This window comes from Hyla sarda, chromosome 8 (assembly GCF_029499605.1).
Source record: "Hyla sarda isolate aHylSar1 chromosome 8, aHylSar1.hap1, whole genome shotgun sequence".
In the NCBI taxonomy this organism is placed as follows: domain Eukaryota; kingdom Metazoa; phylum Chordata; class Amphibia; order Anura; family Hylidae; genus Hyla; species Hyla sarda.
This window is the reverse complement of record NC_079196.1, coordinates 177,736,303-177,880,481: the sequence shown is the minus strand read 5'-3', so window position 1 is coordinate 177,880,481 and position 144,179 is coordinate 177,736,303. Positions and strand designations below refer to the sequence as shown.

General features: G+C 45.8%; 1 protein-coding gene across 1 annotated transcript; it reads left to right on the top strand.

Moving 5' to 3' along the window:
• Nucleotides 1–49,821: 49,821 nt before the first annotated feature.
• LOC130285311 (uromodulin-like) lies at nt 49,822–109,994 on the top strand. Its single transcript, XM_056536667.1, has 13 exons — nt 49,822–49,923; nt 51,441–51,621; nt 53,302–53,439; nt 55,200–55,214; nt 60,182–60,979; nt 61,574–61,678; nt 72,415–72,623; nt 74,263–74,420; nt 94,788–95,024; nt 98,113–98,266; nt 99,110–99,194; nt 100,460–100,495; nt 109,752–109,994. The coding sequence occupies exons 1-13, from the start codon at nt 49,822–49,824 to the stop codon at nt 109,823–109,825; spliced, it is 2,292 nt and encodes a 763-aa protein (XP_056392642.1). The 3' UTR covers nt 109,826–109,994.
• Nucleotides 109,995–144,179: the final 34,185 nt, after the last annotated feature.

Genomic DNA, 144,179 nt, shown 5'->3' with positions numbered 1-144,179 from the left:
ACGCAGGGTACTCAGCTAGTTATTTATATAAATGCCCACATAATGATGCCAGACTGCCCAGGGCACTTATAGGAAGAACATGAAAAGGGCAGGAACTAAAGCCCCCTTTCTAGTCAACCTGTGCACGGCCCTGCTTAACAGGCAGGTAATATGCTACATTATACATTAAAGGGGTATTCAAGGAAAAAACTTTTTTATATATATCAACTGGCTCCAGAAAGTTAAACAGATTTGTAAATTACTTCTATTAAAGAATCTTAATCCTTTCAGTACTTATGAGCTTCTGAACTTAAGGTTGTTCTTTTCTGTCTAAATCCTCTCTGATGACACCTGTCTCGGGAAACGCCCAGTTTAGAATAGGTTTGCTATGGGGATTTGCTTCTAAACTGGGCGTTTCCCGAGACAGGTGTCATCAGAGAGGATTTAGACAGAAAAGAACAACCTTAACTTCAGAAGCTCATAAGTACTGAAAGGATTAAGATTTTTTAATAGAAGTAATTTACAAATCTGTTTAACTTTCTGGAGCCAGTTGATATATAAAAAAAAAGTTTTTTCCTGGAATACCCCTTTAATATGTCATTTTAACAGGTTGCCAATGTTTACCGATGACATATGGGCAAAAAATTATTTCTATGGGGCCTTACAAAAAATAAATATCATGATACACTGTTGAGAGATGTATTTCCTATCTGAGAGTATAGGTGACCATCAGGTTTTAGTTCTGTGTGGCCATTTGTTGTAGATTTTAAATATGTGATATTTTATTGAATTTGTATCATAAAAAAATGGAATTCTGAATTAGAGGGAAGCAAAGGTAAGGGTGAAAGTATCTGTACTCCCACAACTTAACCAAACATACACAGTTTATATCCTGCTACAACAGCCGGAATAAAAGATAAATCCAGTCTTGGGGACTTAATCCTTTAGATATTACACACAATAGAGACTGCGGCATCTCAACAATCAGACAGATAGAGGGGTTTCCCTATCTGAACATAGTAGTCAGAGATACCCCTTCCTCTGTCTAATTTCTGAGATGCCGCAGTCACTTTTGAGCGTGAATTCTAAAGAGTTTTCTGTGGACACAAGTGTGGTGGTCTGAGGGGATAAAGCCTTGTGGGGTGTAGGACAGTTAGGGTGTTGCTGTTCAGTATTATAAAGGGTGGTGTTAACCCTTGTCACTCGTGACGCCAGGGTGAGGGTTAAAACTCTGTAGTGATGCTGGGCCTATCGCCACCCTTCCCAAGAGCGATAGGTGAGTGTAGAAATAAATGGATTGTCTACAGCAGTGCTGAACTTAAAACTTGCGGAAACTTTACTGAAGATTTTCTGTATTTGCAATAACGGTAACAGTCCAGATAACAGAGTCTATTGCAACAGCACAGCAATGATTGACAGATGCTTAGGACCGGAAAGTTCTCTTTAGCTTTAGAGGATTGTATTTGCATAGATCCGCCGGATTTAGGGGTTGTATTAGGTCCGGAGATCTTGCTGAGGTAACAGGGAATTGTATGAACTATCCGTCTCTAGCGCAGGCTTAGGCCGCAAGACTTAGGCCTAGTAATTTTGTCTTGTAAGCTGCGGAGGCCCTACCTAATCCAGAGTCTGCAACCCAAGAGAGCGATCAAGGTGGCGCAGCTCCCTTATATGGGCAGGGACTGGCCGTTTTGGATTGGTCCGATCAGCTGTCACTCACCTTACAATGAATTGTGGGAGATCACATGTCAAGAGAATCACCAAAGGTCCTTGAGCAAAACCATAGAGTTCTGCACTAAAGTCACATGACCTGCAGGTCCTACGACGCGAACAAGGTAAGAATCTTTAATAGTTATATTTACATGTTTATTTACATAAATATTAACTAACCAAGGGATGACGAGGGGCTAGCTAATGTAAAGGACCCCCACTGTTCCTAGGGACTCTGACTTTGGGGACCTCACCCCAAGGTAATGTATGAGATGCGGTACCGGGACACCACAAACCCCCTTACTTAAAACAAGTCGACCCCGACGCCTGTCCACTAAGGCAAAGGAACTAGGACTAGGACAGGATTATTAATTCATTCTATCCATCCTAAATAATGTCTGAATAAACATTAAACATCTTTTGGTACTTTCTTGTTACTCTGACTAGTATCTTGACTAGACAATTGTGAAGCTATCTAGACATTCTGAAGCTTTCTAGACAATGAAGCTTTCTAGACATTGAAGAAGCTATCTAACCTTTAGTTTCCAGTTCCTTGGAATTTTTTTATAGCTCTCTATACATTTATGAGGCTAACTAGACATTAGTACAGTTCTTTAGATATTTATAAAGCTCACTAGACATTTATATACAGCTTTCTATACATTTAGTCTCAAGTTGACTGAATTTTTATACACAGCTCTCTATAACATTTAGTCTCAAGCTGTCTAGATACATATATCTCACTAAAACATTTTACTTTATTGCCATTTGAGTTTACCTGTTAGTACACAGAAGGGTATATTGGCTTGCCTGAGGCTCTCTACCAATAAGGATAGCTACTAGGGTCTATCGGCTACACGCTACTTACCCCTAGAACACAACAGCATAACCTACCTAGGTTACCTTTACAACTACGTGATTAATTTTAGCTCTTGAGCAATTTGAGTACTATGTGTTCAAGTACTGAGGTTAGTCTTGATATCTTAAGGGTAGTTTACCCTGTGTAGTCCTTTGAGACCGTTGCAACATCACCTCTGGGCTGGTAGGAGTCTCTTCAAACAATAGTTCGGTGGAAATTTCAGTCCCCGAGGGACCAGCTTGTGGGCTGGACACAGAAGCAACTTCTTCAGGAGAACTAGGAGATTTCCTTGTCAAGTGGAGAAGGTCTTGCTGGACCTGAAGCAGCAAAGGGAGAGGTACTGGTGCTAGCTGGAGCGACCGGTTGCGGTTGACTGGGTGGAGCAAGCAGTGGTGGCTGGCTAGGTGGAGCAACAAGAGGTGGCTGGCTTGCAGCTGGACATGGCATACCCCAATACATGACAGGTTGGTGAGAGGAGAACAACAGGACATACATACTGGGATGAATTCCTTCTCCTGGTACATATTCCCTCGCTGGTTTGGCTCGAGGAGGATTAGGGAGAGGTGCAGGAGAAGGCGATGCAGGCAAGTCTTCACCTTTATCCTATTTCGGCGGACCACTTGTGGCTCAAACCCTTCTTTCTGTATCTCATACACATCCGTTTCGGGATAGGGTATCGCCGTAATAGTGTAGGGTTGTTTCCCATAGAGAATCTAGCTTATGAGTTCTTGGAATTTTCTGAGCCAAACCTTGTCTCCAAGCTGAATGGCTGAGCTGAGGCATGCCGATTATACTCTTTTTGCTGTTGGCCCTGGGCTTCACCCATTTTCTTCTCTACAATGTCCCGGGCTTCTTCGATCCTTCGGCGATGTTCAGAGACCCAATCCTGCGAGACTGGAGGGGAATTATTGAAAGGGGCCTGTAGCCCAAAAGTTCTGTCCTTAGGCAATTGACCATGTCGGCCCATCATGAGAAAGAAGGGGGTATACCCTGTAGAACAATGAGTAGTGTTGTTGTAGATTTCCAATAACTCAGGCAGTAGTCGGGGCCATTCTTCATGTTTCGAGACAGAAGCTGCTCAGAGCATATGGATAAACACCTGGTTGATCCTTTCGCAGAGCCCATTTCCTTGAGGATGGTAAGCATCGTTTGGAGCTTCTTACAATCATGCAACTGACAGAGTTCCTGGAACAACTGAGCTTTGAAGGCCGTCCCTTGATCATTGAGGACTGCCTCGGGACACCCCAAGGGCTGGATCCAGTGGCTGTAGAAGAGTTGTGCTGCCGTCTTGGCGGTCAGATCCTTGATGGGAACAACAACCACCCACTTAGAGTAATGATCCACCATGGTCAAGGCATAGCAATAGCCTGATCGAGTGGGGGTCAGCTTCACATGGTCCAGGGCAACCATTTGATTTGGCCTCTCAGTATGGATTGGGTGCAAGGGGGCTCTAGTATCTTTTCGGGGGTTCCTGATGACATTGCACGCGGTGCATTCAGCACACCATTTTTCGATGTTTCCTCACATTCCTATCCAATAAAATCTTCAGCGAATAGTGGCCTCGGTCTTATGAACTCCGAAATGCCCTGATTGATCATGATAGGCATTCAGTACCGTCTTGGGTGTAGGCCAGTCCCTCACAGCACTTATTTTCTCGGGATCAGGTTGGACACCTTCTGCACTTACAACATGTCCTAAATAGTGCACCTGTGGCTTTAACAGGTGGCACTTGGAAGGCTTGACTTTCAGTCCATGCCGTATAAGGACCTGGAATACTTCTTTCAGGTGGTCCAGATATTCCTGAATGTCCGGGAATAAAAGATGACGTGGTCCAAGTATAGGAGGACACTTTGGAAGTTGACATGTCCCAAACATCGTTCCATCAGGCGTTAAAAGGTGGCCGGTGCATTACAAAGTCCAAAGGGCATGCTTTTGAACTCGAAGAGTCCCATGGGGGTCACAAACGCCGTCTTTTCCTTGTCCTTCTCGGCCATTGGTACTTGCCAGTACCCACTGGTCAGATCTAGCGTAGAGAAGTAAGCTGCAGATCCCAACGCAGTCAAAGACTCTTCAATTCTGGGAAGAGGATAGGCATCCTTGTGGGTCACACTGTTTAACTTCCGGTAGTCTACACAAAAACGGATAGTTAAATCCTTCTTTTTTACAAGGACCAAGGGAGCCGCCCAAGGACTTTGGCTTTCTTGAATTACATCGGCCTCCTTCATTTCCTCCAACATTTTCTTGATGGTCTGGTACATGGCAGGTGCCACCGGCCGATGTCTCTCCTTAATGGGGGGACTGCCGCCTGCAAGGATCCGATACTGGATCATTGTGGTCCGGCCAAAGTCAGTGGGGAATTTGCTGAAGGCTTCATAATGTTGTTTAGCTACATGGAGGACCCCTTTCACTTGTTCCTTGGAGGTCTCTCCATCTCCAATTTGTAATTGCATCCACCGGGGCTTGGTAGGGTCCTTATTGGCTCCTTGCCGGACAGCCTGTGTCTTGGAGATTACGTTCTTGGAGTCCAGGCAGTTCAACTGGGCCACTGGAGTATATTTGGGTAGTCTCGCAGCTACTTCAGAGAGATTCACCAGTCTCACCGGAACTCTCCCGCTTCTCTTCTTACGGTCACCAGACTCCTGGCTGCTCGCACCAGTGGGTAGTCCTCTAGCAGAGTAGGCTCCAAGAGTGCTTGATAGTCCTGATTCTTCACCCCAGGTCGGGCGTAACACTAGATGACAGTCTCTGTCTGCGGCTATAGGGTAACAGCTCGCATGTCTTGGATTCTCACCCGACAGATCTTCCCCTGATGATTCACAAACTTCTGTTCAGCTCAAAGTATCTGGAGGTGATGTTGCGTGGCTCGCTGGCCTGGTGGTGACATGTGAGGGAGAGATGCATGCAGTGAAGCAACAATATCATCAAAACAATGCCTCATAATATTCATGCCTAGTATAAACTCCGCTGCACCCTCCTCACTAACACTAGTAATAATCACACCCTGCTCCTTTAAAATATGCTCCCCCACCTGTACTGTGGGCTCCCAGTAACCATGCCTGGGTACTGGTTTCCCATTCCCTGCAATAACTCTAAACTCTGCCTCCCCAGGCTCACATGATCTCTCAGGGCCCCAATACCTATGGAACACCCCTTGTGGGATCGTGGACACCTGCGAACCAGTATCTATTAAACCCTGCAATTTAATCCCCTCTACTACTACTTGTACACAGGGGCAAGGAGCAACATACATTGACAGGTCCTTCTTGGTGCTGGCTGGCGCTGGACCTTCTTCCGTTACTCCTGGGGTGCGGTCCTCGACCCCAGGGGACGCCCGTTTAAAGCCCAGCATTGGCTCTTCCAATGTCCTAACTTTACACAATGGCTGCAGACAGACCTCTGATTACCAGGTGGCCTTACAGGAGGGGTATCAGGTGGATTGGCAGGGCGGGGATCAGGTTTCTTAGGTGGGAGAGGCACTGGCCTAGGGGCATTGGACCGTCCTGCCATCTCCTTAAACGCCTTGGCTAACTGTTCAATGTCCTGTTTTAAATCCTGCAGATCAGCAGTCCATGGACTGGGGGAAGGAGCAGCAGGGACTGGTGGTGAAGGGACAGGAGATTGGGGCAAAGCCACCTGGGGTTCTGCAGGAGGGGCACTAACTTCTTCTACTGGGGAGCCAGACTCGATAATCTTGACGGCTAGTCTCTTAAAAGGTGGGATGTCCATGTCAGGATTTTGCACAGCTAGCATCCTAAGCTGGGCCTTGTCCCACTTATTCTGTGCCCCCCTCTATAAATCGATCCATCAAAACTCTATTGCCCTGGTCGGGCGTGATGCCATCCAGCTTCTGCACCGCTTCTAATGCATTTTGCAAGGCTGCCGCATACACTCTGAGAGTCTCACCTGGTTTCTGACGTCGCTCATATAGTCTGAGACGTACCTCAGAGGGGGAATTGTATTCAAACACTTGAGAGAGTCCCTCGAAGATCTGTCCCACTGTGGCTTTGTCAGTCACTGGCCAGGTGCGGATCTCCTCCAAGACAGGTCCCTGGAGCTGTCCCAGAAGCAACTGTACTTGCTGATGAGGAGGAAGGGCATAGAACCCGAAGAGGCTGTAGATCTTTTCTTTAAAGTCCCTTAATGTGAAAGGATCACCGTTATAGGTGGGTAGCACAGAATTTCCTAATAAGACAGGTGTAGCAACAGGAGCTCCCAGCATGTAGGGAGAAACTGGGAGTGGACTAGATGGGTCCTGTTCTGCCCGTGGCGAAGGCCCCGCTGGAGTCACAGGAAGATCCCGTTTTTTGTGGGGTCACTGGAGCATCACTCTCCTGTTGCTCAGGTGCTGACAATGGTGCTGTAGGCTCCGACATCTTTGTATTGGCGTGCTGGCCCTTTAAATCAATCTTGGATTCCTAGGTCCCAAGATGATACGCAGTTGTTCTCTAATCTGGAACTGGAGAGCGTAGATTTCAAATTTGGGAGCGTTGACTTGAAACTTGACCGCGTAGAGTTGAAATTTGAGTGCGTTGATCGGCAGCTGAAGTGAATTTATACAGGACCTCATTTTGGCAATCTGGCGTTTTAGAGTCCCGTATTGCTCCGGATCTTTACAACTTTCAACCCACTGTCGCACTCTGCACTTTTTTGTGCGCTGAACTATTTCCTTTTTCGGATTTCCAGTTTTAGACTCTGGCAAAAAGGCCGCCACGGCACTGAGGGCTTCGGTGGGCGGGGCTTCTGAATCCTGCGCGCGAGAAGACCCTACGCTAACTTTAACTCTTTCACCTGCAGACTGTAGCTCCGCTATACTATTAGCCTCCCCCTTACTTTACATGCGCACTTTCTCCACACAGCACCGTGCGCACAGACCCGTACAATAGAATGTAATTCACAGTCCATGAAGATCGTTATATTGGGTGGAGTACACTTTCACTAGTGGCAACAGCAGTAGGCACACACCCGAATCCTGTTCGTGACGCCAAAAAGGCTTTGTGGTGGTCTGAGGGGATAAAGCCTTGTGGGGTGTAGGGTAGTTAGGGTGTTTGCTGTTCAGTATTATAAAGGGCGCTGTTAACCCTTGTCACTCGTGGCAAAACTCGAGGGTTAAAACTCTGTAGTGATGCTGGGCCTATCGCCACCCTTCCCAAGAGCGATAGGTGAGTGTAGAAATAAATGGATTGTCCACAGCAGTGCTGAACTTAAAACTTGCGGAATCTTTACTGAAGATTTTCTGTATTTGCAATAACAGTAACAGTCCAGATAACAGAGTCTATTGCAATAGCACAGCAGTGATTGACAGATGCTTAGGACTGGAAATTTCTCTTTAGCTTTAGAGGATTGTATTTGCATAGATCCGCCGGATTTAGGGGTTGTATTAGGGACAGAGGTCTTGCTGAGGTAACAGGGAATTGTATGAACTATCCGTCTCTAGGGCAGGCTTAGGCCGCAAGGCTTAGGCCTAGTAATTTTGTCTTGTAAGCTGCGGAGGTCCTACCTCATCCAAAGTCTGCAACCCAAGAGAGCGATCAAGATGGTGCAGCTCCCTTATATGGGCAGGGACTGGCCGTTTTGGATTGGTCCGATCAGCTGTCACTCACCATTACAATGAATTGCGGGAGATCACATGTCAAGAGAACCACCAAAGGTCCTTGAGCAAAACCATAGAGTTCTGCACTAAAGTCACAAGACCCGCAGATCCTGCGACGTGAACAAGGTAAGAATCTTTAACCCCTTCACGACGAGCGACATACATGTACGGCGTCGCGAAGTGTCACTTGGCGCGCGGCGACATACATGTACGACGCGGGGTTCCGGGAGTGCCGCGTCACCAGTAGCGGTGATCGGGCCGGGATGACTGCTGTTATCTAACAGCAGGCATCCCGGAACATCGCGCGAGACCCCCCCATGACCACGATGGGCGCAAATTGCAGGTCAATTCAGACCTGCGATCTGCGCGATTCCGGGTGACCCGGTGACCCAGAAAATAAGAGGGATCCCCCTGAAGGGTTAGGAGTTTGGTGGCAGGGGTGCCACCCCTCCTATCCCTGCTATTGGTCGGCCGAGCGACCGACCGATAGCAGACCGGGGGAGGGGGGGTTAAAGTTTGGTTCCCCCGCTTTGCCCACCTATCGGTGTCCGGGCAAAACAGGGAAACTGTCCAGGGAAGGTCAGCGCCGAAGGTCCCTTACCTGGATCCCGGATCCCCGAGCTCGATCCTCCTCCACGTGCGGCGGCGGCAGCAATACTTCCGTGTCCTGCTAGATGAGTTATTGCCTAGCAACATCCGGAAGGCCCCAGTTTACAGTGGTATCTAAACCGTGGCCCTCCAGATGTTGCAAAACTTCAACTCCCAGCATGCCCAGACCGCTGTTTGCTGTGTGGGCATGCTGGGACTTGTAGTTTTGCAATATTTAGAGGGGTTCAGGTTGTAGATCACTAAGTGGTCTCAAACTGTAGCCCTCCAGATGTTGCAAAACTACAACTCTCAGCATGCCCAGACAGCAGTTTGCTGTGTGGGTTTGCTGCGAGTTGTAGTTTTGCAACATCTGGAGGGCCACAGTTTTGAGACCACTGGACAGTGATTTACAACCCAAACCCCTCTAAATCTTGCAAAACTACAACTCCCAGCATTCAGGAACAGCATAAGGCTGTCTTGGCATGCTGGGAGTTGTACTTGCGTGCCTCCAGCCATTGAATAACTACATCTCCCAGAATGCCCTTCCGCAATCAGTACATGCTGGGAGTTGTAGTTTTGCAACAGCTGGAGGCACACTGGTTGGAAAATACTGAGTTAGGTCATAGAACCTAACTCAAGGTTTTCCAACCAGTGTGCCTCCAGCTGTTGCAAAACTACAACTCCCAGCATGCATGGTCTGTCAGTGCATGCTGGGAGTTGTAATTTTGACCCCCCTCCCATGTGAATGTACAGGCTACATTCACACTGGCGGCAGATTACAGTGAGTTCCACGCTTCAAATTTGAGCTGCGGCAAATTTTCCGCCGCAGCTCAAACTCCTAGCGGGAGACTCAGTGTAATCTGCCTCCAGTGTGAATGTAACCTAAAAACACTATACTACACTAACATAAAATAAAGAGTAAAACACTACATGTACGCACGTACACGTACGTCTACATCAGCATGTTAGTGTAAAAAAATAAACATTTTTACACTAATGTTCTGGTGTTGCCCTATACTTTTCATATTCACAAGAGGTAAAAGGGAAAAATGCCCCCCAAAATTTGTAACGCAATTTCTCCCAAGTACGGTGATACCCCATATGTGGGCGCAAAGTGCTCTGGGGGTGCACACCAATGCCCAGAAGGGAGAGTGCGCCATGTACATTTGAGGTGATTTGCACAGGGGTGGCTGATTGTTACAGCGGTTCTGACAAATGCAAAAAAAACACACCCACATATGACCCCATTTTGGAAACTACACCCCTCACGAAATGTAATAAGGGGTGCAGTGAGAATTTACACCCCACAGGTGTCTAACGGATCTTTGGAACAGTGGTCCGTGAAAATGAAAAATTTTGCACAGCCCACTGTTCCAAAGATCTGTCAGACACCAGTGGGGGGTAAATGCTCACTGTGCCCCTCATTACATTCTGTGAGGGGTCTAGTTTCCAAAATGGTAAGCCATGTGTTTTTTTTTTTGCTGTCCTGGCACCATAGGGGCTTCCTAAATGCAACATGCCCCCCGAGCAAAATTTGCTCTCAAAAAGCCAAATATGACTCCTTCTCTTCTGAGCATTGTAGTTCGCCCGCAGTGCACTTCAGGTCCACTTATGGGGTACCTCCATACTAAGAAGAGATGGGGTTACACATTTTGGGGGGTCTTTTCTGCTATTAACCCTTTAAAAAATTTGAAATTTGAGGGAAAGCCAACATTTTAGTGAAATTTTTTTTTTTTTTTTACATATGCAAAAGTCGTGAAACACCTGTGGGGTATTAAGGCTCACTTTATTCCTTGTTATGTTCCTCAAGGGGTCTAGTTTCCAAAATGGTATGCCATGTGGTTTGTTTGTTTTTTGCTGTTCTGGCACCATCGGGGCTTCCTAAATGCGACATATCCCCCCAAAAACCATTTCAGAAAAACTTACTCTCTAAAATCCCCTTGTCGCTCCTTCGCTTCTGAGCCCTCTACTGCGCCCGCCGAACACTTTACATAGACATATGAGGTATGTCCTTACTCGAGAGAAATTGTCTTACACATACAAGTATACATTTTCTCCTTTTACCCCTTGTAAAAATTCAAAAATTGGGTCTACAAGAACATGCGAGTGTAAAAAATTAAGATTTTGAATTTTCTCCTTCACTTGCTGCTTTTCCTGTGAAACACCTAAAGGGTTAAAACATTTACTGAATGTCATTTCAGTGGGTGCAGTTTTTATAATGGGGTCTTTTATGGGGTATCTCTAATATGAAGACCCTTCAAATCCACTTCAAACCTGAACTGGTCCATGAAAAACTGTGAGTTTGAAAATTTGGTGAAAAATTGGAAAATTGCTGCTGAACTTTGAAGCCCTCTGGTGTCTTCCAAAAGTAAAAACTCGTCAATTTTATGATGCAATCATAAAGTAGACATATTGTATATGGGAATCCAAAAATTTTTGGGGGGAATATCCATTTTCCTTACAAGCAGAGAGCTTCAAATTTTTTCATCAAATTTAGGGATTTTTCACCAAGAAAGGATGCAAGTTACCACAAAAATTTACCACTATGTTAAAGTAGATTATGTCACGAAAAAACAATCTCAGAATCAGAATGATAAGTAAAAGCATTCCAGAGTTATTAATGTTTAAAGTGACAGTGGTCAGATTTGCAAAAAAGGGCTTCCTCCGAGAGGTGAAAATGGGCTCCATCCTTAAGGGGTTAATAGACATATTTACATGTTTATTTACATAAATATTAACTAACTAAGGGGTGACGAGAGGCTATTTAAGGTAAAGGACCCCACTGTTCCTAGGGACTCTGACTTTGGGGACCTCACCACAAGGTAACGTATGAAATGCGGTACCGAGACACCACACAAGGATGTAGCTTCAAGACTTACTGAGGAAACAGTCACATACAATCACTATTTCCTGCAGGGCCTCAAATACTATCTTTCACATAGGGAGACACCAGCATTATAAATGGTGCCTGACTAATAAGGGTCCTGGTTAACATTTCAAATTGAGGTTCAGGAGCTTCAAGCTACATCAGTGTTTAGGTGTCTTTGAAAGTTGAGATTTCTTGTGGCAGACATTTTGGTTGGCACTGATTTTTACTGAAGACAAATAAAACTGAGTAACAGCTAAAACATTTTAGTCAACCTAATAAAAAGGTTCAAGAATCATAGAATAGAATCAAGAATTCTCTATACAATAAATATTTTTTTCTTATAATTTAATCATTCGTTCATTTGCTTAGAATTTTTTTTAGCGTTAATGTCATTCATTCACATGCCATAAGAACAAGGAGTGCCGTTTGGATTGTGGTGTTAAGATTTTCCAATCTCTCTCATCTCTGCTGAGGTTGATGAAGGTCCCATAGATGTCATAAGCAGTAAAGAGAATATTCTGAAACTACTTGTCTGGTTTGTAATTAAAAATGCCACTCTTAGATGTCCTTCTTTGCATTACGGTTAACATTTTTTTAACTGTATTTCCAGGTTTTCCATCATTTACTTTGGTCATGGACACAACTGGTTCAATGTCTTCCTACATGTATCAATTTCAAGACATTGTCAGGACTCTTTCCAATCGACTGGCTGCATCATCTGCCAATGTGACACGGCAATACACACTGATGGAATTTAATGATCCAAGTAAGATATTCATTATATAGATAAGTCACAGATAATAGGCTATTTGCTTCATGGAGGGTAATGTAAACAGGGACAGTCTTGGGTTATGTTGTGCCCTGTGCAAGAACAATTTTAATTGCCCCCTCCAAATCCTTTATTAAGTACCCAAATGAAATTGTCATACATTTTATAATAGGGTTTATCTGCAAAGAATATTTGATGATGAATGTTAGATGACTCTGTTCACCATTAGGGTATGTTCACACAAGCAGATTACCTGCGGATTTCCAGTGGATTTTGCTACCATTGACTTCAATGGGTCAGCAGAAAATTCGCAATAGAGGCAAATTTTCCTTCGGACCCATAAAGTCAATGGCAGCAAAATCCGCTGCGGATTTTCTTCAGCAAATACCTTGTGGAAATTCCGCAGGTAATCCATCCATGTGAACTAACCCTTAGGGTATGTTCACACGTGTGTATTTTTTGCTGCAGATCTGCTGCAGATTATGCTGCCCATTGACTTCAATGAGTAACAAAATCTGCTAAAGCAAATCTGCAGCAGAAAATATGCACATGTGAACGTTCCCTTACAGGGGTCCTAAGTGTTCAATAAACAATGCTATGCCCAAAAATCAGGCCATACTCTACCCATACAATATACATAGTTTTACCTAATTATAAGTACACACACATACATTTATATGTACATACACACATATGTTCATTCGTAGTTAGGGCCCAATCACAACAAATTTTTGCCAGTGTACAGCAGGTAGACAAAAAGCTATTTATAACATGATGATGATGATGATGATGATGATTATTTATAATAATAATAATAATAATAACATTTATGCCACTAGTATAGGTTAAGATACTGACAAAAATGTATTTCTAACATTGTTCTTATTATTTTTTGTATTATTATTATTATTATTATTACTGTACATGATAATAATAAGTTTCATGTCACCAGCATAGGTTGAGATACTAACAAAAAGCTATTTTAAAGTACACCATCAGTTACTTTAATGGACCAAACATAGTCTACTAGTGACTATGTTCAGTCTATCATTACTATAAGTGTATACTTTTTTTTTTAATGGCACTCAAAAGTCCAATATACTATGCTTTTAGGGCCCTCCAAAAGTAGGCATACTTTTAGGAAATAGCCAAACAAAGTAACTAGCAGACTACATTTGGTCTATTTAAGTCATTGGGTATGTCACAGGTACGCCAGGGTATACAGTGGTCCCTCAAGTTACAATATTAATTGGTTCCTGGACGACCATTGTATGGTGAAACCATAGAATGTTGAGACCATAACTCTATGGAAATCTGGTAAATGGTTCTAAAGTTTCCAAAATGTCATCCAAAAATAGGAAAAAGTGAGGATTAAGCAAAAATAAGTAAAAACTAATATAGATAAAGCAACTAATATATATATATATATATATATATATATATATATATATATAAAACTCAACGTGTGTGCGTATGTCACGATTCGGCTTCCAGATAGTGGATCCTCTGTGTCAGCGAGGGATTGGCGTGGACCGTGCTAGTGGACCGGTTCTAAGAGGCTACTGGTTTTCACCAGAGCCCGCCGCAAAGCGGGATGGTCTTGCTGCGGCAGTAGCAACCAGGTCGTATCCACTAGCAACGCTGACTGCTGAGAAGGCGTGGGACAGAAGGACTAGGCAGAGGCAAGGTCAGACGTAGCAGAAGGTCGGGGGCAGGCGGCAAGGTTCGTAGTCAGGATGGGTAGCAGAAGTTCAGGTACACAGGCTTTGGACACACTAAACGCTTTCACTGGCACAAGGCAACAAGATCCGGCAAGGGAGTGCAAGGGAGGAGACTAGATATAGCCAGGGAACAGGTGGGAACCAATTAAGCTAATTGGGCCAGGCACCAATCATTGGTGCACTGGCCCTTTAAGTCTCAGAGAGCTGGCGCGCGCGCGCCCTAGAGAGCGGAGCCGCGCGCGCCAGCACATGACAGCAGGGGACCGGGACGGGTAAGTGACCTGGGATGCGATTCGCGAGCGGGCGCGTCCCGCTGTGCGAATCGCATCCCCAACGGCCAAGACAGTGCAGCGCTCCCGGTCAGCGGGACTGACCGGGGCGCTGCAGGGAGAAAGACGCCGTGAGCGCTCCGGGGAGGAGCGGGGACCCGGAGCGCTAGGCGTAACAGTACCCCCCCCCTTAGGTCTCCCCTTCTCTTTGTCCGGTAACTGCCTCCCCTGGGATGAGGACACCTGGAAAGAATGGAGGGTTTCCTCAACGGCTGGCAGTACAGCAGGAGTGGGAATGGGGAGGGAGGGCAGAGGGCGAGGCCTGGCACGGAGCAGTGTGACACCAGGACGGGGACCATGGGGAGGCACAGAGGCTTGCCTGACGGGACTGGGAGGGGGGGAGAGGCACTTCCTGTGGCAGGCAGAGTCCCAGTTCCTGATCTCCCCGGTGGTCCAATCAATGGTGGGGGAATGAAGCCGGAGCCAAGGCAGACCGAGGAGGACCTCAGAGGTACAGTTGGGGAGAATAAAGAACTCAATCCTCTCAAGGTGGGGTCCAATAGACATGAGGAGGGGCTCTGTGCGGTAACGCACGGTGCAGTCCAATCTGGCTCCGTTGACCGCGGAAATGTAGAGCGGCTTGACGAGACGGGTCACCGGGATGCTGAATTTATTAACCAACGACTCCAAAATAAAATTTCCTGAGGCACCGGAGTCCAAGCAGGCCACGGCTGAGAGGGAGGAGCTGGCTGAAGAAGAAATCCGCACGGGTACCGTGAGACGTGGAGGAGCAGACTTGGAACCAAGAGACGCCAAACCCACGTGAGCTGGGTGCGTGCGTTTCCCAGGCGTGGAGGACGGATAGGGCAATCCACCAAGAAATGCTCGGTACTGGCACAGTAAAGACAGAGATTTTCTTCCCTGCGGCGATTCCTCTCTTCCTGGGTCAGGCGAGACTTATCCACTTGCATGGCCTCCTCGGCGGGAGGCCCAGGCGTAGATTGCAACGGATGCTGTGGGAGAGGTGCCCAGAGATCTAAGTCTTTTTCCTGGCAGAGCTCTTGGTGTCGCTCAGAAAAACGCATGTCAATGCGGGTAGCTAGATGGATGAGTTCTTGCAGATTGGCAGGAATCTCTCGTGCGGCCAGCACATCCTTGATGCGACTGGATAGGCCTTTTCTAAAGGTCGCGCAGAGAGCCTCGTTATTCCAGGATAATTCTGAAGCAAGAGTACGGAATTGTACGGCATACTCGCCAACGGAAGAATTACCCTGGACCAGGTTCAACAGGGCAGTCTCGGCAGAAGAAGCTCGGGCTGGCTCCTCGAAGACACTCCGGAGTTCAGTGAAGAAGGCCTGGACTGTGGCTGTGGCAGGATCATTGCGGTCCCAGAGCGGTGTGGCCCAAGACAAGGCCTTTCCTGAAAGAAGGCTTACTACGAACGCCACCTTAGACCGTTCTGAAGGAAACAAGTCCGACAACATCTCCATATGCAGGGAACACTGAGACAAAAATCCACGGCAGAGTCTGGAGTCCCCATCAAATTTGTCCGGCAGGGACAAGCGGAGGCTAGGAGCGGCCACTCGCTGCGGAGGAGGTGCAGGAGCTGGCGGAGGAGATGGTTGCTGCTGTAGCAGAGGCAGAAGTTGCTGTAACATGGCGGTCAACTGCGACAGCTGCTGTCCTTGTTGGGCAATCTGCTGCGATTGCTGAGCGACCACCGTGGGAAGATCAGCGAGACTTGGCAGCGGCACCTCAGCGGGATCCATGGCCGGATCTACTGTCACGATTCGGCTTCCAGATAGTGGATCCTCTGTGTCAGCGAGGGATTGGCGTGGACCGTGCTAGTGGACCGGTTCTAAGAGGCTACTGGTTTTCACCAGAGCCCGCCGCAAAGCGGGATGGTCTTGCTGCGGCAGTAGCAACCAGGTCGTATCCACTAGCAACGCTGACTGCTGAGAAGGCGTGGGACAGAAGGACTAGGCAGAGGCAAGGTCAGACGTAGCAGAAGGTCGGGGGCAGGCGGCAAGGTTCGTAGTCAGGATGGGTAGCAGAAGTTCAGGTACACAGGCTTTGGACACACTAAACGCTTTCACTGGCACAAGGCAACAAGATCCGGCAAGGGAGTGCAAGGGAGGAGACTAGATATAGCCAGGGAACAGGTGGGAACCAATTAAGCTAATTGGGCCAGGCACCAATCATTGGTGCACTGGCCCTTTAAGTCTCAGAGAGCTGGCGCGCGCGCGCCCTAGAGAGCGGAGCCGCGCGCGCCAGCACATGACAGCAGGGGACCGGGACGGGTAAGTGACCTGGGATGCGATTCGCGAGCGGGCGCGTCCCGCTGTGCGAATCGCATCCCCAACGGCCAAGACAGTGCAGCGCTCCCGGTCAGCGGGACTGACCGGGGCGCTGCAGGGAGAAAGACGCCGTGAGCGCTCCGGGGAGGAGCGGGGACCCGGAGCGCTAGGCGTAACAGCGTATGTGTGTGTGTGTGTGTATGTTCCAGCATCACGTCCAAACAGCTAAAGATATTAACATGAAACTTGGCACACATGTTACTTATATGTCAACAACAAACATAGGATAGGTGATTTAACCCTTACTCACCCCCATTTGCCAGGGGCGGGGTTTATGTTTAAAGTCCCATACAAGTCAATGGGAAATATATGTTACTGCATAACTTCCAAACCGCTTGAGATATTTCGATAATACTTGGTCACATGTTACTTATATGTCCACTTAAAATATAGGATAGATTATTTAACCCTTAACTACCCACATTTGTGAGGGTCGGGGTTTTTGTTTAAAGTCCCATGCAAATCAATGGGAAATGTATGTTCCCACATAACTTCCGTAAAGCTGGAGATATTTCAATAACTGGTACACATATTACAGGTCGGGATAGGAGGTCGACATAGGAGGTCGGGATAGGAGGTTGCGATAGGAGGATGGGATAGGAGGACCGGGATAGGAGGACCGGGATAGGAGGACCGGGATAGGAGGACCGGATAGGAGTACCGGGATAGAAGGACGGGATAGGAGGACGGGATAGGAGGACAAGATAGGACGACGAGATAGGAGGACGGGATAGGACAACGGGATAGGACGACGGGATAGGAAGACGGGATAGAAGGATGGGATAGGAGGTCGGGATAGGAGGACGGGATAGGAGGTTGGGATAGGAGGACTGTATAGGAGGATGGGATAGGAGGACGGATAGGAGGACGGGATAGGAGGACGGGATAGCAGGACGGGATAGGAGGTCGGGATATGAGGACAGGAAAGAAGGACGGGAAAGGGGGACGGATAGGAGGACGGCATAGGAGGATGGATAGGAGGACGGGATAGGAGGACGGGATAGGAGGTCGTGATATGACAACAATATATGAGGACGGGATATGAAGTCAAAAGCTTCCTCCTTTGTTTATTTTCCTCCCCAACAAGGATTAGGAAGGAAAAACCGGGCAACGCCGGGTACTCAGCTAGTTACATATAGAAGTAAGAAATATTTATTTATTTATTTATTTTATTTATTTATATAGTGCCTACAGATTCCGCAGCACTTACAATTATGGGGTACAAACAAAGTCAAGTATCAGACATAATATTACACAATAACTATTCAAACAAGAGGTGTGGGGATATGTTGAGGCCAATTAGAGAATGTTATAGGCCTGTCTGAAGAGATGTGTTTTTAGGCCATGCTTGAAACTATGGATGTTGTTGTTGAGTCTGAGGGATTGAGGGATAGCATTCCAGAGAACTGGTGCAGCACAAGTGAAGTCTTGGAGACGGGAGTGAGAAGTTCGGATTATAGAAGATGTTAGTGTGAGATCATTAGCAGATCGGAGAGAACGTGTAAGATGGTAGACAGAGATGAGAGAGGAGATGTAGGGAGGTGCAGCATTGTGGAGAGCTTTGTGTGTGAGACTGAGGATTTTGTACTGTATTCTGGACTGAATTGGTAACAAGTGTAGTGACTGGCACAGGGAGGAGGCGTCGGTGTAGCGGCTGGGAGCTGTAAATCACTGTTTAAGTAGAGACCATGAGCTTCTTCAGGGTCCTGTACACTACATGCACCTTACCTGGTGTCCAAAGGAGCAACTAACTGTGGCACAGGTAAAGAGTAGTACAGAACATGTATATAGAACAGAAACGATGTCCAGTGCTGCTCCCGTATAAAAAAAAATCCTTTATTGTTTCATATACACCATGGGTACACAAGACAGGGTAGTCACAGGTGACGCGTTTCAGCCCGTCAAAGGGCCTTAGTCATACTTAGTATGATGAAGGCCCTTTGACAGGCTGAAACGCGTCACCTGAGACTACCCTGTCTTGTGTACCTATGGTGTAAATGAAATAATAAAGGAATTTGTTTTATACGGGAGCAGCGACGGACATAGTCTCTGTTCTATATACTTTACCTTGGTGCGGTCTGCACTAGTCTGTGCACTGCAGAACACGAAGGTGAGCTGAACATTTCTGCACAGCTTCTATACAGAACATGTAGTACCTCTCTGTACTGTAGGGAGGCGCTACCAGACAGCCAGTCAGTAGAGATGTCGCAAATTGTTTGCCGGCGAACATATGTGATGTTCGATCCGCCCCCTATTCGTCATCATTGCAAGAAACTTTGACCCTGTGTGTCACAGTCAGCAGACACATTACAGCCAATCAGCAGCAGACCCTACCTTTCTGACCCTCCCTCCTCTCTTACGGACTCCCTTTTAGCTTCATTCTGAAGCTGCATGGTTAGAGAGAGGAGGGCTAGTGAACCAGCTCCTGATTTAATAGGGAAAGCGATAGTTAGGTGGTTTATTCAGGGTCCACTACACTCCTAAAGCCCTAATCTGATCTCTGCTGTAATGACAGCACCCAAAAAAGCTCTTTTTAGGGCTCAAAGATCAGTCTGCATTTTTTTTGTTTTCCCCCTGTGTACTCAAATTGCATTTGCCTGCCTGGCAGCGTGTGGCAGGCTCGCTCACAGGGTATATTGTGCCCACTTGCCCAGTGGCACCACTCATATCTGCTGTTACAATAGCTTGCAATATAGCAGTAATATTGCAGTCAGTTTCTTTCACATGTGTGTTTTGCTACAGCTGGAGGCACCCTGTTTGGGAACCACTGGTTAAAAGGGGTACTCCGGTGGAAAACTTTTTTTCTTTCAAGCAACTACAGTATTCAGTGTCCACAAAAGTCCTAAAGGACTCATCTGATTTCTGCTGTAAGGACGGCACCCAAAAAAGCCCTTTTAGGGCTCAAACATCAGTCTGCATTTTTCCAAAACTGCATTTTTCCAAGACTGTGAAATAATAACAGTTTCTTTCACTCAAGTGTGTTTCAGGGCCTACAAGGGCACAGTGTTACACCAGTGCTACTCATATATGGTGTAACAGTAGTGTACATTTAAAAAAAAAAAAACTTTTTTGACTGTCAAATAATATCAGTCACTTTCCATCACACAAGTGCGTTTCAGGGCCTGCAAGGGCACAGTGTTACACCAGTGCTACTGATATATGGTGTAACGGTAGTGTACATTTAAAAAAAACAAAAAAACTTTTTTGGCTGTGAAATAAAATCAGTCAGTTTACAAAACAATTTGGAGTTTTTGGGCCTGTAGGGCTCAGTGTCACACTAGTGCAAGTCATATTTGGTGTAACAGTAGTGTAAATTTGAAAAAAAAAAACTTTTTGGGCTGTGAAATAAAATCAGTCAGTTTACAAAACACTTGGGAGTTTTTGGGCCTGCAGGGCTCAGTTTCACACTAGTGCAAGTCATATTTGGTGTAACAATAGTGTAAATTTGAAAAAAAATAAATCTTTTTTTGACTGTGAAATAATATCAGTCAGTTTACATCACGCTTGGGAGTTTTTGGGCCTGCCAGGGCTCAGTGTCACACTAGTGCAATTCATATCTGGTGTAACAGTAGTGTACATTTAAAAAAAATATACAATTTTGACTGTAATTGATTGAATAGCAGTTGTCTGCAAGCGTGTGTGTCAGGCCTACAGCGTCTACTCTGCCAACTTCTGCCAGTGCACAGTGCCACTCATATCTGTTGTCACAGTATCTTGCATGCATAGTGCCACTAACTGAAAAACAGGAAGAGGCAGGCCACCCTGCAGGGGCCGTCGTGGTCGTGGTGCTGTGATTCCCTTTGGCCCTAGAATAATGCACAGTGTTCAGAGCCCACATACCCTGAACTCACAAGGTTCTGAGGACATAGTTTTTGACACAGCTAACACAGCTAACACAGCTAACACAGGACACCCAATCTTCTACAGCTTCCGCTCAGAACCTTGACGCACCATCCTCCTCCTCTAGATCAGCTTCGGGCATCTCAAGTTACCACTCACCCGCCTGCCGCCACCACCAACACTAGCACCACAGCCGCTTTACTTGATCCATCAGAGGAGTTATTTAAACATCAGTTTGAAGAAATTAATGATGCGCAACCATTATTGCCAGAGGATGTAGATAACAGGGATATGTCTCAGTCAGGCAGCATTACACACATGGACATACAGTGTGATGATGATTATGTTGTACCCGCTGCTGCTTCCTTTCTAGAGTTGTCAGATACAAGTGAAGCGGTTGATGATGACGATGCGTCCGTGGATGTCACGTGGGTGCCCGCTAGAAGAGAAGAAGAACAGGGGGAAAGTTCAGATGTAGAGACAGAGAGGAGGAGGAGATGAGTTGGAAAAATGCCGTCCACCAGCAGAATGCCGTCATTGCAGAGCTCAGCAGTGTGGCATTTTTTTGTGTGTCTCTGCCTCTGACAACAGCGATACCATTTGCAACCTGTGCCAAAAGAAACTGAGTCGTGGGAAGTGCAACACCCACCTAGGTACAACTGCAAAGGCACATGATCTCACATCGCAAACGCCTATGGGATCAACACATGAGTACAAGCAGCATACAAACTCAAAGCCGCCATCCTCCTCCTGGTCCAGCATCTTCAGCCACGTCAACCACTGCTGTCCTCCTTGCCCCTCTCAACCATCCGCCTCTCTGTCTCTCGCCTTGAGCAGTTCCTGCTCATCTGCCCACAGTCAGGTGTCTGTGAAGGACACATTTGAGCGTAAGAAGCCAATGTCACAAAGTCACCCCCTGCCCATTGTCTGGCAACGCCACGACTTGTAGGCAGGCCTGCTGCAGCCTCCTCTACTTCTCCTACTCCATCCTCTTCCATAACCTCCTAGGCTGAGTCCTCTTCTACTGCTGCGTCTTGCTCCACATCAACGGCACCCCACAGCTCCCCAGGTGCTATTTCACATCCCATATACGGCAGTGTCACGCCATCTTGAGGTTGACTTGCCTGAAAGCAGAGAGTCACACCGCACCAGCACTCCTGTCTGCCCTGAACGCACAGGTGGATCAGTGGCTGACTCTGCACCAACTGGAGATTGGCAAAGTGGTTTGTGACAACAAAACAAATTTGTTGACGGCACTGAGTTTGGGCAAGCTGTCACATGTGCCATGCATGGCACATGTGTGTAATCTGATCATACAATGCTTTGTGCATAAGTACTCAAGCTTACAGGACATCCTGAAGCAGGCCAGGAAGGTGTGTGGCCATTTCAGGCGTTCCTACACAGCCATGGAGCACTTTTCAGATATTCAGCGGCGAAACAACATGCCAGAGAGGCGCTTGATTTGCGACAGCCCGACATGTTGGAATTCAACGTTCCTAATGTTCGGCCGCCTGCTCCAACAAGAAAAAGCCGTTAACAAGTATTTGTATGACAAAGGTGCTAGGACAACCTCTGGCGAGCTGGGAATTTTTTTGCCACGTTACTGGACGCTCATGCGCAATGCCTGTAGGCTCATGCGTCCTTTTGAGGAGGTGACAAACCTAGTCAGTCGCACTGAAGGCAACATCATACCATTTGTTTTCTTCCTGGAGTGTGCCCTGCGAAGAGTGCTGGATCAGGCTGTAGATGAGCGTGGAGAGGAAGAGTTGTGGTCACCATCACCCCCAGAAACAGCCTTATCAGCATTGCTTGCTGGACCTGCGGCAACGCTGGAAGAGGATTGTGAGGAAGAGGAGTCAGAGGAGGAATGTGGCTTTGAGGAGGAAGACCAACCCCAACAGGCATCCCAGGGTTCTCATTGTCACTAGTGATGAGCGGCATAGGCCATATTTGAATTCGCAATATTTTGCGAATATATGAATGATTATATTCTATATATTATAATATATAATATGATCGTCATATATTTGCAAAATTCGCATATTCGTTATATACGCTTATGTTTTTTGCGCATATGTGAAAATATATGCGCATATTCGCGAATATTGAGCTCTCCCTTCTTTAATGGTATAGGGAACTATGACTAGTGCATTCACTCTGTGATTTATTGTTCATTGAAAACAATAGGCCCATTGTGGTCAATGGGGATCTCATGCCATGTCAAACAGTAAGATAAGCAGGACTTTCTTGCAGGGGCGTCACTAGGTCAAATTATTCGGGGCCCCTGCCCCGAATGCTAAGCCAATGTGCCCCGAATGTCAGCTGTCAGCTAACATGCACAGGGCCTTTTTTTTTTACTCACTACATTCCTTCCTATAGACATAATAGGGTCATTGATCACCAGCGCAGCCCTGATAGTGCCAGTATACACCCCATTGGAGGCAGATGACAGACAGTGGAGCGTGGAAGTCTGGCATAAGGATCGGGGCTGGCTATCAGTGGAGCGCGGAAGTCTGATGAGGTCCCCCTGTCCTGGATGCTGCCTGCTGTGCTCTGCTCCTCATGTTGAAGGAGGAGCGGAGCGCAGCAGGCAGCATCCAGGACAGGGGGTTCTCATCAGACTTCCGCGCTCCACTGATAGCCAGCCCCCAGGTATGGCGCCAGGTTAATGACAAATGAACGCCACCGTTGCAGCGGCTTGTGGGAGGAGACTTGCCATACGTAGGCACGCTGGAACACGCCAGACTGCCCCCGGATTCTGGCGCCTACCGAGGAAGAGCAACATGCCGCAAACCTACCCCTGGGCCCACCACCACCAACAGCAACTGTGGCATGCAGGACACCAGGTCTCCAGGCATCACACATGAGGACACCAGGTATCTCACTACCGCAGCCAGCAGCACTGTAGCTGGTGTCACAACCTTCTTTCTCACTCACTGTAACCTCTTAGCCAGTGTTCCACAACATGTGTGCCTCCAGGTATAGCAAAACTACAACTCCCAGCATGCCCAGAAAGCCAAAGGCTGTCTGGGCATGCTGGGAGTTGCATTTTTTTCTAAGTCTGGAAGCATTTCCCCCTGGTTGGGGAACGCTGTCTTAGAAGTTACAGATTGAGTAAATATGGTGGTGAGGAGGTACAGGTACATGGTACTTTACACACCAGGGCATATCTGCATCTCACCACCGTTATCTTTACTCAGTCTGTAACTTCTAAAGCTGTGTTTCCTAACCAGGGTATCTGCAGATGTCGGAAAAAAATACAACTCCCAGCATGCCAAGATAGCCAGAGGGCATGCTGAAAGCTGTAGTTTTGCAAAAGCTTGAGGTACATTGGTTGGGGAACACTGCCTTAAAAGTTACAGCCGGAGTAAAGATGGCGGTGAGGAGATGCAGATATGCCCTGGTGTGTAAAGTACCATGTACCTGTACCTCCTCACCACCATATTTACTCCATCTGTAACTTCAAAGACAGTGTTCCCCAACCAGGGTGCCAGATGTAGCAAAAACTACAACTCTCAACATGCCCAGAGGCCCAATGGCTGTCTGGGCATGCTGAGAGTTGTAGTTTTGCAACAGCTGGAGGCACCCTAGTTGGGGAATACTAGTATATAGTGTAGACAATAATGTAAATCCATGTACATACAAAGTAAGTAATGTAATTTCATATAGTGACCCCCAACAGCAGAACAATGAGTGCAACTCTGGAGCTGTAATCATTATTCTGCTGGTGGACTCACTGTGTACATACATTACATTACTTATCCTGTACTGATCCTGAGTTATATCCTGTAAATCTTTTTTATTAGAAAAATATAAATCATAACAAACACAAAACCAGCACAACTTTGCCATAACTGAAAACAACAACATAAAATAACATAAACCCAAACTTTACATTTCAAATAAAAGAACATAAATCCTGCCTAACCGGCCAGCCCAGTTTTCCCTAGAAAATACTAGAGACACACCTTACATAACCAAATATCTAACAACACTCACATACATACTCAACTTGCATTACCAAAAAAGAAACATAAAAATAGCACTATTTAGCTGTAACTCAAAAACACCCAAACTTGGGAAAACACACACAACAAGGACTCCCACTACACCCCATTAATTTAATATATATATATATATATATATATATATATATATGTATATATACATACTTTTTTTTCCCTCCTAATTGTTAAGAAAGAAAATTAAATCTATAACTCAAAAACAACCAAACTTGGGGAAAAGAAGACCTAGACCAAAGAAAAACGAAATCCACTACGGGATACAAAAATACCAAAGAAAAATTACTACAAAAATAACAACTGGTTCGACTGCCATAATATAAGATAAACAAAATTATAACATATTATACATATAGACTATATACACTATATAAACCTAAATATACAGAAAACACACCTACAAATACAATAAAACAACCTACACTAAACTGTCCCTTCACCCACACCACCCGCCCTCCTGTACATGGGTGAGAGTCCATACAGTTCATAGTCCTTGTTACGCCTAGCGCTCCGGGTCCCCGCTCCTCCCCGGAGCGCTCACGGCGTCTCTCTCCCCGCAGCGCCCCGGTCGGTCCCGCTGACCGGGAGCGCTGCACTGTCATGGCCGTCGGGGATGTGATTCGCACAGCGGGACGCGCCCGCTCGCGAATCGCATCCCAGGTCACTTACCCGTCCCGGTCCCCTGCTGTCATGTGCTGGCGCGCGCGGCTCCGCTCTCTAGGGCGCGCGCGCGCCAGCTCTCTGAGACTTAAAGGGCCAGTGCACCAATGATTGGTGCCTGGCCCAATTAGCTTAATTGGCTCCCACCTGCTCCCAGACTATATCTGATCACTGCCCCTGCACTCCCCTGCCGGATCTTGTTGCCTTGTGCCAGTGAAAGCGTTTAGTGTGTCCAAAGCCTGTGTTACCTGAAACCCTTGCTATCCATCTTGACTACGAACCTTGCCGCCTGCCCCCGACCTTCTGCTACGTCTGACCTTGCCTCTGCCTAGTCCTTCTGTCCCACGCCTTCTCAGCAGTCAGCGAGGTAGAGCCGTTGCTAGTGGATACGACCTGGTTGCTACTGCCGCAGCAAGACCATCCCGCTTTGCGGCGGGCTCTGGTGAACACCAGTAGCCTCTTAGAACCGGTCCACTAGCACGGTCCACGCCAATCCCTCGCTGACACAGAGGATCCACTACCTGGAAGCCGAATCGTGACAGTAGATCCGGCCATGGATCCCGCTGAGGTGCCGCTGCCAAGTCTCGCTGACCTTACCACGGTGGTCGCTCAGCAATCGCAGCAAATTGCCCAACAAGGACAGCAGCTGTCGCAGTTGACCGCCACGTTACAGCAACTTCTGCCTCTGCTACAGCAGCAACCATCTCCTCCGCCAGCTCCTGCACCTCCTCCGCAGCGAGTGGCCGCTCCTAGCCTCCGCTTGTCCCTGCCGGACAAATTTGATGGGGACTCTAAACTCTGCCGTGGATTTTTGTCTCAGTGTTCCCTGCATATGGAGATGTTGTCGGACTTGTTTCCTACAGAATGGTCTAAGGTGGCGTTCGTAGTAAGCCTTCTTTCAGGAAAGGCCTTGTCTTGGGCCACACCGCTCTGGGACCGCAATGATCCTGCCACAGCCACAGTCCAGTCCTTCTTCGCTGAAGTCCGGAGTGTCTTCGAGGAGCCAGCCCGAGCTTCTTCTGCCGAGACTGCCCTGTTGAACCTGGTCCAGGGTAATTCTTCAGTGGGCGAGTACGCCATCCAATTTCGTACTCTTGCTTCCGAGTTATCATGGAATAACGAGGCTCTCTGCGCGACCTTTAAAAAAGGCCTATCCAGTCGCATCAAGGATGTGCTGGCCGCACAAGAGATTCCTGCCAACCTGCAAGAACTCATCCATTTGGCTACCCACATTGACATGCGTTTTTCTGAGCGACACCAAGAGCTCCGCCAGGAAAAAGACTTAGATCTCTTGGCACCTCTCCCACAGTATCCGTTGCAATCTACGCCTGGGCCTCCCGCCGAGGAGGCCATGCAAGTGGATCGGTCTCGCCTGACCCAGGAAGAGAGGAATGGCCGTAGGGAAGAAAATCTCTGTCTTTACTGTGCCAGTACCGAGCATTTCTTGGTGGATTGCCCTATCCGTCCTCCACGTCTGGGAAACGCACGCACGCACCCAGCTCACGTGGGTGTGGCGTCTCTTGGTTCTAAGTCTGCTTCTCCACGTCTCACGGTGCCCGTGCGGATTTCTCCTTCAGCCAACTCCTCCCTCTCAGCCGTGGCCTGCTTGGACTCTGGTGCCTCTGGGAATTTTATTTTGGAGTCGTTTGTGAATAAATTCAGCATCCCGGTGACCCGTCTCGTCAAGCCGCTCTACATTTCCGCGGTCAACGGAGTCAGATTGGATTGCACCGTGCGTTACCGCACAGAACCCCTCCTGATGTCTATTGGACCCCACCACGAAAGGATTGAGTTATTCGTCCTTCCCAACTGTACCTCTGAGGTCCTCCTCGGTCTGCCATGGCTCCGGCTTCATTCTCCCACCCTTGATTGGACCACCGGGGAGATCAAGAACTGGGACTCTGCCTGCCATAGGAAGTGCCTCTCCCCCCCTCCCAGTCCCGTCAGGCAAGCCTCAGTGCCTCCTCATGGCCCCCGTCCTGGTGTCACACTGCCCCGTGCCAGGCTTCGCCCTCTGCCCTCCCTCCCCATTCCCACTCCTGCTGTGCTGCCTGCCGTTGAGGAAACCCTCCATTCTTTCCCGGTGTCCTCATCCCAGGGGAGGCAGTTACCGGACAAAGAAAAGGGGAGACCTAAGGGGGGGGGTACTGTTACGCCTAGCGCTCCGGGTCCCCGCTCCTCCCCGGAGCGCTCACGGCGTCTCTCTCCCCGCAGCGCCCCGGTCGGTCCCGCTGACCGGGAGCGCTGCACTGTCATGGCCGTCGGGGATGCGATTCGCACAGCGGGACGCGCCCGCTCGCGAATCGCATCCCAGGTCACTTACCCGTCCCGGTCCCCTGCTGTCATGTGCTGGCGCGCGCGGCTCCGCTCTCTAGGGCGCGCCCGCGCCAGCTCTCTGAGACTTAAAGGGCCAGTGCAGCAATGATTGGTGCCTGGCCCAATTAGCTTAATTGGCTCCCACCTGCTCCCAGACTATATCTGATCACTGCCCCTGCACTCCCCTGCCGGATCTTGTTGCCTTGTGCCAGTGAAAGCGTTTAGTGTGTCCAAAGCCTGTGTTACCTGAAACCCTTGCTATCCATCTTGACTACGAACCTTGCCGCCTGCCCCCGACCTTCTGCTACGTCTGACCTTGCCTCTGCCTAGTCCTTCTGTCCCACGCCTTCTCAGCAGTCGGCGAGGTAGAGCCGTTGCTAGTGGATACGACCTGGTTGCTACTGCCGCAGCAAGACCATCCCGCTTTGCGGCGGGCTCTGGTGAACACCAGTAGCCTCTTAGAACCGGTCCACTAGCACGGTCCACGCCAATCCCTCGCTGACACAGAGGATCCACTACCTGGAAGCCGAATCGTGACAGTCCTCAATGTCCAGTTCATAACTGACCCATGCCAGGTCCACCAAAACAAACAACCACCACCACCCACAAATACACCCTCCCAACCTAGAACTCCTCTCAACCAACTTTACCATTACCAGCATTATAATATACATAAACAAACAATACAACCCACTTTAGGCCCAAGTTCGGTGCCTGTAAGCCCTTCATAACCTTAACATCTGAAAACAAAACAAAAAGCTATGGTGCACATGCATTAGCCCACCACCAGGAAGAAGGATGGCAATCCTGATACATACAAAATTTATATTCTTTCCCTAACTCCACCCTACCTCTCTCCCTACCATTATCCCTAAAAATAAACTGACCCTACTATCACCCTAACCCTGTCCCTACATCACTGTCCCTAACCAAAACAAGGGTACTCTACCCAAAAGGTCTAGTACCTAGGGCACATCAAAACAAAACCCTCTCCATAGGAGAGAAGCCCTACTGGTAGCAAGACTGCCATACTCCAAAGACCTGATCTTCCCAAGGTCACCGGTGATGTTCCTACAGATCTCCACCTCGGAGAGGACTTTACGCTGTCTAGACACTAAACACTGTGCATTCCACGTGTAGTATCTAACCACTAAGCTGACTAAGAATAAAGAGCCCCGGTCTCGGTCACCCAGGTTCCTGAATGCCCCATAAGCCCACTCCGGATAGCTAAGGCCGGCAAGTTGACTCCAGCCAATGGAAGCGCCCACCCGGTTGTAAACCCCTATATTAAAGGGACAATGAAGCAGGAAGTGGTCCATGCTTTCCAGCGTGTTCCCGCACTCTTCTCTGGGACCTCCCCGGTTATCAGATCTCCTACACTTCATATTGTCCCTCACATATAGCTTCCCCTGAAAGCAGCGCCAGGCCAAGTCCCAAAACTTCTGGGGGATCTTTTTCATATTTAAAATATACAACCCCACCCTCAGATCCCGACCTGGGCAGTCCCTAAGCGCCAGAGGCTTATGGAAGTGGATCAACAGAACCCGTTTGTCAAGGAACTGCCTTGACTGGGTCCTGATCTCCCACACTCCCAGACCCCAACGACGTATCGCCTTCAGAGTCGGGGCAGGGTAAGCAGGAAGATGCCCATGGGGCGTACGGAAGTCCTTCACTTGCCCTCCTGTCTCCCATTCCTGGAAGAAAGGCCGAAAACATTCCCTGCAGGATAGTACCCACGGAGAAGCCCTCTCTGACCAGAGGTTTGAGATGTTAGCTTTCAAGAAGGTGTTCGTTAAGAACACCACAGGGTTTACCATAGATAAACCCCCTAGTCTCCTCATGCGGTACATAACCTCCCTCTTGACTAGGTTCATCCTGTTTCCTCATAACAGTTGGAAAAACAGGCTAAGATCCTAGTGTAGTAAGCCTCTGGCAAGATACATACGCTGCCCAGATATATAAACAAGGGGAGCAGGTACGATTTGATCAGATGTACCCTTTCCCTGAGGGTCATAGACCAACCATTCTACTGGTCCACCCTCTGAGTTGCATCCTGGAGCTTACAATCCCAGTTTTTGCTGGGATAATCATCCTGGCCGAATGTGCCCAGCATTTTTGCTGACTCTTGGGGCCCTGGAAGGGTGTCCGGGAGATCAAATGTGGGATCCCCCCCTCCCAGCCAGTAGCGTTCCACCTCCGACATCACCACATCGACCTCCTCTCTCGAGGACACGAAAATAGTGACATCATCAGTGTACGCCACCACTCTCTGGGCGACATCCAGCTCCGCCAGACTCATCCCAACTCCTGCCAACGGACAACAATCTACCCTCCGGACGAAGGGATTGATTGCGAACACGTATAAAAGCGGGCTCAAAGGACAACCCTGACGGACTCCGGACTCCACCACAAAAGCCAATTAACAAAAGTACACGGTAAGCCATATCTCAGGAGGACAGACCAGAGGTACTAGTGATTCACCCGATCAAATGCTTTGGCCTGATCCATGGACAGCAAGTACCCCTTCCAGAGACCCGCACTACTCCGCTCCACTGCCTCCCGGACGCCGAGAACAGCACTTAAGGTGCTGTGGCCTTGAACCAAGTAGTGCTGAGCCCCCGAAAGGAGCCGGGGTGCAAACTTCACCAGCCGATTAAACAGTATCTTGGCCAGAAGCTTCCTGTCCGTATTGAGAAGAGCTATGGGTCTCCAGTTCTCAAAACGGCTGGGATCTTTACACTATGAGAGAAGAATCCGGGCTGACGTCCTCATTGACTTCGGCAGAGTGCCCGAGGAGAGACACTCATTGAATACCTCAGTCAAGAGGGGAGCTAAAGACGCCTTAAAGGTCCTGTACCACTCAGATGTTAAGCCATCCGGACCTGGCGACTTCTTAGGGGCAAGCCCCTCGATCGCCAGTCTCACTTCCTCTTCCCTGATTTCTTCTGCCAAAACATCAAGAGAGGGGGTCTACCCCTGGCTCAGGAATGGTTTCAGCCAGGAAAGCCGACATCCTGTCTCGATCTAGATCCTTCCTTCCCAAGAGATGCGAGTAGAAGGATCTGACGACCTCCAAGATCCCTGATCTGGACCGATTCAGAGATCCCATACTATCAATCAGTCCTGAAATGACTTTACTACTCACTGACATCTTACAGTTTCTGTAAGGGTCGGGCGAGCGGTACTTCCCGAAATCCCTCTCAAAAACCAAAGATGCGTGCCTATCGTACTGACACCTCATCAGCAAGGATTTCACTCTGGAGATATCCTCTCGGCTACCTCCAGTCGAGACGAGAAGCTCGAGTTTCTTCCTCAGTCCCTGATACAGGCGATACCTGTTCAGGGACCTGAGGCTCGAGAGCTGGCGGAAGAACCCCGCAACCCGATTCTTGAACATCTCCCACCACTCTGACTTACTACTACATAGGCCCAGTAAAGGTACCTGACTCTGAAGAAAATCCTCAAAGGACTGTCTTACCTCCGCTTCCTCCAGGAGGGACGAATTCAGCTTCCAATAACCTTTACCCATCTGAGGGGTCTCTGAAACATTAAGGGAAAACAAAATCATACAGTGATCAGAGAACTCCACCTCAACTACGGACACTGTGGAAAAGATGGCTTCCTCCTTTAAATAAAACCTGTCTATTCTAGACCTGCAGCTACCTCGATGATAGGTGAAACCTGCATGGCCTGAGGGGCTCCAGATGTGGGCATCCTCTAGGCGAGCTTCCCTAACTATACTATTGAGAGCTATGCTATCATAAGCCAACCGATCATTGGAGCCTCTCCTATCTTGGGATCTTGTGACAGTATTGAAATCCCCTCCAAAGATCACCTGTCGGCTTGTAAAAAGAAAGGGCTGAATCCTCATAAAGAGATCTTTTCGTCCCCACTTTGTTTGTGGGGCGTAGATGTTAATAAGCCGGAGCTCTTGTCCCTTCATGTGGACATCTAAGATCAGGCACCTCCCCATTTCTAACTCAATAACCCGTCTGTATTCAACAGGAGCGGTAAAAAGGACCGCCACCCCACTATACGGCTCAGCCGCAAGAGACCAGTGGGAGGGACCGCGCCTCCACTCTCTCCTGGCTTTTATCAGGGAGGCTAGATCTGACAACCTGGTCTCTTTTAAAAAGAAAATGTTGGCTTCAACACGGCCGAGAAAATCAAAGGCTGCGAATCTAGTCGTATCAGAATTTATGCTGGCACAGTTAATAGATGCCAGCGTCAATGGGGTGAGTGCCGCCATCATGGGTGATTGAGATAGACGGCCCTAACCCCCTAATTTTTGTTTCTTCTTTACCCCCTCATCCCCAGATGAGGAGGCTTCTTTTTCTTTGGACCGTTTTTTTCATTCTTGGTCCATTTTAGAATCCCCATCTCCGCCTGGATCCGGTTTGGCCCTATCCCCTGAGCAAATTGCCCCCATCAGGACAGGGCCCAGTTCCCCCAAGGAGGGGGAGGAGAAGTCTTCAAGGACAGAGTACCGGTTAGACAGATCAATCAAAGGGGGGGCAGGTAAGCTTCCGCTTGGGACCTGGTCCGCAGCACGGGGACTAGAGGGCTCTAACCTCTTCTTTCTCCCTTTACTGCCCTTCTTTTTTGGCCTCTCTTCACCCTCCTCATCCACACATTCACAGTGGGAGGAATCGGAAAGATGAGCCTTGCTGCCTTCTTCTCTACAGATTCTCCCCATTTCCTCTTCCAGCACATTCTCCCCCAGGGCCTCAGCAGTTTCAGGACTAACCTCAGGAGCAGGGCCAGAAGCTACCCCTGCCACATGGGAACTCTCCAGTTCCCTGCTCCTTCTCCGATTAGCCTCCCGCCTCAGCTTGGCGGGACTTTTCCTCTTCACTGACCCTGTTGCACCTTCACCCGCACTCGTGCCCTCCCCAGCTGACACAACATTACTGCTCTCCCCAGTCAAGGTGACCGTCACACGGCCAAAGGCGCTAGGACAACGGCTGAAAGGGTGTCCTAAGACACCACACAGATGACACCTGATCTGCCTACAGGATGCGGCAAGATGACCTACCCCACCACACAGAGCACAGACCTGCACAGTACAGGCTGCGCTAAAGTGAGTGCGGCTGCCACACCTGTGACAGACCTTGGGCTGCCCCTGGTAGAAAACTTGGATTCTGTCTCTCCCAAGGAAAGCAGCTGATGGGATGTGGGCAACAGTGCTCCCTGAACGCATCAGTTTGACGGAAAACATCCAGGCCCCAGACCAGATCTCATGTTCATCATAGTTATTTTTTGGCATGTCCGTCACATCCCCATATCGGCTAAGCCAGGTCATAATGTCATAGCAATATGACTCGTTATGTGTCAAAACGGTCACTTTCTTGGCCAAATTCTGACGGGATATCGCCTTTACGGCGAAATCCCGCCAGCCGGGCTCGCTTTTCACCACCTCATAATTCGACCAAAAAAGTTCCAAACCCTCTGGCCGAACAAAGCTGATGTCAAACTCGGAAGTACCGTAGGGGTGGATCATGGCAAAGATGTCACTGTCACTTGCCCTGAATTCCATCCGGAGGAGGAGCTCAACCACCTTACCCCGAGACAGACACGCATCTTCACCTCTCCACACTAAACGGACCACATTCCTATGGCCACTTTCCTGCCCAGATGTCGGGAGGGACCAGACCACCTCCCAGTTTTGTTCTCGGAAGGCGCCTAAGCCATGTCTTTCCAAAACACAGGTCAACCTCACCCCTCCCCTCTACATGGACTGACCTGTCTCCCCTACGTAGAGCCTCCAGGAGGAGCTGTTGCGAGTGACCCCCAGAGCCAGACGGAGATAGGGATCCCCCTGATCCCCCGGCAGTGACGCTGGCATAGCTTCTGGGAGAAGCAGCCACTACCGGGGGGGGGGCAGTCGAACCAGGAACTGACCCAGAGGCAAACCTGGACCCTTATTCTTAACAGAATCATCAGCCATAACACCTCTCTCACCTGTGTTTCACTAGCACTCCTCTCTTGCACTCCACTTGCACCCCTCTCTTGCACTCCACTTGCTCCCCTCTATTGCACTCCTCTCTTGCACACTACTTGCACCCCTCTCTTGCACTCCGCTTGTACCCCCCTCATCCACACTCCTACCACAACTCCTCCCATGCACACTACCATAACTCACATTCTGCACATTACCATTTTTATTCACATTTTTACTTTCACTCTTGCGTATACTCTCCCTTGGTGTGTTACAGACTGGGCTGAGCAGTGGTGGATATAATCCAGGAAAAATAGGAATTACCATCGGGCGCTTCTCCTCCTAGGACATACATAGGCAGCAGTCCATGTAGAGTTAACAGAGTATCTTTATTTGCAACTCAAGTTTCGACCTCGTGATCACTGAGGACGAGGAACGGGACATGAGTAGCTCGGCATCCAACCTTGTGCAAATGGCGTCTTTCATGCTGTCGTGCCTGTTGAGGGACCCTCGGATAAAAAGGCTGAAGGATAATTACCTGTACTGGGTGTCCACGCTACTAGACCCCAGGTATAAGCAGAAAGTGCCTGAAATGTTACCGAGTTACTGCAAGGCGGAAAGGATGCCGCAGGTCCAAAATAAGTTAAAAAGTATGCTTTACACAGCGTATAAGGGTCATGTCACAGCACAATGGGAATCTAATGGGAAGAGGTGAAAGTAATCCTCCTTCTCCCACGACCACGCCGGCAAGGACAGGACATTTTACAGACGTGTTGTTGATGGAGGACATGCAGAGCTTTTTAAGTCCTACTTATCGCCACAGCCCTTCGGGGTCCACCCTCAGAGAACGACTTGACCCACAGGTAGCAGACTACCTCAACTTAACAGCAGATATCGACACTCTGAGGAGTGATGAACCCCTTGACTACTGGGTGTGCCGGCTTGACCTGTGGCCTGAGCTATCCAAATTTGCGCTAGAACCTCTGGCCTGCCCCGCTTCAAGTGTCCTGTCAGAAAGGACCTTCAGTGCAGCAGAAGGTATTGTCACTGAGAAGAGAAGTCGCCTAGGTCAAAAAAGTCTAGATTTCCTCATCTTTATTAAAATGAATGATGGATGGATCCCGAAGGGACTGACAGTGGGCGATACATTCGACTAAACAAGGCCTGATCAGATGAGCTGCCTTGGGCAAAAAATGGTCCACACACTGCTGTATTTTACCTCTGAATGCCGGAGGACTTGCGTGAATTATCCACCACCAATTAGGGTTCAAGCCGCAATGTTTTAGGGCACTTTCTGCCTGGGAAACAAACATCAATTTTTCTGGCCGCTGCTACAGCAACGGCTGCAACAATACCTACATTTTCCGGCATGTGTACATACCTAATTTTTCTGGCCTCTGGTGCTGAACTGTGGCTTCAAAAACCAAACCAAAAAAAAAGGCACATAACAGGGATAAAACTGACAGGAATAGTACTACTTAACACGCCAATCCTATCTGGTGGCACATAAGATTGCACGCGCAGTGCCCCAGCCTGCCCGGAACACTCTACCACCCAAATAAATAAATAAAAAACTCCCCCACTTTCCCCCCAAATAATGACAAACAACTTGTATTCTTTTTACTTGGCTGGGTGGTGGTCACAGCTCAATTTATTAACTAAACATAATAAATAACCTCTAAACCGCTGCATTGCAGCAACCTATATCAAACCGACTTCAGCCGAAGTGGTTTGCCAGCCGCTGGACTCCCGGTGGGCAACTATGCCTACGGCCATTACACTACCACTCTCCACTCATCAGGCCACCGAGGAGCACGTGTACACCTACACGGTGCTCCGACCCCCACCAAGTAGGAACAAGGCCTGCTCAAAACCATCCTGTAGGCCCGACAAAAAGATGTCCAGGTCTATGTCGTTAAGGTGTACTCCATCCGGAATCATGAACCGTCTGTTATCTCCCTCCAACTCCCTGTGACAGACCACCACATCACCCTTCTGTCATACCAACCGAGCCATGCGAGAGTTCACCAAACGCCGGGAACGCTCAATGGCATCGCCATTACGAGCACCCTGCCAGGACACTCTAGGCACTATCTTTGACCATACTAGAACTAAATCAGAAAAGAAACCAGAAAGCCGTTCAACATCGGCCTTCATCAACGTGATCAAATCAATGACCCGGGAACAACAGAGATCATTGCCACCCGCATGTACCACTAGAACGACACCAGAACGGACAGATCTAGCGATGTCAACTACCTCCGTCAGGACTTGCGTCCACCGCATACCAGGGATACCCCTCCAGTGGGGCTCGACATTATCACAACCCAAAGATGTCCCACCTGGCGGCAATCGGCCCTCTGCGCAGCCCGGTGGAAGTAGGAGTGCCCAATAAAATACACCATAGTCCTCTGCACATCTAGAAAAGAAAACAGGTTAACAACTCGGGACGTACATACCCAGCATAGCAACCAGACCACCAACGGCCGATACGCTGTATAGCCTCCACCCAGAGGACCGCCTTGGACGCCTCCATCGCAGCGCCAATCCGAAAGGAGTTGATCTGCAGACACAAGCGTCCACAAATCCACATACTGATTTGTCCAAATCTTCTTCACCGCAATATCCACATGCATTCCAAGAGAGCTAACAACACAGAAAAACGAATCTTTATAAACCCCTACCCGGATTGGAGACACCTTCCGCCCCACCGCCGGAACAGGACGTTCCGCCGGCCTACTACCTTCTAAACTCGCCAATACAGATTTTAACGTAGCTAACAAATCACACAACCCCCCCTTGACCCCACGCCCCCGCAAAGTTGAACTCACCAGTCTGCGCAGGAACAGCGGGAGGAGGCACTGGATCAGAAGGAGCCGCAGGAACTGGATCAGCAACCTCAACAGCAACCGGAGCAGCAACCGCATGGGGCCGACTGCCCCCGCGGGAGGTGCGCCTGGATGACCTAGAGCGATATCTCTGCCCCTCGTGCATGCGAGAGCGGCGCTGCTGGCTGACAGAATAACAGGAACTGTCACCCTAAGATTACGGTGACCGCCAGCGGGAGGAGAGGGACCTACAAGAACGCTCCCTGCTCCTGGACACCCGACGGTGATACCTGTGGTGTCTCCTGAAGGAGCCAACGGATCTGCTCCACCTGGAGAGCCAGAGAGCCGTGCACATGGCAGGCGGTCACCGTCGTCCATGCCTGCCACGTGCACGGCTGCGAGGACGACCGTGACCGCCTGCCACGTGCACGGCTCTCTGGCTCTCCAGGTGGAGCAGATCCGTTGGCTCCTGCAGTAGACACTGAGGACGACTGTGAACGCCTGCCACATGCACCGCTCTCTGGCCTATGAGATACTCGGTCACGTGGTGGCTGACTGACCGGCCGCACTTCGTCGCTAAACAGTAAAGAAGAGGCTGCAGCAGCATCTACAGTGGGGAAATTCCTGGCCCGAGCATCCCCGCAACGGTCCACCGCGTCCTCATAAGGAGGATCCACAGTGTCCTCAGCATGGAAAGGAGGGGGCAATATGGGCCCAGAAGGCAACACACTATCTTGGGGCCTAGTAGCCATACTGGAGGGCACAGGGGGGGTGTCTGGAATCTCCTCCGCCGAGGAGGAGGCATGAGAAGGCGCAGGAGCACCAGCGCCCATAGCTTAAGGAGGAGGAGAGAAGAAAGGCATCTGTACAGATGAAGTAGGGGCAGAAGCAGCAGGAGTACTAACTAGTGTGGTCCCCACAGCTCCCGGAGTCACATGACCTGAAAGGGGAGGAGCTACCGCCCGGTTCACAGACGCGGCCGCAACAGGCCTACACTGTGCAACAGAAGAGGGGGCCCTCACAACCGCACGGCCCCTCCTCACTCCTACAGAGGACCTAGGGGGACGAGGTCCGGGAGGTCCAGATGCCCCGAGCTGGAACAGGGGGCACGGGAACAGCAACCGCAGCATGCCGGGGGACAGCAGCGGGGCCTCCTAATGCAGCCAACAGCTGTGAAAGAAGACCCGGGTAAGCCAGCAGCCACTCCCGGACAAACATCCCACACAGCCTCGTCAGCCATCTCCGAGAAAGATACCTTCACAGGAGCGCTGGTAAGTCCAAAAGGAATCACCAGGGAGAGGGAAGGTCCTATATGTATAATGGGCGTAACCCCTTTACCCCTCCTACGAAATCTGGGAAATCAGGGGGAAGAAGGAGGGACTGTGTTGGGCTCTGGCTTAACCCCTGCCGTTCCACCCAGTCAGGGTTACTTACCCCTAAACGGACAGGTAACCTCCAAATTTGAAGTAGGAGGTCCGACCGAGCATCTTTTCCCATCTCCCGGTTTCTAAAATCGATGCCATATACATGTCCCCTGATAGGGGACGTAACAGGGATTAAACTGGTAGGAATAGTACTACTTAACACATCTTAAGCACATTATTCCAAACAATGTATGAATGTTAAGTGATTTATGCATTTTATGGATTAAAACCAGACTCTGCATCAACTAGGTAATTTTCCATGGGAGTTTTGCCATGGATCCCCCTCCTGCATGCCACAGTCCAGGTGTTATTCCCCTTGAAACAACTTTTCTATCACTATTGTGGCCAGAAAGAGTCCCTGTGGGTTTTAAAATTCGGCTACCTATTGAAGTCTATGGTGGTTCCCCAGGTTCGCGCGTTTTCAAACAATTGCGGAAATTCGTGTTCGCCGTTCGCGAACGGAAAATTTTATGTTCGCGACATCACTACCAGTCAGTGCATGCACTTCAGTAATACAGGTATTTTACCAGTGAAATGCCATTGCCACTTTTTGCAGATCTGGACTGTCTGTAGTATTGTATGTTGAGTCTGATTTCAAGTTACAATGGTCCAGAAAAGACCATTGTATGTTCAAACTATTGTATGTTGAGGCCACTGTAAGTTGAGGGATCACATATATATTGCGCTGATTTACTAGCAGCATCCCGTCTCTTTTTGTCGGGTTGTGCACCTAAATTCTGTCACACAGACCCTGTGGTAGAATGTGTGACAGAAAAAATCCGACACATTCAGAGACACTCGGAGTGAAAAAATAAAACTTACCAAATGGGCGTGGTTTATGGGAAAAGGGGCGTGGTCCTGACATTTAAATCTAAAACACTCGTCTTTTATGAATAACACTCTGAAAATCATGTGAGCTTTGGCTGATGAAAACCCTACTTTTTAGAGCATGAATAAAATTTCAGAACTTGGAGTAAATTATGTTGCTGTTGGTTCCCTTTCCAGAATTGACTATAAAAGCTTTGTTTTTTTTTTTTTTTTTTGTTGCTGTGTTTGGTTTCCATTTTTGTACGTATTTTTTTTAACCCCTTAACGACACAGGACGTATATTTACGTCCTGCGCCGGCTCCCGCGATATGAAGCGGGATCGCGCCGCGATCCTGCATCATATCGCTTCGGTCCCGGCGCTCATCAACGGCCGGGACCCGCGGCTAATACCACACATCGCCGATCGCGGCGATGTGCGGTATTAACCCTTTAGAAGCCTTAACCCTTCTAAAGTGAAACTGAAAGTGACCCGGCTGCTCAGTCGGGCAGTTCGGGACCGCCGCGGTGAAATCGCGGCGTCCTGAACAGCTGATCGGACACCGGGAGGGCCCTTACCTGCCTCCTCGGTGTCCGATCGACGAATGACTGCTCTGTGCCTGAGATCCAGGCAGGAGCAGTCAAGCGCCGATAATGCTGATCACAGGCGTGTTAATACACGCCTGTGATCTGTGTAGAAGATCAGTGTGTGCAGTGTTATAGGTCCCTATGGGACCTATAACACTGCAAAAAAAATGTAAAAAAAAGTGTTAATAAAGGTCATTTAACCCCTTCCCTAATAAAAGTTTGAATCACCCCCCTTTTCCCATAAAAAAAATAAAACAGTGTAAAAAAATAAATAAATAAACATATGTGGTATCGCCGCGTGCGTAAATGTCCGAACTATAAAAATATATCATTAATTAAACCGCACGGTCAATGGCGTACGCGCAAAAAAATTCCAAAGTCCAAAAAAGCGTATTTTGGTCACTTTTTATATCATTAAAAAAATGAATAAAAAGTGATCAAAAAGTCAGACCAAAACAAAAATCATACCGATAAAAACTTCAGATCACGGCGCAAAAAATTAGTCCTCATACCGCCCTGTATGTGGAAAAATAAAAAAGTTATAGGGGTCAGAAGATGACATTTTTAAACGTATACATTTTACTGCATGTAGTTATGATTTTTTCCAGAAGTGCGACAAAATCAAAAAGTAGGGTGTCATTTTAACCGTATGGACCTACAGAATAATGATAATGTGTAATTTTTACCGAAATATGCACTGCGTAGAAACAGAAGCCCCCAAAAGTTACAAAATGGCGTTTTTTTTTCGATTTTGTCGCACAATGATTTATTTTTCTGTTTCGCCGTGCATTTTTGGGTAAAATGACTAATGTCACTGCAAAGTAGAATTGGTGACGCAAAAAATAAGCCATAATATGGATTTTTAGGTGGAAAATTGAAAGGGTTATGATTTTTAAAAGGTAAGGAGGAAAAAACGAAAGTGCAAAAACGGAACCCTGAGTCCTTAAGGGGTTAAAGAAACAAAATTAGAAAACGGTTTATTTCCTTGAATTGTTAAGAGTCAGTTCAACACAGGTTGTGCTATTTATTTGCAATAATGTTTATTATTACTGTATATATATATGTATATGTTAATATATAAATGTATAGTAAACCTTTAACATGCTTGCACGGGTGGCCTGAAGGTTGCTGCAGGGGAGCGTGGTCGGCCAGGTGCTATGCCTTCTTATTTCAGACTCAGAATGTAAAAGATCACCCAAAGACCCTGTGGTCTCAAAGCTCCCAGCAACCCTTTTTTGAATTAGTACAAGGGATTTACTAACACCCGCTCTATGAGGATGATGCAACTCTAGTTTTTTTTTTTTTATTCTGGCTCAGTGCGACAGAATTTCCCCTGCAACAGAATTCCCTGTGCGACAGAATTTCCCCTGCAACAGAAATCATCATTAACCTGCGACAGATTAGTAAATACCATGGTAAAAAAATGGTCGGAAAGCTAAAAACCTGACAAAACAAATACTCCATTCTTAGTAAATCAGGCCCATTGTGTATACACACTGGATACCTGCATTTATACACAATGGATACACACACATTAGACACATGCATATGCACACAGTGCATGCACACATATACACTCTGGACAAACTTACAAACCCTAGTCTCTCCGTTGCCTTTAGATCCTAACTATACGGTTATTTACCTCCTTCCTGTTGACTGCAGACTGAAGACTTCTTGCTGATGGCCTCCATGACATTTAAATTCCTTTTCCACTACCTGAATATAATAATTTCTTATGTTCTATTTTTTCAGCTGTTGGGCCCCTTCATGTTACCTGCTCCTCTACAGAGTTCTTCAATTCTGTATATAACCTCTATGCCCGTGATGGGGGTGATTGTCCAGAATATGCAATGGCGGGTTTAATGAAAGCCCTGGAAGTTAGCCCATATGGCTCATTGGCTGTGCTAGTAACAGATGCTTCAGCCAAGGACTATAGTGACACATATACCGTCAACAGAATCTATTCTCTACTAGATTCTTTGCAAGTTAAGGTAAGAGGTGTCAAAAGAATTTTATATGAATTGTACCACATTTTATAAATCATGACTGACATTCACATTTTTTAATTTACCTCTGCTAGAAAAATAATAGTTCTGTCTTTTCTTTACTAATTTTTTTTCTCATGTTACAGCTGTGAAATTCCTATAATTTTCTTATAAAATATTTCAACTTTTTATCTTTACAGGTCTTTTTTTTTGCTGGTTATTGTGACAGTGTAAATGCATCTGACTTCCAGATCTATAAAAATATTGCTGCCCGCAGTTATGGCCATGTCTTTCAGATTTACTATCCAACCTCTAAAGTAAGTGCCAGAAAAGAAAAAGATCAACAAGTTTATTGTCATAAAACTATACTCAACACATCAGTCATGTCAGATCAAATTTGTTGATCATTTTCATATGTATAATAAATAGCATGTGCTGTACTGTAAATTCTACAAGTATGTAACATGTACGTGGTCAAGGACATCTATTTTAAGGAAGAAAAAATAAAGATGTTGGGCGGTTTCTAGGAATTCAGTAAATTTACTCATAAATATGTTACCCAACCGGATTCTTCATGGATACTTTTGTGAATAGTGATTCAGGGTCAGGGCAAGGTCAAGTCCTGCAGGAAAGCGTGGGGACTGAGTTCCTGCACTTTTTTTCACAACAGGAACACCGTTCCCATTAGTCGGAGTCCTGGAGGACCAGCTCTAGGTGAAGAGTTTCCATAGTTTTTTCTTCCAGGACTTGACCCCTGTTCAGGATGCAACAACAACAACATAATTCAGCCCAGTTATATAGTGACAATTGTCTAAATCTGGTCTAACACATTTAGTCAAAGTAATGTTGATGGATAGCTCTGTACAGCCACTGCCAGCAGACAGAAGAAAAGGATTATTGGGCATGTAGAATTTCACGCCAGAGGAGTTAGGCTAGGTTCAGACTACGAAATTCCGCTTGCTAAAATGTAGAATATAGCGAATGGTTTTCCGTTCACAAAGTCACACTTCGGAATTTGTGAAGCAGAATTTGTGAACGGAACTTCCGCTTGGAAATTTCCACCTGAAGAATGGCGTTGCTCTTTCTTCAGGCGGAAATCCGCGCGGAACACATTGCAGTCTATTGGAGACTGCAGTGTCCACGCGGTTTTAGCGCCGACTGATTCAGTCAGCGCTGGCTGCACTCAGAATCTCCGGGCGGAAATTTTCTGCCCGGAGATTCCGTAGTCTGAACCTAGCCTTACACATCAGCTTATTGGCCTCCTAAAAGCCTTAAAGAAGCATTTCGGGATTCTTTACATTTTTTGCTTATATAGTGCAGCATAGGATATTATTAGAAAATAATGTAGAGTTTCTTGTATATACTTTTTTGCTGATGTGGCAGGCATGGGATAGGCTCCATTTTCATTTGGAAATGCACAATGAGGTGGGCTCTGTAATGTAGTTTACATTTCCCATGAATCCTCTGGCTGAGAATCAGGTGTTTGATGACTGCACCTGGTCATCTAATTAAGCTGAAAGTGCAGAAAGTCACCCATGTGAACTAATTAGACTCATAAGTGGGTTGGGGTCAATTCACATTACATACAGTTTCGGTGTGTCTTCCTATTCTAAGTGAGTTTTTTTTTAAGCAATATTGCCAAGAGTGATTTGACCTATAATTACAATTGAGATGTTTTATGAAGACTGAAGAGTTCACATGTAGAATTTTACTGCATATGGCGGTTTTTGTGGTAATTTTCCACAATCATGGTAAAAATAACACATTTTTACTGTGATTTGAACCATTGTGGTACAATATCACCATTGTTGCCACAACATTGGGAAAATCACAACAAAAACTGAGACTGCAGCAAAAAATGTAATGTGTGAACACGGCCACAGGAGAGATATATAAATAGAGAAGATGATCTGATTGGTGATTATGTCATTACATTCTACAGTAGAAATTCTTGAATCACATGGTCAAAAAATCACATGCCTTGTAACAGGAAAAATGCAAATGGGAAAATGCAACCAAAAATGCGAGAACTAAAGTATACTATATTGGAAAGTGCCAAAAAACTGCATAAAAAACACAATAGTATACTTTAGTTTTTTTTTGGCACTTTTTCAGGCCAAAAATACTGTTTGCCATGAAAAAGAGTGTGTGAAAGAGACTTTAGGAATGGAAGCTTGCCATCTTAACTTAACCAGTGTGATCAAACTATGGGGAAAATGTACTGACAGACTTTTTACATACTGGTATTAATTTAACCCTTTACTGACCAATCAGTTTTCTTTATTTTATTTTTTTCCATCATGCATCCAAAAGCTGTACCTTGTTTTCTTCTTGTTGACATGACCACATGAGGGATTATTTTTTTTTTGTGGGATAATTAGTACTCCCCAATAAATAAAAAAAACAACAACATATTGTGGTCATTTAGGGGTTAAATGATTAATCATTTCTGGCATAAATGATTAGTAAATGTGACTGGCCATGGAAGCCATTCCCCTCCTTCTAAGCCCCATCCGATTTTTCACACATTTAATGCTTGTTGAACACTTTGCATGTTTTTTGTTAGTCACAGGTATTATGTAATCAAGCAGACTGTAGAACACTCCAGCACTCACTGCTTCGTACGGGACTCGAAGCTCCTATGTTGATGCGCCGGTGGATAAGGACTGCATGAGCGCTCACAAGCGATCATCGGTAATTTTGCGCAAGGTGTGCTTCTTCCGGCCTCACTTACGTCATTGCGCTGTGAGCTTCACTCAACAGATCATGTGATCGCAACAGGTGAGCAGCAAACACAAAAACAAAAAATTAGATAAAGAACTGGAAAAACATGAAGCCTATCATCGATTAGTATATTGTGGTGTATGTATAAATCTCTATCTTAAACATAATAAAGAATTACTACAAAAACTGAGACATATCGATTCTGTCATTGAATCCAAGCGGTCCTTGAGCATAGCCTCTGCTCGTAACAGTCATGTATTTTGGTCAATAGTAGAATTCTTATGCTTAATCCCTTCAAGCCCTCTGTATTGTATTCCCTTTATCTGGCCGTTATGTACCTCTCTCATGTGCTGGATAAACCGGGGAGCTCCATTACCAGTTCTAATGGAATAAAGGTGCTCACGTACCCTGATCCTTAGCTGTCTAACAGTTTTCCCAATATAAAAACGCAAGCAGTGGTGCGACATGTAATCAGATCCCCAACAGGAAAATATGTATGCCCTAGTCTACCTGAATCCGTAGCAATATTAAATTTACACTGGGGGCAATCTCCACATTTTTTATTCCCTTTAGGGATGACACTGGTTAACCAATTTTTATCAAGTTTCTCTATGGCTCTGGAATTGTTGTTTAACAGAGATTTATTCCTGCGGTATGTAATGATGGGTTTTCTTGTTCCTAGTGACAGATCACGGTCACTTTCCATAATATGCCAGTTATTCTTAATTATTGCCTTCAGCATGGAATTCATTGGACTATTTTGAAACACAAACACAAAACATTTTTCTTGTGTTCTGTTGTGTGTCCTTTTCTTGGAGTTATTATGAGTCCATCTCTGGGAACATTCATCACTTTACTATAGGCCTTCTGAATAATACTAGCAGAATAACCTCTTTTAAGCAGACTGGAGGAAAGATTGTCAGCTTGTTCTCCGTATATGTAAGGGTCACTATTATTTACCAACACATAGAAAGATAGAGGCACTAACAGTATTATAAACCATAGGCCAGTATTACATATACACCAAAAGAAGGGGCTAAAATAATGGTCATAAAAATATATCTTTATTACAAAATTGATTAAAACAATCCAACAGATTAAAGCATGACAATATCACTTAAAGGGGCAGTTACACACGCAGAAAAATATAGGTGAGGATATTGTATAAAGCGCCTGATGGAAATAATCACCCTACATAATAATGGGTAGAAACGTAGAGCAGGATCACTAGTAAGTGCTATACCCAAGGAAATCAACAAGGTGCAAAGAAAACTGACATATTAATTATAATAGTTATACACTGCAGGAGAAAAGGCTGAAAGAGGAAAAGGTCACACGTAACATATTTCAGACCATATACCCCCATACCATACCTCACCTCACCCCTGAGGTGAGGTATGGTATGGGGTGAGGTGAGGTATGGTATGGGGGTATATGGTCTGGCTGGTCTATAATATGTTATGTGTGACGTTTTCCTCTTCCAGCCTTTTCTCCTGCAGTGTATAACTATTATCATTATGTCAGTTTTCTTTGCACCTTTTTGATTTCCTTGTGTATAGCACTTACTAGTGATCCTGCTCTACTGTTCTACCCATTATTATGTAGGGTTATTTCCATCAGGCGCTTTATACGATATCCTCACCTCTATTTTTCTGTGTGTGTAACTGCCCCTTTAAGTGATATTGTCATGTTTTAATCTGTTGGATTGTTTTAATCAATTCTGTAATAAAGATATATTTTTATGACCATTATTTTGGCCCCTTCTTTTGGTCACTATTATTTATCTTGAGCCTGAGAAACTGACTGTATGGAATAGAGTATTTTACTTGTCTGGGATGGGAGCGACTGTAATGCAAAATGGTATTTTTAGCGATGGATTTGCGAAATCCGCCTCTCCCATAGAGATGCATGGAGGAGGCGTGCCGGCCGCAACATCATGCTGCGGCAGGCACGCCACCTGCACGGGAGAGCCACGGCACAGCCGCGGCCCCGTACAGGAGATTGTGGGGGGTCCCAGCGGTCAGACCCCCTGCGATCAAACACTTATCCCCTATTTTGTAGATAGGGGATAAGTGTATATTAAGCTGCAGTTGTCCTTTAAGTCGAGGAACTCAACTTGTTGGCCTCCGTAGGTGCTAGTAAATTTCATGTTCATCTGGTTGGGTAGAAGAAAGGGAAAAAAAATGGGTGTTCAGGCGCTTGCCGCAGAATCAATCAAGCATCCATTCAGGATAAAACTTCTTTATTTTGCCAAATCAGACACGTTTCGAGGCATCCGCCTCTTTCTCAATTATACATCTACTACCCTTAGAGGAAGCTCTGCATTTCTTGCATTAGGACACATGTTCATCTGGTTGATATTGTTCAGGACACAGGTTATATCATTCAGTTTACTCAGACCTTCCAATGGCATATCACATTCTCCCTTGTAACAGTAGACGTTGAGAGCCTGTACACCCGCGTCCCACATGATGCGGGAGTACAGGCAGTGAAGTCCATTCTGCAGAATACAGACAAAATCCCAGCATATATTGATTTCACATGTACTGCTTTATTATTAATTCTTAATCACAATACTTCCTGTTTTGGTTCAAAAAAATATCAGGCACGGCAATGGGGAGTCCCACATCTTGCTCAAACACTAATCTTTTTTTATCATATATTGAGAAGGAATACATTTATAGTCTTAACAATCAATACCTGAAAAATATTATTGCTTTTTGGCGTTATGTAGATTATGTGCTAATTGTCTGGGTGGGAGAAGAAACTCTTTTTGATGATTTTTATAACCTATCTTAACAACATCAACCAGATGAACATGAAATTTACTAGCACCTAAGGAGGCCAACAAGTCGAGTTCCTCGACTTAAAGGACAACTGCAGCTTAATATACACTTATCCCCTATCTACAAAATAGGGGATAAGTGTTTGATCGCAGGGGGTCTGACCGCTGGGACCCCCCACAATCTCCTGTACGGGGCCGCGGCTGTGCCGTGGCTCTCCCGTGCAGGTGGCGTGCCTGCCGCAGCATGATGTTGCGGCCGTCACGCCTCCTCCATGCATCTCTATGGGAGAGGCAGAGAGGCAGCGTTCGTGCCTCCCCGGCTCCCCCATAGAACTGTATGGGGACGGGGAGGAGACGGGGCGTCACCGTCGACCTCTAGGTCGACGCTACATGCCTTAGTGCTCACTATGAGTGCTAATGGTGGCGCCCCGTTAGGGAGATCTCGGGGGGTCCCAGTGGTCGCCCCCCCCCCCCCCCCCCCGCGATCAAACACTTATCCCCTATCTTGTAGATAGGGGATAAGTGTATATTGCGCTGCAGTTGTCCTTTAATGATTTTTGCAGAAGGAGACTGTCTACTGACCAAAGGTTTTCACAAATATATCGCTTAAAATACCATTTTGCATCACAGTAGCTCCCATCCCAGACAAGTAAAATACTCTATTTCATACAGCCAGTTTCTCAGGCTCAAGATAAATAATAGTGACCCTAACATATACAGAGAACAAGTTGACAATCTCTCCTCCAGTCTGCTTAAAAGAGGTTATCCTGCTAGTATTATTCAGAAGGCCTATAGTAAAGTGATAGATGTTCCCAGAGATGGACTCATAATAACTCCAAGAAAAGGTCACACAATAGAACACAAGAAAAACTTTTCAAAATAGTCCAATGAATTCCATGGTGAAGGCAATCATTAAAGGGATATTCCAGGGAAAAAACTTTTTAATATCAACTGGCTCCAGAAAGTGAAAGAGATTTGTAAATTACTTCTAGTAAAAAATCTTAATCCATTCAGTACTTATGAGCTTCTGACGTTAAAGTTGTCCTTTTCTGTCTAAATCCTCTCTGATGACACCTGTCTCGGGAAACGCCCAGTTTAGAAGAGGTTTGCTATGGAGATTTGCTTCTAAACTGCGTTTCCCGAGACAGGTGTCATCAGGGAGGATTTAGACAGAAAAGAACAACCTTAACTTCAGAAGCTCTTAAGTACTGAAAGGATTAAGATTTTTTAATAGAAGTAATTTACAAATCTTATTAACTTTCTGGAGCCAGTTGATATATAAAAAAAAGTTTTTTTCCTGGAATACCCCTTTAAGAATAACTGGCATATTATGGAAAGTGACAGTGATCTGTCAGTAGCCACGAGAAAACCTATCATTACATACCGCAGGAATAAATCTCTGTTAGAGTACGTTCACATGAGCAGATTTACAGCATATTTTATGCTGCGGATTCGCTGGTGAAGGCCCGCTCTATGCTGTCTTTACATGTGCCTGCTCGTCGAGGCAATACGCCGCGACGAGCAGACACACTGCAGTGATGTGCGTGGTGTACTCACACATCGTGGCTACTCTCCCTTCTCTGAGCTAGGCAGAGAGCTCCCACTATACTGAGACTCGCACATCACAGTGTGTCTGCTCGTAGCGGCGTATTGCCGCTACGAGCAGTCACTTGTAAAATACGCTGCCAAAATCCACTCGTGTGAATGTACCCATAAACAACAATTCCAGAGCCATAGAGAAACGTGATAAAAATTGGTTAACCAGTGTTAAATGATTGTTACGAGTGGAGGCTATGTGGATTATGTGCCTAGATGCGCAAGGACTGCTCAGAATCAATGACAGAATCGATATGTCTCTGTTTTTGTAGTAATTCTTTATTATGCTTAAGATATAGATTTATACATATACCACAATATACTAATGGATGGTAGGCTTTATGTTTTTTCAATTCTTTATCTTATTTTTTGTTTTTGTCTTTGCTGCTCACCTGTTGCGATCACATGATCTGTTGAGTAACGCTCACTTTATTTTAACGCACAACGCAATGACCTAAGTGAGGCCGAAAGAAGCACACCTTGCGCAAAATCACCGGTGATCGCCGCTGATCGCCCACGCATACCTGCAGTCCTGATCCACTGGCGCGTCCTAATAGGAGCTTTGAGTCCCTTACTAAGGGGTGAGTGCAGGAGTGTTCTACAGTCTGTTTTACATTGTGTTTACTAAGACTTTTCATTGCCTCTTGTCCTAGCACGACCGGAGACTCTATTGAGGAATTCAAAAAACCACAAAGGGGATCTATGGGCCAACTATTACAAAACACTAACCTACTTGGGGAAATAAATCCCTTCAGGGATAACCCTGACTAAAGACCCCCCAAAAATAATGTTATATTAAAACTTAACCTTTATTGGATTTAATTAAAGTATATGAAAATTGTGCTCAGTGGCCACTAGGCCAGTGGTACAATAAAAGTATCAACACTGTGTACATAAATGTTCATATGATGAAATTGCTTGTGTCTGTACCACAGACTACTTTTATAGGCAATGCTAAGTTCTGCTGATACCGTCTGCAGACTGGTATCTTTAGCAATCCACACATGTTGGAACTATGTACCAGTGTTGTGCTATAATCTCACTCCTCTCCTCCTAACATTTTGAGGCTTTGTACCTTTGAAAAAGCTATTTAAAATGGCGAAACGTTAGGAGGAGATGAGTGAGATTTTAGCACAACACTGGTACATAGTTCCAACACGTGTGGATTGCTAAAGATACCAGTCTGCAGATGGTATCAGCAGAACTTAGCATTCCCTTAAAAGTAGTCTGTTGTACAGACACAAGCAATTTCATCATATGAACGTTCATGTACACAGTGTTGATACTTTTAATGTACCACTGTCACCTAGTGGCCACTGAGCACAATTTTCATGTACTTTAATTAAATCCAATAAAGGTTAAGTTTTAATATAACATTATTTTTGGGGGTGTCTTTAGTCAGGGTTATCTATTGAGGAATGTATATAGCTGCTGTGCTGTTATTCCTATCCAGCCTTTGAGTTAACCCCTACTGGTCCAGTAACTATTGGTGCCTTTCGCACTCCTTCTACAGACACAATAATGTATACAAGATTAACCTGTTGGGGACGGAGGGCATACAGGTATACCCTCGCATCCTGGTACTTAAGGACAAAGGGCGCACATGTACGCACTGGTCCCGTTACCTGGGGTTGAAGCCCGTTCACGAGCTGAGCACGCATTAAAGCTGGCAGTTCCTGACTGCTATCAGCAGCCAGGATCCAGGGTTAATGCGGGCATCACCAATCGGGCCGCTGCCTGCATTAACCCTTTAGATGCCGCGATCAAAGTTGATCGCGGTGTCTAAACCAAAAGTAAAAGTATCCTGGCAGCTCAGCGGAGCTGATCTGGACCATCATGGTGAAACCACGATTTCCCGATCAGCTGAGAGGATGGCGGAAGGGCCCTTACCTGCCTCCTCGCCATCCGATCAGTGATCTGCTGCTCCCAGCCTGCTATGCAGGCTGGAGCAGCAGAGCACCGATAACACTGATATGGCATAGCATTGATCAGTATATGCAATCAAAAGATAAAAAAAGTGTTAGAAAAAGTGAATTAACCTCTTCCTAATAAAAGTTTGAATCTCCCCTTTTCCCATTTTTTAAATAAAATATTAGTATTAAAATAAAAATAATCATATTTGGTACCACCGTTTGTGTAAATGTCCGAGCTATTAAAATATAAGTTAAACCACACGGTCGATGGCGTACATGTAAAATTTCCAAAGACTAAAATTGTGCATTTTTGGTCACTTCATATACCATAAAAAAGTAATAAAAAGCAGTCAAAAAGTCCCATCAAAACAGAAATGGTACCAATAAAACTACAGACCAAGGTGGAAAAAATTTGCCCTGATATAGCCCTGTATGCAGAAAAATAAAAAAGTTATAGGGGTCAGAAGATTTTAAACATACTAATTTTGGTGCATGTGGTTATAATTTTTTTAAAAGTAGTAAAATAAATAAAACCTATATAAATTGTGTATCCTTGTAACCGTATGGACCTACAGAATAAAGAAAAAGTGTCATTTTTACTAAAATTGGACTGCGTTGAAACAGAAAAAAATTACAAAAAAGCCCTTATATGGGTCTGTAGGTGCAAAATTGAAAGCGTTATGACTTTCAGAATGGGAGGAGGAAAAAACTAATGTGCAAAAACAAAAATTGGCTTTGTCCTTAAGGTTAGAATGGGGATCCTATTACCACTATACATTTACATTTTTCAAGTCTGTCATAGGGTACGTTCACAATGAGTAATGTGAACAGAATCTTTGCTCGCTCTTCCATCTGGCGGCCACCCATTCACACTGATGTTAATTCCGCAGGAGCAGAAAAAACATAAATAACTGAGTTGTCAGATCTTCCGGGTTGGACAACTTTAATGGTGTCTCTTGGACACTCTTCTGTCTTAGTATGAAGAGGGAGGCCCAGTTAAAGGGATACTACACCCCTAGACATCTTATCCTCCGTGATCTCTGGCGAGGTCATCCGGTGCATGGAGTGACATCATGAACATGGAAGCTCCAAGCTGTCCCGAAGATCATGGGGGTCCTAGTGTCTGGACCACCGTAATCAGACATCTTATCCCCTATCTTTTGGTTAGGGAATAAGATGTCTTGGGGCAGAGTACCCCTTTAACAGGATAGTAACACCACAGTTTGTACATGAACAGGGTCACATCTCTTACTAATTTGTACCAGAGGTGAACAAGTTACATCTCTTACTACTTTTTTTTTCTCACCAGATAGCAGATCTGCTCAACTTCTTTCTAAAAATACCAGTGAACAGTACAACACGCCTGCTTTCAGTGGAGAGTAGCAGTTATTATTATAGAAACAATTTCTGGGTGCCAACAAATCTTACTTCACTCATCCTATCACTATCGGGTATCACAAACAGCTCAATCACTCTTTATCAGCCATCAGGTAAGAACCTCATATCATATTGTATCAAAATTATATTAATTTTAAATAGCATGCTCTATCTATATTATCTAACTTGTGCACAATAAAATGAATATAAACCTATTGCATTAGTATTTGCTTTCTTCAGATTTTCATCTGGGTTCTTTTGTGACCTTCTTTAAAGAGGTACTCTTAATTAAAAATCTCTTAATTAAAAATCTTAATTATTTCAGTACTTATCAGCTGCTGTATGCTCCAGAGGAAGTTGTGTAGTTATTTTCAGTCTGACCACAGTGCTCTAGGCTGACTCCTCTGTCCATGTCAGGAACTGTCAAGAGCAGGAGAGGTTTACTGTGAGGCTTTGCTCCAGCTCTGCACAGTTCCTGATACGGACAGAGGTGTCAGTAGAGAGCATTGTGGCCAGGCTAAAAAGAACTATGCAACTTCCTGTGGAGCATACAGCAGCTGATAACTACTAGAAGGATTAAGATTTTTGAAGTAATTTTCAAATCTGTTTAACTTTCTGGCAACAGTTGATCTGACATTTTTTAAATCACCAGAGTACCCCTTTAACAGTTGTTAGGAGACGAGAGGGGAGAAAAAGGTGCAGGGGGCGCTCCCTGAGAGAAATGTATTCACTGTTGTGCACCCTCCACCACACCAACAGTGATATACCGACCTTGGAGAGGCCACACTGGGACCTGTGCAGCCCTAGTGTTGGATGAGCTGCTGCTCTCCCACAGGCATCGAGCTCCTAAATAAGGAGCCGATATGCAATGTGAGGAGAAAGGGTGGAAAGAAGCCGTTACAGTGGAGGCGCTGCTCGAGTGGTGAAATTACTGAGAAACTCAGGCGGTGCAGGATAACGATTTTTATTGAAATTAATTGGGACAACGCGTTTCGGCATCTGCTGATGCCTTACTCAGGTCCACTTAACAATTCCCATATTCCTATGATGTTCAATGTGGGATAGCTGGAAAATCATCCTGTCTGGCGTCTGCACCGCTGCTGGTCTGTCATGACCAGCAGCGGTGCAGACGCCAGACAGGATCATTTTCCAGCTATCCCACATTGAACATCATAGGAATATGGAAATTGTTAAGTTGACCTGAGGAAGGCATCAGCAGATGCCGAAACGCGTTGTCCCAATTAATTTCAATAAAAATCGTTATCCTGCACCGCCTGAGTTTCTCAGTAATTTCACCGCTCGAGCAGCGCCTCCACTGTACCGGCTTCTTTCCACCCTTTCTCCTCACTTTAACAGTTGTAGAGTTGCACTTGATCTAAATTTGGTAAGCCGGTCACACCTGGTAAGGGCCAAGTAAGGCTGGACAGCATGTTTATTTCAATAAATGAAGACATCTGAAGTGATTTCTGAACTTTAACCTCAATGAATGGCTGCAGTAGGTTTGGAATGTTGTCAGCAGGGCAGGGACAGTGCATCATCAGGGGACGTAAGCAGAGGCCCTGGGGTTGACCATGCTATATAAGTATCCTGTAGTTTGTTACTTTGCGGTCCAATCAGGCTGCAATGTTTGTTTGATTGTTTATTTTTTAATAATTCAGAATACCCCTTTAATTGTGATTCTTTAGATTGAGTTTTCTCTTTTAACCTTTGGTAGATATAAAAATAATCTGTATCTTATTAGTAACACTATCTATTGCACTACTAAGACATTTGTTAAACATTCTTTCTTTTAGGCGCTGTAGCAAATCTCACAACCTTCTTCACAGATTCTTGGGGCTCTGTCTTTTACTCACAATATCCCAGCTATGGAACATGGACCATTGAAGTCTATGCATCAAGTTCTTATTCCATACGTATTGAAGGATATAAAGGTAAATATGCAAGGTTCATTTTTAATTTATACTATAAAAATAACAACAATGTTAAACACTTGGCAAAGACCTGTGTCAAATATTGTTGTCATTTTCGATTAATTCTGTTACATTTATTAGTTCTCTTCACTCTATAAGTCCATCATTTTTCTTCTCCCATAAGAAATGAACATACATTGAGTGCAGTAGAATTTTAAAGATGGGCATGTGGTCTTGAACACAAATAATAAAAAAAAAAAATCTGTACTAGTCAGCAAGGACTTAACTATAAGGGTACGTTCCCACACGGCGTATTTTGCTGCGTATTTGCTGCGTATTTGGTGCTGCATATTTTCCTACCCATTGACTTCAACAGAGAAAATAAAATACGCAGCAGCAAATACGCAGCAAATACGCCGTGTGGGAATGTACCCTAAAGGCTAGGCCCCATAGCAAACTTTTAAATCCCCCGAATCCCCCCGACTCAGCAAGGGCATTACTAGTGTGTATAACATAGAAACAGTGCCTCAGCATTACTCTGTCCCTTGATACTCTGGGTTTACAGACAAATTGCCTCTTCAAACCTGCCAATTTACAATATATGTGATAGTATTCTAACTATTACAGTTATAATCTCACCAAATAAAACTGCCATAATACTGCTACCAAACATATTACCATTTAATTCTTACCAAACAAATTCCACTTTTCCAATGATATTACCAAAGATTGTAGTAGGGAAAGATAATACTGCTACACCATGACCATTATCACTACACAGCGACTGAATACTATCACCATACTCTAACTTATCAACAAATATTATACAAAGACTAATATTCCCCCCATACATTGACCGTATAGAGGTAGACAACAGCCCTGCACGGTGATTACATCAAGTGACTTACTGGTGATGTCTTTCTGGAGTCATTCTTCTTCCTTTTCTTCCCCATCCAGTCCATCAAGAAGATTTCTTTCAGCCATGAATCTTCTCCACCAAATCTTTTAGAAAAACATCTCAGGTTCTTCACATTGTCAACATCTTTCTAACCCATTTCCCCACCAATGGTTTCCCCAAATGCCAATAATGCCCTCCTTGGTGTCCTGCACTAGGGACATTACCTTTAATAATACTTCACTAATTGCATCCCCAAAACAGTAATAATGCTTCCTTTCTGCCCCCATTACAGTAATAGTGCCCTCTTGTGCCCCCACAACTAATAGTAATAGTGTCCCCAAAACTGTAATAGTGTCCCCTTTGTTTACCCATAACAGTAATAGTGTTCCCTTTGTGCCCCCAAAACAGCAATATTGTACCTTTTGTGCCTTCAAAACAGTATTAGTGTTCCTTTTTTTGCCTCCAAAACAGTATACTCATCTACCCTTGTTCCAAGGTTGTGCTCTTCTTGCAGCTTCTTTCTTCTGTGCCATCCTACTATGTCTCAAGCTGCTTTAGATCTGTGGCTATGAGTCTCCGGGAGAATACTGATGTCAATAGCAGTCCCTTAGAGCCTTAAAGGCCGCAGGCCTAAACAATCAGCCAATGATATATGATATAATAATGCAGGGGAAGAAGCCTATGGCTCTCTGCTCAGCCATAGACTTTAACTGTATCTGTGTCCTGAGGACACTGTTGCATGCCCAGGACACCAGTCACACCAGGCCAGTCAGGTGTCTGGTAAAGCCAAGGCCCCTTGGAGGAAATGAGGCTTCTGGTAGTCAGAGCTGTACACATTTATTATACCTTATAATAACATTTCTGTTTTTCCCCTTTTTTCCAGATAAAGGTGTATCAAGTAAGTAAAACAATAAACATCATTTGCATAGCATTTTCAGTCTAGCCATTGCTAACAGTCTTCTCTCCAACCCCAAGTTTTGCTTGAAAATCTGTTTTCTTATATCTCTTATTTACAGTATATACAGTATCTATCTATTGATTTACCCATTAAAAGAATACAAAGAGATATACAGTACCTTTCTATGAAAACATTCTTTAAAGGGATACTACCGTGCTGACAACTTGTCCCCTATCTAAAGGATAGTGGATAAGTTGCCTGATCTTGCACGCAATACCCCGCTCTCATCTGATGACGTGGCCGGTGATCGTGACGTCACAGCTCTGCCCCCGTGTGACGTCACGCTCCGCCCCCTCAATGCAAGTCTATGGCAGGGGGCGAGACAGCTGTCTCGCCCCCTGCCATTGACTTACATGGAGGGGGCGGAGCATGATATCACATGGGGGCGGATCCGTGACGTCATGATACTCCGACCCCGTGATCGGCAGTCATCAGGGCAGTCATGAGAGTTGGGTGCTGCATGCGAGATCGCGGGGGTCCCCAGCGGCAGGACCCCTCGCGATCAGGCAACTTATCCCCTATCCTTTAGATAGGGGATAAGTTGTCAGCACGGTAGTACCCCTTTAAACTCATTCAGCACTTTTTAAATAAAATTTATCCATTGATTGAGTTTCTTTATAAAGCTTCAGACATCATTTGCAGTAAAGCTCTTCACAAAGATTTTTTAAACATTTTCTTATTATTTTTTTCTCAATATAAACAACTGCCAGACATTTTTTTCTTTTTTTTTTTATAACTGTTTATTTATAAGCATTGTTCACATTTTATTAAAAAACAAAAGAACAAGTATAGATATAAAAGTAGGATGTGAAATTAGGTTTCACATCTAACCCCAAGAGTGATCCATCTTGTATAGAAGACAAATTGGAAAGATGTTTTGAATAATCTGCATGGACAACAAAAATTTAACAAAATTACTCAATTTGAGGAAATTATAGTATGAAGGTAGTGTGGTACCTGTAATCTAAAATGATAGGTCTATAATAACGTATATGTAGTATATGCCATCATCTATATTATGGTTTAGGAATGTCTTGAGGTCTGTCACTTAACCCAGAAGTGTGACCAAGAAACATGAAACAAAATTAGCAAGGGAGAAATAAAGAAGGGTTAAAGGAAAGCACAGAAAGAATCTAAGATACCAGACATTCTTGCTACTTTAGGTCAGCCATACCTTAATGTCTGGTATTTGACTTTATGTTAACATTGTTTTTTTTTTTTGTTTTTGTTTTTTTGTTTCTTTTTAATTTAAAGGTGACACGTTCAACTCAACGGGTGAGTAGAAGTTCTGTATCTGGAACTTTTTGTGATTTTTCCCTCTTTTCCTGTGACATAAAATGTGATAAATTTGAAATAAAAAAAGGTCAGTATACAATATATCTACAGTATTCATATCTACTCATTAGCATTGTGTCCTTATGGTTTAATACATGGAATTTCCTTCACTAACATAAAATTATTAAAGGAAATCTGTTATCAGTCTTACCTGCACTAACCTGTCAGTACAAACAGTGATGATAACCATACTTACCTGTCCCCTCTCCGTGCTTCCGTTTTCCCGCTATTTTCCTCTGTATTTTTCCATTCCGGGGCCGATTTGGAGCATAGAAGGAGCTTTCTGATATCACTGCTTCTGCTTCTCTGTTGGGTCTTGCTGCTAGCAAACAGCAGCTGTGATGTCACTAAGCTCCGCCCATGATACAAGTCTGCCCCAGCATGGAAGATACGGTAGAAGATTGCGGGAGGACCATGGAACGGGACCAGTTAAGTATGGTTGTCATCAGTGTTACCTGCACTACCGGCCTGTACCGACAGGTTAAAGGGGTACTCCGGTGGTAAATTTTTTTGTCTATATGGCATCTTCTTTGTAAGTTTAGTTTTTTTGGATTTTTTCCCTCTGTCTGCATGAGAGGAATAAGCCACGCCCCCTCATCTCATCCAGCTGAGTACACAGCCCTCACCTCCCCTCCCCCCGCTCTGTATTCTAAGGATGCAGGTCTGCACAGGAGAAGCCATAGTACACAGCTCCTCACCTCCCCTCCCCCGCTCTGTATTCTAAGGATGCAGGTTCTGCACAGGAGAAGCCATAGTACACAGCTCCTCACCTCCCCTCCCCCCCTCTGTATTCTAAGGACACAGGTATGCACAGGAGAAGCCATAGTACACAGCTCCTCACCTCCCCTCCCCCCGCTCTGTATTCTAAGGACGCAGGTCTGCACAGGAGAAGGACCTCACAGAGAAGATAAGTGTTATCTGAAGGGGAGGATGAGAAGGTGCACGGGCTGGGGATGTATGGACTGCAGGGGAATAAATCTCATACTGGGAATGATCTCTATATGGGAAGGGGGAGGGGGGGGGCTCCTGAATGACACATGCTGGGAGTTGTAGTCCCTGTTGTGTGTGTATGCTAGTGTTTACAAACTAGTGTGTTTCTAGCTGTTTTTGATTAAAAAGTACAAGCCCACTCGCCATGTCAAGGCCACCTATCAGAGTGGGTCCCTAACGTCAGAGTGGGTCACCTATCAGAGTGGGTCCCTAACGTCCCTAGCATAAAATGGCGTAGAAGTTTTTACAAACGACAGGTACACTTTAACACTTTTATGATTGTATCCATGTTACAGTGGAACAGGACTAAGTCTTTATGGGTTTCCAGTTTCAGATTTTAAATAGGAAGCTTTCTTCCATTGACACAAAGCAGGGATCTTGAAAACAGTTTGGAGTTGAAACACAAAATATATCAAAATGTGAGAAAGTTTTTTAATACAATGACTAAAAATTTTAACCTGAAACTATACTGCAATATGCACTACATAGTGCATCAGTGTATTTAGCCCTGAGTGTTCCTTTAATGATACTTTTATAAAGTTATGACAATAATAAGAGGTAATAATGATGGGTTTCCTGTGTATTTCTTCTCTTTTCAAAATTAAAGGGGCATTCCAGTTTTTGTGTACATTTAAGTAATGTGCTCCTAATGCCCAGTAATGTATGCTAATTTACTAGTATTACTTGTCTGTGGTGGATCCTGCCCTTTTTTGTATTTTTATGCCCCAAGAGGTTCAGCATTCCTGTGCACTATGGATTTCTGTCGTGTCGAGCCTTTCCCGGCTTTCTGTGCAGCTTGAGACAACATGTCATAGGTCAGCTGATCACAGAGGCTTGGCTGCTTCTCATCTTCCCTGACAAGCCTGATGAGGTGTGCCGCATATCTCCACGTGCCAGCATGGAACGTATCCCCTGCTGTCAAGTGATGACAGCACAGTCTGCAGATAGCGGAATACACTCAACGCTGGCATGGTGGGCCGTAGACATGGGCCACACACAGCATGAGGGGCTGGCTTGTCAAGGAACACGAGAAGCAGTCAAGCACCTGTGATCAACTGATCTGCGATGCATTGTCTAAGGAAGCCGAGAAAGGCTCAAGACGATAGTAATCCATAGTTCAGAGGAAAACTGAACCTCTGGGGTTATAAAAATACAAAAAAGGGCACAATCCACCAAAGACAGGTAATACTAGTAAATGAACAACAAACAGAACTTGGCATCTGGGGCACACAGCTTAAAAGTACAAAAACCTGGAGTACAGTATCACATTCAGTGCTCATGGAAAGATTTGTTATTTCTTTCACATAATCTGCCTGCTCTCTCCTTTTATCTCCATGTACTAGACCATGGTGCCATATAAGAATATGGTCCAGATTTCTATTTATATTTTTCCCTTGTATGCAGTGTGAATATGGTCATAAAGGGAATCTGCCACTAACCTGTTTCTACATGGTAGTAGTAAGGGTGATGCTAAATCTAATGCAGGTTACCTTCTTAATTCAGTGGTTCCATTGCTGAAAAAAATAGATAAATCCTATCATGCTAATGTTGGTTTTGGTGCACAGGGGCATCCCACCATTCTGCCTGCCCTGCTGGTCCCTTTATTCCGGCCCCTTCATAAATATTCATGTTCTGCTCTTCAGCATGACACTGTTACATTCTGTGTACTTCATCATATTTGGTGCAGATACCACTGGATTACAGGGACCAGCCGGTCAGGTAGAATGGTGCACCAAGGATGTGCAAATTCCCCCCTTCCTTCCCCCAGCACCAAGACCAGCATTTGCATACTTGCATTTATCTATTTATAAAAGGTAACCTGCATTAGATTCAGCATCACCCGCAATAATATCATGTATAAACAGGTTTGTGAGGGAATTGCTGCAGACAGATTCCCTTTATAGGAGATGTATCATCATTAAATGACCTTTGTTTAAATCTATACAGTATTTTATACATTTTTGGTGATGTTTTCTAGTTCTCCATGCTATTGTCTATATGAATAATTTTTTTTAAACCTTCTAATTGTCACAAAGAGCCTCTCAATAGCCTGATACTGCCAGACCTGTAGATCTCACTTCTCAGCAGTCATGTCATTCTAATCACAGGATTCGAAGCTGCAAATTTCAGTGTAAACAAAATTATGTGCGCAACTGTAGTAAACTGCACAAGCATGCCAAGGTCAAGGAGCAGAGGAGCTGTTGCAATGTTTGTGAGTAAACCGTGCATGCGCACACAGTTTGCTACAGTCACATACATCCCTGTGTGTGCTCGTAGTGCTGCTACGGGCAGACACACGGGCACAGGCAGTGGCTTACTGTAGGGTTGGTAATCTGTAAAATATGCTGCGGATCCGTTATGTGTGACCCTACCCTAAATCTGCAGCTTCAAATCCTGCGCACCAAATATGCCCAGGATACTGTACAGGTGAAAAGATTCATAACAATCCCAGACAACCCCTTTTCTCTCATCCTGAATAAAACAGTTGTCTTATTTTATATATCTCTGCTCAGTGTATTCTACAATATAAATCCAGTCTATTGTCTTATTTCCTAAATAACAATGCATATGTTTTTCCACAGCCTTTTGTTCCAAGTGTAGCAGCAATGCTATTTGCAAGAAAGATTTGCTTGACTACACCTGCATCTGTAAAGAAGGCTTCAGTGGCGATGGATTTTCCTGCTATGATATCAATGAATGTTACAGTGGGCCATACCCATGCAATGTCGGTTACTGTGTCAATACATATGGCTCCTACAACTGTGTCTGTCCCAGTGGCTACTCTTGGCAAAATAAAAGTTGTGTTGATATAGATGAATGCTCTGCACGCGAGCTGAACCGCTGTGACCCACTTGCAGTGTGCAAAAATTACAATGGATCCTATTCATGCTACTGTCCAGCAGGATATTATGGAGATGGATATACATGTGAGATAGATGAATGTACAAAAGACATTTGTGGGTTCGGCAGAGAATGTATCAAATCCAATGGGTCCCATATCTGCTCTGACCCATGCTTCAACCATACCACCCTGAATGAGCCAACCAGGAGCACATCCTATTACGATTACTATTACTATTATTATTACTATTACTCAAGTGACTATTACCTAAATGGATGGTATCGTTTTATGGGCAGTGGTGGAATCCGCATGTCAGAGTTTTGTCCCAGTACGGGTTCTTGTTACACCAGATACCCCATGTGGTTGGACGGAGCGCATCCACAACCCGCAGATGGAATTGTGAATCGTACAGTTTGTATTTCTGATAGTGGTATTTGCTGCCAGTGGAGAACAGATGTAACAATTAAGGCTTGTCCAGGAGGATTTCATGTATATAAATTTCGTTCAAGCCCTATCTACTATTCTAGATATTGCACAGGTACAGTATTATTTACAATATAATTGGGAAAATAATTACATTTCTAACAACAACCAAAGATCTACCCTTTGTAATCAAGAGCTGATGGTCACAGCAGCTTATCATGGGGGTGGGGGTAGAGGATTTAGCAGCCCATTTGGAGAAGGACTTGTCCTGCTGGGACAAGGTTAAATGCATAACCCTTTTAATAAAAATGTTCTGACCAGGCAGTGATCGTATTGCTAATGTTTTTTTTTATTACATATATATATATATATATATATATATATATATATATATATATATATGGTTGATAATAGGCAGATAGGCAGCACACCTATTATCAGCTGCCTATTATCAACCTTATCTAAAGTGGGATCGGAGCACCGAGATCCAATTGGTGTGCACACCTTGGACTCTTTTTACTGGATGTGCTGCTTACTATTGGTATATATATATATATATATATATATATATATATATATATATATATATTTCTTATTATTGCCATGTGAGTACCTGTTGCAGCCATACCTTATTGTATGAATTATATTATATTAGAAAATATATATAGTTTCCAGGTATCAAAATATTTTTACCATGTTTCATTTTCAGATCCAGCAACAGTCCCTGAATATTGTTCCTGTACTGACGATGAGGAATGTAGAGCAGTGGGTGGACGTTATAGATGCCATTGCAAAAATGATGACACTATTACCGGTATATTCAAATAAACTTTATGTATAAAGGACCCATTTTAAGTCCATTTTAGTCCATTTAATAACATATTTAATCAAAAGGGATAGATTTTTCCTTGAGGAGAGCGCGGTGTGTGGAGACTTATAGGCCCTCAATGCCCCACTGGGAATTCTGGGGAGATACATTACAACACTCTCCTCAAGGAGACACCTTACCTTACTGCCTTTCACCAGTCAAGCCAGGACACTCTGCTCTGTACTGATGGGGGGAAACACTATGAAATAGCTGTTTGGGCCAGAGGGGAAGGGGAGGTTATTGGGGGCTCTCTCTTCTTTTGAAGGAATCTTTTTTCCCCCTTTGTTTGAAATGCTTGCACTTCTTTGCATCTGGATGATAGATGCATGTACCTCAACATAAATCCGAAAAAACAGCCATCTGCAGAGGGGTATTCCCTACTTCTGGCTTGATATACATTCCCAGTTAGTTTTTTAAGACTCTTAGTTGGATTTTAAAGGGGTTGGCCACCCATATAACTTTTTGTTTAAAAAAATTACTACAGTGATTATAGTGTTGAGCACGAATATTCGTAATGCAAATTTTTATCGTGAATATCGGCACTTCCCGATTTCACAAATATTTAGAATATAGTGCTACATATTCATAATGACGAATACTATTTTTTTTTTTTACATGCAAATTTACATGCGAATTGTCCATGCAAATTTTCACATGGAACAAAAAGTGAATTAACATAGCGAATATGCGAATTTTGCAAACAAAAGACAAATAATCTTTAATATATTTGTGAAATATCGCAAATTTGAATATGGCCCCTGCCACTTATCACTAATTATAAAGATAATACTTACAGATGTTATGAGCTTTCCTATGGTCCCATACTCTTACATCACCCAGCATCAAGGAGTCAAGCAAGATAGAAGTCTGGTTTGGCAAAGTTTTGCATAGTCAGGGATCAAGCGATAGGTAAGGGCAGAAAGCACAGATTTAGTGGTTAAGAACAATCTGGGGTCAGACGCAGATATTTAACAGTACACCAACAGCTTAAATTCTGTTTAGTGTATATCCTGTAACAGACTTCCTGGTCATGTGTACAGGATTCAGCCATCTCTATCTTCCTTGAGGTTATAGTCAAGTAAGTGTTGTGGTAGGGAGATAGGGGGATATTTATCATTAGGTGTCTATTGTAGACACAGATCTACCCCTTTACACTGCTTGTCTTATTTACACTCTTGCTCAGAATTTACTAAGGTTGTGCACGTCCTTTGAAAAATTTTGTGCAAATATAGAAACGCCCCCCTCGCTCTACCGTACACTCCTTCTCTACCTCACAGGAAAAGTGGACGTAGGGATTTTGTTCTATTGCTTTGAGGCCAGGATTCCATTGAGGTCTTTTTTCCATCAGCAAAAACGCCAGAAAAACAGTCCCTCCATCAAAAAAAATGTACAAAACTTTTTGTTGTTTTTTTTCTTCGAAACTCAGATACGTGAATGTGGAGAACTATGTCAGATTTGATGGATTGCGACGATGAACAGCGTTTTTTTTTTTTTAAATGTCGATAAAAGGGTTAACGAGGGCTGTGGGGGAGGGTTTTTTAAATAAAAACGTTTTTCCAATGTGTCGTGTTTTTTATAATTGAATTTTCAGGCTTAGTAGTGGAAGACGTCCTGTAGATGGAATCCATTACCAAGCCGGGGCTTAGCGTTAGCCACAAAATCAGTTAGCGCTAACCCCCAATTATGACCCCGGTACCCGCCGCCACAGGAGTTCCGGGAAGAGCTGGTACCAACAGGCCCGGAGCATCAAAAATGGTGCTCCTGGACCTAGGCGGTAACAGGCTGGCGTTATTTAGGCTGGAGAGAGCCAGTAACAATGGTCCTCACCCACCCTGGTAATGTCAGGCTGTTGCTGCTTGGTTGGTATCTGGCTGACACTGAAAAAATGGAACCACACACGTTTTTTTTATTTGTTTATTTATTTAAAAAAGAAAAACGCATAGGTTTCCCCCTATTTTCAGTATCAGCCAGATACAAACCAAGCAGCAACAGCCTGATGTTACCAGGGTGGGCGAGCCCCCCCTTCCCAGCCTAAATAACGCCAGCCTGTTACCGCTTAGGCTCAGGAGCGCCATTTTTGATGCTCCGGGCCTGTTGGTACCGGCTCCTTCCGGCACCCCTGTGGCGGTGGGTACCGGGGTAATAATTGGAGGTTAGCGCTAGCTGATTTTGGGGCTAATGCTAAGCCCTGGCATAGTAATGGATTCTGTCTATATGACAGTTTCCACTACTAAGGCTGGGTTCCCATTACGTTTTCCCCCATACGGGGGCGCATACAGCAGGGTAGAGCTAAAAACTTGCGCTCCCGTATGCCTTTCTATGCACTCCCGTATGTAATTAATTTAAATGAGCCGACCGCAGTAAAACGTTCGGTCCGGTCGGCTCATTTTTGCCCCGTATGCGCTTTTACAACCGGGGCAAAATCTTAAAATCGTGGTCGACCAACGTAATGGGAACCCAGCCTTACCCTGAAAATTCAATTATAAAAAACTTGACACATTGAAAAATTTTATTTAAAAAAAAAACACTCCCCGACAGCCGTCGTTAACCATTTTATTGAAATAAAAAAAATGCTGGTCATCGTCGCATTCCACTGAATCTGACCTAGTCCTACGCATTAACAGATCTGAAATGAGAAGAAAAGAAAAACAAGAAATATGGGTTAGTACATTTTTTTGCGCTCTTCCCTGGGAAGAGTGCACATAATGCAGCATGTTCCTAAACAGGGAGCCTCCAATTGTTGCTAAACTACAACTCCCATCTCCCTGTTTGGGAACACACTGCCATAAAGGCTCTGTTCCCATTGTGCAAAAAGCATAATGTGAACAGAGATCTGTCCCTCTGCCCTTGGACTACTACTCCTATATGGCACTTGCACATCCCCCGGCTGCGGGACTTTTAGGACTACTACTCCCATCATGGACAGATTCTGCCCATGATGGGGGTTGTAGTCCAGGGGCTGAGGTGCAGATCGCATCGGGTCATTCTGCAGAGACCCCCTGCGATCCGCATTTAAGTTATCAAACCGGTGTTACATGCAGCTACACTGCGCTACCCGCTTGCTTGTATATATACTTTCATAATTCCTAATCCCCGCCGCCGGGAGAGGGGAGCTCTGATTGGTCAATAGCTATTCCCCTATCAGAGCTCCCGTGTTCCGGCGGTGGGGATTATGAATTATGACAGTGTATATAGAAGCCAGCGGGCAGCGCAGTTTAGACGCATGTGCCGACCGGCTTGTATAGTTAATAAATGTGGATCGCAGCGGTTCTCCAGAGAATGACCTGCTGCGATCCGCATTGTTTAAGTTAACAAGCCGGTGGTACATGCGTCTAGACCGCGCTGCAGGTAGCGGGCAATGGTTGATATGCGCCGCTGCGGGTGGGAGAAAGGCTGTGGGCCGCTCCTCTGGCTGAGCTCCACAGTCTGTCTAAGCAGTGTAGAAACTGTCCCCGTCCACCTGAGGGAGGGTAGTGGGAATGGAATGAGAGGGAGCGCCCTGCAAAGCAGAAAACTGTGTTCCTGTGCGGAGGGTCTCATTCCAGTACAGGGCACAGTTTTCTTCATTACATTGGCTCCTTTATATGCTGTCACATTTCATAATCCCCGCCGGGAGACGGGCTCTCTGATTGGTCAATAGCTATTCACCAATCAGAGCTCCCCTCTCCCGGCGGCGGGGATTATGAATTATGACAGTGTATACAGGAGCCGACGGGCAGTGCATTGTAGACGCATGTACCGCCGGCTTTTTAACTTAAATGCGGATCACAGCGGGTCTCTGCAGAATGACCCTGTGCGATCTGCACCTCAGCCCTGGGACTATAACCCCCATTATGGGCAGAGTCTGTCCATGATGGGAGTAGTAGTCCTAAAAGTCCCGCAGCCAGGGGATGTGCAAGTACCATCCCTCAGCGCTGCGGTACTACAACTACTCCCATCATTGGAGAGACTCTGTCCCATGATAGGAGTAGTAGTCCAAGGGCAGAGGTGCAGATCGCAGCAGATCATTCTGCAGAGACCCGCTGCAATCCGCATTTATAAACTATACAAGCTGGCGGTACACGTGGCTACACTGCGCTGCACGACGGCTCCTATATACAACTTTTGTAATTCATAATCCCCGCCGGGAGAGGGGAGCTCTGATTGGTGGATAGCTATTGATCAATCAGAGCTCCCGTCTCCTGGCGGGGATTATTAATTATGACAGTGTATACAGAAGCGGCGGGGAGCGCAGTGTAGCCGCATGTGCCCCAGGCTTGTATAGTTAATAAATGTGGATTGCAGCGGGTCTCTGCAGAATGACCCGGTGGGATCTGCACCTCAGCCCCTGGACTAAAACTCCCATCATGGACAGAGTCTGTCCATGATGGGAGTAGCAGTCCTTACTGTGCCAAAATAGACACTTTGGTACGTGTCCTCTGAGGTGGTGTATATTTGCACAAGAAAATGCAGTTTAAGCATTTTTTTGCGCAAAAAAACCCACAGTTAGTGAATTCGATTCTACAGTAGAAAATTATCTATGGTAAACTTAACCATAGACAAGATGATAAAGAATTCTATCAAAATTTGCGCAAAAAAAACACGCAAAAAAAACCACTTGCGCATATTTTTGCGCAAAAAAATAGACGCAAAACAGCTCTATATACAATGATAAATTCCCCCCATAGGGTTCACTGAATTCCCGGTTAAAGTGTCCTGTACAGAGAAACATGAAGCATATATTACAGGAGGTACAGTAGACGGGACGTTGGGCTGACGACAGCAGAACAAAAAGTTTGCAGCAAAAGAGGAAGGAAAGCATAAAAGACCACAAAAAGGTATTAAAATAACCTCATTTGTTTATTAGAGCATTGGAAATAAGTTTCATCTGAACTTAATAGGTTTATACTGAACATAAAGTAATATTTGATCATAAAGGCCTGGTAGTTGTAAAGAACTAGCTACATTATTTAATATCCATCTACTACCTTTACTTGTAGTATAGATTTTGGAATACATGGACATAGGGAGATATTGGGAGATTGGTAATGCAATGTGTACAGTTCAGAAGCACTAGGATTCTAGATATCACTATGAAAAGGGCCAAATAGCAATACCACTTAAAGGACAACTGTAGTAGTACACATTTATATATGCCCGTGCCCGGGCCTCAAAAATAAACAAAATAAACTCATACATACCTTCCTATGAGCCCCGTTGGTCTGGCACAGGCCTCATGGTCCGGCAGTGCTGACGTCATTCCACTTCCTGGGGACGGGAACACCGCTGAGTCACCGGACGTAGCGATGTCCCGCCCCGATCTGTCATAGGCTGAGCCCACTGTCATGTAAGAAGCCGGCCAGAGCTCCTTACATGACAGTGGACTCAGCCTATCACCGACCGGGGTGGGAATCTAACTGAAGGTTCTCCAACCAGTGTGCCTCCAGCTGTTGCAAAAGTACCACTCCCAGCCTGCATAGTCTGTCATTACATGCTGGGAGTTGTAGTTTTGAAACAGCTGGAGGTTTGCCCCCCCCCCCCCCCCCAATGTGAATGTACAGGGTACATTCACACGGGCAGGCTTACAGTAAGTTTTCTGCTTCAAGTATGAGCCACTGACTGTCCAGGCATGCTGGGAGTTTAGCAACAACTGGAGGCACCCTGTTTGGGAATCACTGGCATAGAATACCCCTATGTCCACCCCTATGCAATCCCTAATTTAGTCCTCAAATGAGCATGGTGCTCTCTCACTTCGGAGCCCTGTCGTATTTCAAGGAAAGAGTTTAGGGCCACATATGAGGTATTTCCGTACTCAGTAGAAATTACACTACAAATTTTGGGGGGCTTTTCCTCCTTTTACCCCTTATGAAAAGGAAAAGTTGGGGTCTACACCAGCCTGTTAGTGTAAAAAAAAAAAATTGATACTAACATGCTGGTGTTGCCCTTTACTTTTTATTTTCACAAGAGGTAAAACAAAAAAAAGACCCCCAAAATTTGCAACGCAATTTCTCCTGAGTATGGAAATACCCCAGATGTGGGCATAAAATGATCTGCGGGTGCATAACAAGGCTCAAGAGTGAGAGCACACTATGTACATTTGAAGCCTAAATTGGTGATTTGCACAGGGGTGGCTAATTTTACAGCGGTTCTGACATAAACGGAAAAAAAAATACCGACATGTGACCCCATTTTGGAAACTACACTCCTCACGGAATGTAACAAGGGGTATAGTGAGCCTTAACACCCCGCAGGTGTTTGATACATTTTTGTTAAAGTTGGATGGGAAAATGAAAAAAAAAATGTTTTCACTAAAATACTGGCGTTACCCTAAATTTTTCATTTTTACAAGGGAAAATAGGAAAACAAAAAACTAAATTTGTAACCCCATTTCTTCTGAGTAAGAGCATACCCCATATGTAGATGTAAAGTGCTCAACAGGCAAACTACAATGCTCAGAAGAGAGGGAGTGCCATTGGGATTTTGAAGAGAAAATGTGTCCAGAATTGAAGGCCAAATGTGTTTACAAAGCCCCCATAGTGCCAGAACAATGGACCCCCCAACATGTGACCCCATTTTGGAAACGACACCCCTCATGTAATGTAATAAGGAGTACAGTGAGCATGTACACCCCACAGGTGTCAGATTTTTGGAACAGTGGTCTGTGAAAATAAAAAAATGAAATTTTTCATTTGCTCAGCCCACTGTTCCAAAGATCTGTCAAATGTGGGGTGTAAATACTCACTGAACCCCTTATTAAATTCTGTGAGGGGTGTAGTTTCCAAAATGGGGTCACGTGAGGGGGTCCACTGTTCTGGCACCACGGGGGGCTTTGTAAACGTACATGGCCCCTGACTACCATTCCAAACAAGTTCACTTTTCAAAAGCTCAATGGCGCTCCTCCTCTTCTGAGCATTGTAGTTCGACCGCAAGGCACTTGACGTACACACATGGGGTATTTCCATACTCAGAAGAAATGGGGTTACAAATTCTGGGGGGTATTTTCTGCTATTAACCCTTGCAAAAATGTGAAATTTGGGGGGAAACACATATTTTAGTTCATTTTATTTATTTTTTTACATATGCAAAAGTCGTGAAACACCTGTGGGGTATTAAGGCTCACTTAACTCCTTGTTATGTTCCTCAAGGGGTCTAGTTTCCAAAATTCTATGCCATGTGTTTTTTTTTTTTTTTTTTTGCTGTTCTGGCATCATAGGGGCTTCCTAAATGGAACATGCCCCCCAAAAACCATTTCAGAAAAACGTACTCTCCAAAATCCCCTTGTCGCTCCTTCGCTTCTGAGCCCTCTACTGCGCCCGCCGAACACTTTACATAGACATATGAGGTATGTGCTTACTCAAGAGAAATTGGGCTACAAATACAAGTATAAATTTTCTCCTTTTACCCCTTGTAAAAATTAAAAAATTGGGTCTACAAGAACATGTAAGTGTAAAAAATGAAGATTGTGAATTTTCTCCTTCACTTTGCTGCTATTCCTGTGAAACGCCTAAAGGGTTAAAATGCTGACTGAATGTCATTTTGAATACTTTGGGGGGTGCAGTTTTTATAATGGGGTCTTTTATGGGCTATTTCTAATATGAAGACCCTTCAAATCCACTTCAAACCTGAACTGGTCCCTGAAAAATAGTGAGCTTGAAAATTTTGTGAAAAATTGGTAAATTGCTGCTGAACTTTGAAGACCTCTGGTGTCTTCCAAAAGTAAAAACTTGTCAATTTTATGATGCAAACATAAAGTAGACATATTGTATATGTGTATCAAAAAAAATTTATTTGGAATATCCATTTTCCTTACAAGCAGAGAGCTTCAAAGTTAGAAAAATCCTAATTTTTCAATTTTTTCATCAAATTTGGGGATTTTTCACCAAGAAAGGATGCAAGTTACCACAAAAATTTACCACCATCTTAAAGTAGAATATGTCACGAAAAAACTGTCTCGGAATCAGAATGATAACTAAAAGCATTCCAGAGTTATTAATGTTTAAAGTGACAGTGGTCAGATGTTCAAAAAACGCTCTGGTCCTAAGGTGTAAAATGGCCTTGTCCTTAAGGGGTTAAATATATAACTCAGTACCTAATCCTGACCATGTACATCTAATTTTTATGTGTCTGGCACCTTTATTTATTTTTCTATTACACTTTTAATTTAGCTCCCTAGTCTGAATTCCTCTCAAAGGGAGGGAGCGTGGCCTCACTGTGCAGGTCTCCGCCCCCTCCCTCAGTATGCTGTCTGCTCACATCTCCCCTAGCATTAGCAAAACTACAACTCCCAGCTTGTCCTCACTGACAGTAGTGGGACACAAGCTGACAGTGGGAGGATTTTTCCTCCAGCTGTAAGCCCTGCACTCACAGCTGTCAATCAAGGAAGTGTGTCCATAACTACACAGCAGGACTAGCGTGTGTCCAAGCAGGCAGAGGGGGGGGGGGGGGGGGGCAGTTTTTTTTAACTGGCTTTTTCATTATGAAATACTGAAAATGTTCTAATGAAAGCAATTGCAAAACCTAATGCATGCTTTACAACATATCAAAAGTTTTTGTATCTGACAGTGCACATTTAAGGAATCCATATTATGGCTTATTTTTTGTGCCACCAATTCTACTTTGCAGTGATAGTCATTTTTCAAAAACATCCATGGAGAAACGGAAAAGAAAATCATTGTGTGACCAAATTGGAGAAAAAACGGATTTTTTAAAAAGTTTTGGGGGCTTCCGTTTCTACGCAGTGCATATTTCGGTAAAAATGACACCTTATCATTATTCTGTAGGTCCATACGGTTAAATTGATACCCTACTTATATAGGTTTTATTTTGTCGCACTTCTGGAAAAAATCCTAACTACATGCAGGAAAATGTATACGTATAAAAATGTCATCTTCTGACTCCTATAACCTTTTTATCTTTTCGCATATGGGGATGTATGAGGGCTCATTTTTTCGAATGAGATCTGAAGTTTTTATTGGTACCATTTTTGTTTTGATTGGACTTTTTTATCACTCTTTATTCATTTTTTAATGGTATAAAAAGTGACCAAAAATACGTTATTTTGGACTTTGGATTTGGATTTTTTACGTGGAGCTGGCGCAGGACGTAAATATATGTCCTCGTCGTTAAGAAGTTAAAGGGGTACTCTGGTGGAATACTTTTTTTTATTATTATTTACTGGTGCAGAGAGCTAAACAGGTTTGTAAATGACTTCTGTTTAAAAATCTTAATCCTTCCAGTACTTGTCAGCTGATGTATGCTACAGAGGAAGTTCTTTTCTTTTTTCATTTCTTTTCAGTCTGACCACAGTGCTCTCTGCTGACACCTCTGTCCATGTCAGGAAATATCCAGAGCAGGAGCAAATACTCATAGCAAACCTCTCCTGCTCTGGACAGTTCCTGAAATGGACAGAGGTGTCAGCAGAGAGCACTGTGGTCAGACTGGAAGGAACCTCTCAACTTCCTCTGTAGCATACAGCAGCTGATGAATGCTGGAATGATTAAAGGGGTACTCCACTGGAAAACATTTCCTTTTAAATCAACTGGTGCCAGAAAGTTAAACAGATTTGTAAATTACTTCAAAAAAATCTTATTCCTTCCAGTACTTATCAGTTGCTTTATACTGCAGAGGAAGTTCTTTTCTTTTTGAATTTTCTTTCTGTCTGACCACAAGTGCTCTCTGCTGACAGCTCTGTCCATGTCAGAAACTGTCCGGAGTAGGAGAGGTTTTCTATGGGGATTTGCTTATACTCTGGACAGTTCTTGACATGTACAGAGTTGTCAGCAGAGAGCACTATGGTCAGACAAAGGAAATTCAGAAAGAAAAGAACTTCCTCTGTAGTATACAGCAGCTGATAAGTACTGGAAGGATTAAGATTTTAAAATAGAAGTAATCAACTTTCTGGCACCAGTTGATTTAAAAAAAAAGTGTATTCCAGTGGAGTACCCCTTTATCTACTTGGACGAGGTTAAAAAAAATGGGCGCTTGCTTAATTTAAAAAAATAACTTTTGCCCATAGCTGTGTTAAGTATTGTGGTTTAGCCTCATCTACTTGAGGCATGAAACTTACTCATGAGTACCTCTCATGATCTAGTTAAATTTATATTTCTCCCAGTTCCCTGCCCCATCATAATAAACCACCCCTGCCTTTTTTAAATTCTTTTTTAAGTTTACTACCTTGATATTTCTCAGACTGGGAAAGGGCGTTACCCAGCAGGTGTGACATCATCTGAAGCCATATGGGGGAGAACTTTCTCCCTCACTCTGCTACACACAGCCAAAAGCAGTTCAGTGTTTGAGATGAGCTTTGATTGGCTGAGGCTGCACACACCCCTCTCAGCACTTCAGAATACATTTTCTGATTTTGGACTTCTGCCAGGCCAGCAGGAGTCCAAAGTCTGTGCAAGAGATGGGGGGAAATGTGCTCTGGACAAGTAGGGAGACACCTAGTGGCAGCTTTTTTAAACACAAATAAAACATAGAAAACTGAATGTACAAAGTACATTAGAAATCTTTTTTTATTTACTATACGGAGTGCAATAGCAAAAAAATTTTTAATGAGAGTACCCATTTAAACATGAAATATTGGGTAACTACTGTAAATGAACTCTAATGCTCCTGTCCAACACCAATGGCAAATTGACATTTATTCACTGAATCCAGCTATTAACATTATTAACACCACCAATGTTGTGTTCCCTTTGCAGCCTTAGCCGACATCCGTCCGGAGCTTTCATGTGGGGATCAGGAAATAAAAGCTTCCTTCCAGAAATGTCAACTGGAAAAATTCAATCTGGATGCCAGCAAAATACATCTGAAAGACAGTTCCTGCAGAGGATTTAATGATTTCAATGTGACAAATATCATAACAGTAGCCTCTCTCTTAAAAAAGGGAGTGTGTGGAAATGAGTTGGTGGTAAGTAGAGAAAAATACAAATTGAACTCTAAGGGTGCATTCCCACGTGGCGTATTTTGCTGCGTATTTGCTGCTGCATATTTTATTTTCCCGTTGAAGTCAATGGGTAGGAAAATACGCAGCAGCAAATACGCAGCAAAATACGCCACGTGGGAATGCACCCTTAGGGTGCATTCCCACGTGGTGTATTTTGCTGCATATTTGCTGCGTATTTGGTGCTGCGTATTTTCCTACCCATTGACTTCAACAGGGAAAATAAAATATGCAGCAGCAAATACGCAGCAAATACGCTGTGTGGGAACGTACCCTTAAGCAACATTTTGGCCTTTTATAAAATGAGTAAAGGAAGTTGTAGTACAGGTCCAACATTTTTCCCATACGGTGGTATATTAAGGTACCATAGTAGAGATTGAAGTCAGACTAGTTTTAGGCTACTCCCCACTGTAGGTGCCCTCTTTTTTTTTCCATGTCTGGTAATATTATGAAAATTGTGGAGACCATGTCACAGCTTCTAACCACCCATTAAAATGGTGACAATTCCAACCTGAAATAACCCTCTCAGGGGCCAAAAAAAAAAAAAGATTAAATGGGTACCCCCATGCAAAACAAGTGGCAAACAAATGTAAATTTGTTAATTACTTCTATTAAAAAATCTTAAGTCTATCAGTACTTATCAGCTGCTATATACTGTACCACATAGAAAGTTGTTTAGTTCTTTCCAGACTGACCACACTGCTCTCCGCTGACACCTCTGTTCATGTCAGGAACTGAAGCAAATTCCCATAGGAAAACTCTCCTGCTATAGACAGTGCCAATCTGAGGAAGGAGGACTGTACCTCCGAAACGCGTCATTGGTCTTTGAACTGAAGTGCCTGATGGTACTTATATCCTATTCTCGCTTTGGATATACTTCCTTCCTGCTTGAACTCTGAACAGCGCCTGATGTATGGGTCATTTTGCCGTTCTCATTGATTCCACAGACAGGACTGGATCTCCTACTCCTGTGACCTGTTGGGCTTTGCAGTTCTCTTTTTCAAGGAGCATATTTGTACCCCAAATTAGGGGTGAAAAACGCTGACTATCCGCTACAAGGTGAGCGGCCACCCACAAGGCTGGCGTTGTTCGCTGTTTACCCCCATCTGGTGTCTTAGGTAATACACGAGGCATGGCCCCTGTTTTTCTTTCTATTTATTTTTAAGCTGGACAGTTCCTGACATGGACAGAGGTGTCAGCACTGTGGTCAGACTGGAAAGAACTACACAATTTTATTACAGTATAGTATACAGCAGCTGATATGTACTGGAAGGGTTAAGATTTTTAAACAGAAGTAATTTACACCTCTGTTTAATTTTCTGGCTCCGGTTGATTTAAAAATATTTTTTTCCACAGGAGTACCCCTTTAAGGGTAGGGTCACATGTGATGTATTTTGCTGCATATTTTCTGCAGCTGATTTTGCTTCCTATTGGTCTCAATGGGTAAAAATATATACAGCAGCAGAAACACAACAGAATACACAGCAAAATAAGGCACATGTGACCTTACCCTAAGAACACAAATCCTTATTTTAGTCTAATTTGCAACCTATTAGAGGAATAATGTACATCTGTAATATGTAATTTTGCTGTCTTCTTTGTACAGAGTAACGGCTCATCTGTTATCTATAAAAACACCATTTACCTATCGCTAAACACAAATTCATCACTTGGTGGAGAAGATGTTCTCAGTATTGGTATTTCATGTGTATATCCACTGGACATGCAGCTGTCCCTTGAAACAGCACTCTATCCATTTGCAGGGTAAGTAAGACAGATTCATTTAATATGAATACTTAATATATGTAACATTGTATGCATTGGTAAGTATTAGGGATGTATATTTTATTATGCAAAGTGAGGTTTACAGATATGAACACTCTGGGGGGAATTTATCATTGTATATAGAGCTTTTTTGGTGTATTTTTTAAAGAACAAATTTGCACAGGAGGTTTTTTGCACATTTTTTTTTGTGCAAAATTTTTCATGGACATGTCTACGGTTATGTTTACCATAGAGCACTATCTACTGCAGGGTTTTTGTAACGCAAAAAAAATGCGCAAAAGCACTTTTTTTGCACAAATATACACCACCTCAGAGGACACGTACCGAAGTGTCTATTTTGGGACAGTAAGGGAGTTGTAGTTCAGGGGCAGATCGCAGCAGATCATTCTGCAGAGACCCGCTGTGATCCGCATTTATTAACTTAAAAAGTCGGCGGCACATGCGGCTCCACTGCGCTGCCCGCGGCTCCTGTATACACTGTCATAATTCATAATCCCCGCCTCCGGGATACAGGAGCTCTTATTGGCCAATAGCTATCAACCAATCAGAGCTCCCATCTCCCGGTGGGGATTATGAATGATAAGAACTGTATATAGGAGCTGGCGGGCAGCGCAGTGTAGCCTGTGCCGCCGGCTTGTATAGTTAATACATGCAGATCGCAGCAGGTCTCTGGAGAATGATCTGCTGCGATCTGCCCCTCTGCCCTTGGACTACTACTCCTAGCATGAGTCTGTCCCATGATGGGAGTAGTTGTAGTACAGCAGCGCTGAGGGATGGCAATCGCACATCCCCTGGTTGTGGGACTTTAGAGGACTTCTACTCCCATCATGGACAGACTCTGCCCATGATGGGAGTTGTAGTCCAGGGGCTGAGGTGCAGATCGCACAGGGTCATTCTGCAGAGACCCGCTGCGATCCGCATGTAAGTTAACAAGCCTGGCAGTACATGCATCTACATCGTGCTGCCCGCGGCTTCTATATACACTGTAATAATTCATAATCCCCGCCGGGAGAGGGGATCTCTGATTGGTCAATAGGCATTCTCCCGTCTCCCGGTGGGGATTTTGAATTATTACAGTGTATATAGAAGCCGCGGGCAGCGCGATGTAGACGCATGTACCGCCCGGCTTGCTAACTTAAATGCGGATCGCAGCAGATCATTCTCTGGAGATCCGCTGCGATCCGCATTTATTAACTATACAAACCGGCGGTACATGCGTCTACATTCTATATACAGCTGTCATAATTCATAATCACAGCCGGGACACGGGAACTCTGATTGGAGAACAGCTATTGACCAATCAGAGCTCCCCTCTCCCGGCGAGGGCGATTATTAATTATGACAGCTGTATATAGAAGCCGCAATGTAGACGCATGTACCGCTTAATAAATGCGGATCGCAGCAGATCATTCTCTGAAGATCCGCTGCGATCCGCATTTATTAATTATACAAAGCGGCGGTACATGCGTCTACACTGCGGCTTTTATATACACTGTCAAAATTCATAATCGCCACCGCCGGGAGACGGGAGCTCTGATTGGAGAACAGCTATTGACCTATAAGAGCTCCTGTCTCCCGGCGGGGATTATGAATTATTACAGTGTATATAGAAGCCTAACTTAAATGCGGATTGCAGCGGGTCTCTGCAGAATGGCCCGGTGCGATCTGCACCTCAGCCCCTGGACTACAACTCCCATCATGGACAGAGTTTGTCCATGATGGGAGTAGTAGTCCTAAAAGTCCCACAGCCAGGGGATCTGCAAGTGCCATCCCTCAGCAGCGCTGCGGTACTACAACTACTCCCATCATGGGACAGACTCTGTCCCATGATAGGAGTAGTAGTCCAAGGGCAGAGGGATAGATCTCAGAGGGGAGACTCCAGCTGTTGCTTAACTACAGCCCCCCATGATGGGAGTAGCAGTTTAGCAACAACTGGAGGCTCCATGTTTTGGAACACGCTGCATTATGTGCTCTCTTCCCAGGGGAGAGCTCAAAAAATGTACTAACCCATATTTCTTGTTTTTCTTTTCTTTGTGAATGTGGAGGACTACGTCAGATTCGGTGGACTGCGATGATGACCAGTGTTTTTTTTTTTCAATAAAATGGTTAACGAGGGCTGTGGGGGAGTGATTTATTTTTAAATAACATTTTTTTATTAATGTGTCGTGTTTTTTATAATTGAATTTTCAGGCTTAGTAGTGGAAGCCATCTTATAGGTGGAATCCATTACTAAGCCAGGGCTTAGTGTTAGCCCCAAAATCAGCTAGCGCTAACCCCCAATTATTACCTCGGTACCCACCGCCACAGGGGTGCCGGGAAGAGCTGGTACCAACAGGCGCTCCTGGGCCTAGGCGGTAACAGGCTGGTGTTATTTAGGCTGGGGAGGGCCAGTAACAATGGTCCTCGCCCACCCTGGTAATGTCAGGCTGTTGCTGCTTGGTTGGTATCTGCCTGACACTGAAAATAGGGGAAGCCCTATGCGTTTTTTAAAAAATATAAATAATTAAAATAAAAATAGTGTGGTTCCTTCATTTTTTCAGTATCAGCCAGATACCAACCAAGCAGCAACAGCCTTACATTACCAGGACGGGCGAGGACCATTGTTACTGGCCCTCCCCAGCCTAAATAACGCCAGCCTGTTACCACCTAGGCACAGGAGCGCCATTTTTGACGCTGCGGGCCTGTTTGTACCGGCTCTTCCTGGCACCCCTGTGGCGATCGGTCCCGAGGTAATAATTGGAGGTTAGCGCTAGCTGTTTTGGGGGCTAATGCTAAGCCCCGGCTTAGTAATGGATTCTGTCTACAAGACGCCTTCCACTACTAAGCCTGAAAATTTAATTATAAAAAACACAACACATTGAAAAATTTTTTTTATTTAAAAAACACTCCCCCAAGCGCTGTGAAGACGCGTTTTCTGAGAGCTCCCGGCCAGACCATCTCCTGCAAGCTATACTAGGCACCTACTTATGGGGAGGACGACCAGAAAACCCAAGAAGGTGACCCCCCCCCAGGGTCCCCCATCTCCCCAAAGTGATTTGACCACCTATTTCACCCGGTCACTGCCCGCCCGTACAGGCTCCCTGCCGCGGCCCGACATGGCGGCTGCTACTGCCTCGTGGCCTGCTCAGCAAGATGCCGTGCACCACCTCTCACCTTCTCTGGCTCCCAGCTGCGAGCCCTCAGCCTTCTCTCACTCCTCTGCAGCGGCGGGCTCCGGACATGGACCCCCGGCGGGTCCTGAGATCCTCGCTCCTACAGCTCCATCTACCCTATCTCCCGGAGCGTGTGCGCAAGATGGCGGGAGGACCTCCGGGACTCCTTCCCCACAGGCAGCTGCTGCGCTGCCCACCGCCCTCATCTACAGCCTGGAGCCGGGGACAGCTTGCTGCACGGACGTGCCTGCTTTACAGCCTCCTCCTCCACGAGTACCTCCGATCCCCGCTCCACAGCGCGGCCCGCCTGGACCTGAGGAGCTACAGCCCGGGCTCCTCCGTCACAGACAACAGCTGCAGGTACCTGTGATCAGCCCCTCTCTGGGGGGTCTGCTTGCAGGGACATTGCTTCCTCACCCAATGACCCCATGCTAGCCCTACTCTTGGAGGGGGGTTATACCGTGCCTCCTAACCCCCTCCCTTTGCCTGCTACCCTTCACCCTCTGTCCCCTGCTGCTAATGGGGGGTCATGCTCTCTCCCCCCACAGACCTGGTACCAAATGCCACCGGGCGCTGCCATATTGCCCTCTCCTGGATACCCCCGGGGCCCTTCTCCCTCATCCCCCTCCTGGTCCTCTGGCTCCTCCTGGGTGCACACCCCTCCACCTCAGCAGGCACCCTAACAGCCTCAGAGTTCCCTCCACCTGGTTCCCGCACCGGTGCTCCTACCTGCCTGGCACCCTTTGCCCCCCTCCCCCTCGCCTTCTGGCCATCCCAGCCTTCTGGACACCCCACCGGTGTTCCGCCCCTGCTCTCCTGCCCTGGAGGCCTCTGGCTCTGCAACTGTCATTCCTCGGGCTTCGGCTCAGGGAACCCCCCAGCCACCGTCTGATGACCGTTTAGTCACCCTCGCTGATCTAAGGTCTCTGGTTCTGTCTTTACCCACTAAGGAGGACTTTTCTTCATTAGCTAGACAGGTGGTTGCGGAGTGCAAACAGGAATTCGCTTCCCTCCGCTCTGATTTCTCTGCATTGTCCGCCAGGGTGGACACGGTAACGTCTGCACAGGATTCGACTTCAGTATCCCTCCAGGCCCTTCAGAAGGTGGTGCAACTCCATTCTGATCAACTGTTCACCTTGCAACAACACCTTGACGATGTGGAAAATCGTAACAGAAGGGATAACATCCGCATTCGTGGGCTGTCTGAGATGGTGGGCCCCGAGGAGTTAAAACCGGCTTTGCTGTCCATCTTCAACGACCTCCTTGACCATCCTCCTGGAGCGTACATTGAACTTGATCAAGCCCACCGGACTCTTCGGCCATCTTCCTCTGATGATCAACGTCCCAGAGATGTTATTTGCAGGGTCCATTTTTATGCTATCAAAGAGGACATTTTGAGGAAAGCTCGTTCCAGACGTCAGGTCTTGTACAAAGATGCTCCGGTTCAATTGTTCCCTGATTTATCCAGACATACCCTCGCCCAAAGAGCTACACTGAAGCCTGTCCTTGAGCTCCTCTGGGCTAGAGACATTCCTTATCGATGGGGCTTTCCCTTTGCCCTCCATGTTAGGAAAAATGGCAGCACAGTCTCCCTCAGTACACCTGATGATCTCCCTGGTTTCCTGCAGGACTTGGACATGCCCTCCGTTGCTCTCCCAAATTGGCCTTCTGTCCTCAGATGCCCCGAAGCGTCCTCAACACTCCTCCCTCCGCCCTCTAAATCTGCTCGCCAGGGTCTCCCCCCAAGGAGTGCCCGAAGCCAACGATTTTTTTGGGGGGGGGAGTTTTATGTGGGGTGTGGGGTGGAGGTTGTGGACTGATGCCTGGTTATACTTGCCTGTGGTCTAAATGCCTTACCTGTTTATCTGTTGTCTTATAGGTTCCTGAAGACTCGTATTGGTGTTAAGGTCTCCCCCCCCCCCGTCTTTGCTGCGGCAGTTTAGCCTACTGCCTAGAGTTCTCTTCTTCTATTCTTTTCCTTACTCTGCTTAATTTTGTTTGTTGATTTTGGTAGTTCTCTATGTTTTTTCTGGTTTGTCTAACCCTCTTCCCTTTCTCTTCCCCTTCTTCTTCCCCTTCTTTTCCCTCTCCTCCCTGCTCTGCTCTTCTTTTTTCTTTCTCCTTGTCTCGCCCCTTTCCCCCTCCCCCCCTTTTCTTTTCCTAGTCTAGTCTATTTTAGTCTAGTCTAGTTTTCTGCGCTAATAACCCAGACGCGCGTGCTAGGGGGGTGACCATAGCTATTCACAAATCCCTTGTTCACCAGGTTCTTAATGTTACCTTGGACCCGCAGGCCCGGTACATAGTCTTATCCCTTTCGCTGGGGGTTCCACACTCACTGTTATAAATGCATGTGCCCCCAATCAGGGTCAGGTGGAGTTCCTGTTCGACCTAGTCGACTCTGTCCTGCCTGTGGTCTCGGGCACTGTAGTCCTATGTGGGGATCTAAATTTGACCCTGGACCCTACCCTGGATAACTCCACGGGTCGCTCCAATATTTCTTATGCAGTGATTAAACGCGCGAAGCGGGCTCTCGCTCTCCTGCAGCTGTCTGATGCCTGGCGTCTGCACCCTTCAGACAGGGATTATAGTTTTTTTCTCCCCCCCCCCTCACATGGGTCATACAGTCGACTAGACTACATTCTGGTCCAACATAGTGCCTTGCCCTGGGTTGTTTCCTCCTCCATTGGTAACATTTTGTGGTCCAACCATGCCCCGGTTTTTTGTTCTCTCCAGCTTCCATCACAGACTCGATCTACGTGGTCGTGGAGACTTAACGAATCCCTGCTTGTGGACCCTCTCTGCCTGGCAGATCTGACCACAACTGTTTCCTCCTTTTTAGCTGATCATCACTCTGACCCCACGGCCCCTTACTGTCAGTGGGAGGCACTCAAATGTGTCCTTAGAGGAGTCCTCATGAAACACGGCTCTCGTCTGAAGAAGGGCAGAGCCCGAGCTCTCCATACTGCTCTCCTCCGGGTTTCCGCCCTAGAAATGTCCCATAAACGCTCACTTTCCCAACCGGTTCTTCGAGATTTGCAGCTTGTTCGGCTCGAAGTTAAACGCTTATTGGAGGAGTCCTGGGGTCGCTGGCTCCAAATGGGTCGGAGCAGGTTCTACGAGTATGGGAACAAAAGTGGCTGTATGCTGGCTAAAGCGCTGCGCACCCGTTTAGCTCAGAACCATATTCCGTGCATTCGCTCTTGCGCTGGCTCGGTAATACATTCCACCCCAAACATTATTTCCACTTTCCATAACTTTTTCTCTGACCTGTACAATCTAACTACCCCCCCCCCTTCCCCATAATTGCCTTCGCCCTTGCCGTTGGTCTCCCTGGATTCTATAGAAGCACTGGAAGCTCCTTTTTCCTCGGAGGAACTGGCCCGAGTTATCAAGGACCTCCCGGGTGGAAGGAGCCCTGTCCCTGAAGGGTACACGGCCAAATTCTACAAGACCCTTCTAGACTCCCTGTCCCCACTCATGCTTCGGGCCTTCAACTCTGTCTCTTCCTCCACTCCCATCCTGACTCCCGCCATGCTGGCCCATATAGTAGTCCTCCCCAAACCTGTTAAGGAGCCCCAGTTGTGCGGGAGTTATCGTCCCATCTCTCTTTTAAATGTCGACCTAAAGATTTACTCTAAATTGCTGGCGGTCCGGCTCAATTCCATTCTTCCCTCCTTAATTCATTTTGATCAGGTGGGCTTTGTGCCGGGAGGGAAGCCAGAGATAACACCATCAAGACCATTGATCTTATTCATTATGCTACCACGGCCAATTTGCCCCTGATGGTGCTCTCCCTGGATGCTGAAAAGGCGTTTGATCGTGTGTCCTGGTCCTCCCCGTCACAAACCTTACAACATATTGGGCTGGGTCCCAACTTTGTAGCTAAATTCATGGCCCTTTACGTCTCCCCAGCTGCTTGTCTAAAAATCAATGGCTCCTTGTCCGATCCCTTTCCCATTCGTAATGGCACGTGCCAGGGATGCCCCCTTTCCCCGCTTCTGTACGTCCTGGTAATGGAGCATATTTTGGCTAGCATCAGAGCGGACCCCAATATTAGTGGGGTGACCGTCGGTGATACTGAATATAAGTGCTCTGCTTTTGCAGATAATCTGCTAGTTTACCTTACAAACCCAGTGGTATCGCTGCCCAATCTCATGGCATGCCTTCGGGACTTGGTGCTTGGTCTAATTTTAAAATTAACTTTTCCAAATCTGAAGCACTTGGTGTCTCCTTACCAGGACAGACAGTGGATTCCCTCTGCCTGGCCTCCTCTTTTACTTGGCCTCCCCAGGGCATTACCTACTTGGGCATCAAGGTGCCATCCGACCTCTCCCAATTGTTCTCCCTCAACTTTTCTCCCCTGCTTGCGAAGTTTCACGTGGACCTGGCCTCCTGGGATAAGAGGGAGTTCTCTTGGTTTGGACGGATGAGCATCTTAAAATTTAACCTTCTGCCCCGCTTGCTGTATCTCCTACAAACTATCCCTATTCACCTCCCTTCCTCCTTTTGGCATCTCATACACGCCCCCAACTGAATTGTCTCCTCCTCTCCAGGCCTAAATCGGTGGGAGGTGCGGGCCTGCCTGACTGCCGCCTGTATTTCCTAGCCTGTGTACATGCCCGTGTCCTTGACTGGTCGCACAACCTCAACTCCAAGCTGTGGGTGCGCCTAGCCCAGGACATATGCCCTAAAGCCCTAGCCACCCTGCCCTGGACCTGGTCCCCATCCCAAATACCCTTATGCCTGACCTCTAAGTCCACCCGTCATACTATTGCCTCCTTACACTCTGCCGGGGTGGGGGGTTGCGTAATTGACCGCCAGGGTCCCCTTCTCCCAGTGACCAACCACCCGGACTTTCCCCTCCGCTTTCATCACGTATTAGTCGAGCGCCAGCTTAAGCCCCTGGATACTTTGCTGACAGAGAGACCATCCTCTAGACGAGCCCCATTTGCCTATCTTCAGCTGCGCCACTTTTACACCTCCCTCCCGACATCATTTGCACTTCACCGCGCATTGTCGCCGTTTGAACGTCTTTGCCTTGCCTCCTCGTACCCTCGGCACTCCATCTCCATTCTTTACGACCTGTTGATATCTCCTAGATCCCTGTCCCTCCCGACATATTGTCATGCTTGGGAACGTGAGCTGGGTAAAACGTTTGAGCCAGAAGACTGGGCCAGGTGTTTCTACTTAACTCACAAATCAGCAATTGCCACTAAAGCTCAAGAAACCTGTTACCAAATTCTGTCTCGCTGGTATCGTGTACCGGCGACTCTTCATCGCTGGTATCCGACTGTTTCTGAGGCTTGCTGGCACTGCGGAGCTGCAGCGGGTACGATGAAGCACATTTGGTGGGATTGCCCCGTGCTTGCTCCATTTTGGCGCTCGGTTCTACAGATCATCTTAGAGGGGTCTGGGGTTAGTGTTCCCTCTACTCCGGAAGCGGCCTTGCTTTTCATGTTCCCTATGGCGCAAGTGCGTTATAAGCGATCCCTGGTATGACACCTTGTTCAGGCTGTGAAATCGGTCATTTCTCGGAGGTGGAAATCGGCTGCTCCTCCCACCTTGGAGGAATGGTTTGCGGAGGTTACCCACATTCGCCATATGGAGGAACTTCTGTCTGTCCTCCCAGCAGATACAGTCCGCACAGAGGCTACCTGGCTACCATGGTCACAGTTTTGCGCTTCTGATAGGTATAGGTCCCTGAGGTAGTCACTCCATGCCTGGGTTGACGTGCTGTTCCCTCAGGATTCTCCCTTCTCCTCCCCCGTGGGACACCTCGCCGGTCGGTTTCCCTCTTTCCGGAACGTGTCTTCTTTCCTATTGCCCTATGCTTGTGAATCTCTTTGTCTATTGTTTTTTCTGCTTTCCCTTCTCCTCTCTTATTTTTATTCCCTCTTTTTGATGTCTTTTGTTTTTGGCAATATGTTTCCGATCTTCCTGTATTCTGGATGTTCTAGGTTGCTCCCTCGCCCACTTTGGGCACAGTAAGATCCTCTTCCTGTTGCTCAGGGCTTCTTTTATCGTATGTTGTGCTACTTCTATCGCCCTTACTAAGGCCTTCATTGCCTTTCTCACCCCTCTGTGATTTGTCGCAATTTTTCCTTTATGTCATTTTTTGCGACAAATGTTTGCGCCAAATGGTTTAGAACAAAATCACTGATTTCACTTTAATAGTCGTGATTTCAGTTACAATCAGGCCTTGGTATGAAATTCATCATTTGCGACTTTTGTTTTGGCACATTTTCGGGCGCAATCATGCCCGTTATGTGGCAAACTTGCACCAAGAAAAAAGTGACACAGAAAGTAGCTAAACAACATTATAAGGTAGAACACAGGCCAAACAAAGTGGCTTACCAATGTCTTAGTACGTGGCTGTTTTCAAGTTCACAAACAAAACAAAAACCTTAACCCATGTAAAGAAAAAAAAGAGCTTGTTTAAAAGGACCACAAAGCAAAAAAAAAAAAAAACTAAAATTATGTTTAGCTAAGGTAAAAAGAAACATTTATCCCAGTCAAACATTTATCAACCCTAGGAACAGATTTTTAAGTTGGAAAAAGGAACTAACTGGGTTAGATTTAAGTTTGTGAAGCTAGCGAGTTGAAAAAGCAACATTTAGTCATGGCTAAAGTTAAACATTTATCAAGCCTAGGAACAGAATTTTAAGTTAGAAGAAGGAACTACCTGTGTTAGATTTACCTTTGTGAAGCAGGGCAAAATCCAAGTGGAGAATTAACAAGTTTCAGCTGCTACAACACAGCCAGAAAATGTTGCCTGGAATTCTGGGGCAGGATTCTGCGCATTTTATAGGTGCATCAATTGCGCCAAATTTAACAAGTGGTTTGCGACAAATGATAAATCTGGTGCAAAAACGCACCATTAAGCGCAAAAAAACATACATAAAATCACACATTGCTACACCATTATTGATACATGTCCCTCAAAATCCCTACATCCCCTTTTCCTGTGAGGTAGAGAAGGAGTGTACGGTAGAGCGAGGGGGGGTGGGGGCGTTTCTATATTTTCACAAGATTTATCAAGGAGTGTACAGCCTTAGTAAATTCTGAGCAAGAGTGTACAATGGACAAGAGTGTAAAGGGGTAGAACTGTGTCTACAATAGACACATAATGATAAATTCCCCCCATTGTGCACACTTTCATAGTACATGCAACACACACACAAATTGTGAAACATACATATACACACTGTGACACACACATACACATATACAAAATGCGCCTCACACAAATAGACACTGTGACACATACATATTCATGTATACCTACTGCCACATGAAATATAATGTTTCATGCACTTTCTCAATCTGAATAAAAGTTCTCACAATTGCTCTGATGTAGCCAGCACACCTATAGCACTTTTCCTCACTTGTACAGTTGGGTGGGGAGCCACTCAACCATGTACCAGAAAAGCAAAATGAGAAGTGCAGCAAGAGGATACTTTATAAAAGCCAAATATTTTATTTCTTCAAGTCAAAATAAACAAATGAATAACATCCAGTACGGCAAAAGCCTGATGTGTTTCGCTTCCCTACCGTAGCTTAGTCATGGGCAGCAATAAAACTTTTGTGGTCGCCCAGTACGGGATGGAGTATCCCCATACATTTCTCCTGCCCTGTCAGGCAGAAACCCTCCATGTTTCCAGGGCCCCCATTACAGTATAACCCCTGTTGTATATATTATATAGAGAAGAGTACGCTTGCAGTCCAAGGAGGCTGGAAGAAGCACAGGGCTGTGTGCGAAAACGGCTGTTAGCCTCTGAGCGCTCGCATTCATTGTCTCCCTTCCACATGGAGGATCCGTGAATCTACCTACTACAAGGATGGTGAGTGCCAGCATACTCTTCTCTATATATTGGATTCTAGCTTTGTCTTTCCTTACGACTTAGCACCTCATCAGTAGTATATTTTAGCTACGGCCAATGGGCATTATTGGAAACTGCTATTATAGATTCACTTTTTCAGTGACTGTGCCCTCTGTTTTTCTTTTTATGCCTATTGTATATATGTTTGTATTACTAGTGTACTGTTGTTTTAAATATTATACCATGTGCTTGTTACCCAGGAGGCACTAGTGACCAGGTGACCCCCCCCCCCAAGTGACCTATGGGAATCTTGCTAAGCTCCCCTACAAAAACCAGGGAAGGGGCTGCAATCTTCCTCTTGGAACTTTTAGATCTTGCTCCTAAGGTCCAGTTAGGTCAAGACATCTCAGAGTGTGTCCAGAGCATTGGGGGCCTCAAGCCTAAAGTCTGCAGCCACAAAGTCAGCTCAAGTAAGCTCAAAGTCATCTTCATGTCAATTGTCAAGTCAGTCAAGTCAAGTCTTCTATATAGTCACTGTGGCCTGCACTAAAGGGTCTCTACATACTGCAAGTCCCTGCAAGCCTGCGAGGTCCCCTGTGTCACTGGTCACCTCCTTGGGATATTGGCTGTACTGCATAGACTGTATCATCTGTCTACCCTCAGTAAAGCTATTGTTGTCCATAACTTGGCCCTTAATCACGCCCTGGCAAGAAGGGGTTAATAACATCTGCCCCCAGGGTTACAACATCTGCCCTGCACTGCACCTTTTTATTACCACACTATGAAAGACATGTCTTAAAATACTAGTGTATCCGCTCCTAGTGTCAGTAGAAATCTTCTGCAACGAGTGGACACACAGAGCTACCCGGCCGCAGCCGGAAGCTCGCTCTGCAGTCCCTCTGTGACTGCTGTTGGCCCATCCGCAGCGATAAATACCCTGGGATACGCGCCTTGTGACCTATAGGTTAGCTTTCTAAATACATAACTTTCATTGTATAAATCACGTGCTATATTTGGTTGTATACCACAAATTGCTTGTGTGGCCTATTTAGAACAAGTTTCATATGAGTAAACCACAGCTACAGAGCTAAGCTAACCTTTAGTGTGTGTGTTTTATCTGTAGACCATTGTTTACACTAAGGCTAGGTTTCCACTTGTTTTTTCTTAGTTTTTTTTACACTTAAAAAAAATGCCAGCAAAAGAGCCAGAACACTGCCACATGTTTATCCTACCTTTTGGCAGTTTTTCTGGCATTTTCTGGCGGTTTTGCCTTTGAGTGGAAATTGCATTTTTGGCCCCTTTGGGGTTTTTTAAAAAATGTGTTGGGTACCAAAAAAAAAATAATAATAATAATAATTAAAAAAAAAAAGGTAGGGATGGGCAAAATGTATTTTATGAATTTTTTTATAGCAAAATTTATAGTGAACAAATACTCTTCCATGATGGGAATATTAGTACCTGTACTAATAGAAAGATCGTCTGTATCTATTGCAGAGATGCAGAGCGACTCTATACAGCACTCGCATCTCTGCTCTGTACTCCGGCCAATTATGTGAATAGATATTTAACTCACTCATTCATATTTTCCGCCCAGATGGTTGCAGCCAATCCCCGCTCTTCAAATGGGAAATATGAATCAGTGATGTTCTATTTATGTCACTGGCCAGCCGGAGTATAGTGCAGAGATGCGAGCACTGTACAGAGCCTCTCCGCATCTCTGCAATAGATAGGTGTTACGCCGAGCGCTCCGGGTCCCCGCTCCTCCCCGGAGCGCTCGCTACACTCTCCTCACTGCAGCGCTCCGGTCAGATCCACTGACCCGGGGCGCTGCGATACCGCCTCCAGCCGGGATGCGATTCGCGATGCGGGTAGCGCCCGCTCGCGATGCGCACCCCGGCTCCCGTACCTGACTCGCTCTCCGTCTGTCCTGTCCCGGCGCGCGCGGCCCCGCTCCCTAGGGCGCGCGCGCGCCGGGTCTTTGCGATTTAAAGGGCCACTGCGCCGCTGATTGGCGCAGTGGTTCCAATTAGTGTGATCACCTGTGCACTTCCCTATATCACCTCACTTCCCCTGCACTTCCTTGCCGGATCTTGTTGCCATCGTCCCAGTGAAAGCGTTTCCTTGTGTGTTCCTAGCCTGTGTTCCAGACCTCCTGCCGTTGCCCCTGACTACGATCCTTGCTGCCTGCCCCGACCTTCTGCTACGTCCGACCTTGCTTCTGTCTACTCCCTTGTACCGCGCCTATCTTCAGCAGCCAGAGAGGTTGAGCCGTTGCTAGTGGATACGACCTGGTCACTACCGCCGCAGCAAGACCATCCCGCTTTGCGGCGGGCTCTGGTGAAAACCAGTAGTGACTTAGAACCGATCCACTAGCACGGTCCACGCCAATCCCTCTCTGGCACAGAGGATCCACTACCTGCCAGCCGGCATAGTGACAGTAGATCCGGCCATGGATCCCGCTGAAGTTCCTCTGCCAGTTGTCGCTGACCTCACCACGGTGGTCGCCCAGCAGTCACAACAGATAGCGCAACAAGGCCAACAGCTGTCTCAACTGACCGTTATGCTACAGCAGTTACTACCACAGCTTCAGCAATCATCTCCTCCGCCAGCTCCTGCACCTCCTCCGCAGCGAGTGGCCGCTTCTGGACTACGACTATCCTTGCCGGATAAATTTGATGGGGACTCTAAGTTTTGCCGTGGCTTTCTTTCCCAATGTTCACTGCACTTGGAGATGATGTCGGACCAGTTTCCCACTGAAAGGTCTAAGGTGGCTTTCGTAGTCAGCCTTCTGTCTGGAAAAGCCCTGTCTTGGGCCACACCGCTCTGGGACCGCAATGACCCCGTCACTGCCTCTGTACACTCCTTCTTCTCGGAAATTCGAAGTGTCTTTGAGGAACCTGCCCGAGCCTCTTCTGCTGAGACTGCCCTGTTGAACCTGGTCCAGGGTAATTCTTCCGTTGGCGAGTATGCCGTACAATTACGTACTCTTGCTTCAGAATTATCCTGGAATAATGAGGCCCTCTGCGCGACCTTTAAAAAAGGCCTATCCAGCAACATTAAAGATGTTCTGGCCGCACGAGAAATCCCTGCTAATCTACATGAACTCATTCACCTAGCCACTCGCATTGACATGCGTTTTTCCGAAAGGCGTCAGGAGCTCCGCCAGGATATGGACTCTGTTCGCACGAGGCGTTTCTTCTCCCCGGCTCCTCTCTCCTCTGGTCCCCTGCAATCTGTTCCTGTGCCTCCCGCCGTGGAGGCTATGCAGGTCGACCGGTCTCGCCTGACACCTCAAGAGAGGACACGACGCCGCATGGAGAATCTCTGCCTGTACTGTGCTAGTACCGAACACTTCCTGAAGGATTGTCCTATCCGTCCTCCCCGCCTGGAAAGACGTACGCTGACTCCGCACAAAGGTGAGACAGTCCTTGATGTCTACTCTGCTTCTCCACGTCTTACTGTGCCTGTGCGGATATCTGCCTCTGCCTTCTCCTTCTCTACTATGGCCTTCTTGGACTCCGGATCTGCAGGAAATTTTATTTTGGCCTCTCTCGTCAACAGGTTCAACATCCCGGTGACCAGTCTCGCCAGACCCCTCTACATCAATTGTGTAAACAATGAAAGATTGGACTGTACCATACGTTTCCGCACGGAGCCCCTTCTAATGTGCATCGGATCTCATCACGAGAGGATTGAACTTTTGGTCCTCCCCAATTGCACTTCTGAAATTCTCCTTGGACTTCCCTGGCTTCAACTTCATTCCCCAACCCTGGATTGGTCCACTGGGGAGATCAAGAGTTGGGGGCCCTCTTGTTCCAAGGACTGCCTAAAACCGGTTCCCAGTAACCCTTGCCGTGACTCTGTGGTTCCTCCTGTAACCGGTCTCCCTAAGGCCTATATGGACTTTGCGGATGTTTTTTGCAAAAAACAAGCTGAGACTCTACCTCCTCACAGGCCTTATGATTGTCCTATCGACCTCCTCCCGGGCACTACTCCACCCCGGGGCAGAATTTATCCTCTGTCCGCCCCAGAGACTCTTGCCATGTCTGAATACGTCCAGGAAAATTTAAAAAAGGGCTTTATCCGTAAATCCTCCTCTCCTGCCGGAGCCGGATTTTTCTTTGTGTCCAAAAAAGATGGCTCTCTACGTCCTTGCATTGACTATCACGGTCTTAATAAAATCACGGTTAAGAACCGCTACCCCCTACCCCTCATCTCTGAACTCTTTGATCGCCTCCAAGGTGCCCACATCTTTACCAAACTGGACTTAAGAGGTGCTTATAATCTCATCCGCATCAGAGAGGGGGATGAATGGAAAACGGCATTTAACACCAGAGATGGACACTTTGAGTATCTGGTCATGCCCTTTGGCCTGTGCAACGCCCCTGCCGTCTTCCAAGACTTTGTTAATGAAATTTTTCGTGATCTCTTATACTCCTGTGTTGTTGTATATCTGGACGATATCCTGATTTTTTCTGCCAATCTAGAAGAACACCGCCAGCATGTCCGTATGGTTCTTCAGAGACTTCGTGACAATCAACTCTATGCCAAAATAGAGAATTGTCTGTTTGAATGCCAATCTCTTCCTTTCCTAGGATACTTGGTCTCTGGCCAGGGACTACAAATGGATCCAGACAAACTCTCTGCCGTCTTAGATTGGCCACGCCCCTCCGGACTCCGTGCTATCCAACGTTTTTTGGGGTTCGCCAATTATTACAGGCAATTTATTCCACATTTTTCGACCGTTGTGGCTCCTATCGTGGCTTTAACCAAAAAAAATGCCGATCCCAAGTCTTGGCCTCCTCAAGCGGAAGACGCCTTTAAACGGCTCAAGTCTGCCTTTTCTTCGGCTCCCGTGCTCTCCAGACCTGACCCATCTAAACCCTTCCTATTGGAGGTTGATGCCTCCTCAGTGGGAGCTGGAGCTGTCCTTCTGCAAAAAAATTCTTCCGGGCATGCTGTTACTTGTGGTTTTTTTTCTAGGACCTTCTCTCCGGCGGAGAGGAACTACTCCATCGGGGATCGAGAGCTTCTAGCCATTAAATTAGCACTTGAGGAATGGAGGCATCTGCTGGAGGGATCAAGATTTCCAGTTATTATTTACACCGATCACAAGAACCTCTCCTACCTCCAGTCTGCCCAACGGCTGAATCCTCGCCAGGCCAGGTGGTCTCTGTTCTTTGCCCGATTTCATTTTGAAATTCACTTTCGGCCTGCCGATAAGAACATTAGGGCCGATGCTCTCTCTCGTTCCTCGGATGCTTCTGAAGTTGAACTCTCTCCGCAACACATCATTCCTCCTGACTGCCTGATTTCCACTTCTCCAGCCTCCATCAGGCAAACTCCTCCAGGAAAGACCTTTGTTTCTCCACGCCAACGCCTCGGAATCCTCAAATGGGGTCACTCCTCCCATCTCGCAGGTCATGCGGGCATCAAGAAATCTGTGCAACTCATCTCTCGCTTCTATTGGTGGCCGACTCTAGAGACGGATGTTGTGGACTTTGTGCGAGCCTGCACTATCTGTGCCCGGGATAAGACTCCTCGCCAGAAGCCCGCTGGTTTTCTTCATCCTCTGCCTGTCCCCGAACAGCCTTGGTCTCTGATTGGTATGGATTTTATTACTGACTTACCCCCTTCCCGTGGCAACACTGTTATTTGGGTGGTCGTTGATCGATTCTCCAAAATGGCACATTTCATCCCTCTTCCTGGTCTTCCTTCAGCGCCTCAGTTGGCTAAACAATTTTTTGTACACATTTTTCGTCTTCACGGGTTGCCTACGCAGATCGTCTCGGATAGAGGCGTCCAATTCGTGTCTAAATTCTGGAGGGCTCTCTGTAAACAACTCAAGATTAAATTAAATTTTTCTTCTGCATATCATCCTCAATCCAATGGACAAGTAGAAAGAATTAACCAGGTCTTGGGTGATTATTTACGACATTTTGTTTCCTCCCGCCAGGATGACTGGGCAGATCTTCTACCTTGGGCCGAATTCTCGTATAATTTCAGAGTCTCTGAATCTTCCTCCAAATCCCCATTTTTCGTGGTGTACGGCCGTCACCCTCTTCCCCCCCTCCCTACCCCCTTGCCCTCTGGTCTGCCCGCTGTGGATGAAATTTCTCGTGATCTTTCCATCATATGGAGAGAGACCCAAAATTCTCTCTTACAGGCTTCATCACGCATGAAGAAGTTCGCGGATAAGAAAAGAAGAGCTCCTCCCATTTTTTCCCCTGGAGACAAGGTATGGCTCTCCGCTAAATATGTCCGCTTCCGTGTCCCTAGCTACAAGTTGGGACCACGCTATCTTGGTCCTTTCAAAATTTTGTGCCAGATTAATCCTGTCTCTTACAAACTTCTTCTTCCTCCTTCTCTTCGTATTCCTAATGCCTTTCACGTTTCTCTTCTTAAACCACTTATCATCAACCGTTTCTCTCCCAAATCTGTGCCTCCCACTCCTGTTTCCGGCTCCTCGGACATCTTCTCCGTCAAAGAAATTCTGGCATCCAAAAAGGTCAGAGGGAAAACCTTTTTCTTAGTGGACTGGGAGGGTTGTGGTCCAGAAGAGAGATCCTGGGAACCTGAGGACAATATCCTAGACAAAAGTCTGCTCCTCAGGTTCTCAGGCTCTAAGAAGAGGGGGAGACCCAAGGGGGGGGTACTGTTACGCCGAGCGCTCCGGGTCCCCGCTCCTCCCCGGAGCGCTCGCTACACTCTCCTCACTGCAGCGCTCCGGTCAGATCCACTGACCCGGGGCGCTGCGATACCGCCTCCAGCCGGGATGCGATTCGCGATGCGGGTAGCGCCCGCTCGCGATGCGCACCCCGGCTCCCGTACCTGACTCGCTCTCCGTCTGTCCTGTCCCGGCGCGCGCGGCCCCGCTCCCTAGGGCGCGCGCGCGCCGGGTCTTTGCGATTTAAAGGGCCACTGCGCCGCTGATTGGCGCAGTGGTTCCAATTAGTGTGATCACCTGTGCACTTCCCTATATCACCTCACTTCCCCTGCACTTCCTTGCCGGATCTTGTTGCCATCGTGCCAGTGAAAGCGTTTCCTTGTGTGTTCCTAGCCTGTGTTCCAGACCTCCTGCCGTTGCCCCTGACTACGATCCTTGCTGCCTGCCCCGACCTTCTGCTACGTCCGACCTTGCTTCTGTCTACTCCCTTGTACCGCGCCTATCTTCAGCAGCCAGAGAGGTTGAGCCGTTGCTAGTGGATACGACCTGGTCACTACCGCCGCAGCAAGACCATCCCGCTTTGCGGCGGGCTCTGGTGAAAACCAGTAGTGACTTAGAACCGATCCACTAGCACGGTCCACGCCAATCCCTCTCTGGCACAGAGGATCCACTACCTGCCAGCCGGCATCGTGACAATAGGATGATCGCATTGGGTGTCAGGAGTGACACTCACTGTGATCTGTCCTTAACTGCAGGTACTACTAATCCAAACATGGAGCACACTCTGCTCCATGCTTGGAGCTGTAGTACCTGCATTAATAGACAGATCGCAGCGAGTGTCACTTCTGACACCCGAAGCGATTGTCCTGTATAATGTATAGATGCGGGCGGACACTCTTCTATTGTCCCCTGCACTGACGTGTATATTCACCTATTCATATTTCTCACAGAGTTGTGATTGGCTGGAACCATCTGGCCAATCACAGGTCTCTGCGGGAAATATGAATATGTGTATATATACAGCAATGTAGGGGACAATAAATGATACAGAATGATCTGTCAATTAGTACATGTACTACTACTCCCATCATGAAACAGTGTGTTCCATGCTCGGAGAAGTAGTACTACCTAAAATATGTTAAAAAAAAAAAAAAAAAGGGAAAAACACACACACTACATTTTTATTATTGTCGGCTACATTTTTAGTCCCTTGTCCGCACACATAAATTGATCCCTGTTTAAAAATTAATTAAAATTTGGTTATGAAAAAGATACATTTCATTAAATACAATTTTTTCCATCACTACTGTATCTTTTTTATTATTATTATTTTTTTGTTACCCCACAAAATTTTATTTAAAAAAAGGTATCTCCATCACTTTTTTGGATCGCTAAAGTCCTAAAAAGAATAAAAAATGCCGGCAAAAACGACAAAGTTAAAGCCCACATGGCGTTTTTCTTGGTGTTTTTTTCATTCCCATAGACTTCTATGGGAGGAAAACGCCAAGATTTTCCTTAAAAAAGCCAAAGTCTCAACAAGTGGTCGTTGTTGAAAAACTGCCAAGGAGCCAAAAATAGCTTGAAAACGCCAAAAGGATTTTAAAAAAAAAAAAGCCAAACTGAAAAACGCCGAATGGATATGACATTTTGCAGTTCCCTGTTGACTTGCAGCTAACATCTGACCGCAACGTTTTTTCACAAAAAAAACGCCATGCGTCCGAATGAGCATTTTTATTGGTGTTTATGCCAACAACAAAAAACAAGTGGAAACCTAGCCTAATCAGAATGCACTATATGGGATTTTTATCAATACCTGTGCAGAGTAAAGGTTGCCTAGTTGCCCATAGCAACCAATCAGATTGCTTCTTTCATTTTCCAAAGGCCTTGTTAAAAATGAAAGAAACAATCTGATTGGTTGCTATGGTCAACTGCACCACTCTACACTGGTTTTGATGAATCTCCCCCTATGTTAATGATTTTTTTCTTTTGTTTCTCCTGTTTTGCTCTTTCACACAATGGATTAACAGACAAATAACATGTGTGAGACTCACCTGTAATTACTTGTATTTAGAATCCTCACGCTGGACCATTTTTATTTTTTTTTTTAGTTCTTTCGATATGTTTTGTACAACCCATAGATCATTATTTAGCTTTAGCCATACAGACTGTAACAATAGTTGGTGCAGAGAAAACTGTGGTGGCTCAGTGAGTCATGTGCCACATATAAGGCTGGAATTTCACAGAATTTTTTGTGTTACATTAGTTTTAACCTGAAAAAAAAAAATCACAAAAAAACTGCCCCATGTTATTCATTCAACATGTGACTCGAGGATTTCTATTGAGGGAATGAGGAGGAGGAAAATGCCACATTGAAATTCTACATTGCGTTTTTCAAGTCTAAAAAACACCATAACCCCAACATGCTGCTATTGCGTTAAAATCGCACTAAGCCTAAAATAGGTTTCACATTTTCCTATTGACTCCCAGCTAACATCTGTCCACAGCATTTTTGGCCTGAAAAAAATGCCATGCTGTGAGTATGGTGTTTTATTCACAAACATTTTTTTGGGAATACCAGCCTGAAGCATACATGGTAATTGGGGATTCGGTTACAGATTTTGCATTAGGATCCAGGAATGTTCTTTTATGCCATTGTTGCCAAAAGAATATTCTAGCATCATTACAAAGACTTTACTTATCATTACAGCTCAGCCTCCGTGGAAATGGAAGGTGCCGGAACGCTAAAAGTAACCATGGCTCTTTATAAAGACTCATCCTACAAGTTACCCTATGAGGGCACTGAGGTTATACTGACATCCACAACCAATGTGTTTATTGGAGTCAGTCTGAAAACCGGAGATGTTTCTCAGTATGCTGTACATATAACAGATTGTTATGCTGCGGCTTCCAACACCTCAACAAAATACGACATAATTAAGAATAGGTATGTATCTCATTAATATATAGAACCTATTTTCTGCAATGTCTTATATCCAGGGTATCCAACAATTTCCAGAGTTAGCTACTAGAGATGAGCGAACTTACAGTAAATTCGATTCGTCACAAACTTCTTGGCTCGGCAGTTGATGGCTTTTCCTGCATAAATTAGTTCAGCTTTCAGGTGCTCCGGTGGGCTGGAAAAGGTGGATACAGTCCTAGGAGACTCTTTCCTAGGAATGTATCCACCTTTTCCAGCCCACCGGAGCACCTGAAGGCTGAGCTAATTTACGCAGGATAAGTCATCAACTGCCGAGCAGAGAAGTTCGTGACGAATCGAATTTACTGTACGTTCGCTCATCTCTATTAGCTACAAATGGGGCCTCTCCTGCCACAGATGACCAGACAACCAAGGATGACCCCCTACAATTCATACTATGAACTGTATAGCAGTATATAATATAACAATAGAATTATTAGATTACTTCACAGATGGAGCGGTTATTTAGTCACTGTATGTCAGTGTTATTTGAACACTGTTTGAGAACTTTTTACTTTTATTGTATAGTGGCTAGGTATTGTTCAATCTATCATTTTCGCAGCGTGTGGTAGTGGTTGAACTGTAGTACTGTTATAGTGCATGGAATGGAAGTGTTATTTGGGCACCATAGCGAATGGCATTTATAAACATTCACAATCGTATGGATTTTTGTCACAGGGCCAGTTTTAGAGTAAGTGTAGCCCTAGCCAAAATTAAAGGGGTTATCCAGGAAAAACTTTTTTTTATATATCAACTGGCTCCACAAAGTTAAACAGATTTGTAAATGACTTCTTTAAAAATTCTTAATCCTTTCAGTACTTATGAGCTTCTGAAGTTAAGGTTGTTCTTTTCTGTCTAAGTGCTCTCTGATGACACGTGCCTCAGGAACCGCCCAGTTTAGAAGAAGTTTGCTATGAGGATTTGCTTCTAAACTGGGCGGTTCCCGAGACACGTGTAATCAGAGAGCACATAAAAGAACAACCTTAACTTCAGAAGCTCATAAGTACTGAAAGGATTAAGATTTTTAATAGAAGTAATTTACAAATCCGTTTAACTTTCTGGAGCCAGTTGATACATACAAAAAAGTTTTTCCCTGGATAACCCCTTTAAATAAGATCACCATGCTGCGCTCCCTGAATTGTGCTGCATCTGAGCTAATGTGAGTAAATGGGGTTGAGTTGTGGCTGTGACTACGACCTGACAAATGTGATCATTCTATTCAGAATGTAGCCAATAGTAGAAACAAAGAAGACAGGGCAATTCACCAGGTAGACTACTGTAAAACTGTGATTTATTCCAGCATTGGAGCAAAAATCACATCAAATGAGACTCGCTAGCGCGGAGATGGGGGAAAGTGGAGCAGGTGCGTGGACAAGGCAACGTCCGTTTCACGTCAGATGACGCTTCTTCCGGCCTAGGCCGGAAGAAGCGTCATCTGACGTGAAACAGACGTTGCCTTGTCCACGCACCTGCTCCACTCTCCCCAATCTGCACGCTAGCGAGTCTCATTTGATGTGATTTTTGCTCCAATGCTGGAATAAATCACAGTTTTACAGTCGTCTACCTGGTGAGTTGTCGTGTCTTCTTTGTTTCTACTATTGGTTACTTTGTACATGTTTGCAATGGACACTGAGCACCCCCAAGACCTGTATTCATGACCGCTACCATTCCTAGTGGCTATAACAGCTGAATCTACCTAGTTGCTTTAACCCTTGCAGTGCCTGGTGTTCATTCCTATGTTGGATATTATCTATTCAGAATGGTTTTTTGGCCATGTCAATTTGGTGGTCGCAACAATAAGATTCACCAGGGTTCACAGAGCACAACACGGCGATCTTCAATCTCCGACCCATGTCGCAGAAAAAGGTCACCTCTTTCACATATATTGCTTCCTATGCCCCTTCTCCAATGTTTTCCCCTTTTAACTCCTTGTACACTGTATCTGCATGGACCTGCAATCATCAGGAAAGTCCTTGCAGATACAATGTAAGTTTGCCTTCTTTGTAAGTTTGTCTTTAGGCTCGGTGCAGCTCAAACAGCTATAGGGCCACACTCAGAATGCAGTATGATGAAATGTATGCAAAATCACTTCATCTTTACAGGGATTTTACAGAAATCTTGCCCAAATCAAGGCAAACAAGGAGTTATAGACCACAATCATGTACAGTACACTGCTCTAAAAAATAAAGGGAACACTTAAATAACACAAAGTAACTCCAAGTCAATCACACTTCTGTGAAATCACACTGTCCATTAAGGAAGCAACACTGATTGACAATCAATTTCACATACTGTTGTGCAAATGGAACAGACAACAGGTGGAAATTATAGGCAATTAGCAAGACACCCCCAATAAAGGAGTGGTTCTGCAGGTGGTGACCACAGACCACATCTGGGACATCATGTCTCGCTCCATCCACCAAGGCCACATTGCACCACAGACTGTCCAGGAGTTGGCGAATGCTTTAGTCCAGGTCCGGGAGGACATCCCTCAGGAGACCATCCGCCACCTCATCTTGAGCATGCCCAGGCATTGTAGGGCGGTCATACGGGCACGTGGAGGCCACACACACTACTGAGCCTCATTTTGACTTGTTTTAAGGACATTACATCAAAGTTGGATCAGTGTGGTTTTCCATTTTGATTTTGAGTGTGACTCCATATCCAGACCTCCATGGGTTGATAAATTTGATTTCCATTGATAATTTTTGTGTGATTTTGTTGTCAGCACATTCAACTATGTAAAGACGAAAGTATTTCATTTGATTATTTCATTCATTCAGATCTAGGAAGTGTTATCTTAGTGTCCCCTTTATTTTTTTGAGCAGTGAAGCTGTTCAGGAGGCTCCATTAAAAATAAGCCCCACCCTAAAGTCAGCCCAATTTGTACACTATATAACAGGATGTCATACTGAGGGGGAAGATGAGGCAACAAAAGAATGTAATGCACTGGGCACTGTCCGAAGAAAGGCTGCCTATGGTACTCTGGGTACCAGATCCAACCCTGCTCTTATATGTGATTACTGACAAAGGGTTTTATGTTCTTTTCTTATAGTTGTCCCAGCAAGCAAGATTCCACCATTAATGTGATACAAAACGGAGGGTCTGTGAATGGACAATTTTCTGTACAGCTCTTTGGATATGTAAAGGATGCAAATGTTGTCTATCTGTACTGCAGCATCCATATTTGTACTAGCGTCTGCACACCGGTGAGTCTAGTCTCAAATTACATGAGACTGCTATACGGTTCATACATCACTTAGCATAAAACTGAAATAAAAATGAGAGAAAATCTGGCAATGCAATTCTCACATTTTACAATAGTTTAATATGTTTCATTAAATGTTAAAGGGGTTTTCTGGGCACAGCCTTTTTTTTTAGTATGTGGACAAGGCTCCACTGTCTTTCTGTGTGGAAAGGAAATGCCCATTCAGTGGCTGATCTCTATGTTGTCAATTATTATCAGCAACTGAGCGGGTATTTCCTATCCAAATGGAACAACAGCAGAACTAGTAAAGAAGAGGACAACCCAGCATTTGGGTACCTTGTCTTTTGCTCATGAAACCATGCCAGGCTTTGTGTTATGTGCTCTCTGTATTAAAGGGGTACTCTGGCCCCAAGACATCTTATCCCCTATCCAAAGAATAGGGGATAAAATGTCTGATCGCGGGGGTCCTGCTGCTGGGGACTCCCGCAATCTAGTATACAGCACCCCTCTATAAGTACTGCCGGAAGCGCTGGAGGCTCTCGACCACGGGGACGGAGTATCGGAATGTCACAACTCCGCCCCCGTGTGACGTCACTCCCCACCCCCTCAATGCAAGTCTATGGGAGGGGGGATGACTGAAGTTGGTGGGGGTTTGCCTCCTTGGACCACCACTGGTCATAATAATACAGGGGAAAAAACTCCAGTAGCATATTGACTGTCAGAGCAAGCCTGCACTGTGATCTCATATGGACATGATAGTATTAAGCTTTTGTCTTAAAGAGTATGGTAACATTTATTTTACAGTATTGCAGTATTCACTTACTTGAAATCCTTTTACTTTCAGACCTGCACTGGAGTAAGGGCTATGACCTCTACTGACAGTGTGAAAAGTGATACCACTTTGATTTTGGGCCCTATAAAAAGACAAGGTTTGTACATTTTGGTTATATTTTACTTTTTTTATTTAAAGGGGATTTCATATAATGAAAGCTTAGCATGTTTCCACTACATAGATAATAAGTGTCTTATTGGTGGGGTTCCAACCATTAGGACCCCACTGTTCTAAAAAATGAGGGACCCTTAGTTTTAACAAAACAGCATTCGAGCATATGCACTGCTGCTTCATTTAAAGGAAAACTGTCAGCTTGCTCCCCCCACACTAACCAGCGGTACTGACTGGTAATGCGGGGGATGCTGATCAGTTTGATGCCTACCGTACCCGGATCCGCCGCGCTGTTCACTAACTGGCACTCTGACATCTGCGTTTCTGGCCGCAGTGCCGCCCAGCTCATCAATATTCCTCCCCTCTCTCTTCATTACAGAGCAGGTAGAAGAGGGAGAGGTGGAGGGAGGGGAGAAATATTGATGAGCTGGGCAGTGCTGCGGCCAGAAACGCTGACGTCAGAGTGCCAGTTAGTAATAGAAGATTACGGCCGAGCGGATCCGGGCATGGTAAGCATCAAACTGATCAGTGTCCCCCGCACTACCGGCCAGTACCGCTGGTTAGTGCGGGGGGAGCAAGCTGAGAGTTTTCCTTTAAAGAGTTCCTGTCATGATCTTGTTATGGCTGCACACACCCTTCTCAGCACTCCAGACTGCATTTCCTGATTTTGGACTTCTGCGAGGCCAGAATGAGTCCAAAGTCTGTGCAAGAGATTGTGGGGGGGGGGGGGGAATGTGCTCTGGACAAGTAGGGAGACACCTAGTGGCAGCTTTATTAAACACAAATACTGTAAAATATAGAAAACTTCATTTAAAAAAAAAAAAAAAACAATGCACATTAGAAAGATTTTTAATTACCATAAGGAGTGCAGGGCATGAGCAGTCCTGCAATTCCCGACGCAGACAATGGTAACAGCAGAGAGTCCCATGCATATTTTTCTTTATAAAGATGTATTACAAAATTATACAAAATTACATTTGAGGTTGTAAAAGTGATGGTCATAAAAGGAATGTATGTATGCACAAACAACCATTTTGTTATGAGGCTCCCACTGTCATCATCCATAGTTACCTCTAAAATGGGAGACCATTTACAGTAGTTTTTGGGCACAATAGCAGTTGCTTTCCTTGCTACCTTTGAATCTACACCCATTGCTGTAGACCACTTGTTCTTACCTTTAGTGGGGTCTCAAATATCTGGTCTGGTAAAAATGACACTAGTTTATTTTCTCTGTGTTCTTTGTTTTTACAGCTGATTTCTCTGCTAGCACACCCAGCATCGGAGGAGGTAAGGACATATTCTCTGTCGTCTGTGTCACTGCCAAAAAAAAAAGTCTTCACAGGGAAAATATTCAATGTAGCAAATTAGACAATTATTAGTCATTGAGTTGGTATCCGTCTTAACTGAAGAGCATTAGGCAGGGTTGCCACCCTCAGTGTAATTTTTTTGCTAGGTTCCGATGTGTCCTCTGATAGAGACTTAAAGGGTACTCTGCCCCTAGAGATCTCATCACCTGTCCAAAGGATAGGGGATAAGATGTCTGATTGCAGAGGTCCCGCTGCTGGAGACCCCCATGATCTCCGCTGCAGTACCCCAGACATCCAGTGCACGGAGCGAACTTCGCTCTGTGCCGGATGACTGGCGATGCAGGGCAGAGGTTTGTGTTGTCACGGTCACGCCCTGCTCGTGATGTCACGGCCACGCCCCCTCAATGCAAGTCTATGGGAGGGGGCATGACAAGGAGAAACAGATACCTATATAAGTAACAGCTATGGTGTTCCCTATAATCATATACAGCCAACAACTACTATCTATATTGTGGAGTAGACCTAGTACTTTTGTAGGTGGTGGGAGCAGGATACAATCTGTCTAGGTCTGTTCTGACATCATAGAAGAGAAGCGCGGACCTAGTAAGCAATATCTTATCCCAATATCCAATATCCTAGGCAAACATCCTACTTGTTCTTTGCAGTCCCTTTCTCTAAAATCTTGAGCAGCCTTTTACTTTAAAGCATCTTTTTTTTTTCTTCTCCATGACATATATAGTTGAAAGGTGCAGGGATATGGAAATATTAGAATTAGGTAAGGCCACATTCACATCACAATTTGTGCCTCCGTGGCACAGATACAATTTTAGCTGCAATCATGTCTGTGCATGGACAGGCATAGACGCCAATCACTCCTATGACCAACACAGACCTGATCATAGTCAGTAGAGATGAGCGAATCGAAGTTGACGAACCCGAATTCGTTACGAATTTCATGAAAAATTCGATTTGCAACGAATATGAATATCGCCGCGATTCTATGGCACAAATCGCTTCATTAAACTCCATTTTACAGCGTTCCAGGCTATTGGAGAGCTAAGATGGCGGATCCACATGTGAGTACATTGGGCAGGGGATTATGGGAGGGCGGGAAACAGCGGTGGGAATGAAGGTAGGCGGGCTGACCCTGAACTACATGTGAGATGCAGCCTATCAGTGTTCACTGACCCCTGTGATGTCACAGCCCCTATATAATCGGGGGCCATCTTGCCTCTCTTCATTTCATCTATGCACTAAGATAGAGAGGACGGGACTGCGTGTGTGTGAATAGCTCATACCACAGCGTTACACTGCAACTGCTAGTCCCATCAGCATTAGGGAAAGGCAGGAGTGCAGAGTACTTTGCTGTAACACTGAGAAGGATCATTGATAGCTAAACCTCCTATTCACGTTATTGAGCATTGCAGCAGAGAGGGGCAGATAGCTGTCAGCTGCCTCATACAGATCTCCAAGCTGCCTGAACATTCTGAAGCATCTTATCTCCTCATTTTTCAGCTCTATTGAGTTTTTTTTTCTCCACAAATCTTCTGATGCTCAGAATTGTGTGACAGAGTGCAATTTAGAGTTTAATCCCTGGATTTTTTTTTTTTTTTTTGGTGCTGCACTTTTGGGTCCTGCTGCTGTTCAGAAATAAGTCATATTAGTGTGGACTTTAGTGCCTTTTTACCATTTTCACCTGTTACTCTGTCTCTGTGCTAAATTCAGTGTTATACCACACGTTATACACCTGCCAGTGTATTAAAGAAAATAAAGTTTTTCCTGCGTACAAATACGCTTTTTCAGTGGCCTTATCATTGCAAAGGGCCTACATACAAGCAAATAGCGTACCATATACTACCTTTTTTTCTGTCTCTGTGCTAAACTCAGTGTTATACCACATGTTATACACCTGCCGATGTATTAAAGAAAAAAAAGGTTTTCCTGCGTAAAAATACGCTTAACAGTGGCCTTATCAATGCAAAGGGCCTACATACAAGCAAATAACGTACCATATACTACCTTTTTTTCTGTCTCTGTGCTAAATTCAGTGTTATACCACACGTTATACACCTGCCGGTGTATGAAAGGAAACAAAAGTTTTTCCTGCATACAAATACGCTTAACAGTGCGCTCATCATTGCAAAGGGCATACATACAACCAAGTAGTGTACTATTTAGTACCTGTATTTCTGTCTCGGTGCTGAATTCAGTGCTATTCCACACATTAGTATACACTGGCTGGTGTATACAACAAAAAAAGATTTTTTTTCTGCGTATAAATACGCTTAGCAGTGCGCTCATCATTGCAAAGGGCATACATACAACCAAGTAGAGTACTATTTACTACCTGTTATTCTGTCTCTGTGCTAAATTCAGTGCTATTCCACACATTAGTATACACCTGCTGGTGTATTTAAAAAATAAGTGTTTTTTCTGCATAGAAATACTCATACCAGTGCGCTCATCATTGCAAAGGGCATACATACAACAAAGGAGTGTACTATTTAGTAACTGTTATTCTGTCTAGGACCTATATACTTTGAAAGGACAGCCGTGGGTAATCGCCTGCTGCTGTTCTATACCCTCATAAACGCACTAAGTATGTCAGGCGGGGAAGTGCCAGGACGTGCACAGAGAAGGGGCAGAAGCCTACATACGTCAGGCAGAGTTGGCAGCAGACTTGGGGCTAGTGGCAGCAGGAGTCGCAGCAATAGGCCTGAGCTCCCGTTAACACCCAGCGGTCGTGTCGTCGACCCATCTCTCCTTGTCAATTGGTTTGCACACTCATCCCCATCATCACAAGCGAAATCTGACAACCCCAGTCGGGAGCAGTCCCCATAATCCCATTGCCTTTGTCCTATGCTGTTCCCTCTACCAAAGAAGTATCTCATGCTTTGGGTTCAGCTCCACTATTTACTGAGGACGATCCAATAGAGGACAGTCAGCAGCTAATGGGCAGCCAAGAATGTGAGGAGACATGCGTCGCTTGCTCCGCAAGGCGGGCAAGTAGTGATGCGGAGAGTGACGTGGGAGGCGGTGTTTCAATTGTTCAGGGTCCTGAGGCAGACACTGTTGTGGAACACGAGGAGGACATCAGTGACGTGCACACATCTTTTGATGATGATTAAGCCGATCACAATTGGGAGCCGGGTGCAGAAGCCGGGGCTTCATCATCATCAGGAGAAGAGATTTGCTCTTTGTCTATGAGGCAGCAAGGCAGTAGCACGGTTGGCAATCAGTGTGGTGGTGGCAGTAGTGGAAATTCAGGAGCCAAACGTGCCAGGGGGAGACCACCTGCTTCGCGGCAAGCTACCATTCAGGGAGGTTCCTGGAGACGGCGCCAATAGCAGTGAAATAGTGCGGACTGCGGGTGGGAAAATCAGCTACTCTGTGGTGTGGTTGTTCTTCATAAAGAATCCGGAGGACCTTAGCGTAGTTACATGCAAAATCTGTCGGCATAAAGTGAAGCGTGGCCAGGGTCCCAATCTCGGCACCACGGCCCTGCGTCAACACATGATTCGCCACCATAAAGCGGCCTGGGATAACCGTGGCTCCGAGTTAGTGGTCCAGCCTGCCGCATCACCCAGTGGCCATCCGCTCCCTCCGTCATCAAGCCAAGGCTCCACCACAGAAGTTGAATGTGCTCAAGTCCAAGTTGCTGGTGTTGCAGTCCCTCCCTTTCCAACTGGTGGACTCTGCAGCTTTCAGGGAATTGATGGCTTGTGCCAAGCCGAGGTGGAGAGTCCCAAGCTGTCATTTCTTTGTGAAGAAGGCAGTACCAGCCCTGCATAAGTTTGTACAAGAGAAGGTGGGCCAGTCCTTGAGCCTGTCGGTGTGTTCAAAAGTGCACGGCAGCGCCGACATGTGGAGTTGTAACTACGGGCAGGGACAATACATGTCTTTTACGGCCCACTGGGTAAATGTTGTTCCTGCACAGCCACAACAGCAACTTGGACAGGTCACACCGCTTCCTCCTCCACGCTCTGGCTCTCAGGCAGTTGGTCCTTTTACAGTGTGCGCCTCCTCCTCCTCCCCCGTGTCCTCGGCCTCCACTGCACGTCCAAATCTCGGTGGCCCTTCATCGTACCACGTGTGTAGGGCACAGCGGCGTCAAGCCGTCCTTCACATGGTTTGCCTTGGCGAACGGAGTCACACAGGGGAAGAACTGCTAAAGTTCATTAGGGAAGAAATCCGAGCATGGCTTACTCCACGAAATCTGGAAATGGGAACCATGGTGACCGACAATGGGAAGAACATTGTGGCCGCGCTGCCACAAGGAAGTATGAACCATTCGCCCTGCATGGCACACGTGTTGAATCTGGTTGTCAAGAAGTTCATCAAGTCTTCACCCCATTTGCAAGACGTCCTGACAATGGCAAGGAAACTGTGCATGCACTTCAGCCACTCGTACACCGCCAAGCACACTTTCCTTGAGCTGCAGCGTCAGAACGGTATCCGACAACATAGTCTCATTTGTAATGTTGCCAAACGTTGGAATTCCACCCTCCATATATTGGACAGACTACACGAACAAAGAAAAGCCATCACAGATTTTTTGATGATACAAGCAGATAGGAGTACTCCCCTGTGTAACTTCAATGTGAATGAGTGGCAGCTCATACGTGACACCTGCCGTTTGCTGAGGCCCTTTGAGGAAGCCACATTTTTTGTTAGTCGCTCGATTTACGCCATGAACGACGTAATTCCACTCCTACATTTACTCGAAAAAATGATTGAAAACATGGCTGGTCACGGCAATGGAGACGTTGCGCCTACATCAGAAGGCTACATGAGTCCTGTGGGGGATGAACTGGAGGAGGATGATGAGGGGCAGAGCGGGGCACAGTTTAGGGTGGATGAGATGGCCAGTGTTTCTGGTCATTGGACAGGAGAGGAGGAGTAGGAGCAGCCAGAGGAGCTGAAGGGTTATTACGAGGGAGGCGAGACAGAGGACCCAGACACACCGTGGCAGTATGCAGTGGAGATGGAGGCAGGTAGTCTCAGCGAGTCACTGTCACAAATGGCACGATGCATGCTGAGTTGCTTGCGTAGTGACCCCCTAATTGTCAAAATTCATCAGCGCGATGACTTCTGGATCTCCACCTTATTAGACCCTCGCTACCGGCCCAGAATGGGGGCCTTTTTTACACCCACTGAGAGGGAGGACAAACTGACCTACTTCAGGGAGCTTCTATGTAGTCGGTTGGCCGATGCCTATCAGCCACATGGTCCATCCACTCGCAGATCTGACTCGAGGGGGCCCTCTGCGCTCACCTTCCACTGCCACGGCTGCTGGGGAGGGGAGGAGTGGCAGGAGCAGTACCGGCTCAATCAGCAGCAGCCTGAGTCTACAGTCGCTGATGAGTAGCTTCCTTCAGCCGCATAGTGAAGCTACTCATCAGCAGCAGGTGGACATGGAGCAGGACCTGAACCAGCAGGTGGTGGCTTACCTCGAAATGACCCTGCCAACAACCGTTGAAGATCCGCTGGACTTCTGTGTTTAGTGCGGCCGGGGCCATAGTCACCCCAAGGTGAACTCGTCTGTCCACTAAAAATGTGGAGAGACTGACGTTTGTCAAGATGAATCAGGAATGGATCAGCCAGGATTTTCAGCCACCAATGACATATGGTCTGCGTAGATTGACCATGCTCCTACAACAAAATTTTCTCTATTGTGGTTGGTTATGAAACCCTCTGGGGCAGACCTGGGCATTGTATGGCCCGATTGCCACATACGGCCCTTTGATTGGCTCTGACCACCCGCGCTGATTGGGGGACAACTATGCTGCCTAATCTGGGGGACATCTATGCTGCCTAATCTGGGGGACATCTATGCTGCCTAATCTGGGGGACATCTATGCTGCCTATTCTGGGTGACATCTATGCTGCCTAATCTGGGGGACAACTATGTTCCTTATCTTGGGGACAGCTATGCTCCTAATCTGGGGGACAACTATGCTCCTAATCTGGTGAACATCTATAATGCCTAATCTGGGGGACAAGTATGCTCCTAATCTGTGGGACATCTATGCTGCCTACTCTGGGGGACAAGTATACTCCTAATCTGGGGAACATTTATGCTGCCTAATCTGGGTGACATCTATGCTGCCTAATTTGGGGAACAACTATGCTCCTAATCTGATGGACATCTATGCTGCCTAATCTGGGTTACATCTATGCTGCCTAATCTGGATTACATCTATGCGGCCTAATATGGGGGACAACTATGCTCCTAATCTGGGGGACATCTATGCTGCCTTAACTGGGGGACAACTATGCTCCTAATATGGGGAAAACTGATGCTTCTAGCCTTGGGCCTATAATTTATTGAAGTATAGCAATAGCTAAATACATGCTTAATGCAAATGTCAACATTGATCTTTAAATGTAAGGGGTTATGAAACCCTCTTGGGTACTGCGAATGACTGCTTCAGACTCATTCTGTGTCTTTCACAAACTACTTGCCTCCCTGGTGCCTCAGGCCTTGGGCCTATAATTTTTTGAAGTTTAGCAGTAGCTAAATACATACTTAATGCAAATGTAAACATTGATCTTTAAATGTAATGGCTTATGAAAACCTCTTGGGTACTGCAAATGCATGCTCCAGACTCATTCTGTGTCTTTCAGGAACTACTTGCCTCCCTGGTGCCTCTGGCCTTGGGCCCTACATTTTTGGATGTTTAGCAGTAGCTAAATACATGCTTAATGCAAATTTCAACAATGATCGTTAAATTCTCTGTGCTCTGCCAGGGCCTTCTCCTACCCCGCCTGGGCCGATCCGAGGACCTCACTAACCAACTCTCTAACTAATCCAATCGCTTATAGAGACGGGCGATGTGTACAAAGGGCAGGGACTTAATCAACGCCAGCTTATGACCCTCGCTTACTGGTAATTCCTCGTTTTAAGGTTAAATAATTGCAATCACAGATTCCTATCACGAACTGGTTTCAGCTTGCAACACGCACCTGTCCTTGAAAGATAGAGACACGCTAATCCGTTCAGTGTAGCGCAAGTGCGGCCCAGGACATCTGAGGCCATAACACACCTGTTATTGCTCGATCTCGCAATTGATCGGGCAAGGTTAGGGGTTATTAAAGCCTCTTGGGTACTGCTGAGGCCTACTCCTGACTGCTCCTGGTGCAATGTATGGGGTAATTAAACACTCTTGGGTAGTGTTATTGTTAAATTTACTGGTAATTTTAGCAGTTATAAAATTGAATTTTGCAGAATGCTAACCGTTACACAATGGATTTTTTTAATGAAAAAAATTAATAAATAGATGGAAAGGGATTAACTCTGCTTAATCATTTTTGGCGATTAGAATCCTTATGTCATCTGATTTTTTGGAGACAGATGCGCTTACACACATGTAATAATTTTTTTCACCAAATTTCAAACATTGTGTGGTTTATTATTTTTGTGAAGAATGTCTTTTGGTGGTCCACCGTCCTGCATTATAGAGTCTTCTGAACTGCTGTATATGCGCTTGTTTTTTAAAAAACAAAAGGTATTTTGTCAGATAATTTCAAAAAAATTGTGTTTTTTTGGGGGTGGATTGTGAAGCCCGGGTGTGTTCTCGTGCATCAGCCAACTCCAGGCTGTGTCTTTCAGGCAATCTATGGGTTACTGATGCAGCTGAGGTGGTTCCTGGGTCTAGGATTTCATTTTTTTTTTTTATTCAACAATTGTGTGGTTCATTATTTTTGAGTAGAAAGTCTTTGGGTGGTCCACAGTCCTGCCTTATAGAGTCTTCTGATATGTTGGATATGTGCTTGTGCTTACATAAAGTTGTAAATTAAAAAAAAAAAATATACAATTTTGTTGATTTTGGGGCGGATTGTGAAGCCCTGTGTGTACTGGTGCATCAGCCAACTCCAGGCTGTGTCCTTCAGGCAATAAATGGGTTCCTGATGCCGCAGAGGTGGGGCCTGGGTCTGTGAATTTAAAATTTTTGGATTGCGGGTGCTACAAAAAAAGATGGACACACCCTAATCCGTTCAGTGGAGCGCGCCTGCGGCCCCGGACATCTGAGGGCATAACACACCTGTTATTGCTCGATCTCAGGAGAAGGGGGTTCATCATCAGGAGAAGAGAGTTGTAGGTTGCCCTTGAGTCAGCAAGGTGGTAGCACGGTTGGCAGTCAGCGTGGTGTGGCAGTAGTGGAAATTCTGGAGCCAAACATGCCCTGGGGAGACCACCTGCTTTCCCGGAGTTAGCAGGTTACCAGCATCGGTCGTTGAAAGATAGAGACACGCTAATCCGTTCAGTGGAGCGCGCCTGCGGCCCCGGAAATCAGAGGGCATAACACACCTGATATTGCTCGATCTCGCAATTGATCATGCAAAGGTAGGGGGTTATTAAAGCCTTTTGGGTACTGCTGAGGCCTACTCTTGACTGCTCCTGGTGCAATGTATGGGGTAATCAAACACTCTTGGGTAGTGTTTTTTTTATTTTTATTTACTGATAATTTTATCAGTAATAAAATAGAATTTTCCAGAATGCTAATTGTTACACAATGGAACACTTGTTGCGTGTGATTTTTTAATGAAAATACTGACAGGGATTAACTCTGCTTCATCATTTTGGGCGAAAAAAGTCCTTTGGTGATCTGATCTTTTGGAGACACTTACACACATATTGAATTAGTTTTTGTAAAAAAATTTCAAACATTGTGTGGTTTATTATTTTGAGAAGAATGTCTTTGGGTGGTCCACCGTCCTGCATTATAGAGTCTTGTGAACTGTTGGATATGCGCTTGTTCTTACTCAAAGGTGCAGTAATGATGGCGGGGTGCCGCAGCGGCGATCCCCGGGGTCCCCAGCAGTGGGACCGTGGCCATCTAACATCTTATCCCCTATCCTTTGGATAGGGGATAAGATGCCAGGGGCGGAGTTCCCCTTTAAAAAGGGGATGTCTAAAAAAAAAGATATCTAGGGGCGGAGTACCCCTTTAATAGACAAGCCATGCAATAACTGATTATGTATTATACTATATTGGTATTCCTAATGGGAACTATATAATATGACACTGGCATTCCTATGCTACACTTACACTACTGCATAGTGTCTTCTTAGTGTCATATAGCCTTAGAATGTAATGCTATGTGATTTACAGAACATTCTTCCTAATACCAATTGCATGATTAATGAATAATTTATTCCATAGAGACAGACACTGGTTTAAAAAAATATAAGATTTTTAGAGTACTTTATAACTTTTTTATATTTTTTTTCAGGAGCATACTCCAAGGTGGCAAGCTTGGCAACAACTCTTTCAGTCCTTGCAGGAACCTTCCTGTTTATCCTTTAGCTCTGTTATTGATTGTTGAACAGGAAAGAATTGCTATGATAAATTGATTTACTATTAGTTTCCTTACCTGTATGTGTGTTTAATGAACTTAAGTCAAATATTCTGTAATAATTATCTCTCAAGATACAGTAAATTACCACTATGTATAAATACTATGTGTAGATTACCAACGGGAATAATTCTAATAAAATATTAGACAAAATTCATTTTTCTTTGCATTTCTTTTCTTTATTGGCATAAAATTGAAAGATTTTAGAACATATGTGGTATGACCAAATGTACAATGGCTTTGTTTACATGGTATTTCCATCTTATAGTGTTATCACCGGACATGTCTTAATGTTGTGATCACGGGGGGTTTGAAGTTAAGACTACTGCCAATCCCAAGAACTAAGTGTGATGAGGGCAGATGGAATTACCCCATGGGCAGATGGAATTAACCCCTTGTGTTTGTGACGCCAGAGTGTGGTTTAACTGCTTCACCACCCAAAGGTAGGCCGCTGGATCCTGGGCTAGGCATGGGGCAAATAATGACTCAGACGCCAAGTTACAGAAAAACGGCAGCTTTACTGAGTCAGACAGTCTATACAGCTTGGCTAGGCCCAGAGGTGACCAGTGACTTCAGAGACCACAGGGCTTGCTGGGACTTATAGTGGACTTGGACAATTTGATGCATGGCCATGCTGACTTGATACAGATTAACTTGGACTGACTTGACTGAGACTGACTATACCCGTTTGTAGCTTAGCACGTTTTGACTTGGACCTGGGGGGGTACTGGACTTGTGGGTCCGTTGCTACGTGGTAGACTTTAGGCCTCCTCTTGACTCCAGACACACTCTTACAGGACTTGACCTTACTGCAACTCAGCTAAGCAGGAGGGAGCGAGCAGAGGCTCCACCAGGGCTTATATGGGGGAGACTCTGAGGAGTCCCATACGTCTCCCTGTAGGTCACATGGTCACTGGTACCTTCCCTGGTTACCACATCATATGTACAATACATTATATAACATAGGCACTGGTGGTCATGTATACATAACATAGGTGAGGGAGGGCCCAGGGGTCACAGGATGGAATCTGCCAGAAAGGGCAGCTAGGGTACAGGGGAGCAAATCCTGTACTGGGCAACCACAAACTCCCCCTCTTAACAACAGCTGTCCTCGGCGTCCAGTCCTGGAGGGAGCTACTCTCGTTTATTAATTCCCTTCTTGGCAAGTGTTACTCGCCCTAAAAAGGGTGGCCCCACACAGGAACCTCTCCATATTTCCACCTGCAAACACTGCCATTTTCCAGGGTTTTTAGGTGGAAATAGGGAGAAGTTCCTGTGTGGGGCCACCCTTTTTAAGACAAGTAACACTTTCCTTAAAAAGGTGGAAGGGAACAACGTATTGTCCATTGCAGCAGGTGGTGTAAAAAATTCCCCTGTAAGGCCCTTCGCTCACCCTATTAATTCCCTTCTTGGCAATTGTTTCTCACCCTAAAAAGGGTGGCCTCTGCCATTTCCCAGGGTTTTTAGTTGGAAATAGGGAATGTATGTAATTAGAAATAGGGAGAGTTTCCTGTGTGGGGCTGCCCTTTTTAGGAAAAAAAGGGAATTAATAATGTGAGAGTAGGACCTTACAGGGGAAGTTTTAGTGTCAAAATGATAAAGTTTATTGAAACAATTAGAGTTAGTACAATCAGAACAAACTGAAAGAAGACACGCCCTTCAAAGGTGGGAACAAAACCACCAGCATGAAATAGCAGGTACAATACATAGTATGAAGCATACAAGGTAATAAAGGCAAAATTACAGTCAGGGTAACAGGTAATGAACCAAATACATCATCTGGTTAAAGGCACATAAGGGAGGCAGGGAGGGAAAAGGGAGGGGGTACGAGACAAGAGGAGCGAGTCCGAGTCCCGAGGCATCCAGTCAGGACCTAGGTAAAATCTCAAACTATAGAGTAAAATAGTAGGACATGTCTGGAGCGTGGGAAGAGGAGATCCAGGGGTCCCACACCTTCTCAAATAATGTCAATGAATCAGTCCATAATGCATTCAACCTCTCCATCAGCATGATATTATTCACCCGTGATATGACCATTGACAATGAGAGAACAGAAGATTGCCATTTAAATGCAACATGGATCCGAGCTGCCAATAATACAAATTGAATTAGCTTAAACAAATGATAGGGAATCTCACTAGGCCTTTGACCCAGCAGACAGAGTGCTGGTTCACATTCTATCGTTCTGTGTGAGTGATGAAATGAGATCAACAACTTGAGTCCAGTAGTCGGCAACCCGAGGGCAGGTCCGCCAAATGTGGAGCATATCCCCGATCTCCGAACAACCTCTAAAACATGTAGGGGATACTAAGGGGTACATGGTGTGAAGTCTGGCGGGAACATAATATGTGCGATGCAATATTTTCAGGGCCGTCTCTGTCAGAGAAACTTGCCAACTACCCTTGCTCAAATTGTGCAACAGTCATGCCAAGAGGAGAGAGAGAGATATCTATATTGAAGTCTGTTTCCCACTGAGAAATAAAGGGCAGTTTGGTATCTGAAGGAGGCTGGTTAAAGGCGGAGTATAGAAGTGAAAGGGTACCAGAGCGAAGAGGGGAGTATATGGCCAAGGCCTCGTAACAGGTAGGCGAGATGAGCGTAGTGGAGGGTATAAGAGAGCGGAAAAAGGAGAGAATCTGGGAAAGACGGAATAATTCCTCTGGGGGGGGGGGGGTCGTGTACCTAGTTTGAAAGAGAGATTGTGGCATCAGTTTCTTGCCCACCAAAAAATGATGAAGGAGGGTTATATTGCGGGAAATCCACCAGGAAAAGTCAGTCATGTTAAGTCCCGGTAAAAACTTGGGGTTCCTGAGAAAAGATAGAACAGGGGAGACAGGAGATTGAAGAGCCAGTTTGAAATGGACAGAATGCCAAAGGAGAATAGAATATAAAGAAATGGTAGCAGCATAGGTAATATAGGAAGATACTGGCTGGGTGACCCACATAAGAGGATAAGGAGTGAGGGGTTAGGAGGAAATTTTCTAGTGTAACCCCTCTAGGATGGGCAGAAGGAGCATTACATAACAGCAGTTGTGCTAACCAGGCCGCCTTGTAATATTTCACAAAGTTAGGGACTGATAGGCCCCCCACTCTCTTATGGTAATGCATAATGGATTTTGGAATACGGGAGGCGCCTGAAGTTTATGTAGATCAGACATTCTGATAGGAATCGGTAAGGTGCGAAATAAGTACAAAAGTCTAGGTAGAATTACCATTTTAAATGCATGAATACGGCCCAACCAAGAGATATGTGGCAATTCACATTTAGTAAGATCCTCCCTAATAGTTTTATAAAGAGGTATAAAGTTCAGTTTATAGAGCGTAGAAACAGAAGTAGAAAGGGAAATACCAAGATATGGGATATAAGAAGAGGAGGGGTGTAGAGAGAAGTTCGAAGAGATTAGATCCTGCACACGCTGAGGAGTATTACAGAACAATATCTCAGATTTGGTTCTATTCACCACCAGAATCTATCCAATATCCGAAACAAGCTCGGGAGGGATATCAACGGGTTGGTAATTGTAAGAAGCAAATCATCTGCGAATAAATTAACTAGATATTCATGAGACCCGATTTTAGCCCCCGAAACATCCGGATTGGGCCTCAGTGCACTCGCCAGGGGCTCCATAACCAAAGCAAATAAGGCCGGTGATAGGGGACACTCCTGACGAGTACCCCTACCTATGAAGATTGGAGAAACCCGGGATGATGGTAATTTAAGGTACGCCACTGGAGCAGAATATAATGAAGTTAACGCGTGAACAAAAGCTCCCGAGAATCCCATTGCTTGAAGAACACCAAAAAGATAGGGCCAGAGGACCGTATCAAAAGCCTTCTCTATGTCCAGTCCAAGCAATGTCAGTGGGGTGTTGGTGGCTGATGCCCAGTGCACCACATTCAAGACCTTGCAGATATTGTCGAGCGCCTGTCTGCCAGGAATAAATCCCACCTGATCATTGTGAACAAGACCCGGCAATATGGCATTAAGACGAGTAGCTAAGATGGAGGTGAAGATCTTGGAGTCTAAATTAATAAGGGATATGGGTCTATAGTTAGAAGGGAGGAGGGGGTCTTTGTGGGGCTTCGGTAGGACTACTATGGATGCATGAAGAAATTCAGGGGGCATGGGAGAGCCAGAGAGGAGTCTATTATAGTACGAAATGATGTGGGGAGTGAGGATAGAGTCAAACTTCTTGTAATAGATAGCAGATAGACCATCGGGGCCAGGGGCCTTACCCAACTTCAATTTAGAAATAGAATCCGCAACCTCCTCAGTGGTAACAGGGGAATTAAGAGAAGCCCTATCAGAAGGAGACAGCTTAGGGAGAGATAAAGAGTTCAGATAATCAGAAATAGTAGTTGGAGAGGGTGAAGCGGCAGGGGCCTTGTATAGAGAGGAGTAGAAAGAGTGGAAAACCTCATAAATCTTGGAGGGGTTAGAAGTGGGAACTCAAGGACCGAGTTATATTTTGTGTATTCTGTTAAGTTTTTGTTTAAGCATGGAGGCTAGCAGCCGATCTGGCTTATTGGCCCACTTATAATACGTAGCTTGAGTCCATCTAAGAGCCTTTTCCGTGCGATCAGATAGCACTGCATCAAGTTGCAACCGAGTGGTTCTGAGCGCCTGGAGAAGGTAAGATGAGGGAGAGAGTTGATGAGCAGTAGCCAATCGCGCCAGCTTATTTTCTAGGGTAGCTTGCGCCCTCGTCCTGTCCCTCTTGAGCTTAGATGCAAGAGCAATGAATTTCCCCCTTATGTAAGCCTTGTGAGCCATCCATACCCAGCCGGAGTCAGCAGAAGGAGTGGAATTCATAATGAAATAGTCGGATAGGGAAGTTTCAATCTGGGCACGCAAATGAGGACGATACAACAGGGACCCATTGAGTCGCCATGAATACGGAGTGGAACAACGGTCCCCAAATTGAAACTGTGCATAAACCATGTCATGATCAGACCACGCACATGATATGTGCCTAGCATACAACAGTGATTGAAGAGATGACGTATTCGTAAGAATCCAGTCTATGCGTGCATATAGACAGTGTGAGGGAGAATAGTACGAGTAACCCCGCTGTGCCAAATTATGCTCCCGCAAAACGTCCGCCACCTCAAGATCAGTGAATTGCTGTAAGAGGAGGCATTGCTGGGCCCCAGTTCTTCGAAAGCCCGCTGTATGTGACCTGTCTAAAATGCCATTGACAACCATGTTGAAGTCCCCGTCCAAAACAAGGTGTCGTAGCTGAGGGACTGCAGCCTGGCGACCAACGTAACAAAAAATGTGAGGGAATCCTCATTGGGAGCATAGGAGTTGACAATGCAGACCTTGCAATCCTGAAGAACACCCTCCAAAATGAGAAAGCTTCCCTCAGGGTCTGAAAAGGTGGACTGCACCGTGAAGGGGAAATCATTGTGAATAAGAGTTAAAACTCCCCTAGTCTTAGAAGTATATGAAGACATTTAAGCACGGGTATATTCAGTATGGAAATGTTTAGGGAAAGAACTGGCAGTAAAGTGCGTCTCCTGAAGACTGATTATGTCTGGTGTATGCTTAAGATAATCTATTAAAGCTTTTTTCCTCTTTGGGGGGGAATTGAGACCCCTGACATTGTGTAACAAGATTTTACACATACCGGTGAAACAAGGAAAAGCAAATGGAGTACGACCTAGACACCTGCAAGTTGGTTACCTCGTCCATATATATCTGTAAAAACAAAGGTAATATAACAATACGTAGAGAACTACAATGTGCACCAGGACTCAGAATAGACTCACTATACAAGACCAGACAGACAAAGAGACAGACAGGGATGACAATGATAGATAATAATAACAATTCGCGAACCAGCGGATGAGCGGGCCAAAAAAGGAAGACCAATAGTAGACCTCTCAGGGCCCACCACAACCCACAAATCGAACGCAACATGGTAGTCCATCAGGCCAGGAATTAACCCACTAGTAGACCTGAATCCCGCTAGGACGTAGAAAAGTCAGCATGGCTTGTAAAGCCAGTGACACCAAACATTAGTCTCTAACGTAGCCATCTAGGTAGGTGATATCTGAAAAATCCAGAACAGAGGGTCAAAACACAGGATGCATAACCAACGTCCCAGTGAAACCTCTCTTTTCAGTACAATACCGCTACAACGGGGTAACAGAAACTCAGAGTTCCACTCGATCGGGTGCAGTCCCGGATTGAGCCACATAGATGATGAGCACGTAAGTTATCCGGTTACATGTGGGACAAGAACATATTCCATAGTCCGTAAGCAGGCAACAGAGAGAAAAAAAACTCACATCCCGCTTAGAAAGACTCACAGCGTATCCAGTGAAGCTTGATGACGACAGTAATTCAAAAGGCAATCGTAAGAGGGTAGTCAGCCAGGTTTTTGGAAGTGCGTACGGTGCCTTTTATGAGGTATTTCAGCCCTCTGCCACATACGCTTCAGCGCCGGTGACTTAGAAGATGACCCTGCAGAATCTTCAAACGGAATGTTTTCTTTGTGCAGGATCTCCATCGCTTCAGGTGGACCGAGGTGGGAGGCCCGGGAGAGGAGAAACATTACGGGCGGCCTGTAGGATTTTATCCCGCATCTCAGAGTAATGTAGTTTGAGAACCACGTCTCTTGGTACATCAGGGCCTTTAGCGCGCCCCAATCCCCTATGAATGCGATCCATCCTCAGCATAGTTTTGTCCGCCTGCGGCAGAAGTTTAAAAAACAAGTCCAGGGCAGCAGCGGGGAGATCTGTGACTGACTCTGGTAAGCCACGAATGCGTATATTGGCCCGTTGTGACCTGTTTTCCAGGTCCTCTCTTTTCAGTTCCAGCATATCTAAACGTTCTGTGTGGTCCGCCATAACAGTTCGGTCACTCTCAATGACGTCCGCGAGGTCGTCCGTCCGCAGCTCTATGTCAGATACTCTCTGGCCTAGGTCACCCACCTGTTTAGTGAAGTCGGCAATCGCTTTCCCCAGTTCAGTTTTGAACATCTGCTGTATTGAACAATACAGGTCTGCAGGGCTCAGCGGGTCTGCAGGTAAGGGCAGAAGCGGTGTGGAGTCCGAGATGTCCTCCTCCTCCTCAGGAGACGGGCTTGAGGCGCGTGATGGAGTCGGCACCATGTTTGATTTAGGCCCCGTTCGGAAGATCTCCGGAATCGTTTGAGATAATGACCTCTGTGACCCACCGAATTTGCTCTTGTCCATCCTGACACGTTCGGGAGGCGATCCGGAGTGGGATTCAGGTCAGTGGAGCTGAATAGTCAGCGCTGAGGATGGTTTATCCCGGCCGGTGGTACGGAGCTCACAGAGAACGCGTCCTTCCTAGTGAGCCACGCGCATGCGCCCCCTACAGGGGAAATTTTTACCCCCACCGGTTACAATGGACATACGTTGTTCCCTTCCACCTTTTAGAGGTCTTTGCATCACAACAATACTTGGTGGTGTAGGTGGTACGTGATGTTTTTTTGATTTAAAAAAGATTTTGGGTACATATATTTTATCCTAAGAAAAGTTAAGTTTTAGCTAATGCATACCCTCAATACTTACTTGTGGTCTGATGCGGAGGAATGTCTGTAACTGGGGAGCAGCACCTGAAATATGTTTTGCACTATCCATATTTGTGAAGTGTTGGTGTGGCACCATGGTCAATCTACTCTGATGCATCAGGCATTGGTGGGTGGAAATCCTTTCTGATCCATGCCTGATTCATCTTCACAAAGGTCAGTCTCTCCACATTTTTCGTGAACAGACGAGTTCTCCTTGGGGTTACAATGGCCACCGCCGCACTAAACACCCGCTCTGATGGCACACTACTGGCAGGGCAGGACAGCTTTTCCAGGGCAAACTCTGCTAGTTGCGGCCACAAATCAAGCTTGGCTGCCCAGAAGTCCAGCGGATCTTCAAGGTGTGTTGGTATGGTGATGTCAAGATATGCCACCACCTGCTGGTTCAGGTCCTGCTCCAGATCTATCTGCTGCTGATGAGTTGCTTCACTATGCGGGTGAAGAAAGGTACTCATCAACGACTGCAGACTCAGGCTGCTGCACATGGAGCTGGTACTACTCCTGCCACCCCATCCCTCCTCAGCAGCCATAGCAGTGAAAGGTGAGCAAAGAGGGCCCCCCGAGTCAGACCTGTGAGAGGATGGACGATGGCACAGATAGGCATCGGCCAACTGACTATATAGGATGTCTCTGTAGTAGGTCAGTTTGTCCTCTCTCAGTGGGTGTAAAAAAGGCTCCCATTTTGTGCCGTAAGCAAGGGTCCAATAAGGTGGAGAGCCTGAAGTCATCCCGCTGCCGACAATTCGGCGGTCACTAAGCAAGAAAGTGAGCATGCATCATGCCATTTGCGCAAGAGACTCGGAGGGACTCCCTGCCTCCATCTCCACTGAATACGGCCACAGTGTGTCTGGGTCCTCTGTCTCACCTTCCTCCTAACCCTCTAGCTCCTCTGGCTGCTCCTGCTCCTCCTCTCCTGTCAGATGACTAGAAAAACCACCCATTTGGTGAAACCAAAACTGTGCTCCACTGTGCCCCTCCTCCTTCTCCTCCTCCAGTTCAGCCCACACAGGGCTAATGTGGCCATGAGATGTAGGCGTCACATCTCCATTGCCCTGACCAGCCATCATTTCCAACACGTTATAGGAAATTAAGTGGTGAAATGATGTTGTTCATCCCGTAATCCTGGCGACTGACTAAAAATGTGGCTTCCTCAAAGGGCCTGAGCAAATGGCAAGTGTCACGTATGAGCTGCCACTGGTTGACATTGAAGTTACACAGGGGAGTACCCCTATCCGCTTGGATCATCAAGAAATCGCTGATGGATTTTCTCTGTTTGTATAGTCGGTCCAACATATGGGGGGTAGAATTCCAACGTTTGGCAACGTCGCAAATCAGACTATGTTGGGGGATACCGTTCTGATGCTGCAGCTCAAGGAGGGTGTGCTTTGCAGTGTACGAGTGGCTAAAGGGCATGCAAAGTTTCCTTCCCATTGTTAGGATGTCGTACAAATGGGTTGAACACTTCAGGAACTGCTTGACAACAAGATTGAACATGTGCCATGCAGGGTGCATGGCTCAGCCTTCCGTGTCGAATCACAGACAAGATGTTCTTCCAATTGCCAGTCACCATGGTTCCCATTTCCAGTTTAAGCCATGCTCCGATTTCTTTATGAATTACTTTTTGCAGTTCCGGCGTGACCTGACCGAGTTGGTGTTGTGGCTCTGCAGGAACCACATTCACTCAGTGAGCCGTAAAAGGCATGTGTTGTCCCTGACCATAGTTACAATTTCAGACGTCGGTGCTGCCGTGCACTTTTGCACACACTGACAGGCTAAAGGACTGGACCACCTTCTCTTCCACAAAATTGTGCAGGGCTGGTACTGCAATCTTTGCAAAGAAATGACGGCTTGGCACTCTCCACCTCGGCTCGGCACAAGCCATCAGTTCTCTGTAAGGTGCAGAGTCCACCACTTGAAAAGGAAGGGACTGCAGCACCAGCAACTTGGACAGGAGCACATTGAGCTTCTGCGCCGTTGGATGAGTGGGCACCTACTGTTGTCTCTTGGAGATGGCTTCATCGATGGATTGTTGGTGGAATGAATGACTAAAAGTAGGAGGAGCAGGAGCATCTGGACCGATAGAAGGAGGGTATGACACACAGCTCCCTTCGGCTGAGGTGGTGGAGCCTTGTCTAGCTGAAACCGGGAGCGGTGTGCCACTGGGTGATGCAGCAGGCTGGACCACTACATTGGAGCCAGGCCCCTTTCTGGTGTTGCAGCATATGTTGATGCAGGGCCGTGGTGCCAACGTTGGGACCCTGGCCACGCTTCACCTTCTGCCGAAACATCTTGCATGTGACTATGTTAACATTCTCCAGATACTTGATGAAAAACTGCCACACCGCTGAGTAGCTGATTTTCTCAGCAATAGTCCGCACTAATTGACTGCTACTGCTGCTGTCTCCAGGAACCCCTGTTGCACTACCTTCCAGAAAGGTAGGCTGCAGCGAAGCAGGTGGTCTATCCCAGGCACGTTTGGCTCCAGAATTTCCACTTCTGCCACCATGCTGACTGCCAACCATGCTACCACCTTGCTGTCTCAGCTGCTTCCTCATGGGCAACCTGCAACCCTTTTCTCCTGATGATGATGAAGCCTCTTCTGCACCCAGCTCCCAATTGCGATCGGCTTCATCATCATCGACAAGTGTCTGCATGTCCCTGATGTCCTCCTCAGGTTCCTCAACAGTGTCTGCTTAAGGACCCGGAACGCTGGCAACATCGCCTCCCACGTCACTCTCCCTATCACTATTTGCCCACCTAGCGGAGGAAGCAGCTGGTGTCTCCTCCACTTCTTGGCTGGGCAGTAGCTGCTGACTGTCCTCTATTAGATCATTCTCACTGAATAGTGGAGCTGAATCCACAGCATAAGATGCTTCTTTAGGGGAGGGAACAGCATAGAACAGCCGGGCCATGCCAACTGAGGGTTGTGTCTGAGGAACCCACTGACTGTTGACTGGGGAAATCAGATGTCACCGTGTTAACCAGTGGATGACCGTGTTAACCAATCTATGACGGAAGATGGGTTACTGGTTGAGACACGCCCGCTAGCTGATACCGGGAGCTCAGGCCTCTCGCTGCGACTCCTGCTGCAACTCGCCCCTTGTCTGCTGCAAACTCTGCTTGCGCCTGAAGAATTTAGGCCTCTGCCACTTTTCTGTGCACTTCATTGCACTTCTCTGCCTGCCATACTTAGTGCGTATATGAGGGGAGTACAATACGCTTCACTATACTTAAAACATTATTTGTCTAGAACAGCAGCAGGTGTGTACTTTTGGTTGTCCTTTCACAGTATATAGGCCCTTCATGAATTAACAGGTACAAAATAGTGCACTACTTAGATGTAAGTATGTGGTATGCACTGATGAGGGCAGAAAAATGCGCTACAGCACGCTTAAAAAAATGTATTGGAGTAAAACACCAGCCGGTGATAACTTTTGCCTGGACTTTCACAGTATCTAGGCCCTGGACAGATTAACAGGTACAAGATAGTACACTACTTAGATGTACATATGTAGTATGCACTTATGAGGGCCGAAAAATGTGCTACAGTATGCTTAAAAAACTTATTTGTGCACAACACCAGCAGTACACAACAGTTATGCAGCACACAGTCGCTGAGTGCTAAACCCACAATTGCAGTTTCTCAAAGACTATCAGGAATGGACTGCTAGGTGTTATACCGTCTACAGACTAGAATAACCGGCAGACCATTTGTTGCGGAACAAAGACACCGAATGGCGCTGAAAAATTATTCCTCCATCCTCGGCTAAGGTTTATGAAGCTGAGGCAGCTTGTTCAAATGTATGAGGCAACACACAGCTCTATGCCCCTCTCTGTAATACTATGCTGTAGAAAGTGACTGGGAGGTTAATGACTGCAGTAAAAATTATTTTCAGTGAAAAGATGCACTGGTCTCTGTCCACCAGTACACTGATGTGACTAGGAGGTAAAACCCTGCTGGAAAAAGCTTTTCTGTGTGACACACACACACACAGGCTGTCCGTCCTATCTCTCTGCAGTGTAATGAATAAAGTGACTAGCTGGAATATGGCTGCCGACATTACAGGGGTGACATCACAGGGGTGACTGGCTGCTGATAGACTGCATCCTGCATGTTATTCAGGGTCATCCCACCTACCTGCCTTCCCGCGTTGCCTTCTGGCCTTCTCAGAGTTCCTTGCCCCATGTCCTCACATGTGGATCCGCCATTTTAGATGCTCTGGAGCCTGGAGCCCTGACCGCACTAAATAGAGTTTAATTTGAGATGAGCGAACTTTTCAAAAATTCGATTCGGCCGATTCGCTGAATTTTCCCGAAAAGTTTGTTTCGATCCGAATTTATTCGCGGCGAATCAATGTTAAAAAGGCTATTTCTAGCCTACATACAGCCTCTATAGGGGTATAGAACACTTTGCTGTGTCGTAAAACTCATATGGAGTGTGCTGGGGTAGTGAAATAATACTGTTATTCAGAATAGCATGCAGATTACCGTCATCGCTCTTAGAATCACTGCCACACAGCAGCACAATGACAGAGCCTGGTGGTGGCATCAATGTCAGGAGACCATATAGTGACTGAATGACATAGCGTGGACATGGTGGCAGCAAGAGGAGATCATTTAGTGTCTGAATGGCACAGCGTGGAGTTGGCTGATGCACTAGTACACTACACACCAGGGCTTCACAATCCCCCCCAAAAAAACAACACAATATATGACATTTTTGACAAAGATTTCTCATTGGTAGCACCCGCTATTCAAAAATTTGAAATGAACAGACCCAGGCCCCACCTCTGCGGCATCAGTAACCCATATATTGCCTGAAGGACACAGCCTGGAGTTGGCTGATGCACCAGTACACACCAGGGCTTCACAATCCCCCCTCCAAAATCAACACAATGAGAAATTTTTGTCAAAGATTTCTCATTGGTAGCACCCGCTATTCAAAAATTTGAAATTTCCAGAACCAGGGCCCACCCCTGTGGCATCAGTAACCCATATATTGCCTGCCTGACACAGCCTGGAGTTGGCTGATGCAAGAGTACACACCAGGGCTTCACAATCCCCCCCAAAAACCAACACAATATATGAATTTTTTTGAAATTGTCTGACAAAATACCTTTTTGCTAAAACAAGCGCATATACAGCAGTTCAGAAGACTCTATAATGCAGGACGGTGGGCCACCCAAAGACATTCTTCTATAATATAATAAACCACACAATATGTTTAAATTTTTTTTAAATAATTCAAATTTTAAGACATGGCCACACCTCTGCTCCATCAGTAGCCCATATATTGCCTAACGGACACAGACTGGAGTTGACTGATGCACGAGTACACACTACACACCCGTCGACCGGGCTTCACAATCCACCCCAAAAAAACGCAAAATTTTATCGAAATTGTCGGACAAAATACCTTTTTTTAAAAAAAAACAAGCGCATATACAGCAGTTCAGAAGACTCTATAATGCAGGATGGTGGACCACCCAAAGACATTCTTCTCAAAAGTAATAAACCACACAATGTTTGAAATTTGGTTAAAAAAATTATTACATGCGTGTAAGTGCATCTGTCTCCAAAAAATCAGATGGCAAAAGGATTCTAATTGCCAAAAATGATTAAGCAGAGTTAATCCCTCTCCATCTATTTTTTTTTTCATCCGTTGTGTAACGGTTAGCATTCTGCAAAATTCAATTTTACTACTGATAAAATTACCAGTAAATTTAACAATAACACTACCCAAGAGTGTTTAATTACCCCATACATTGCACCAGTAGCAGTCAGGAGTAGGGCTCATCAGTAATCAATAGGCTTTAATAACCCCTTACATTGCCCAATCAATTGCGAGATCGAGCAATAACAGGTGTGTTATGGCCTCAGATGTCCTGGGCCGCACTAGCGCTCCACTGAACGGATTAGCGTGTCTCTATCTTTCAAGGACAGGTGCGTGTTGCACGCTGAAACCAGTTTGTGATAGGGATCTGTAATTGCAATTATTTAATCGTAGAAAAGAGGAATTACCAGTAAGTGAGGGTCATAAGCTGGCGTTTATTAAGTCCCTGCTCTTTGTACACACCGCCCGTCGCTATAAGCGATTGGATTAGTTAGTGAGTTGGTTAGTGAGGTCCTCGGATCGGCCCCGGCAGGGTAGGAGAAGGCCCTGGCAGAGCGCCGAGAATTTAACGATCATTGTTGAAATTTGCATTAAGCATGTATTTAGCTACTGCTAAACATCCAAAAATTTAAGGCCTAAGGCCAGAGGCACCAGGGAGGCAAGTAGTTCCTGAAAGACACAGAATGAGTCTGGAGCATGCATTTGCAGTACCCAAGAGGTTTTCATAAGCCCTTACATTTAAAGATCAATGTTTACATTTGCATTAAGCATGTATTTAGCTACTGCTAAACTTCAAAAAATTATAGGCCCAAGGCCTGAGGCACCAGGGAGGCAAGTAGTTTGTGAAAGACACAGAATGAGTCTGGAGCAGTCATTCGCAGTACCCAAGAGGGTTTCATAACCCCTTACATTTAAAGATCAATGTTGACAATGTTGACATAATAAAAAAATTATAGGCCCAAGGCCAGAAGCTTCAGTTTTCCCCATATTAGGAGCATAGTTGTCCCCCAGATTAGGCAGCATAGATGTCACCCAGATTAGGACCATAGTTGTCCCCCAGATTAGGCAGCATAGATGTCACCCAGATTAGGAGCATACTTTTCCCCCGGAGTAGGCAGCATAGATGTCCCCCAGATTAGGAGCATACTTGTCCCCCAGATTAGGCAGCATAGATGTCCCCCAGATTGGGAGCATAGTTGTCCCCCAGATTAAGCAGCATAGATGTCACCCAGATTAGGCAGCATAGATGTCCCCCAGATTAGGAGCATAGTTGTCACCCAGAGTAGGCAGCATAGATGTCCCCCAGATTAGGAGCATACTTGTCCCCCAGAGTAGGCAGCATAGATGTCCCCCTCATTAGGAGCATACTTGTCCCCCAGTTTAGGCAGCATAGATGTCCCCCAGATTAGGAGTATAGTTGTCCCCCAGATTAGGCAGCATAGATGTCACCCATATTAGGCAGCATATATGTCACCCAGATTAGGCAGCATAGATGTCCCCCAGATTAGGAGCATACTTGTCCCCCAGAGTAGGCAGCATAGATGTCCCCCACATTAGGAGCATACTTGTCCCCCAGTTTAGGCAGCATAGATGTCCCCCAGATTAGGAGTATAGTTGTCCCCCAGATTAGGCAGCATAGATGTCACCCAGATTAGGCCGCATAGATGTCACCCAGATTAGGCAGCATAGATGTCCCCCAGAGTAGGCTGCATAGATTTCCCCCAGATTAGGAGCATACTTGTCCCCCTGATTAGACAGCATAGATGTCACCCAGATTAGGCAGCATAGATGTCCCAAAGATTAGAAGCATAGTTGTCCCCCAGATTAGGCAGCATAGATGTCCCCCAGATTAGGAGTATAGTTGTCCCCCAGATTAGGCAGCATAGATATCACCCAGATTAGGCAGCATAGATGTCCCCCAGATTAGGAGCGTAGTTGTCCCCCAGAATAGGAGCAAAATTGTCCCCCAGATTAGGCAGCATAGATGTCTCCCAGATTAGGAGCATACTTGTCCCCCAGAGTAGGCAGCATAGATGTTCCCCACATTAGGAGCATACTTGTCCCCCAGTTTAGGCAGCATAGATGTCCCCCAGTTTAAGAGTATAGTTGTCCCCCAGATTAGGCAGCATAGATGTCACCCAGATTAGGCAGCATAGATGTCACCCAGATTAGGCAGCATAGATGTCCCCCAGAGTAGGCCGCATAGATTTCCCCCAGATTAGGAGCATACTTGTCCCCCTGATTAGACAGCATAGATGTCACCCAGATTAGGCAGCATAGATGTCCCAAAGATTAGGAGCATACTTGTCCCCCAGATTAGGCAGCATAGATGTCACCAAGATTAGGCAGCATAGATGTCCCCCAGATTAGGAGCATAGTTGTCCCCCAGATTAGGCAGCATAGATATCACCCAGATTAGGCAGCATAGATGTCCCCCAGATTAGGAGCGTAGTTGTCCCCCAGAATAGGAGCAAAATTGTCCCCCAGATTAGGTAGCATAGATGTCACCCAGATTAGGCAGCATAGATGTCTTCCAGATTAGGAGCATACTTGTCCCCCAGAGTAGGCAGTATATATGTAACCCAGATTAGGCAGCATAGATGTCCCCCAGATTAGGAGCATAGTTGTCCCCCAGATTAGGCAGCATAGATGTCACCCAGATTAGGCAGCATAGATGTCCCCCAGATTAGGAACATACTTGTCCCTCAGAGTAGGCAGCATAGATGTCACCCAGATTAGGCAGCATAGATGTCCCCCAGATTAGCAGCATAGTTGTCCCCCAGATTAGGAGCATAGATGTCACCCAGATTAGGCAGCATAGATTTCCCCCAGATTAGGAGCATACTTGTCCCCCAGAGTAGGCAGCATAGATGTCACCCAGATTAGGCAGCATAGGTGTCCCCCAGATTAGGAGCATGCTTGTCCCCCAGATTAGGCAGCATAGATGTCCCCCAGATTAGGCAGCATAGTTGTACCCCAATCAGCGTGGGCCGGTCAGAGCCAATCAAAGGGCCGTATGTGTCAAGCGGCCATACAATCCCCAGGTCTGCCCCAGAGGGTTTCATAACCAACCACAATAGAGAAAATTTTGTTGTAGGAGCATGGTCAATCTACTCAGACCCATCTGTCATTGGTGGTTGGAAATCCTGGCTGATCCATCCCTTTTTCATCTTGACAAACGTCAGTCTCTCCACATTTTTAGTGGACAGACGAGTTCGCCTTGGGGTGACTATGGCCCCGGCCGCACTAAACACCCGCTCTGATGGCACACTACTGGCCGGGCAGGACAGCTTTTCCAGGGCAAACTCCGCTAGTTGCGGCCATAAATCGAGTTTGGCTGCCCAGAAGTCCAGCAGATCTTCAACGGTTGTTGGCAGGGTCATGTCGAGGTAAGCCACCACCTGCTGGTTCAGGTCCTGCTCCATGTCCACCTTCTGCTGATGAGTAGCTTCACTATGCGGCTGAAGGAAGCTACTCATCAGCGACTGTAGACTCAGGCTGCTGCTGATTGAGCCGGTACTGCTCCTGCCACCCCTCCCCTCCCCAGCAGCCGTGGCAGTGGAAGGTGAGCGCAGAGGGCCCCCCGAGTCAGACCTGCGAGTGGATGGACCATGTGGCCGATAGGCATTGGCCAACCGACTACGTAGAAGCTCCCTGAAGTAGGTCAGTTTTTCCTCCCTCTTAGTGGGTGTAAAAAAGGCCCCCATTCTGGGCCGGTAGCGAGGATCTAAAAAGGTGGAGATCCAGAAGTCATCGCGCTGATGAATTTTGACAATTCTGGGGTCACTACGCAAGCAACTCACCATGCATTGTGCCATTTGTGACAGTGACTCCCTGGGACTACCTGCCTCCATCTCCACTGCATACTACCACGGTGTGTTTGGGTCCTCTGTCTCGCTTCCCTCGTAATAACCCTCCAGTTCTTCTGGCTGCTCCTGCTCTTCCTCTCCTGTCAATGACCAGAAACTCCGGCCATCTCATCCACCGTAAACTGTGCTCCGCTCTGCCCCTCATCATCCTCCTCCAGTTCATCCCCCACAGGACTCATGTAGCCTTCTGATGTAGGCGCAACATCTCCATTGCCATGACCAGCCATGTTTTCAATCATTTTTTGGAGTAAATGTAGGAGTGGAATTACGTCGTTCATTCGTAATTCGAGCGACTAACAAAAAATGTGGCTTCCTCAAAGGGCCTCAGCAAACGTCAGGTGTCACGTATAAGCTGCCACTCGTTCACATTGAAGTTACACAGGGGAGTACTCCTATCTGCTTGTATCAACAAAAAATCTGTGATGGCTTTTCTTTGTTCGTATAATCTGTCCAACATATGGAGGGTGGAATTCCAACGTGTGGCAACGTCACAAATGAGACTATGTTGTGGGATACCGTTCTGACGCTGCAGCTCAAGCAAAGTGTGCTTGGCGGTGTACGAGTGGCTGAAGTGCATGCACAGTTTCCTTGCCATTGTCAGGACGTCTTGCAAATGGGGTGAAGACTTGATGAACTTCTTGATAACCAGATTCAACACGTGTGCCATGTAGGGCGAATGGTTCACACTTCCTTGTCGCAGTGCGGCCACAATGTTCTTCCAAAAGTAAGCCATTCTCGGATTTCTTCCCTAATGAACTTCAGAAGTTTCTCCCATGTGTGACTCCGTTCGCCAAGGCAAACCATGTGAAGGACGGCTTGACACCGCTGTGCCCTACACACGTGGTACGATGAAGGGCCAATGAGATTTGGATGTGCAGTGGAGGCCGAGGACACAGGGGAGGAGGAGGAGGCGCACACTGTAAAAGGACCAACTGTCTGGGAGCGAGAGTGTGGAGGAGGAAGCGGTGTGACCTGTCCAAGTTGCTATTGTGGCTGTGCAGAAACATTTACCCAGTGGGCCGTAAAAGACATGTATTGTCCCTGCCCGTAATTACAGCTCCACACTTCGGCGCTGCCGTGCACTTTTGAACACACCAACAGACTCAAGGACTGGCCCACCTTTTCTTGTATAAATTATGCAGGGCTGTACTGCCTTCTTAGCAAAGAAATGACGGCTTGGAACTCTCCACCTCGGCTCGGCACAAGCCATCAATTCCCTGAAAGCTGCAGAGTCCACCAGTTGGAAAGGGAGGGACTGCAACACCAGCAACTTGGACAGGAGAACATTCAACTTCTGCGCCGTTGGATGAGTGGGCGCATACTGTTGTCTCTTGGACATGGCTTCGCCAATCTATTGTTGGCGGAATGGCTGACTACAAGCGGAGGAAGCAGGAGGGCAAGAAGGATGGTTTGACACAATGCTCCCTTCGGCTGAGGTGGTGGAGCCATGGCTGGATGACGGAGGGAGCGGATGGCCACTGGGTGATGCGGCAGGCTGGACCACTACCTCGGAGCCACGGTTATCCCAGGTCGCTTTATTATGGTGCAAATCATGTGTTGACGCAGGGCCGTGGTGCCGAGATTGGGACCCTGGCCACGCTTCACTTTCTGCCCACAGATTTTGCATGTGACTACGCTAAGGTCCTCCGGATTCTTTATAAAGAACAACCACACCGCAGAGTAGCTGATTTTCCCACCCGCAGTTCGCACTATTTCACTGCTATTGGCGCAGTCTCCAGGAACCCCTGTTCCACTACCTCCCTGATTGGTAGCTTGCCGCGAAACAGGTGGTCCCCCCCTGGCACGTTTGGCTACTGAATTTCCACTACTGCCACCACGCTGATTGCCAACCGTGCTACAGCCTTGCTGCCTCATAGACAAATAACAAATCTCTTATCCTTATGATGATGAAGCCCCGGCTTCTGCACCTGGCTCCCAATTGCAATCGGCTTCATCATCATCAAAAGATGTGTGCACGTCACTGATGTCCTCCTCGTGTTCCACAACAGTGTCTGCCTCAGGACCCTGAACAATTGAAACACTGCCTCCCATGTCACTCTCCGCATCACTACTTGCCCGCCTTGCGGAGCAAACGACGCATGTCTCCTCACATTCTTGGCTGCCCATTAGATGCTGACTGTCCTCTATTACATCGTCCTCGCTAAATAGTGGAGCTGAACCCAAAGCATGAGATACTTCTTTGGGAGAGGGAACAGCATAGGACAAAGGCAATGGGATTACAGGGACCGCTCCCGGGCCATGCCAACTGAGGGTTGTGTCTGAGGAACCCACCGACTCTTGACTGGGGTTGTCAGATGTCGCTTGTGATGATGGGGATGAGTGTGCAAACCAATTGACAAGGAGAGATGGGTCGATGACACGACTGCTGGGTGTTAACGGGAGCTCAGACCTATTGCTGCGACTCCTGCTGCCACTCGCCCCAAGTCTGCTGCCAACTCTGCCTGACATATGTAGGCCTCTGCCCCTTCTCTGTGCACGTCTTGGCACTTCCCTGCCTGACATACTTAGTGCGTTTATGAGGGTATAGAACAGCAGCAGGCGATTACTTACGGCTGTCCTTTCAAAGTATATAGGCCCTAGACAGAATAACAGTTACTAAATAGTACACTCCTTTGTTGTATGTATGCCCTTTGCAATGATGAGCGCACTTTTAATCGTATTTGTACGCAGAAAAAAACTCTTTTTTTGTTGTATACACCGGCCAGTGTATACTAATGTGTAGTGTTGAGCGGCATAGGCCATATTCGAATTCGCGAATATTCGCGAATATATGGACGAATATTCGTCATATATTCGCGAATATTCGCATATTCGTTATATTCTCGTTTTATTTTTGCATATGCGAAACTACGCGTATACGAAAATTAACATATGTGAAAATTCGCATATGCGAAAGTTAGCATATGCTAATTTTCGCATATGCGAATTTTCGCACGCCAGTCTCACACAGTAGTATTACAGCCTTCTTTACACCACACCAGCTGGAAGCAGAGAGGGATGATCACTGTGATGTGTACTGTGAAGAAAAAATAAAAAATAAAAAACGAATATTCGGAATTACAAATATATAGCGCTATATTCGCGAAATTTGCGAATTCGCGAATATGCGATATTCGCGAATAATATTCGCATTGCGAATATTCGCGAGCAACACTACTAATGTGTGAAATAGCACTGAATTTAGCACCGAGACAGAAATACAGGTACTAAATAGTACACTACTTGGTTGTATGTATGCCCTTTGCAATGATGAGCGCACTGTTAAGCGTATTTGTACACAGGAAAAACTATTTTTTTCTTTAATACACCGGTAGGTGTATAACGTGTGGTATAACACTTAATTTAGCACAAAGACAGAAAAAAAGGTGGTATATGGTACGCTATTTGCTTGAATTTAGGCCCTTTGCAATGATAAGGCCACTTGCAAGCGTATTTTTACGCAGGAAAACCTTATTTTTCTTTAATACACCTGCAGTTGTATAACGTGTGGTATAACACTTAATTTAGCACAGAGACCGAAAATAAGGTGGTATATGGTACGCTATTTGCTTGTATTTAGGCCCCTTGCAATGATGAGCACACTGTTAAGCGTATTTGTACTCAGGAAAAAAAAAATGTTTCTTTAATACACCGGCTGGTGTATAACGTGTGGTATAACACTGAATTTGGCACAGAGACAGAAAAAAAGGTGGCCTATGGTACACTATTTGCTTGTATGTAGGCCCTTTGCAATGATAAGGCCACTGTTAAGCGTACTTGTACTCAGGAAAACCTTTTTTTCTTTCATACACCGGCAGGTGTATAACGTGTGGTATAACACTGAATTTAGCACAGAGATAGAAAAAAAGGTAGTATATGGTACGCTATTTTCTTGTATTTAGGCCCTTTGCAATGATAAGGCCACTATTAAGCGTATTTTTACTCAGGAAAAAAATATTTTTCTTTAATACACCGGCAGGTGTATATCGTGTGGTATAACACTGAATTTAGCACAGAGACAGAGTAACAGGCGAAAAATGGTAAAAAGGCACTAAAGTCCACACTAATATGACTTATTTCTGAACAGCAGCAGGACCCAACAGTGCAGCACCAAAAAAAAAAAATCCAGGGATTAAACCCTAAATTGCACTCTGTCACACAATTCTGAGCAGCAGAAGATTTGTGGAGCAAAAAAAACTCAATTGGGCTGAAAAATGAGGAGATAAGATGTTTCAGAAAGTTCAGGCAGCTTGGAAATCTGTATGAGGCAGCTGACAGCTATCTGCCCCTCTCTGCTGCAATGCTCAATAACGTGAATAGGAGGTTTAGCTATCAATGATCCTTCTCAGTGTTACAGCAAAGTACTCTGCACTCCTGTCTTTCCCTAATGCTGATGTGACTAGCAGTTGCAGTGTAACGCTGTGGTAGGAGCTATTCACACACACGCAGTCCCGTCCTCTCCATCTGAGTGCATAGATGAAATGAAGAGAGGCAAGATGGCCGCCGATTATATAGGGGCTGTGACATCACAGGGGTCAGTGAACACTGATAGGCTGCATCTCACATGTGGTTCAGGGTCAGCCCGCCTACCTTCATTCCCACCACTGTTTCCCGCCCTCCCATAATCCCCTGCCCCATGTACTCACATGTGGATCCGCCATCTTAGCTCTACAATAGCCTGGAACGCTGTAAAATGGAGTTTAAAGGGAACCAATCATCAGATTTTACCCTATATAATGCTTGGCAAAGTGTTATATAGGGTAAAATCTTTATTTTCACCATTCCCGGGGGACGCTCCTGCCCCCAGGAATGGTGAAGATATGAAGTTATAAACTAGTCACCGCCGCCGCCATAAGTAGTCACCTGGGCGGGGAGCTCTTCTCATCTACTCCCGTTCTTCGGCCGGCGGCGACGCCCCCTCCGCTTGATTGATGGGCCGCGTCATCACTCTGCTCCGTCTGTTCAGTGAGCGGAACAATGACATGGCCCATCAATCAAACGGAGGGGGCGTCGCTCCCGGCCGAAGAACGGGAGTAGATGAGAAGAGCTCCCCGCCCAGGTGACTACTTACGCTGGCGGCGGTGACTAGTTTATAACTTCATATCTTCACCATTCCTGGGGGCAGGAGCCTCCCCCAGGAATGGTGAAAATAAAGATTTTACCCTATATAACGCTTTGCCAAGCCTGATATAGGGTAAAATCTGATGATTGTTTCCCTTTAATGAAGCGATTTGTGCGCTAGAATCGCGGTGATATTCGTATTCGTTGCAAATCGAATTTTTCATGAAATTCGTAACGAATTCGGGTTCGTCAAGTTCGATTCGCTCATCTCTAAGTTTAATGAAGCGATTCTCGTGATAGAATCTCAGCGATATTTGCATTTGTTGCAAATCAAATTTTTCCTGAAATTCAGAGCGAATTGGGATTCGCGAGCTTCAATTTGCTCATCTCCAAATATGTGGACTCCTCATGCTGCCGCCACCTCCACGCTGTGTTATTCAGCAAATATATGGTCTCCTCATACTGCCTCCACCTCCACGCTGTGTGATTCAGCCACTACCGTATATACTCGAGTATAAACCGACCCGAATATAAGCCGAGGCCCCTAATTTCACCCAAAAATCCCAGGAAAAAAAAAATAAAATAAATAAAAGTTATTGACTCGAGTATAAGCCTAGGGTGGGAAATACATCATCCCCCCTGTCATCATCCAGACCCCCGTCATTAACACCCTCATCATCATCATCACCCTGTCATCATCCCCCCTTCATCATCACCGCCTGTCATCATCCCCTTCATCATCCCCTTGTCATCATCCCACATCCCCCCTTCATCATCCCCTTGTCATCATCCCACACCCCCCTTCATCATCCCCCTGTCATCATCCCCCTGTCATGGCTGCCTGGGCTTGCTGGGAGTTGTAGTTTGGAAACATCTGGAGGTCTGCAGGTTGAAGACCACTGAGGGCGGAGAGTTCACTCGAGTATAAGCCGAGGGGGGTGTTTTCAGCACGAAAAATCGTGCTGAAAAACTCGGCTTATACTCGAGTATATACGGTATATGGTCTCCTCATGCTTCCGCCACCTCCATGCTGTGTCGTTCAGCCACTATATGGTCTCCTGATGCTGCCACCACCTTCACGCTGTGTCATTCAGCCACTGTATGATCTCTTCATGCTTCCGCCACCTCCAGGCTGTGTCATTCAGCCACTATATGGTCTCCTCATGCTGCCACCACTTCCAGGCTGTGTCATTCATCCACTATATGGTCTCCACATGCTGCTGCCATCTCCACGCCATGTCATTCAGCCACTATATGGTCTCCTCATGTTGCCGCTAACTCCAGGCTGTGTCATTCAGTCACTATGTGGTCTCCTCATGCTGTTGCCAACCCCACGCGTTGTCATTCAGCCACTATATGTTCTCCTCATGCTGCCACAAACTCCAGGCTGTTTCATTCAGCCACTATATGCTGCCGCCAACTCCAGGCTGTGTCATTCAGCCACTATGTGGTCTCCTCATGCTGCCGCCAACTCCAGCCTGCTGTGTCATTCACCTACTATGTTCTCCATATGCTGCCGCCACCTCCACACTGTGTCATTCAGCCACTATATGGTCTCCTCATACTGATGCCACCTCCAGGCTCTGTCATTGTGCCAGTCTGATTCTAATAGCGACACCTCTGATCTGTATGTCATACTGAATAACAGTATGAAAAATTCATGGAACGGTCTGGTAAGGATCAGGGGTGTATTGATTTTGTGTGAGGCCCTTGTTTTTGTTTTGGAACACGGACTGGGACCGTGCTGGGCACACCAGTGGCACCAATATATTCTATTTTATTTTTAGAATTATGGGAGGAACTTTTCATCTATTCTCTGAATAACCTTTAAAAAGCCAATATAATACACTGGTCAAGATACACTGGTGACTGCCTGCTTGTGTGGGAGGGTTCAAAGGAAAGGTTTGATGACATTGTCGTATATATTAACACAAATGATTTAAATATGCAGTTTACGTCCCACCTTTCTGAAACAAAGGTACAGTTCTTAAATGTCACACTAGCAGCCTCCACTTCTGGCCTCACAGGAAAAGGATACCGCAAACCAACAGCCACCAATTCTCTTCTACATTACAGAAGTTTTCACCCTGATCACGTAACTAGGTCATTACCATATGGTCAATTTCTCTGTCTGTGATGGAATAATTCATAATATGTTTCTTTTCTTGAGCACTCATGTGAATTCATGCATAGCTGAGGGAGCGTGGGTATGAGGAACAGGTAATCCAGGATGCGTTTTCTAGGGCGAAGGTTAAAAAGAGAGAAGATCTGTTGTTCAACAGGGGAGAGAGCAATAAAGGTAAAATGACCCGGGCTGTCTTCTCCTTTTAACACAGCCCTATGACAGATATTATTAGACAAACTATACACAGAAATTGGCACATCATCCAGGCCGATACTGATTTACGGGCTATTTCAGCTGAACCTCTGATGGTTTCATTCCATAGATTACGTAATTTGAGGGATGAGTTGGTCCGTCTTCCACAGGTCCACAACAATTGGAAACAGCAGAGTCTTCCAAAAGGCAATTTTAAATGTAAGCATTATTCCTTTTGTAAACAATATGAGGACACTGGCAGTATCCAATTGGGCTGTATTAATCATACTGTGGTGCCGGGAGAGAGTAATGGTGTCTAGGGTGTTGCGGTAATAGTGTAGGGTCTGGTGGTATTAACCCTTGAATGTCGTGATGCCAGGGTGAGGTTTCCTCAATAGAAATGTTCCTACCGCCAACCGTCCCACAAATGGCAGGGAGAAATAACGGAATGTCCACAGCTGATTTTATGAAGTAAACTGAAGAAACTTTACTTTCAGATTTTATTCAACGGTATTGAACATAACAGTCTTCAAGAGTGAATCGGGATACAGGTTCCTCACAGGTTTGCTGGGACTTGGAAGCAATGAGCTTTTGATGCTAGGCACTGTGCTACTATTTTAGAATATTTGAGCTGATAGTAGTCACACAGGATTCAGTAGTTTGAGCTTTGAGTAACTCACGTTTTGTGGCTGCAGGTTCTTAGGCTTTGGGCCTAGCTTGAATTGAATTGATGCTGAGGAGATGATGAGTTGTGCTTGCTTTCATGTACAGGTCTCAAGAGAGAGAATTGATTGACAACAGCCCTTTATATAATAAGGGGCTGGACTAAGCTCATTGGTCAGCAAACCTGTAAGTTATGAACCCAGTGAACTCTGGGTATATCACCTATTTCATAGGTTTCATGAACATATCAACTTGATTAGGACTGGCAAAGGCTGTCATTGTCTGATTACACATATTAAAGAAGTGCATAATGTGTTAAAGTTTCTAGGATCACAGAGGATTATGTATACAGACGGATTCTTGGATCGTCTTACCAAACTATTGCAGGCTGAGGTGAAGTGGATCATTTGGACCGGGGCAACAGGTGCTCTCAGCCTGAATGATCAGAATGACCTGTCTTCATTTTTATAGATCTCTTTGTATCTTTTCTATCTTTATGTATCAGTGAATAACCTTTTGTAGTTTTGATAGAAATTTAGTATGTGATATGTGTTTTTAATTGTGTTTTGTAATGATTGGCTAGAGGGAGGATATAGATGTGGCTCCGTCTCCTCCCAGTATGCCTTGACAAAGCGTCACATGACGCGAAACTAGCACTTGTCGACGCCTTGTTCCACCTTTCTGTTTGTCTCACAAAACTTGAATAAAGAAGATTTTATTTGCATGAGAATACCTGGTGCTGCGCATTTCTCACCTTTTATGGATGTATCTTCCTGCACTGAGCACAGGATTCTCTGGATTGAGCGTCTGAACCTTAGCTGCTGCCCCCAGTACACGTGAGTGTTGCGGGATCGCATCTCTTCCCTTGTCTACTTGTTTGACAATAATAAAAGAATGTAAACATGGGTGCTGTTTTAATTGTATTGAGCCACAGAATAAAGAGAACATGTCAGTTTTACCGTAAAGTGCAGTATGTAAAAACGAAACTCTAAAGTTCCAAAATTGTTTTTTCTTTACCAATGTCTTCAAACATGCTTTATTGTACTGTGGTAGCTCAGTATGGGATTGTGTTTCCCCATACCCTTCTCCTGCCCTGTCAGGCAGAGTTCCTTTATGTCCCCAGGACCCCCTGCAGTGTTATTCCCTATGTACATATGTTAAAAGTGTAATGTTTCTCTAATTACTGTGACCATGTGCTTGTTACCCAGGTACGTACTAGTGACCAGGCGACCCCTTAAGTGACCCATGGGCTCTTTGCTAGACACCCCTATAAAACAAGGGGGAAGCTAGAATCTCTCTCTTCCAGCATTCTTGCCCCTGCTGAGGTCCAATGCAGTTGTCTCAAAGTGTGTCCAGAGCATTGGAGGCCTCAAGCCTAAAGTCTGCAGCCACAAAGTAAGCTCAAGTAAGCTCAAAGTTATCTTCATGTCAATTGTCAAGTCAGTCAAGTCAAGTCTTCTATATAGTCACCATGGGCTGCACTAAAGTGTCTCTATATACTGCAAGTCCAAGCAAGCCTGCAAGGTCCCCCTGTTTCACTGGTTGCCTCCTTGGGATATTGGCTGTACTGCATGTTCGTGACTTAGCGTTGGTGTCTTCATTGCCTCCGTGGCTAGCCCAGGACCAGCGGTATTACCTTTGGGTGGCTAAGGCTAAACTATGCCCTGAAGTCACGACGAGAAGGGGTTAATAACATCCACCCCCAGGGTTACAATATCTGCCCTACATTGCACCCCACACGCTACAACTTTTTGGCATCCTACGAACAGGATATGTGTGTGCACCATATGCCATAAGTCCTCCCCCTAGTCCGAACTGTGTCCAATGCTGTTTGCAAAAATCGCATGCCGATGCGACAGAAGTTTGTGCCAGAAAGTGTACAGGACTTTGTCATTGAGATGTGTTTTAACCGAGGTGCTTGTGAAATAGACAGTTGGCTGCCTGTTGTTTTGAAAACTGCTAAAGTCGCAAAAACTATGTGTAAAATTAGAACAGAACCCATGTTACGTTATTCAGCATTGCCTGTACCTGAAATAAAGATGCGCCAGAGAAGTGCGTGAAAATGTCCTGCACTGGTCAACGTCCCGCCCCTCCATGCCGAAGTGGAACTGTGAAGATCTGCCTCTTGTTTCCGGGGGAGGGGAAGAGGAGAAGAAGCGCTGCACCGCTGACATCCTTCTGTCCGGTGGCCATTTTCATGGAGCCCAATATAAAAGGGACCATGCCGCCGGAGGTAAACAGTATACCGGAAGACACAGAGAGGAGTAACATGGCGGAACAAGTGAGCGCATGTGTGGAGAGTCTCAAGATGGTGCCGGAGGCCTGGCGAGTTGTCGCGGCCGCATCGCAGCTGTTCCAAGAACTAGCTGACCGATTGAAATGTCTTTCCCTCGGGGCCAAGGAGGCCTGCCACCTAATCCCACTGCAGGAGGATGACTGGGATGCAAATTCCTTTGGGTTGCTGCCATCGAAAGTTAAAGGTACTGCCCGAGAGATGGTCTTCATGCCTGAGGCGCCTGCTATGGCTCCAAGATACCTGCCAGAGTCATCTGAGGATGTGCTCAGGCCTACTCCTGTGGTCGAGGAGGTTTGGCCTAATCAGTGGGCACCAACCAAAGTGCCTCGGCCTACTCCAGCTGTTGCGAAGGTTTGGCCAGTTCACCAGGCACCAACTGTTCATCCCCCAGTGGCGCAAGCTTCTGCAGTGCAGGTGGTGGTCACTGTGAGTTTGGCCATCACCATGTCCCATTTGTCCCATGTCTCATGGAAAACATATGTCAACCCCATGGAGGGGGCTCGGTCTCATGGCCCTAGGTTCATGTCACAACCTAGGAAGCAAACAAACTGGCAAGGCTGAGATGGAAAGATGCCATGTTGAGGAGCATCTTGTCAGTCTAGTAACTTTACCCTTTTTGGTCAAAAAGACTAACTGTGTTCTGTGTGAGAATACTTTTGTTGTTTCAGGTTTCTACAGCAACGTTCAAGTACAGCACCTGACAAACTTGTCAAGAGTTTAAATTGCAACCAATTTCATTTGTGCCCGGCTCTTGGATGAGATTCTTTTCCAAGAACTCTATAATGTTCCTGGACTGTAGAGAGGTACAATGGACCTATGTGTATATATATATATATATATATATATATATATATATATATATATATCTCCGGTTGTAGTAATATATTCTTATTATTCTGCACAAGTCAACATTACAAGTCAACACAAGTCAATTGTAAAGTTAGTCAAGTCAAGTCTTCCATATAGTCACTGTGGCCTGCACTAAAGTGTCTCTACATACTGCAAGTCCCAGCAAGCCTGCGAGGTCCCACTGTGTCACTGGTCACCTCCTTGGGATATTGGCTGTACTGCATAGACTGTATCACCTGTCTACCCTCAGTAAAGCTATCATTGTCCGTAAATTGGCGTCAGTGTCTTCATTGCCCCCGTGCCTATCCCAGGACCAGCGGTATTACCTTTGGATGGTTAAGGCTAAACCACGCCTTAGCGTCGCGACAAGAAGGGGTTAATAACATCTGCCCCCAGGGTTAAAACATCTGCCCTATATTGCACCCCCACATGTGACAGTAAATTTTTTGGTAAAATGAAAGGTGTTGCTACAAAGTACAATTGGTCCGGCAAAAAAAAACATGCCCTCATATGGCTCTGTGGAGGAAGAATTAAAAGAGTTAAAGGGGTAGTCCAGTGGTGAAAAACTTATTCCCTATCCTAAGGATAGGGGATAAGTTTGAGATCGCGGGGGGGGGGGTCCGACCGCTGGGGCCCCCTGCGATCTCTCTGTACGGGGCCCCGGCTCTCGGCCCAGATAGCGGGTGTCGACCCCAGCACGAAGCGGCGGCCGACACGCCCCCTCAATACATCTCTATGGCAGAGCCGGAGATTGCCGAAGGCAGCGCTTCGGCTCTGCCATAGAGTTGTATTGAGGAGGCGTGTCGGCCGCCTCCTCGTGTGGAGGTCGACACGCTCCCTTCCCGCGGGCTGTCGGGCCTCCATACAGGAGATCGCAGGGGGCCCCAGTGGTCGGATCCCCCGCGATCTGCAACTTATCCCCTCTCCTTAGGATAGGGTATAAGTTTCTCACCACTGAGTCACCACTGGACTACTCCTTTAAGGTGAGAAGCAAAAGCAAAAATGCATAAATGAAAATTAGATGTGTTTTCAAGCCCAAAACCCATTGGCACTGATTTACTATTGTAAACCTGACCTGTTTTGTTGGGTTGTGTGCCAGGTTCTGACGCATTGCGCCAGAATGTGCACCAGAATTTGCATCAGAATTGAATTAAAAAAAAAAAAAGACCCGGCCAACTCTCCATTTTACTGAGAAAATCCAAAAAAAGTGCATGCTGTAATGGAAAGGGGGTGTATCCTCAACATATTTACTAAGGTTTCCACTGAAAATGTGGTGGATTTGAGCTGAGGAAAGCCCGACAGTTCAGAGCATCTGTAAAAAAAAAAAAAAGCAAAATGTAGGTAAAAGTGCAAAATATAGCGAAAATATAGGAAAAAAATAAAACACAGAGAAAACTACACTCTACTCTTAGTAAATCAGGGCCATTGTGTCCTTCAGAGGTTAATAGGGGAGTAAAGTTCGGTTTATTTCTAACATTCTTGCTGCTAGTATTTGTTATATACCCAGACAACCCTTATTATACACTTTACCGCTCATTCAAACATGTTCGGTATTTTTTTTGTAACAATCAGGTGGTATTGCACATTTTCCCACCCACTATTCAATAGACTCTTGTATTGTATTGACATTTCTGAGAACCAGAAAACAATACTGTGCATGGCTTCTTTTCAGGAATGACTTAAGACAGCTGGGTGTAGAATAACAGATCCCGTGACTGCTTGTGCTTTTCTCTGTCTAAAGTATACAAACTCCTCAGGAATTAAATGATTATGTTATTGAAAGAAATTCATGCATGAGAAAATGTTTTTCTCCTAATTGAATTTTTTTTTAAAGAGGTACTCCAACCCTAGACATCTTATCCCCCTATCCAAAGGACAGGGGATAAGATGTCTGATCGCTGGGGTCCCAGCCGCTGGGGACCCCCGTGATCTCGACAGCGGCACCCCCTGAGGGCAGAGGCTCATGACGTCACTGTAACGGCCCGCTCATACTTTCATGGCCACGCCCCCTCAATGCAAGTCTATGGGATGGGGCGTGATGGCCATTATGCCCACTCCCATAGACTTGCATTGAGGGGTGTGGCCGTGACATCACGAGCCTCCAGCGCTGCACCTAATGCTCTAAATGAATGCCGGGTGCAGCAGGAAGATCGTGGAGGTCCCCAGCAGCGGGACCCCTCTGATCAAACATCTTATACCCTATCCTTTGTATAGGGGATAAGATGTCTAGGGTCAGACTACCCCTTTAATGAAACTCAGATAAAAGATCAATAAATTTTAGATGAGCTAGTTTAGAAATGAGAATTGTTTCATCATATTCTTTAACTGAGAACCTGATGAAACCTGACGGCTATGTCTATTATTACAAGCTTTGGTCAATTTTCTGGTCTTTCATCAATTTTACCAAATCTGTTCTAATGCCAGTATCTGTGTATGGACCCACAGTGGATGGAATGTGATTACAAATTGTCAGGGAATTATTAGTATTTGATTAGAGACATTGCAAAGGTGAAACAGAATGGAGGCTTGGTGGACCATAACCCATTGCTTTTTTGCTATTTTTTTCAATTAATCTGTGGGTTGAATACTGATCCCTTTCCAGATTGCTACGTCATCATTTTTCTACAATAAAGGATTGTGGGGACAGGATGTCCTACAGTTCTTCTTTATGGGACTTCCCATGACTTTTCAACCTAATTTCTTGATGGAGCAAAATATAAAAAAAAATTAAATAAAAAAATTAAAAAGAAAAAAAAAATTAGTGTAGCTCACTCAGTGAATAGATATACCTGAGGTGAACTGATCATCCAAAGGTCTATTGGAATATGAAAAATATGGTTTAAGATCAACCTAAAATCCTTCCTCAAGGTAAATAAGAAAGATAGATATAGAATAAAGAGTGATCCAGGTATATGTAAATTAAAAAATATTTATTAAATAGTATATATTGTTCACTGATGCTCGCTGTCCGTGCAGGGCCCTTGCATGGGACATAGAACACAGTGCATAAATGATGGGATGAGATAAAATGCAATAAAAATTAATCGATAAAATGTGAGTCAATCAAAATTGATTAATAACTTGCATCTAAAAGATCAATAAATGTCCCGTTGGTAGATCATAAGATCAATGGGTAGCGCTGTTCAATTGTATCTTTCCGTGGCCAGAGAAATATAAGTCTTTATGCACAGTGGCACTCTGAGTGTACAGTAGCAATTTCTGTATACAATGTATCAAATGTATCAAATATTGATGGTACAGTCCTTGTGTGCAATGTAGCAGATTATATCACAAAGTTCAGTTATTATGGAGAGAACGGGGTCCGGTGCACAGCACCACTCACCACTCCTGGGATCGCTGATGTGACTGACTCGGCAGGATGGCACGGAGGTGTCAGGCCTCCGGCTGTGACCGGTCTCTGTCCCCTGCACTTGGTAGTGCTGTGGGTGATGCTGCAATGTTCTTCCTTTAGAGGTCCGCAGTTGTCTTCCTTCTGAGGTCCGCGGCTGGCCTGGATGGCACTGACCAAGCAGGTATGCCGTGTGGTTATAGCAGCGGTGGAAGTGGATGCTGGCATGCCTCGTGTGAATTGGGCGCTAGTGCGCGCGTAGAGCAGCAGAGCAGTGATAGTGGTCCCGAAGCTGGGGACATCCAGCAGTGGCAAATAAAGTTCTGTATTTCGCTGGTTTGTTGGGAAATTTGAGTAGGTATAGATAGATGCAAGAAATATATATGTATCTAGACACGTTTCAAGGTTGCGGGCCTTTTCCTGAGTAGAATTGTGAATGTATGGTGTGTATCAAAGGCGTTTTTTTATAGTGTGAACGGTGGTTAAGGGTCAATTGGAAAATCTGGAAAATCCAGGTTGGAGATAAGATCAGGTACTGGATCAGATAAGGGTAAATGAAAATAGGAAAATAAGGAGGATAGAGATGGTAAAAAGGAAAGGAAGATAGGAGAGGATGTATGCAATGGAATTGTATTGGACAAATGGGAAGAAGAAAATAATTGTTGATTGATAGATGGTTTGAAAGAATGTTCAAAACAAAATATGTTTTAATTTAAAATATATCCTGTATAAATATGTTGAGGAGGATGCATTGTGATACATGTAATGGAAGGTAGATACAATAATGATAGGATATTTGTAAATATGTTAAATAGATACATAATTATGGACAAGTCTTATAATGGTGTTAATAAGGATAAATAATATAAATTAAAAATTAAAATAAAATAAAAATTAAAAATATAAATAAAAATAAAAAATTCTGAAAATTTCAAATTTTTGGATAGCGGGTGCTACCAATGAGAAATCTTTGTCAAAAATGTCATATATTGTGTTGTTTTTTTGGGGGGGATTGTGAAGCCCTGGTGTGTAGTGTACTAGTGCATCAGCCAACTCCACGCTGTGCCATTCAGCCACTAGATGGTCTCCTCTTGCTGCCAACATGTCCACGCTATGTCATTCAGTCACTATATAGTCTCCTGACACTGATGCCACCACCAGGCTCTGTCATTGTGCTGCTGTGCGGCAGTGATTCTAAGAGCGATGCCGGTAATCTGCATGCTATTCTGAATAACAGTGTTATTTCACTACCCCAGCACACTCCATATGCGTTTTAGGACACAGCAAAGTGTTCTATACCCTTATAGAGGCTGTATGTAGGCTAGAAATAGCCTTTTTTAACATCGATTCACCGCGAATAAATTTGGATCGAAACAAACTTTTCGGGAAAATTCGGCGAATCGGCCAAATCGAATTTTTGAAAAGTTCGCTCATCTCTAATGAAGTCCACAAGTTGTAAATATGACATGGTTTATATATTTGATAATAAGCAGTATACAGTATGTACTGTAGATATTGCATAAAAACGTACTAAAATGCATAGTATAAATGAAACTGTGTACCGTATATACTCGAGTATATGCCGAGTTTTTCAGCACGATTTTTCGTGCTGAAAACACCCCCCTCGGCTTATACTCGAGTGAACTCTCCTCCCTCAGTGTTCTTCAACCTGCGGACCTCCAAATGTTTCAAAACTACAAATCCCAGCAATCCATGGCTTCCCGGGCATGCTGGGAGTTGTAGTTTTGAAACATCTGGATGTCCGCAGGTTGAAGACCACTGCGGCCTTCAACATCATCCAGACCCCCCCCCCTCACCCCCTTTAGTTTTGTACTCACCTCCGCTCAGCGGGACGTTAGGGTGCGCTGGTCCGGGCCATCTGTGCTGCAGGGACCGTCCGGTGGGGAGGGATAGTCGTTCCGGGCTGTTCATCTTCCCTGGGTGGGCCTCTTCTCCGCGCTTCGGGCCTGGCCCCGGAATAGTCACGTTGCCTTGACGACGACGCACAGGGACGTTCATGAGCAACGTCCTTGTGCATCGTCGTCAAGGCAACGTCTCTATTCCGGGCCATAAGTGCGGAGAAGAGGCCCCCCGGTGAAGATGGACAGCCTGGAACGACTATCCCTCCCCACCGGACGGTCCCTGCAGCACAGATGGCCCTGACCAGCGCACCCTAATGTCCCGCCGAGCGGAGGTGAGAACAAAACTAAAGGGGGTGAGGGGGGGGGGGGTCTGAAGGTCTGGATGATGTTGAAGGCCGCAGTGGTCTTCAACCTGCGGACCTGGGAGTTATAGTTTTGGAACATCTGGAGGTCCGCAGGTTGTAGACCACTGTTAAATCAGACATTGACAAGCGGTGATGATGAAGGGGGGGGGTGGGCTGATGACAGGCGGTGATGATGACAGGCGGTGATAATCAAGGGGAGCTGTGGGATGATGACAAGGGGATGATGACAGGCGGTGATGATGAAGGGGGGGTGGGCTGATGACAGGTGATGATGATGACAGGCGGTGATGATGAAGGGGGGGTGTGGGATGATGACAAGGGAAGGATGACAGGCGGTGATGATGAAGGGGGGATGATGACAGGGTGATGATGATGAGGGTGTTAATGACGGGGGTCTGGATGATGACAGGGGGGATGACGTATTTCCCACCCTAGGCTTATAGTCGAGTCAATAACTTTTCCTGGGTTTTTGGGGTGAAATTAGGGGCCTCGGCTTAT

What these genes read in the sequence shown, in the direction of transcription:
- LOC130285311 (XM_056536667.1), top strand. Translation starts at nt 49,822, where the DNA reads ATGTACGCACTGGTCCCGTTACCTGGGGTTGAAGCCCGTTCACGAGCT. An exon ending in ATCAGCAGCCAGGATCCAGG is followed by an intron (nt 49,924 to 51,440) that starts GTTAATGCGGGC and finishes TTTTCTCACCAG; the next exon opens with ATAGCAGATCTGCTCAACTT. An exon ending in CACACCCAGCATCGGAGGAG is followed by an intron (nt 100,496 to 109,751) that starts GTAAGGACATAT and finishes ATTTTTTTTCAG; the next exon opens with GAGCATACTCCAAGGTGGCA.